A 144,179-nucleotide genomic window follows, 5' to 3' on the forward strand; every position below is an offset into this window, starting at 1 on the left:
GCAAACATCTCTCAAATCAAATACCCATTTCTCAACAAAATGTTTCATTAGGGGACACTTAACTGCCAAAATGTTTGTTCCTGATGAAAATGCCTATTTTTCAATTTGGAGTGCCAGTTTGCTTCAAACATTTTAGCATAAACAAATATTTGGAGATAATAAAAATAAACTTTTTTTTAGATGTCTCCATCGAGTGATATTTTGAATGTTGAAAAGTGCTTCCGGATAGACCCATCTGTGAAATACATTAGTTTTAGAGTAATATTGTTTTGGTTAGGAACAAATCTACACATAGTTTTTGTGCTGAGAAAACTTCAAATTTGGTAGTTCAAGCAAACTTTTTATTAGTCTATTTCATAGATTTGCAGGATTTTGGAGTTGGAAAGGACCTCGAGAGACCATCTAGTCCAACTCCCTCATTTTATAGCTGAAATAGCTCAGAGAAATGAAGAGATTTTCCTATAGTCTGGCAATCAATTACCATTTATGATATGCCAGCCGTTAAGATAAGCAGTGGGGATACAAAGAAAGGCAAAAGCAGTCTTTGCTCTCAAGAAGCTCACATTCTAATGGGAGAGAGAACATGTAAGTAACTAAGTACATATGATATATATGTATATGTATCTATGATATACATACACACATGTATACACAGACAGCCAATACATAAATATATACACAATACACATATACAAAATGTATGTACACACATGTATATACACATTTATATGTATGTGCATGTTTATATATATGTATGTGTATATATATATATGTATATAATCTGTATATATGTAATCTCAGTGGGAAGGGCACCAACAGCTATGAGGGACCAGTAAAGGCCTCCTAATGGAGGTTTGGCCAGAAGCTGGGTCTCCTGAGGTCCCGATTATTATGTTTTCAACTTCTTTCCACATCAGCTCATTTGAACATTATTCGTAATTGCCAGGGAAATTTAAAAAAAAAATTTTAAACAAGGTCCCATTCCTTTATGTATGTTTACTTACAGACCTATTTTCATATTAATATAATGGAACCATCACCCTTTTGTGGTGGGATGGCTAATTAGCCAAGAAATGATCCTTAAAAAAAGGGAGTAAAAACCTCATTTATTTGTCTCCCAAGTCCTGGTGGCTAAAACCCCCAAAAGAACATCTTTGAGGCACAGAAAAGTGACTACAAGAAAAAATCACAGCACAACTGATTTTTATCATGTTTTGAAATCTCTCAGCTTCCCAGAGCCTGATTTCTTAACTAAACTTAAATGTTTTGGGGATTAGAGTCCAAACAAAAAATCAGCTCGTAGGATTTTGATCAATCTACAGCTCTACAACATTTCCACGCCTCATAAAATATTCAAAAAGCTTAAACATTTGAGGAAGAAGGGCTTGAGGCTAAACATATTTTCCCAATTTGTCCTAATTCAGACAGTTTAACTTGAAAATTAGCTCAAGAGGCTAGCTTTACAAACTGAGCCTGCCCTTTGGTATCTGAAATTAAATCTGAAATGATATATGTAAGATGCATGTAACAAACATATGCTAACATGTATGAAAGGAGGATAAAATAACACTATTAGGAGGACAATAATAGCTGGTATTAAACATGTGCAAATAAGAGTTCTTTGTAAATACCAAACACTTCTGCCCTTGGGAAAAAGGATGAGATGACAGAATGCAAAATTTGTTTGCTAGCACAGGCGGAGTTCATGGCTGGGGAACACCAATGATGTGGCATGGTTTTCTTTTTCCTACCTATCTCTGATCACTGACTGCCTTAAGGAGAAGGAGCAGATATAGTAAAATAAAGAACAGGAGGGACTTTCATAAATTTTATGAAATTTATAAAATTTATCTGCTCAAAAGAGATGGGATTGAAGTAGAAGTCTTTCAAAACAAAACAAAATAAAGTGAAAAAAAAGTGGGATCAGTACTCTAACTCATTCCATTGGACCTCAAGAAGTGAATGTAATGGGGGTGAGGTTATACAATTATATCATTACTTTCTGCCTTCTGACTAACTATCCCCTCAACTATTCCAAACACTGAGCTGGTGTTTTGATTTTTCAACATTTTGCTAAAAGTCCCTACTGTTACCTCCATTTCAGCATTTAACAAACCTCCCTTCAGGCAGTGCTTTCTTATAGCTAACCTAAATCTCTCATCTTGCTATTTATGTAAGCTCCACGAGGACTCGTAGTTATATAATCTTTGGCTCCACAAGGGCGGAGACTCTATATATTTAAACGTCATATCTCCCTCTGTGCCTAAGAGAGTGGTCTGCACAAAGCGAGCTCTTGACAAGATGTTGTTATGCACCCTAGTCAACAATAATAATACCTCTGCATACATACTGAAAGTGATTATTTTACCTTCCCAAAGCCTTCTCTTCTCTTGGATAAAAAATCTCTCTGGGACAACTCTTCAGTGACCTTGCCAAGGTCAACAGAACAGATCCTCTGTCCTGGTTGGATCACTCTCAAAACCACACCCAGAGGCTAAGTTTCTACTTCCAGGCTGCTTAAAGACACCGGCAGCAGGAGAAGGTCCTCAGGTTTCTTAAATAAGCCCCGGGAATAAGTATGTGCTGCCAGTGGCTGCCATCTCTGGGATACAGCTAATGCCCTTTTGCTGGTGTCCTTAGAATATGACTTGTAATAATTACATGCCGCCGTGGAGAATATATAGCTTCTAAACAAAATGTTCCAACTTTGTGGATGGGTTATCAAGATATGCTGGGGAAATCAAGTGATTTCAGGAAGTGCTTTGATTAATTCCTCCTACTACAAGAGAATACCGGGAGAATATTATTAAATAGGCAAAGGTCGTTTCTGGTGACCCTTTCTTTTCTCCCATAACTTTCATAATGCCTCCTAAGGGTATCCAGTATTCTTTTACCATTTCCACTCTTTTGACCAGAGGAAATTATCTGATGAGTCACCAATACCTCAGTGTGAATTAATTTAATGTATTACACTTAATGTGCATTTAAAAAAAAAAAAAGGAAGAAGACTTCTGCAGTAGAATCAAAAAGAATGAATTTCTGATGGTGGAATTTCAAACCATATGTGGAAATAATTTGGGAGACTAGAGTTTAAGATTTCCCCTCAATTGTAAATCATTTACTAATCTTAAGTGTTCACAATTTCTAACTGCCTTGTTGTTCTGAAAATATATGATAACATGCACGAATAAGGAGAGGGATTTTTTAAAATCACGATTGGTACATGTATTGACATATCTAAGTACAGCAGCCTCCGTCATTTCCTTTTATATTACCAAACACTTTGCAACAGAACGCTCTATTCCATAATATATTTATGTGCCTTCCATGAATTAAAAAAAGAAAAGGAAACCTTAGTTTCCCTAATACTTTCTTCATTCATAATAATTTTCATTGGCAGGGAAAGTATCATAGAGACTGGCGCCTGGGGGTGACATTTCCTGAGTCAATATCACTATTTCAATGACAAACATTGAGCACTTATTATCTGCCTGCCACTGTGTATACAAAGAATGGAACATCCCTACTTGCAAGGAGCTTTGCAGTCTATTGGAGGGCACAAGTACATATATACACATATAAAAATAAATATAAACTCAAATAAATAGAAGGTAGTTAAGTACAAGGCGAGTTGGGAAGGAGAGTATTAGCAGATGGGATGGTCAAAAATGGCTTTATTGAAGGTGGCGGTAGAGCTGAATCTTAAAGGAAGAGAGGGATTCCATGAGCCAGAGGTAAAGAGGGAGCGGGTTCCAGGCATGGAAGGCAGCCATTTCAAAGGTACAGAGATGAAACATGGAGGGTCGTGTTTAAGAAAGAGAGAGAAGATTAATTTGGCTGGATTGTAAAATATAAATAAAATGTAATAATAATGTAACACGAAGCTGGAAAGATAGGTTGCAGTTATGTTGTGAAAATTTTAAAAGCTAAACAGAAGAATTAATGTTTTATCCTTGAGGCAATTGGCACCACTGAAGTTTGTTGAGCAGGCTTAGGGAGAAATCGCTCTTGGCTTCTGTGTGAAGGATAGACTAGTATCAGGGAGATTAATTAGGAGACTGTTTCAATAGTCTAGGTGAGAAGTGATGAAGGCCTGAATTAAGGTGAATCAAAATGAATGACAGTATTAAAGCATATATTCATTTTTCTAGAAATTAGGACAGCTAGGTTGTATAGTGGATAGAGTGCCAGGCCAGGAATCAGGAAGACGTGAGTTCAAATCTGACCTCAGGTTTCCAGGGTTGTTGTGAGGCTCAAATGAGATAATACTTATAGAGCACTTAGCACAGTGCCTAGTGCATAGTAAGTGTTACATAAATGTTAGTTATTGTTATTAGTATTTATTATTATTATAACACGGGGTTGAGTTTGCCTGTGCCAGAACAAGATACCTTTTACAACAACATCTCCAATGAATGGTTATCCATCCATTGCTTAAATAATGATAATAATAATTAATAATAATAATAATAATAATAGTTGATCTTTATATAGACTTTGCAGAAGCATCCGGGAAACGGAGAAAAAGTTGGCTTCAGAGTCAGAAAGACTTGGATTCGAGTCGATATCTGACACATACTAAAATCACTTAACCTATCAATGACCCAGGCGATTCTCCAAAACTATAAGTTGCAGAAAGGATGCTGGCCTGCCTAGGTAGAAGGAGTTTCTGCTCTGGGAGCTCCCTACACCAATACAGGTCTAGTAAAAACAATTATAAAATGAAGCACTCTAAAGTTTTCATAGAATTTTACATATATTATCTCATACAAATGAAATGTCATTTGTATGAGATAATATGAGGTCAACCAGCATTTATTAATCTCCTACTGTGTTCTAGGTAAGTTCCAGAGATACCAAAAAACAAACAAACTAATTAAAAAAAAAAACAGTCCTTGCTCTCCAGGAACTCATTATCTAACAGGGGAGACAACGTGCAAACAACTTTATGTAAAAACAACATATATATTTTATATACACATACATACATGTAGGTTTAATGAATTAGGGTTAATCTCAGAGGGAAGGCACTAAGATTGAGGAGGACTGGGAAAGGCTTCTTAGTTGAAACTTGAAGTCAGGGAAGCCAGGAGATGGAGATGAAGAGGGAGAATGTTTCGGGGATGGGGGACTTGAAATATCTATATCTAATCTATGTACACATACATACATACATCATATACATGAATATACTTGAAGTTAAGTAAAGTTCAACTTATAACCTAAAAATAAATCTAAAATTGAAAAAGTAAGTTAAATTAACACCACGAGCATCATACAATCTGCTTTATTTACAATTAGGTTAGAAACCACAGTAGTAATGTATTATCACATCATTATACATTAGACTAGATAAAGGTAAGAGCAATCTTTGTCATGTGTCAGGTCATACATTTATAATTTAAATGCTAAAATGCATTAGTGTTTCCTTTTTTCTTCCTTCCTTCCTTTTCTTTCTCTTTCCTTCTTTCCTCCCTCCCTCTCTTCTTTCCTTCCTCCCTCCTTCCTTCCTTCCTTCCTTCTTTTCTCGCTTCCTTCCTTCCTTCCTTCCTTCCTTCTGTCCTCCCTTCCTTCCTTCTTTCCTACCTTCTTTCCTTCCTTCCTTCCTTCCTTCCATCCTTCCTTTCCCTTCCTCTTTTCTGTCTGTCTATGTGCCTGTCTCACTCAGGTTGGAAGTACAGTGTCCCCATGGGCCCAACCCTACTGCTGACCAACCTGGAAGTTTTGACCAGCTCCATTTCCAACTAGGTTAGAGTCTTAGGCTGCCTGGTGGTCCTCTGCTCCCAGAGGCTCATAATATTGGTGCCAGACCTAGTGAAGATGGCTGATGGGCTTTGAGCCAACTTCAATTCGGAAGCTCTAAGCTCAAAAGATTCTTCAGCTTCAGCTGGGGTTGCAGGCATACCACCATGTCCAGCTCTTAGTGTGTTTTGGATATCATTTGTTTTTTACAAAGTTTTTCACGGGAAAAAAGCAAAAAAGAAAAAAAAACCCACTTTACCTTACATAAGCAAATGACAGAAATATAGATTTATGTAAATTCAAACATTTAAAAATTTACTACTGTCACAATTAAAATGTAATTTACTGTTCTTTTTGCTGTAAGAAATGTCAGACCTTCAAATAGTTTCCTTAAATGGGCAAAAGCCTATTATTTAATATCCTTCAGCTTCTTAGTTTTAGTTCTGAATAGAAACAGATGATATTCCATCTAAATGCTAACACAGAAGTGAGGTTTGAAGCTTGGACATTTTGCCATTTGCCCTAAAACGAATCTGAAATTTATAACTCAGGAGTAAACAGTTAATTTTTTTTTTCTTCTGCTTGCATAACACAAAAACAACTGAACCAGTCTGGCATAAACTTTCCCCTCCAAAGTCACCTTTGTGCTGAAACCAAGCACCTCAGGTTTCAGTCAAATAACTTACAGATGAGAACAAGCTTCTAAAGAAAAGAAAATTCTCTTGCAATTTTAACTACAACATTAGTTATGGGCAGCTGGGGACAAAACTTTAAAAAAAATAATTAAGTGGGTCAGAAGAAATGCTTTCTTCTTGTCTTGTTTTCAGATGCATTGGCAATAAAAAAATATCAACAAGCTGGAAGTTAACACCCTCCCCTCGCTTTTGTGAAACTATTGTAGATCCAAGGCCGTGTCTATTTGATGGAAAACAGATCTGAAAAAATCAATCTGGGCTTTTTGGCCATATTAACAGCTGATTTGGATCACTCTGTATTTGAGCCAATCAATTAGGGAAAAATTACTTACAATGACTGAACACCCCCCCACCATAAATTCAGTGGCTATAAGTGGATTTCCACAACAATCATATAATAATCTAATTTAGGGGTTCTTAAGCTTTTCTATGTCATGGAACCCTTAGGCAGTACAGTGAAACCTAAGGATGTCCCTTTAAGAATTGTTTTTAAATGTACAAAACAAAAAATCCATAGGAAACCAATTATATTGAAATACCTTTATAAAAATTTGTTTAAAAAGTAAATGTACAGCCCCCAGGGCAAGAGCTCTCTATGTAAATGTTCTTACCCTCAGTGGTTTCAGCAAGGATACTGGAGCTCCAGCTATATGAAGAAAGAGGTGGTCTTTGAACTATAGTCAAATAAATGGACCATATAGTTAAAACATTCATATGGTCAATGAACCGTATAGTCAAATAAATAAATGGACCATTTAGTTCATAGCTACATGTAGTTCTCAACTATTAAAATAACTTCATAGATTAGTGATAGGGCTAGGACTTGAACCCTGGTCTCCCAATTACTAGTCCAAAAAAAAAAACCCAAAATCAAAAAACAAAACAAAAACCAATTACTAGTTCAGTATTCTTTCCAGGGCACTTTGCTGCTTTCCCCCAATTATATCTTGAATGACGGCAGCAAGATAAAGGCCTTCCATGAACTTTTTTCTCATTTTTCTTTACCTTACCCTCTCCAAATAAAATTTTACTTTATTCTTTTGGGGACCACTATTAAATAAATTGGCATTTTTTCATTGTAGTATTTTTATCCTTCATGCTTAGTTCATGGTAAACTCCACAATTTGAACCCCATCATTTGATTCAATCATTGAAAGAAGCCCTTTGTTTAACAAATGTTTAAAAGAACTACTTCTCTGAGTGTTTAGGCATTATTTTGATAGAACAGCGAAGTCATCTATCTGATAATTCCATACACCAAAGCAGCAAGCCATCTATGCCTCCTCATCTTGCATGATTCTTGTTCAGTTTTTTTCTTAGTAAAATCTTCCATAGAAGAGTCTCCCCTCAACGTACTAGAGACATTTCTCTGGTTTTTAAAAATAGTTCAGCAGTACCAATGTATTATGGGCTGGCCACCTGTTATTCCTCTCTCTTGCTACCTAACCAGACTCACTTCCTTTTTTAGTCATTAATAATGTTTTTATGCTCCTTCTTTCATGAAAGTCCTTTTTAGTAATATTTGACACCTTCTTTACCCCTACTACGTATCTTTCCATTAACCTTTGGGTCAGCTGTAATTTTGATTCTACAGAGATCATGGTGCACCATTCCTCTCACATACAGCATCACTGGGAGAATATCCATGCTAAAAAAAAATGAGGTCAAGAAGCAATATGGAATCATTGAAGGCACTGCGTAATTTCCCATAAGCAATCCCAGCTCTCTTTTTTCTGTTCAGTTCAGGATCCAGTTCAGTGTTAACCTGCAAGGTATATGTATTGATGGGACTAACTCAATGGGCTGTCCATCCAACGGCATTGCCACAATCTGGATCATCCACCTGGCATTTTTATTTCATGGTGCTATTTGAGGAATTGGGTTTTCTGCCCTCTCCCATGCACTTCTGTTGAATTCCATGTACATTTCTAGATAACTGTCCTATTCCGCCTTTCAACTATGAAGAACTCTGAGGGAAGAACTGTATCATTTCTATTCTTTCAGACTGAATTCTCTGAGAAGGAATTGCTGTTCTCAATGGGGACTCAGGAGATCCAGGTGAAATCTTGACTTGCCAGCTGCATGATCTCGGGCAAGTCCCTCCACCTATACAAGCCTCAGCTTCTTTTTCTGCAAAATAAGGTTAATGGTGTTTAAGAAACCTACTTCACAGAGTGGTTGGAAGGAAAGCACATTATAAAATGCTACATAACAATAAAAGCTAACACTTCCATAATACCTACTCCATGCTAGGCACCAGGCTAAGAACTTTGCAAAATTTATCTCATTTGATCTTCACAACAACCCTGGGAGGTGGGAACTATTATTACCCCTATTTTTCAGTTGAAGAAACTGAGGCAAACAGAGGTTAATAGACTTGCCCTAGGACAGACAGCTTACATAAATATGAGCAGGTAGTCACTCTAACAGCCAACATTTATATAGCACTTTATGGTTTGCAAAGCACTTTACACATATATTATCTGATCCTCACAACAATCCTGTGAGGTAAATGCTATTAGGATGACCATCTTACAGATGAGGAAACCAAGGCACAGAAAGGTCAACTGACTTGGCCAGGGTGACATAGCTAGTAAGTGTCTGAATTGAACTCAGGTCTTCCTGACTCCAATTTCAGTCCTCTATCCACTGAGCTATCTTACTGCTAACATGTGCAGGAAATGTCCTACAAACCTCTTTGGTGACTAATTTATAGCTCTGCACATAAATCTGCTTTAGCAGATTTGTTCAAAGACTAACATATCACCTCCCTGGTCCCAAAAAGCAAGGACCCAGGTTCTCTACATCCTCAGAACAAATAAAATTGTGACATGCTACTGATGGGCCTTTTGGAGCCAGGAGTAACCCAGAGGTTAAGAACTCTCTGCCAAAGAATACTAGGGAGAGAAGGGAGACTGAGAGGCTTTTTCTTCATAGCAGTCAAACAGGGAGTTGCTTTCTGCCCTCATCTTAAAAAAACCCAACAAAACAAAACTTGATAATGTTTATACTTCCTTCCACCTGAGAGTAAATAGTGACCGATAAGGAAAAGATCAACGTGAACAAGCTGGTTCTGGAAATGATTCTTGGACTTTTTTTTTTTTTTACCCCAAGGGATTCATAGCTAAGCACCGAAAACCTCAACTTCTGCAAATTACATAGTATGAGGTCATGAGAACTCTAATTAAAGTTGTGGCCTAAATGCCAGCATAGTTCACAGTATTCGCTTGCTCATAATCCTATCTGTGTATGGGGTGGGGGGGAACAGTATGTGATTTGTGGTTTTTCAAAGCAATTTACCTTCATACTTAGCAAAAAATGGGAAAATTTGAGAAAATTTTTCAATTTTTTGTTGACTCGATAGTGAGGAGTATACATTTGTGAGATTTTGGTTTCTGGTAACTAAAAAAAGCGTTGAACAATGAAACCAAACTTCTGTGAGTAGCAGATGGTAAAAGGAAGCACCAGGCCCCAGAACCACAGAAATGGGGGAGTAACCTGGGAGCAAGTCCAGAACTTGGGAAGATCCAGGTGCCAATCCTTCACTGCAAGGGTGATTATTACCTATGGTCTGTTAAGGCCAGGTTTCAGAAGAGTTAAATCAGTGGTGTTAGCTAGCCTGACTGACATTCTGTAGGGGCAGGGAGAAGTATGGAATAATTTAAAGGAAGGCTTTGAAGACAGCTCTGAAGCAAGTTAGTCCATGTGGACACGGTAGTTCTTAAACATCTTTGGTCCCTTTCCTTCTCTGTAAATTCTTTGTGACATGATGATGTGTCCATTAGCTTAAGAGGATGCCCAGTATCTCCCTGAGGTACCTGTTTTCTAATTTGGGCAATGGAGGCATAAGGTTTCAGGCAAACTGGTCAATGACAGGTTGACTGATCAAAAACTCAGTTTCCTACTATTTATCTCGAGCTTCTTACTAAGGCTCATACCTTTATCCTGAGGACATGTTCATTTCAGAGGTCTTGGTCCCTGACAATTTTATATGTGACTTGTCCAAAGCAAAGAATCTCCAAAGCACCACACAAAACTTTTTATTCCAAGGCAGTAAAAAGCAATTTTCATATGTATCCTTGTTCAATCTACCCATAACATAAGAGAAGGTCTTCATGGAACATCACTAAAGACTATATCCTCCTCCAACAACGTTTACTTAATAGATATAACAAGGGAAATGTGATCTAGGAAACTTTCCAATAAAAGTGTGTTTATAACTGAAGTGACAAATTAGAATTTTAGAGTCTAAAAAGAAAGGCTCCCCTCCTGACTCTGGACTTCTCCATGTGCCACCAGAAGAGCTCTCTGCTCCTGTGGTACCATCTTCTAATTGGTGAGCTCCTCCTCAAACTTCCATTTTGAGGAAGCCTTATGCCAGTCCCATGCTCATGCCTTCACTCCTCTTTCAGGCTCTACTTATAACTCTCCAGAGTTTTCTTCTATGCCCCAGACACCCCTGCCTTTTCTGTCCCTCCCCCTTTTAACTTTTTAGCTTTATGTACTGCTTTCTTCTATGAGAATGTAAGCTTCTCGAGGGCAGGAACTTTTGCTTTTATTTATTTTTTTCTTGCTTAGGAATTTGTTTTCCTAGAACTTAGAGCAGTGCCTGGCACACAGTAAGCACTGCTTGTTGACTGACTATACCACGATGAACTCCTATTACTACCACTTAGTTCTTTCATTTTAAGAATAGAGTCTCCATGTGCCTGATTGTACAAAAAAAGAAATTTATGATACAAAACAGTTAAGGTAAATACATGTCTGTTAAGAGAGCAAAAATGGAAAATTTCTTTGAAGTAAATAATACTTTCTTCTCTCTCACCACTCAGCCTAGAAGTTTCCATAATGGTACTAGATTTCCAGATATAGTAGCAGAGAAGTGGTCTTAGAACTACAGTCAAGTAGGTGGACCACTTAGTTCATGTCTACAAGCAGCCATCAAATGGACTTTTTTCATTGGGCTCATGTCTTCAGCTATTTTAATGAACAATTTTTGCACATTCCTTTAGAACAGCTACAAGCCAAACCAACTGAATTTTAAGACAGTAGAAAAAAAATACTGGATTGACTTTTTTAACCCAAAGTTTTTGTTTTTCCTTTCAGAGATAGACCCTCAACAATTTGAGTAACTAAGCACTTCATCTCTCATTTTCTTTCTCATAGAATCATATAATCCTTGCATTAGGAGTGACCTTAGAGGTGATCTGACTCAACTTTTACTCAGAGCAGCAAATCCCATTTACAATGTCCCTGACAGTCATACAAACTGCTGTAAAATCCCCAGTTATGTGCTAGAGCCACTAGCTCCCAAGGCAGCCCATTGTGTTGTTAGACAGCTCTCATTAACTGGAAGTTTCTTTGATAATTATTAATAATAACGACTAGCACATAGTACAAAATGTTTGCAAAGCATTACACATACATCGTTTTATTTGATCCTCCCTCCCTTGTGAGGGAGCTGCTATTATGATTCCCATTTTACAGCTGAGGAAACTGAGGCTGAGAGAGGTTAAGTGACTTGTCGAAGGTCCTATAACTAGCACACATCTAAGGCAGGATTCAAACCCAAGTCTTCCTGTTTCCCAGACCATCTAGCTCCCTCTAAATATGTTGAACTTAAATCTGACTCCATGAATGACACCCAGGTCTCCTTGTTATGGTCATAGACCATTGGATTTTAGAGGTGAAAGGAAGTTTAGAGAGCACCTAGACCATGCTATAATCCAATACAAATGTATGCCCCCATCCAGATATCCCGTGCCTTCCCCACCCCATACCTTCCCCACACTGATGAACTGATAAACCAGTTGTAACAGACAAAGAGAGTTAGTGTCCAGGGATGGAAACGGGGATGGTTACAAAAACAAAGTTGTTTGAAGGAAAGAGTACAGGTTGGAGGGGCTAAAGTCAGGGGAGCTCAAAAGGTTTTTTTTTTTTTTAACTTAGGAGGAGATGAAAAAATCTAGGGATAAAAAGGTCTAGATTTGATAAAGAGGATCTAGGCTGAACTCAGGGCGGGGGGTGGGGGAGGGCTTGTGCTTTTGTATCAGAGGCTGGGAGATTAAGGAGAAGACAATTTCTACCTGAAACTCAAGGATTATGCTCGAAGACAAGCAAGAAATCCTCCATGTGGGAAAGCAACCAAGTGGGCAGGCCTTGGAGTAAAATGGACAGTTCTAAGCATTTCACTGCCTTGATCAAAAACAAGACTCTTATTACTTAGAGCAGAAAATACAGAATGCCTGGCATTTAAAGTCTTCCACAGTCATGCTCCAGCTTATCTTTCCAATCCTATTTCATACAACCTCTCTTTATGAAGTCTGTGTGACAGCTAAATTTGATCACCAGCCACTCCATTTTCCCTCTTGCCCGTTTTCCCAACCTAATGTTGGACCTCATCATCTGGCACCTGGACCATTGCAATACCTTATTCATTCTTCTCACTTCTCAGGTTTATCCTCACACCAATCTATCCTCCACCCATCTATTGAAATAATCTGCCCTAAAGAGCAGGTTACTCCCTTTTTCAATAAACTCCAGTAGCTCCCTGTTGCCCCCAGGATCAAATATAAAATCATCTGTTTGGCTCTTAGAGCCCTTCACAACCTGGCCCCTTCCTACCTTTCCAGTCTTCTGAGTTCAAATCTGGCATCACAGTCACTTCACCTCTGTCTGCCACAGCTTCCCCATCTGTAAAATGGTAAGATAAGATAAGATAAAGCACTTATGTCCCAGGGTTGTTGTGAGGATCAATTGAAATAATAATTGTAAAGTGTTTAGCACAGTGCCTAGTACATAGGTATTTAATACTTATTTCCTTCCTCCCTCCCCTCATCCCTTTCTTCCTCCCTTCCTTCTTTTTAACTTCTTTCCTTCCTTCCTCCCTCCCTCTTCCTTTTCTCCATCCCTCCATTCCTTCTTCCACTTATGCCATGATCTAGCAACACTGACCCCCTTACAGTTCCTTGCATAAAACATTCCACTCCCCCAACTCTGTACAGTTCCACTTACTATCCTTCACACCTAGAATGTACAACCTCCTCATCTGTGCTTCCTGGCTTCCCAGACTTTAAAGTCTCAGCTAAAATCTTACTTTCTGCAAGAAGCCTTTTCTGCTCCTTCTTAATGTTAGTGCCTTCCCTCTGAGTTAATCTCCAGTTTCTCTTGTCTATATCTTCTTTGTACATAGTGGTTTCCATGCTGTCTTCCCTGGAAGATATGAACCCCTGGAGGGCAGGGACAATTTTTGTTTTTCTTTGTATCCCCAGCTCTTAGCATGGTACCTGAAGCATACATAGTAAATGCTCAATCAACACTTGACTTGCATTCAAAGGTCATTTACACCTAGAATGCTCCCTCTCTCCTCACCTTCCCCAGTTAAATTTCTCCTCTTCATCCCAGGCTCAACAAAGGAACTCTCCTCCAAGAAACCTTGTTTGATCCCTTCAGCTTAAAGCAACCTCTCTCTAAATTTTCCAAAACCCCTTGATCTGGATTTCCTCTTTGTCCCTCTCATGGTCTACAGGTATCATATTCATTTGTGAACATACATTATCTTTTCTGTTCGATTATAGGATTCTGGAGAGTAGTAACCATCATTTAAAAAAAAAAGGTGTCCCAAGTACCTTAAATATACCAGGCATTGGTTAAATATTTGTTGAATTTCATTGGGAAAAAGAGGTAAAAGCCTGATGGTAACACTCATACACAATTAGATCTGAGAGGCTCTGAGAGGTCATCTAGTCCAATGCCCTCATTCCACAAGTAAAGAAACTAAGCTCTGAGAAGTGGTTTGTCCAAGGCCATGTAGCTCATTAGTAGCTGAGCCAGGACAAGAGTCCAGTTCTCTCGGTGAGATTAGGGCTTCTCAGGTGAAGGTCTTTGCAGGGGAAAGTCAATTCCTTGGAGAGCTAAGGCAGAATTTAAGTAACTTAGATATTTAGTATGAGATCTGTGATCTCATCGGTGTGGGAATTTCTTCCACTGTTCTCTTTTCCCACATACATTGTATTTAACCTTCCGCTTATTTTAAAAGTTTTGTATCATGTCGTTTTTTATTTTAGAGAAACTGAAACAAGGACTTTAAAAGTTGCTACATAAGTGCCAGTCAACAACTCCTATTAATAAAAAGCCCAGATCCCTAGAGTACAGATTGCTGACTTTCAAAAAAAAAATCAGGGCCAAACTGTGGCTGCTCAGGGTCAAAAAAGGAAATATCTGAAAAACAGAGGGAAAATATTACAATGATACATTAAAAGGTTTTTTGTGTTCTTTTTTTTTTTTTAAGTAAGCAACGAAATCCTGGCTGTTCCTTGTCCAAAAGTTAGCATAGTGCAGTAAAAGGAATGTTGGATTTGCAGTTAGAGAAGATACGTTCAAATCTCAGCTCCGCTGTTTATTAGCTTTATTGCAAAGGGCCAGGGCCTTAGTTTCCTCATCTGCAGATTAGGTGATCTCTAAGGCTCCTTCCAGCTCTAAATCCATGACCTTCCGATCTTCCGGGGGCATGAAAGCCTGACCGTTTGTTTTTGTTTTTTACCAACATACAGAACAGAATTAGGTAGGTGGAAAAGAAGTTACTGAGCAGAGTTTTCTAAGATTCTTGTAGGAAAACAGGAGTAATAACTTCTTACTCCCTAGGATCGTGACGACAGCCGCAGCCCCGAGGGCCACTGCCTATCCCTGCGTGTTGTGGGAGGTGTGAGACCACCGAGGCCCCGCCATGGCGCCCAAGCAGCCCCCAAAACCCGAGTTCCAGGAGGGTGAGCGCGTGCTGTGCTTCCACGGGCCACTTCTCTACGAGGCCAAGTGCCTGCGAGTGGCCACAGAGGACAGACAAGTGCGCTACCTGATCCACTACAGCGGCTGGAACAAGAACTGGGACGAGTGGGTCCCCGAGAGCCGCGTCCTTAAGTACTCCGAGGCCAACCTGCAGAAGCAGCGCGACCTTCAGAGGGCCAACCAGGAGCAGCGGGTGCGAGGGGCTGCCCAGAGGCGCAGTGCCCAGGGACGCAGGGGCAGCGCAGCAGCCGCGGCCTCGTTGCAGCAGCAGCACGTGGAGACGCTCTTCCAGAACATTCGGATCACGCCCTCCACCTCCACGGCCACAGCCACGGCCACCCGGGAGGCCCCCGGGCGCCAAACCAGAAAGAGCAAGCAGAAAACGGGCGCGGGAGAAGGGGGCAGCAGCGGTGCCAGTGCCAGCACGGCCAGGGAGGCCCCCCAGCCTCACCAGGGAAGAAGGACCCGAGGCCACCCTTCTGCCAAAGGCGCAGGGACGTCCGCCACCCGCACCGAGCCCCAGGTCCAGATCCCCGCGGAGCTGAAGCCGCTGCTGGTGCAGGACTGCGACCTGGTCACCAAACGAAGGCAGCTGTTCTCCCTTCCGGCCAAGAGGAACGTGGACTCCATCCTGGAGGAGTATGTCACCTACAAGAAAGCACGTGGCGAGGGGGATAACACCGAGTACGCGGCGGAGGAAATGGTAGCGGGGATCCGAGCCTACTTCGACGTCCTGCTGGGCACCCAGCTCCTCTATGAGTTCGAAAGGCCGCAGTATGCTGAGATCCTTGCCGCTCATCCAGGTGTTCCCGTGTCCCAACTCTACGGAGCTCCACATCTGCTCAGATTATTTGTCCGAATTGGAGCAGCGCTGGCCCGTTCGTCTTTTGATGAGAGGAGTCTGGCTTCGTTGTTCAACTACCTGCACGATTTCTTAAAATACTTAGCAAAGAATCCTTCTGCTTTTTTTAATGCCAGTGAGTACAAGGATGCTCCTCCCGAGTATGATCAAAAAGTGGCCTAAAAGTACTATTTGTTATATTTGGGTTTATAAAGGTGTTTTGTTAGTTCCTAAAATTGTGTGTGTGTATTGCAGGATTGATATTTGTTTCCAAAGTGTACTGTTTGAAACTAAGTGAAAGGGGTAGTCCCTTCTTTAAAGAGTTTTTACTAGTATGTGAGATAATGGATATAGAGGATAACACGGTGTAGGATGTTTTATCGTATAATTGACAAAGCTTGCTTGAATTCTATGGTTACATCTCTTTAACACTAAGAACTTTTTATGATCTATGTTAATGCAAAGTGATAAAAAGCACAATAATTTCTGGTTTCAAAGGTTTAACTCATGGGGTCTGGTTGAGGACTCTTTTAAAAATTTTTTTTGGTGCTCATTTTTTTTGATGCTTTAAGTAAATATAGCCCCTTTGTGAAATGTGACTGTGTTATTCCTAGACATTTCTCTTTGCCTAGATTGGGAAAGAGTAGTAATCTTTTGTGTGTGTATGAGTTTTGTATTCTAATGAATATTCTAACTTTCAGAATGCTATTATTGTATATCTGTGTTTTTCTGGGAAATTTGGTCTTGCAAGAGCTATTTTAAAAGTCTTTCCCCCCCCCCCCCGAAATTAAATAAAAGGGGAGTGATTAAACCATCACTGAGGTTCCTTCCATTTCTGATGTTCTAAAAAAAACCAAAAAACCTAAGTTTGTTTATTTTTCTATAAGGAAAAAAATGAGGATTTGTCTATTTCTGATCAATTGAGCTTTACATGTGGCAAGCTGCCTACAATATACTGGCAAGAGTAGAATTCATGTCAGGATTTGGTTCTGTATAATAAGGAAGGAAAGACTCATTTATTAAGCACCTCCTATGTGCCAAGCACTTCCTAAGTGCTTTACAAATATGATCTCATTTAATGCTCAGAACATCACAGGTATGTAGACGCACATATCAAATGAACTGACACTAAGGGTCACTAAAATTCTTGGTTTCATCATTTATTACCAGCAAGAAATCATCATCACTAGCACTTATTTATTTACAAGGCACCTCACAGATTGAATCCTCACCACAACCCTGGGAGATAGGTATTATTATCACCCCTATTTTACAGTTGAAGAAACAGAGGCAGAGAGAGATCGACTCGCCCAGAGTCCCACAGCTATTAAGTGTCTGAGGCCAGATTTGACCCTCCTTCTTCCTGACTTCAGGTCTAGTGCCCTGTACACTGCACACATGTATTAATAATTCAGCATTGTATAAGGCTTTAAGGATTACAAAGCATTTTCTCTGTGAGGTAGATGGTGCAAAAAGTTCAGGGTGTCCCAATTTTGCATGTGTAGAGACTTGTGGGGCTTTCTGGGTCAATATCTATGAATAAACTGAGTCAGTCATCAAGCAATTATTAAGCACTTACTATGTGCCAGGCAGCTAGGTGGCTCAGATAGAGTCCTGGGTCTGGAGTTAGGAAGACCTGAGTTCAAATGTGACCTCAGACATTTACTAGCTGTGTGACCCTTGGTAGGTCACTTAACCCATGTTTGCCTTAATCCACTGGAGAAGGAAATGGCAAACCACTCCAATATCTCTGCCAAAGATAATCTCATGTATAGTATTGGCATGATATGGTCCATGTGGTCAAGGAGAGTCAGATACAACTGAACGACAGCACAGTGCTAGTGCCGGGGAGACTAAAAAGAGGTAAAGGACAGTCCTTGCCCTCAAGGAGATCATAGTCTAATGAACTCTAACTAAGATTCAGAGAGATTCAGTTTCTTGCTTGGGGTGGCTCAGTTAGGCAGTTTCGAAGGTGAGACTCAAACCCATGAGGTCCTAAATCCAAGGCCAGAGTGTTTCCACTAAGCTAGCATTTGGTGTACATGACCCCACATGTCATAGAGTCATGTGAAGCCTCTCTATTTGGCCTTCTGGAGACTACCTTTTCCTACCTAAATTTCGTTTAGAACAAAATTTGAGACAACACGGACATGGTCTTACATAGCAAAAATAATATACTAAATGGTACTTTTGAGACATTCCTCGAGAGGAACTTGTGAGGATTCTTGTGTCTATATAGTTTCCAGACAGGCCACCTAGGAAACTGCCTTAAGGTGAAGGCTCCACAAGGGGAGGAGACAATCCATGCCTTCCTTACGCTGCTGTATCAGGGTTTTTGAGTTTGTATGCATAATAGGAAGAGCTAGCATTTACATTCTAATTTAAGATTTGCAAAGCATTTTATATGTGCTAGCTCATCTAATCCTCACAACAGCCCTGGCAGGTCTGTGCTCTTATTATCTCCATTTTTACAGATTAGGAAACTGAGGCATAGAGGGTAGTGACTTGCCCAGGGTCACACAGCTAATGGGTGTCTGAGGCAGGATTTTAACTGAGGTCTTCTTAACTTCCCATCCAGTACTCCATCCACAGTGCCATCTAGCTGCATAGTGATAGCTGGTGCTTCTTAAAAAAAAAAAATTATCCCACTGCTCATATAAGTTTCCAAACCAATCAGTCATAAAACTATTTAAAATACTTAAAACCAATCCCTTTCCGTATCCCTCCCATTGATCTGCCTCAGTGTCTCTGAAGTATGGGGTGGACTGTGAATCCAACAGTAGGCAACGCCAGGAGCACAAGATATATTTGGGTGACCCACAAACACAGCCCCAGGAGCCTAGATTTTTGAAGACTGGAGAAGAAACCTAAATGGGACAGATGAGAAATACTCCTATACTAACTGTTCATCTTCCTGAGGCTATATAGGACATGCCAAATTGGTTCATTTATTCATTCACTCATTCATTCATTAAAGCTTTAATCAGAGCATGCAAGGGACTGTCACAGCAGACTAACATGGATGAATTTTCTGGAGCATGTATAGGTAATCTTTGAGTTTTCACATAGATGCTTATTAAACACTTGTGGATTAGAACTGATTTTTGTAAATGGTTATTAAGTATCTGGGCTGCTAGGTGGCACAGTGGATAGAGCACCAGACCCGGAGTCAGGAAGACTGGAGTTCAAATGCAGCCTCAGACACTGACTAGCTGTGTGATCCCGGGCAAGTCACTTAACCTGTTTGCCTGTTTCCTCATCTATAAAATGAGATGGAGAAGGAAATGGCAAACAACTCCAGCATCCTTGCCAAGAAAACTCCAGTGGTGTCATGAAGAGTCAGACACAACTGAAACAACAACAGAATGGACTGTGTTTAGGGGGCTTTGGGTTCCCTCCCATTAGAGGTCTTCAGACAAAAGATGGAGAATCTCTTGTCAGTGAGGATTCTTGAGGGAATTCTTTTTCAGATAGGAGTTGGACAAGATGGCTTTCCAACTCTGGGTGGTTCTGTGGGATCTGGGAAAACCTGATCCACTTTCTGCCAGTGGACTCAAGGAAGGATTTCACAGAAGGCCAGGGCTGTTTGGTTTTTGTCTTTGTACCCACAGCTCCTCGAATAGCACCTTACATATAGTAGAAGCTTACTAAATAATTGTCAAATGATTGACTCAAATTAGAGGAAGTCATACCTGAGCCCAACCCTGAGGGAAAGGAAGCATTATGGTTGGTGTAGAGGAGAGGGGCATGAGGGATGGCCTAAATGAATATAGTCATATATAGCTCAAGATAAATTCAAGACTTAAAGTATGTCATAATAATACCATTTAGCATCTATTTTAAGACTTTTCCTAATATTCACTACAGATAATAGCAATGAACTCCTATTATCTCCATCCCAGGAATGAAGAAGAGGCATGTGAGAATATACTTAGGACCTTTTTGTTTCCTCTCTGCCCCCTGGGACCACGAACTCCAAGTACTGCCATAGGACCAGGTTAAGAGGAAATGGGGTATGTGGTGTTTCTAAAGTCCAGCATCCTAGGCTATGCATGGTGAAATTACGAAGTGAGAAAGGCGAGTCTTTACAACTCAGTGCATTCTTTCCTTCATCTGTTCCTTTCAGTGACCCTACATTCCAGGCACTCTTAGCCTCACATCACCCACCCTCTTCCTCACAGTCAGTCAGTCAATAAGCATTTAACCTCTCAGGATCCTTTACTGTGGAGCCACACGCTGGTTATACTTTTCTTAGGTTCTGTAGCCTTTTTAGGCTATTCTGTCAAGGTTATGCCCCCTGCTAGGAGACAGTCAGCTCATGTGTCCCTTTTATACCCTTGTGACCTTAGACAAGTCACTTAGCCTCACTAGGACTCAGTTTCTTCATCTGTAAAAAGAGGAGGTTGAACTAATGATAATAATTAGCATTTATGTAGCACCTACTATGGGCCAAGCACTATGCTGAGTGCTTCACAAATATTATCTCATTTGATCCTCACAACAGGTAGGTGTTATTGCTATCCCCACTTTACAATTTAAAAGAACCCCAATTTTGCAACTGAGGAAACTGAGACAGATAGAGGTTAAAGTGATTTGCCCAGGGTCACACAGCTAATAAGTGCCTGAGACTGGATTTGAACACGGGTCTTTCTGACTCCAGGCCCAGGGCTCTATCTACCGTGTCACCTAGCTGCCTTATAATATGTATATTATTATAGAAGCCTTCTGGAAAGAATGCCTTAACCTAAAAGAATAATTCTAATGTTGGAAATCTGAAGCAGGCTGCTGGGCGGGGATGGAGTGGGTCAGGGGGCAGGTGATATATTTTTGGGAAATTAGGTCTTTAGCATCCAACAGATAATACCACATAAGTACCATTGTTTTCTTCCTGTTAAATTCTGGGACTAGTTCATTTTCCGTATGTAGTGGCTGTCCCACAGAGATATACTGAAGGACTAGGTCTTTGGGTTACCCACCCAAGTACATGTAACAGGACAGAGGATCAATCTTAACCATAGCTATGATGCTGCACAACCCACGGTTAGCAGAACAGCGCTCACCTTGAGGTTAACTGCAATTATCCTTCCTCTCCCAATAGTCATGGCATTTTAGCATTCTGATCGCTGACAGTACAGCGCTATGTCTAGACCAAAAATTAAGAGGTTTTTTTTTTAATAAAAAGGTCAAAGAGGGTTCTTTTCCCTACACATGAGAGGGAATATATATAGGGCTCTCCCGAGCTTGGGGGTAGGCAGAAGGAATGGCGTCCAGCTCTGTGAATCCTCTCAACACCTTTTGAGGAAGTGAGACATTTAGCAATTAAGCAAATTACCCAACATCACACAGTAAGTCAGGAGTCAAATCAGGTGCTGACTTTCAGTGCTCCCCCCTCCCCAGTTATAAGGGAAAATGAAGAGAGGCAGGTGACCAGTTAGCACCAGTAGCCATGCTACTTAAAATCCTCTCCTTCTGTCGTTCTGCTATAAAAGAAAGCTCCATGGGCACTGAATGGGCCAAGTATTTTGGTTCTTCTCTGATTCAGTTGCTGTGATGTAGAACCATTCATGAACATATGGATGAATACTTTATTTGGTACACCTAGACTCAATGAGTGAGTCAGGCCCAGCAAGAGTACACTCCAGGAGGTGGTCACCACAGGTGCCGGCCTTTTAGGGCACAGTCACTCTATCGCCACCTGCTGTCCACTTTCATGCCTGCTGGTTTATCTCCACTCCCTACTGTCCGACACACCAGTGAGTCCCCCACCCCCACCTCCGCTATCTAGTGGGGAGGTATGAAAGCTCTGGTTGGGGGCAGGGGTGGTTATTTATCTTTGCATCTTCTCTAGTGCGATGCACATAGTAGGTGCCTAATATCTACTGAATGCTGCTGATCTGGTGGTGGTGGGAAAGTAATTTGATCTGAACCAAAGAAGGTAAATGGTTAATCCTGGTCCAGGACCCTGAGGTGACAACGAGGGCTTGGAATAGCCTTGAGATGTGCCCTAATATTGGAGCCAGCTCTTTATATGGACTCTAATTCTGGCCTCCATTCAGAACTATACTCACACTAGGGTATTGTCCTTTCAAATGTATATTGGGACAGAAAAGAATCCCTTAGCTATCTGCAATTTGTGGCAGTACACGGAGAAGATGAAGAATAATTGCAGATGTTATAAATTCATACTGTATTTTCTGCTTGTACACCTACTAGCTACCTGTATAGACCCTGTGTTTTTTAGTTGATGATGTTGAAAATATTTCACTTCATCCAAGTTAGCAATCATCAACACATCAGGCTTTATTTTAAACAGAGTTTTAGTTTCATTTCCATTTTACAAGATTGAAAAGAAAAAATGCAATGATAACGCACCTGTTTTTCACAGAAGACATCATTGGCCATTTTATATTATCCAATTTCATACCAATGACATTCTTAGGATGTACATAATGTCACTTTCGTTTTACAAATAATGCATAAAAGAAACTGAGGTACAGAAGGGAGTGAAATGGCAGACTCAAATGGACTCAAACTGAGTCCCACAGAAGGTGAAGTGACTGATACAAATCGGTCTCGACTGAGCCAAAACTAGGTTGCTTTTCACTTTTTATATTGCTTCAGCTAAACTCCTAATTAAGTTACCTTGATTGTATAATTTAAATGGAAAGTATACTAGTATAATGGAATATACCTACAGAGTTAAATCAATAAAAAATATTAAGTGCCTAATATCATGCTATGCAGAGTTAAATAACAACGCTGCTTACTTTCATGGATACTTTCAGTGATCTCATTGATGTGGGCATTTCCTCTAGTGGTAGAGAACAAAGCCCATCCATATCTTTCTCTCCTTGCAACCCTTGTCCATGCACTCCTGGAATTCCTTCACTCAACTGGTTAGGGAACTTCTCCTAGATCTCTTTAAAGTATGTGGGTGTTAGTGCTGTATGCAGGCTGATCTTCTATAGATTCTGTTGCTTGGCAGTGTCTGACATATACCAGGAGCTTAATAAATGCTTATTAGTTTGTTGATTGAATCACCTTTCCTGGTTATATATCTTGTTGATGGTATCTTTGTTGCCAAAATGCTGCACCTTGTTTATGCCCTCTGTATTTCTTTCCATTTAATGATCTACAATTTTGATTACTCAGAGACTGAGCTATTTCATGATTTCCAGCCATACAATAGCTCTGTAAAGATAATTATGTTAAAAGGATGGGATTTTGTTTCAAGGAGAAGGTTGGCCTTGTTGAAAACACTGTACAATTTCCCAAATGCAATCCACCTTATTCTCATTTTCCTGTTAAATTCTGGGACTAGTTCACTATCTATGTGTATTACATATCCAATACATATATACTGAAAGATCAGTGCTGTGGGCTGACCACCCAACTACATATAGTAGTTTCGTGATAGTATTCTTTACCTACTTGGTAAGAAAAACCAAGATTTTTAGGCCAAGTGCTTCTGAGTGTTTACAGATCTCATTTGGGAGGCTCTGCAGAATTCTTGATATAATCTGTACAATGTTCTATACAAACATCACCATCTTTATGAAATTCCTCTTCCATCTGGAATCTGAGTTTTAACACGTCCAAACCTGTGGCAAACACTTTTGGTGGGCATATGTTTCTTTATCATATTCCTTGCCTGGTATGGTCATCAGAGAATCCTCAAAGAAGTTATCTTGTTTTGTCTATCAATGAATCTTGTATGATCTTTACACATGTATAGGAGACAATCTGGAAGAGAGTCTGTGAAGTAGCATTTTACTCTACTGACGAATTATAGTCAACAAACAACAAGCACAGTGATCATCTTGTGTTCTCTTCACCTTCGAGTCAATTGAATAACCATATGATCTATTATAGAACATTATTAGTGAAAGCTTGCCTGTTTCCCTTTCACATTTTCATCAAAGATGGGCCTGTAGTCAGGAAGATTCCTTTTCCTGAGTTCAAATCTGGCCTCAGATACTTACTAGCTGTTTGACCCTGGGCAAGTCACTTAACCCTGTTTGCCTTGGTTTCCTCATCTGTAAAATGAGCTGGAGAAGGAAATGGCAAACCACTCCAGTGTCTTTGCCAAGAAAACCAACCTCAAATGGGTTCATGACGAGCTAGACACAAGTGAAATGACTGAAAAACAAAAGCTCCTCAATACATGTATAAATTATTTTTATAAAGATTTTATAGAGATAAGGAAATAGGCATGGGATAGTGATATCCTCACATTTGCTTTTTTTTGGTTGTCATAGTACCTGTGAATTTTCCTAACCATTCAGTCTTTTCTCCTCTTTCAGATATTTTAATAACTGATCCTGTAGTACCTTTAAATCTGTGGGGTCTCCATAATGTATCTTCTTTGTGTATACTTCCAATTATTTTTAGGGCTATTTCTACTTTTTTTATGTGGCACACTGGCGACTGTGATGTTAGAGTTCAAATGTAATAGTTTCACTGTCGCTGATAAAAAAAAATAGTCCATTGTAGACAACTTTACAGATTGTTTCCATACTTTATCTGTTTTCTATTCTCTTTAGAATTTCACCTTTAAATGCTCTTTGGATGATGTGGCTTAACTGGGTCTCACATCAAACTTTCTATAAGCTTCTTTTTCCTTTGACCAATTCTATTTTATGAAATGATACTGTTTTAAATCTCATAATTGTCTGCGATCCTTATGTGTAAGATTTCACAATTGAGTTTGTATTTTAAGCTGGTGTTGCCATACCTCACTACTTGGCAAAGAGATGAATTGTTGGCTGGCTGATCTGGTTTCCAGTATCTTTTGGCCTCCTCACTGTGGTGATTTCTTTGTGTTGATGTCTGTTCCTTTATCCATTTTCTATTCTCAATATCTGGTTTAAATTGGCTAGCTTGGAGCTGTTTTGATTATATTTTTTTCTTCTTTCTAATGTGGTGTTGATTTTGTTCTTTGCTCAATTTGATAGCTTGCCTGTACATAAGCAGCTATATCGGAAATGACTCCCACATCAATAACCAGTCATTTCCTGTCTTTCAAGATACAACCAACTTCATATTTTGTGAGGTTATTCAAAGTTTGCCATATCTAGCACCTACCAACTCTCTTCTTGAAAAAAAGAATTAAAGATATATGGGTCTAAATTTTTTTCTTTAACCTATTTTTTAACCTATTTTGTTTCTTGGTGCTGAGCCATATTTTCTAGTATATTTTTCAACATATTCCTCTATGCCTGTCTTTATATTCAAGTCATGGAATATAAAAATATATGATAATTTTATTTGGAGTTTCTTGATTGCCCAGTTCTTTGTAGAATTTCTCTACCTCCTCATACTCTGTAACAAAAAGTCATTGGATCATAGATTTTGAGCAGGAAGGGAGCTTAGAATTTTTCTATGTTTGTCCTTACCTCTACCTCATGGAATCCTGATTTAGTCTAGGTACAACCTTCTACCTGGAGCCTGTCCAAATCCCTCCAATTCTTAGTGCCTCCCCTATCAAAAACATTAACTTGTATTTATACATATTGTTTCCCCAATTAAATTGTTAGCTCCTTGAGGGCAGGTACTATTTTTTTTAATTTCATATTCCCAGTTCCTAGAATAATTTTTGTCACATAGTAGGCCCTTAATAAATATTTTTAAAATTGAATGATCTAGTTCAACCCCCTCATTTTGTAGATGAAGAAACTGAGCCCCCCAGAGAGATGAAGAGACTTGTCCAAGGTCACAAAGGCAGTATGTGGGAGAGCTGGGATTTAAACCCAGGTCTTTTTACTTCAAATCTAATGATTTATTTACTATACACTCTGCTTCTTTTGACAACACTTTTGGTGTTCATCTTTATTTTCTGAGATCTGTCTCTATCAGATGGACAGGACTCTGAGATTGAACTTTCTTCATCCTATTGGCAAATAAGCTAAAATTATCCTCACATTTGTCTTTTTCCTCATGATCATTATGAGGATGAAAATTCGAAGTGAGCAAGGGATCCACGGAATGATGCTTCTTGTTGCCTTTGGACAAACAACAAAGCCAACTCCACCAGTACATTTCATTTGCCTCTCCAAGAAAAACCTGTGAGCCATTCTTCCATTTAGTTGTAACTTCCCGAAATCTTCTGCTTTCCTTTATAGTGCAAACGTCAATATTGATGATTCACTTCCTCCAGTAATAGGTCAACAAGTTGGTAATTGGATAAAGCTCTCCCACTTAGAGGACTAACAGTCAGATTAATGTTTATAGAGGATCTAAAACTGATGCTTCCCACTGACCACTTTTCTGCTACCCTGGAGGGGATAGTAAGGACATGGGGCCATTTTGTACTTTTCTTTGTTTCATGGGTTGTCTTAGCTAAAAAATTCATCCACTGGTAGCTAGCCTATTGATGGGCCTCTCTATATACTTAGCTAAGCTTATCCTGGGAACATAGACATAACAGCACAAGAAATGCCATAGACAGAACATAATCAAGTCGATTAAGCAAACGTTTATTAAGTACCTGTTATGTATAAAGCACTGTATTTAGTACTAAGAATACAAAGATAAAAATGAAACAGCCCTGGAGTTTATGTTAAACTGTTGTATACAACTCATAAACAGAGAAGAAAATACAAGATGATTTGAGGAGGGAGATGATCAGAAAAGGCTTTGTATAACAGGTGGGACCTGAGCTGGGCATGAAAGGAATCTAGGGATTGCCATATGAGTGTGACACAAAATAAATGTCATGAGTTCGGAGTCCATTGTTGGCTGGAGAGATCTGGGAAGACTCCAAGGAGGAGGTGAATGTTCATCTGGTCTTGACGGATGTAGAGGCTTTGGATAGGGCTAGTGAGGTGGGCAGAAACATCCTAGGCAGAGGGAATGGTGTGAGCAAGAGCAAGAAAGTCCAAATTGTATCTGGGGGAACAATAAGTAAATTAATCTGACTAAAAGAGACAGTCTGTGCATGAGAGTAATGGAAGATAATGCTAGAAAAATGGGTTGAGGTTTGTCCATGGAAACCCTGAATGCCAAACTAAAACATCAACGCTTCATCCTGTAGGCAGTGGAGAATCACTGAAAGATTATGGGTATAGAGTAACAGAATGAAATGTTTTAGAAAGATTAATCAAGTTCACTGTATTGGATGGACGGCAAGGTGGGCAGAGAAAAAAACTGTAGATGGGATAAACAAGTGTGAAGCAACTATGGTAGGCCAAGAATAAGGTGATGAGGACCTGAACTGAAGTAGTAATGAGAGGAACAGGAAAGAAATTTAAATGTGAGAGATACTGGAAAAAAAAGGATAGGACTCATAACTGCTTGGCTATGATGCTGTCTTCTTAAGATAAGCTTTAAATATCTGTCTTCTGTTATAAAGCTCATCATTGAATGTCACATTAAATGAAATAGATAGATGGATGGATTGATGGATAGAGAGATGACATATTTAATGATGGACTCTAAATATGACCTTAAAAGTATGCTCTTTTTGTCTTTAAGCATGGGAGTAAAAATGAGCTATGTATGATTGATGTTGTTACGCTTTTTGAAGTTCTAGTCATTTGGAGATCATATGAAACCAACAGCGATTAAGAGGAAAAATAGTGTCGAGTCAGTGTTGTATGGTTTTGTGGATTCCATACTGAACTATAGTCACACAAAAACACATATTAACCTGTACATTAGATGATTTCTTAGGTTTCATGATACTGTATCAAAACACATTTCATATGGAAATATTCTCAGATTGAATAATTTCAAAGCCACATTGTAACATTTGATTTATAGTTTCCATTTTATCTCAAGGTTTGTTTCTTCTGTGAAGACTTACTTGACTTTGCCTGTTCATGGTGATCTTATTTTGAAATTCCTTATCATTTAAATATAAAAACCTTTCCCCCAAATCTCTAATGTCTACCTTAGTTTTATGTTACTCTGGAATAATTTTCTTTTTCATATATATATATATGTATATATATATGCATGTATATATGTGTGTATATATATATGTATATATATATGTATATATATATATATGTAACTTCAACTTTTCTGGTATAGTCCAAAGTACACACCGTGGTACTATGTGGGTACCAGTTGCTCAAATTAGTTGGTAGCTAGGTGGCAAGGTGATAAGAATGCTGGATTTGGAGTCAGGAAACCTGACTCCAAATCTTGCCTTAGATACTTATTAGCTAAGTGGCCTTGGGCAAGTCAATTAACTTTTCTTAGCCTGTAAAAGGGGAATAATAATATCCGCTACCTAACAGGGTTCTAAGGCTCAATTGAGATAGTATATGTAAAACACTTTGCAAATCTTAAAACACTACATAAATGCTAGTTATTATTACTACTAATAAATGCTTATTGAATGAATGAATATCCATTAGAATGTGATTTGAAAGACAATGTCATCTTAGTTTGAATATTCAGTAAAAGGTCAAGTGGTAAAAATTTTCCTGATTTCTAATTTTAAAAATATATATACATATGTATAATAATAATAAGACAATGTGCTCAAATGGATTCTGGACTAAGAAGACATAGGTTCTATTGCAAAGTAGGTAAAATGTAGTCATATATATGTTCAAATAAACATAAGAAATAAAAATCATGATTCCTATGAAACACGGATTGATAATGTCAGAAGCATAGAACTGAAAAACGTCCCAGTGACATGATCTGCATGTACAATTCTGTGAAAGTAAATAATAACAGGGTACAGCAGCAATTTAATAAAATTTACAAAAATATATCCATCATTTTAGTTCAATATATTTGTTTCTTATTGTGGTATACAAAACTAATGTCATAAAGTGATCTTCTGCCGGAGAGAGAACAAGCTACTCATTTGACTGCCTCCCCCGCCATCCTCTGAGCAATGCCAATGCCAATGACTTTTCCCTTAGCATTCTGCCCTCTGTAGCAGCAGGGCCTTTCCCAAGCTGAGAATCAAACTGGGTTTCTATAAAATTAGGGGTTTTCTAAGAGGTTACTACTCTCATTTGTCCAAGCTTCCTCTATTCCACTGTTGAGAAACTGAGGTTAGGCAAACCTTATGAGCTGTGATTGAGGATGTTGAGACTACGAGGAGGTGGGCACACTAGAAATTGGTTCTCCTATCATCTTAGTTATCATCAACTGACCAAAGGTGGTAAGACAGGAGTCAGATAGGAGAAAGGCGAATTCCTATTTCTGTCAACACCTGGGGCTTAAAAGAAGAGGAGGATGACTCATGATGACAAGATGAGGTGATGGGCATTACTCATCAAAATACTTTGATTCAACAAATATTTATTGAGCTCCTCCTATTATGGACAGTATGCCATGCTAAGCTCAGGGGGAGTTAGGAGGTGATACAAAAATTACTGAGGCACAGTCCCTGTTCTCAAGAATATTATAGTTTAGTTGGAGAAAGAAGAAAAGTCCACAAATAATTATAATTTAGGAAATGATTTGTGTAATAAGAGCCATAAGTGTCCTATAGGGGTTCAGAGAAAGAGATCAAGTCTAAATGGAGAGAATAAGAAAAAGCTTCATGAGAAAACGAAATTTGTGCTATGCCTCGAAGGATGAATGGAATTTTGACAGGCAGAGATTGGGGAAGGACATTCCAGCAACCTTGGGGATACTATAACAGCTCAACATTTAGTGGAAGAACAAAACATAAAGAGAAGAAAGACTCTATTTTTCCTCAAACCAAGTTTGTTCTAGACCCAAATCCATGAGAACCTGCATTATTTTTTGTTTATTCAAAGGCTAAAGCTATTGCATCTTTTTCTGGAGTGCATCGATTTCCAGTTTCTGTTGAACAACTTCTTGTAGAGAGTTCCACAATTTAGTGCTCTCAACTGAGAAAAACCTGTTCTTAATAACAGGAAATGCTCAACTGCTGAATTCCATAATGGAGACGGCCAGAGTTGTAGATTATGAACTGGTTTTTGTAAAAGTTCAGATTCCCTGATAATAAACATTAGGCCCAATGGCTAACATTTGAAACTCTAAAATCTCTAAAGCCAGAACTAGAAATGTCATCCTACTCCGGCTACCAGGAGTATTATTATTAACTTTTATTATTATTATTATTATTAACTTCTCAAGTAGATGGTAAGTTTCCTGAGGGCTCAGTTCATATCTTCAATTCCCTTAGTAGCCACTTTACCCATCCTTACCAAAGAACTTAGATGTGTCATAATTGTTGATTGTAAAATCTGATGATTAAATTTTTATGTTTCTGAGCCTGCCCTTTTTATAAATAGTCACCTTTGCTTTAGCTAAGGGTACTGAGACATAATACACTTAAAGTGATGGTCTGGCAATTAACACTAAAAAGATGATGCATCAGGAGCCAATTCTTTCCCATTATTACTCCTCCCAAGGCCTTCTTGATTTGGATATTAGAGTATAAAATTGCATGCTAATAAATATGACTGGATCCAGCTAAAGTTGAAAGCACATGACAAGAAAGGCTTAGTCAGGTCAATGATATCTATTGAATGTTAGAGCTAGAAGGGAAGTTGGAAATGATCTAGCTCAAGCCCCTTATTTTACAGATAAAGAAACTGAGGCTCAGCAAGGTTGAGTGAATTGTTAAATGAATGAGTGGCAAAGCCAGGGCAAGAACCCAAACTTTCCTTCTTCCAGGCTAGTGTCCTTTCTGTTTCATCATATAAATCAACTTCAAAAGATATTTTTCTTCCCTCTAATTAAGTAAGTGCATTACGTCAGAACTACCTATCCACGTAGAAAGAACAATGAGTTCAATTCAATTTATTAAACAAATATTAAACACCTACTATATGCTGAGTATAATGCTAGGAATTGAAGGATATTAAGACATATTGATGACTTAGAACATATTTTTCTTTTGGAGGGGGAAACATCATTGTTGTCTTAAAATATTTGAAAGGTTGTCATTTGCAAGAGATATTAACCTTATTTTGCTTGGTCCTGGAGGGAAAAACTAGAACCTATCAATTGCAAATTTTAGCTTAATACAGGGAAAGAAATCCTACCGGCTAAAAATAGAATAATTTGTTTTGGACAGGGAATGTCAGGAGAAACTAGTAAGTTCCTTATTGTCTGACTCCGAGTGAAGGTTGGATGAGTACTTATTGGGTATGTTTTAGAGGGATTCATACTTCAGGTATGGGTTGGACTATATTACCTCTGAAGTTCTTTCAACTTTTGAGATTCAATGTAAATTGCCCTTTAACAAACAAACTAGGCAGTGGCTAGGCGGTGCAGTGGATAGAATACTGGCCTTGAAATCAGAAGGACCTCAGTTCAAGTCTAGCGTCAGATACTTACTAGCTGTGTGATCCTGTGTAAGTCATTTAACTACAATTGCCTTTTAAAAAAGGAGAGAGAAACAAACTACATTTTTCAAAAGTATAAACATTAAGGCTCACGGAGCTGTTCTCACTCATCACAGAAATTTATTTTCTTTTCTTCATTCAAGGCCTGGATCATGTGCCACCTTCTTTGATCCTTTCAACTAAAAGTGATCTTTAAATTTACTTCTAGCACTCCATCTCTTTCTTTTTCCCCTTGTCACACTGTGGGCTGTGGGTTACAACATCCTGTCTTGTGTTAAACTAATTTGTGCGCATGTGTGATGTTCCCTATTAAATTATAAACATCATAAGGGAAAGGACATTGTTGTTTTCATCCTTCTGACTTCAACACTTAGCATAGTTGTTCACTGGGTGTCCTCCCTGCTTGGAATTATCTTCTTCCAAATCTCTATTTCCTGGCTTTCTTCAAATCCCAGCTAATAAATCCCATCTTCTACCAGAAGCCTTTCCTGATTCCCCTTAATTCAAGTGCCTTCCCTCGGTGATTCTCTCCAATTTATCCTGTAGATAACCGGTTTGTATATAGTTGTTTGCATGTTGTCCTCCCCCCCCCCAGCCCCCCCACCAATTAAGCTGTGAGCTCCTGGAAGACAGAGACTGGGCTTCCCCCTCCCCCCTTTTGTATCTCTAGCACTTAGCACGGTGCTTGGCACAGAATTGGAGCATAATAAGTGCTTCTGTTTTGCCTTAACTTGCACATATTAGGAGCTTAATAAATGTTTGTTGAATTGCCTTGAACTACAAGAAAACAGCTTTGGTAAAGTCTTATCCTACTTCTTACACCTGGGTCTCAGTTTCTATAAAATTAGGAGTTGGACTAGAAAACTTTGAGCTTTAGTTCTGTTATCCTAGGATCCTGTAATTCCTTGAAGACAAATAAATCTACCTTGAAGAATTAAGTAGTCAACCTCACCAATCTAGTCTGCTTGTCTATAGCCATGAGACAAATAAAGAAAACCAGTAAGGAAAACAAATCAGATTTACATAAACAATCAGGATGCTTTACAAAAGCAAGAAAGTTTTCAAATAATGACATTCATTTTAATACTCACCCCTAAGATACTAATCTGCATAAAGCATAGTGATTAAAGTATTGGGAGCCTGGCCTTTATACCTCCAGCATTTGCTTTTGAAGCAGGCAGGGATTGACCCCCTTTTGTTTTTGTGCTACAATTTATTCCTTCAATCCTATGTTAAATGTATGGATGAGGTATAAAAATGCTTAGAAAGTGGTCTGAGATATTTAGGTGAAGGATACCTTAGAAATAGATAATTATAAGAAACACTGTCCCAACCGCACTGATGAGAGATATAATGCGCTTCTATGGCTCCAGCCTATTCTTAAGTGCATTATTTTTCATTCTGGGGTGTCTTAATTCCCTGACAGTATAGGACAGTGGTGCTGAACTTGTTAGCAAGCAGCATTTTTAAGTCCCTCTGGACTTTAAATGTGAACCTGCGAGGCTGCTAGGGGTTAGGGAATACAATAATGAAGGAGAATTCACTCTCTCCTTTAACCCAACACTTCCCCAAACATATTCTAAACGGGGTCGGTGAGGCTTTTCTTATCGATTGTTTAATAGCACCAAAGGCTGTTTCTTTCAGGCGCTGGGCCAAGAGTATTATTTTCGGGACTAAAGTGGGGTTGGGCAGATTTCCCATCCCATCCCCTTCCCTAGTCCTATGTAAGGCAAATTATAAACAAGTGTAGCAAAACTAAAGCCTCGGTCTACAGGAATCCGGCGTTTCCTCCTCCTATTCACCTAAAGCGCCAGGGCTGATGGGATAAGATGAAAGTGTGATGATGAGGCATCTCAGGCCGTGAATCATTGCCTCTCGTGGTCCGGCTCTGGGTTCAAGCTGTAGAGCTCTGTGTCCGTCTCTGCTCGGCTGACGATGAGGACCCGCTCTCCCCTGTTTCCACCTCCTGTCTCCCTGCCCATCTCCCACCTGGGTCGCCCTACTTACCACGGTCCCCGAGGTGGGTGTCACCCGGGGTAGGAGGGCTGCCACCTGGCCCGCTCTAAGGCGGCTCCGTGGGAGCTGGGCGTTCGCCTCCGGCCCCTGGGTACCGGAGATCAGGTTCCTCCCCTCCTCCCCCTTGTGCTCCAGCCACCGCCGCTGCCTCCTTCCATGACACAGCAGAACGGCAGCTGCTGCAGTAGTCCAAACCCAGTGGCCCAGGAAGCGCAGCAACGCAGGAAGGGCGGGGGGCGGAGAGGAGAAGGAGACGTAGAAAGGAGGGGAATCCCCCACTCCCCTGCTTCTAGAGCACCCGTTCCCTGCCCACCTGCAGGGGAACAAGGTGGGGCTAGAGCCTCCCAGGTGAGAAGCAGAGGGGAAGGGCGCTGAATTAGATGGGGCAGAGGCGATTGGGGTCACGATGGATGAAGACCTGCCTGAAGAGATTCTGAACGGGAACCTCAGTACGAGATGGGCTATCTTCATAGAAAATGGTGGTGGGCAAGGGAATTGGGCAGGCGACTGAGAGAAAGACGACGCTTCAGGGAAGTCAGAGAGGTTCGAGGATGGGTGGGAGGGAGGCAGAGGGGTCTGGGAAAGGATGCGCAGGTGGAGGAAGGGAGAAGGGAGTGGAAAGCTTTGAGGGGCCAGAGTTGAGATGCTAGCAGAGGAGGTACTCAAATCTGGAGCCAGAAGAAAGAGAAGAGGGGTGTTAATATGGAAGGAAAGCACTGATTGGGGGTGGGGGGGGAAGGACGACCTGTGGAAACCTTTTAGGATATGAAGTGGTGCAATGGAAAAGTTTGATCACTGATATGAAATGGGATAAGGACAGAGGCAGCCTGAGGGGAGGACTGGTGAAAAAGTGCTCAGAGTTCCTTCACCTCACTGTTTCTGCGAAGTTTTACATAATTCCGTCCATCCAAACAGGAACATTCATTACTTTCTCTCCTATAAAATAAACAAGACATCATAACATTAAATTTTGTGAGGGGAAATGACATTCTTTCTAAGGTTTGGAACTCGGGGAAATTTTCTGACATTGCAGAGGTATGTGAGAGAAATAAAAGGTAACAAGGAATCTGTGATCCAGCAGTATAAAAGAAGGCACATGAAACTGAACTTCCTCTATCAGCGTAGACAGCAAAGTCTCGGTTGATTAAGATTCCCTCTCCATCTTTTTTTTTCTCTTCCTGCCTTCCCTGTTTCCCAAGCCCACCAAGTGAGAACACGTTTTGAGAACTAAAAAGTTAACTTCGGTTAAATATTGGAAAAGGATGTGTCAAAAATTACTGAATACATTCTTCATTGTTTCAAAGTACGTTCTCAAGTCCCCTTAGTAGAAATATTGCTTCCAAAATCTAGCATCTATGTTATTTTACATAATTTTAATGTAATCTAGCATGAGATGTTTATATGAAATATATTTCCAAAATGACATTTCATCCCACAAAAAACACTCCATGTATTTTACAGATGGAACACCCTTTCCTGGTCTGAAAGAAGGTGCCCAGAAAAATAACTGGAAAAAAAAAAGTAACACCTTAGCTTCATCTGTACCTTTCGGGTCATATCTGAGAACTTTGCTTCCTGACACAAACAAGTTTTTACTGCTGTCAGCACCCAAACCCTAATTTAGCTGCGGAAGAGAAAAACTGCATTGCCTTTTGCCTCCCTCCTCATGCATCATCCACACAGTTACCGGGGGGTTTCTAATTCTAGAAAGCTTTAGGGCTGGTGATGGGGTTGGTAATGATGTGTTCAAGGGAGCCTGGTTATTAGTGCTGTAGTCGTACTGTTTGGTGGTTGCTGCTCCACCACAAATCAGATTGGAGTTGCAGAGGGAAAGCTAAAATCCTGTTTTTGTTCTATTTTTTTATTTTTCAGCCCTTTTAAAATGACTCATTTCTGTTGGGGAACTCATTACGGCTGGGGAAACATAAAATAGGAAATACTGAGATGTCATTTCTAACAGCGTGTGGGTTTTTCGAATGTCGGAAGGATTTAAGGAAGCACGGCTCTGTCAGTGTAATGAGCCACTTTTGAAAACCGACAGAGAAGATTGGCCCTAGGTTGCGGTTGCGACCAGCTTTTCCTTTCGCAGCGCCGGTAGCACCCCAGGATGCTACGAGTGGGGTTTGGTGAGTGGTGCTAACAGTAGGGGCTACCGTCGCCGCCGCTGCTCCTGCCGCTGCTGTTGTGGATGCTGCTGCCGCTGCTTGCTGCTGCTGCAGAGTCACGTGGGAGTCCCCTTTAAGTTTCCATAGAGAGGCCTCTCCGGTGTCACATGATGGACATGATATAATGAAACAACATTGTGGAGCGGAGAGCATTCGGGGAGCCCAGGGCTACAAAAACAAGTGAGTGAGAAGAGGTGGGAGGAAGAGAAACTACGCCACCTCCCCTGCAGACCAGCCCACACGCAGCAGCCGCCTCTGGGATAAGGAGGAGAGAGGGGTCCGTCGTGGGGGACGGGGGATGGGGGAACGGGCAAGGGGTGGAGGGCAGGGGTCCTCACCCCCGCATCCTGCAAACCCCCCTCCCCCAAGACCGGGGCAGAGACCAACTTTCCTCCACCAGCCTTCTCCAGGACTGCACCTGTCTCCGAAGTCGCGACAGTCAAAAAGGGGAAATTCTAGAAGAAGAGGAGCCGCCGAGATACGTGCGCATCTGTTTTTTTCCCCCGTTTCCACTCCGCGCACATGGAAGAAAACAGAGAAGGATTTTTAGCGGCGTGTCAATTACCCAAAGGTAAGTTATTTATAGGAGCTAAAGCTGGTCCAGCAGGACTTTGGGAGAATTTTCTGTCCTTTGCTTTAATGAAACTTGCCTTGCCTTTCCTTCAAATTAAAGAAAAAGAGGAGATGGTGTTGGGAAAAGGCGTCCTTAGACTCGCTTTCACTGGTGGTTTGGGGTTTTTTTTGGGGGGGGGGGCTAAATCGGTAACACTTTTCCCCCTTTCTGGGCTGTGTTTCTCTCCTCCCCACTCTTCCTCTTCCCATCCTCCAGCGCCCCTCGGTTTTCCTCTCTTTTTTTCCGGAGGGGTCCAGCTGCCCCAGGGGTCGATTTTGGGAAGCCGGGAGAGGGAAGGTGGGATCGGTTGCATCACACGGGGATTTCGAGGTGATTTCGCCATGTTTGGGTGGCTAAGAGGACTTTCGTACCCCCCCACCCCCCCAATTAGGTGGCTTGATGCCACATGGCTCCTCCGGAGCTGCTGCTGGGTTGAGAGAGTGGTGGCTTTTTTTTTTCTTCAATGTCCGCATTCCAGCTAATGTTGCGCAGATAAAATTCAAACTTGAGGTAAACAGAAGAGGAGGAGGAGGAGGAGGAGAAGGGGGGGGAGGGGGGAAGGGAAGGGAGGAGAAGGCTGTTTCCATTTCAAGAACCCACCTCTCCACCCCTCGGAGAACAACATCCCAAACCTAGGGATAACTATTTCATTTCTTCCCCCTCCAACCCCCACCCTCAACCTTTGCTGTCAACAAAAATAAGGGGAGGGAGGGGGCGCGCGTGTCCGGGGGTGGTGCCTTCGCTCCCTCTTCGCAAACCTTCGCACCACATCCCCGAGATGCCTCTCTTATTTTTGCATCATTTTTTTCTTCCCCTTTTCCGCCGAAGACCAAGAGGGTGGCTCGGTCGCCCAAGCGCCCTCCGCCGAAGCCCCTTCATACTTTGCCCCGCGAGCCCAGATCACTTTCACGCCCTCCACGCGCGCAGGAGCGGCTGGAGGGCTCCAGCCGAGGTGGGCATCGCCAGCCGCCGGCGCAGCTTTGGAGGTTTAGCAGGTGTGTGCGGCTGCCCAGGGGATTCCTTTTTTAAAATAACTTTTTTTTTTTTTTTACTTTTTTTCATGCCTTTTCTGTTCGGTAGGACGGTGTGGGAAGTTTGCGAAGCCTGAAGGGACAAGGGACGGACCTTGTTCTCCTCCGGGCTCCAGAGTATCCGGGAGAAGATCTCCTCCTCCTCTTTCCCACCCCGCGGGGGATCGCAGCTAAGACAAGGTGGGTGGGTGTTCCAGGGTGGGGATGTGATCGCTGGTGACAGCTTGGAAGTCATCCCTCCCGGTCTGCCTGTCTGCCCACTCCCATTCTTCCCACCCCAGCCCCCCATCCTTTACAAAGCTGATGGGGCTGGGGGCGAAGGAAGTAGTGCCTCGACCCCGTATTCACTGGGGGGGGGGGTCCCCAGCCCTCAGGCGTTTTCAGGAGCGGTTGCGTAAGGGAGGAAACGACGGACAACCCCGGAGGTGGGGAAAGGACGCGCGTGGGGCGGGCGCGGGCGATGAGGGACAGATCCTGGCTGGCCGGGCCCGTATCCGGGGCCGGGCCGCTCCCACGCAGGACCGGGATGCGCCGTGGGAGTGGAGGCGCGCCCCGGAGCCCCGTCGCCCGGCGGCGGTTTCCGGGCGCGGTCCCTTGGGGGCAGACTCTGCCGCTTCCATTCCCGGCAGGGAGAAAAGGACACGGGCGGAGCTTGTGCCGTAAACAGGCTGTCAGCCGCTCGCGGCTCCCCGCCCCTGGGCTGACGCGGGAGCCGGGTCCTAGGAGCGGAGCCGCCGCTGCCGCCTCCAGCGCGCGGCCGTGGCCCCGGCCCGCGTCCCTTCGCGGCGGCGGCGGGCGGGCGTGCGGGCGCGTGCTCGTGCTCGCTCCCGCTCCGCCCTCACCCGCCTTTCCGCGATCCCTCCCTCCGGGGCGCGCCGCCGACGCCCGGTCGGGCCGGCCTCTGTTTTTGTTTTGATGGGACCCGCGTGCAGCTGACGCGTGTCGAGTCACGTGCCCGCTGGGTGGGAGGGGAGGAGGAGAGGGCGCGTTGACGTCCGCAGGGCCCTGCTCCTGGTGGGGGCGGGGCCGAAGGCGGGGGCGGGCCCGGGGAAGGATGCGGGGGCGGGGCGGGGTTAGTGGTGGTCCACGCTCCCCAGGGACTAGAGCAGGTAGAAGCCTCCCGGGCAGGGGCTGAGCTGTGGGGAGGCGTAGTGTGCATCTCGGTAATTGACACGTGTGTCCCCCCCTCCCCCATTCGGTGTTCCGGGGGTCGAGGGGGAGTGCTCCAGAGTTAATGAGCCTTGCGTGTGCTCCCCGAGCGACATGCGGAACGCTTTCATGACTCCGCAAAAGTTGGAAGCGCTTGGTGCAAGGAGGGGAGATGCCTCTCCAAAAGGAGGCCTGGCCAGAACAGGAGGGAGATCGGGGGCTGCTCCCAGCTCGGAGGTGAGAAAGGAAGACGTTGGTACGGGTTATTTTGTAACAACCTCTTCCTAAGGAAAAAGTAATGTACGTTTCTTTCCGTGAAGAAGTACACCGATAAATTTGGCTGCAGGATACGTTAAATCGAATTAAGAGGCAAGAAATAGATACGAACACTGAGCCACTAGAACACTAAGGATAGGGGGGAAGAGTTTGCAAATTTTAGAAAATGGATATTACACGTACATATGTGAATGTATACACATAATGTGCCTATTATAAATATATACATTAACATCTGTGTGCATGTGTATACTTAGATATGTAAATGTGTATATATAGATATGTATATGTGCATTTACATATGTAGCAATATGAATGTGTATATCTACAGATAAATTTTATATATGTATATATACATAGAAAATGTGTATATTGGTATGGATATATACACAGAGATACGCACATATGGGTATTTAAAAATATACACGTACATACATGTTATATAGAAATGTATATACGTGTATGTAACGTGTGTGTATACACACACGGTGTCCCAAAAGTCTCAGTGCGTTTTTAAGCTATGAAATCTTAGTTGTCATAAGCTTGAAAATGCACTAAGACTTTTGGAACACTGTCTATAGCGCAAGGGAGTCTTGAGCAAATGTGAGACAAGTAGGCTTTTAAGAAAAAAATTGGTCTGTCCGAATTTTCACAGACATTTTGGGAGGCATGTCATTTACCAGTTCGTCATACAAATTTGCCGGTCATGTGCTGGGTGTGTCAGGGAGAAGGTCAGGAATGTATGTGGTGTAGCAGAAGCTGTTCTGTGGAACTCTGGAGGAGAAAAAAATTGGGTCATACTGTCTGTCCTGGAACAAACATTTCTTTTGCCACGTATGTTTTGTAACCATCGGGGCTGAAACAAGTGAGCATTTATTTTTGTAAACACTTGCTCACAGAGATCTTGCATAAATAAGGTCTCTTCAAATAAAATGCCGTAAAGAAAAGTTTTAGTTGAAGATGTGTTTGTGATTGAAACGAATTTCCAAATGGGAAGAGTGTTATGTAATGGGCAGCCTATCCTTTTGATTTCTCATTATGAGCCATCATTTATTAAACATCTCTTGGATATGTGACATTTGGACTGCTATTTGCCGAGTGAAGGTTAGGGTGCATATCTGATTTTCAGATCACAGCAGTCTTTTCGGGTAACAAGATGGAGCCACAGAGATTTGATGGACGTGTATCTTGTAAATAAATTGAAATGTTGGTTTGGCCTGTAGATTTTGCACTGGTGTCTTCCCAGTACCCAAACCTCATTTTCATCCATTTTGATCTCTTCAATGCTTTAGCATGATAGTATGCCAGGAAAAAAATATAGGTGGGCTTTACACAGCAAATACAGAGTTGCTTGGCATACTTTGTATTTTGTTTGGTTTTCCCATGAAAATCAAGGAAGATGGAAATAAAAAGGAGAGGAGGAGGGTTATAGTACATTGGTCATGGCTTTCCCAGGCTCGTTTAGATCTATCGATTTCTTTCAGCTCCTGATTCTTGGCTATAAGGTTAAGTTAACATTTACTAGGGAGAGGCACTTGGTTATTGTTACGAACTTATCTGGGTGGAGAGAAAAAACATTGCTGCAGTAACTAATGGAGATCATCCCTGGTCAATTACTTGCTGCGTCAGAGCTCGGTTTTCATTACATGAAGTCCTCTGTACATATGCGTAAGGTGAGGGGAACAATTGATAATCTTAAGGAATAGTAATTTAGGTCTAGGTCCTTGTGAAGGGTTTACAGTCTATGTCTTTTATTAGTATTGTAGATTTGGAGCTGAAAAGGACCTTGGAGCAGAAGTTCTTAAGCTATTTGTGCTATGGACTACAGCTCTTCAGAATAATGCTTTTAAATGCATAAAATAAAATACATAGGACTACAAAGGAAACTAGTTATATTGAAGTAGAGTTATCAATTTTTTTTTTTTAGTAAAACGTTTGTGGATAGCAGGTGAAGAGACCCTGCTTACAGGGTGTGTAGTTCAACCCACTCATTTTAAAGTTGAAAAAATACTTCAGAATTTTCTCTCAGCAAAAGCTGGAGGCAGGAAAGTTCAAGTTCTGACTTTAAAATAACCATTCTCTCCTAAACCTTTAATAGCTTAAAACTATACCAAAGACTTTTGGGACTCTGTATTTTAACCAAGTGCCTCAGCCAGTGTTTGAAATAAAGGAAAATAGGTAATACTGAAGGGAAAAAGTCCTATAATTTATATTAGATGCTGGGATCTCAGGCTGTGTGTTATATTTTATTGAGTGGGAGTTGGGCAGGTTGCTAAAAGTTCTTTTATTTGCAAATGATAGGGTAAAGTAACATAGTTGAATTTTGTTGCTGTCATGTTTCATTTGGTGGTTCACCTTTGGTGCAATATGGCAGTGCAGTGTTTGTCTTTTAGTATGACAGAAAAGCTTGTAAAGGACTTGTTCTATTTTTAAATCCTAGTAACTAAATTGGTAAACAAAATAAGGTGCTGCTTAAAAAAAAAAAGTCAGTTCATCCTCCGGGGGTAAACATCCGTTGGTAGGCTAATGTATATGAAACTGTATTACATACTTTTGAGCTGTTTAATGAATCTAGTGATTTATTTTAAAAAAAAATGCGTCAGTTGTCTTGTAAACTTTCCATGGAAGTAATGCCCTTGATTTTTTCCTTTTGGGGGGAGTAAATGCAGAAGTGGTTGCTGCTAATAATGGATTAGAGGAGCCTGCGTAAGGAAGTCCTCTATGCTTTTTTTCATAGGTGGGAGAATTTGTCTTCTTTCTAACCCTGCTTTTGAGGGTATATTATGAAGCTGGACTAGCATTATAAAGACCAGTTACTGTCTTAATTTTTATAATTTTCTTCTTCCAGGAAATTTAAAACTATTGACATGCAGTAACGTCCGGAAGATTATAGACCTAGGCTTGTAAGAGCCCAAGAAATCATCCAGTTCTAGTTATGTTACAGATGAGGAAACTGAGGTAGGGGGGAAGTGTTTGCCCAAGTTCTCACTCCATGGTTACTATTAGTTCGTTGGGTTTTATGGTTTCCGTTATCAGACACATTTTTAATTGTTACCCTTATTTGCTAGTTTGAAAAAACCTCATTTTGGAAAGTTTAGTCGTCAAGGTTATAAAATTAATAGAGCTACAATTTGAACCTAGTTCGTTTAAATGCTTCTTTTACTTTGCCCAGTTTGCCCACGTTTCCACTGATTCAATGTGGGGGCAAAGTCCACGCTGACTTAATGACGTTTATACTTGAACAACCAAAGAAGTTTTTGGTAGATCTGAAAAAGAGACCCAAAATATTCTTCTCTTTTATTAAAAGTGATAGTGAAAAATTCAACTTTATCTCACAAAACAGTGGAATAGAAATATTTATTATATAGGCTTCTAAATCTCAGTTTGTGGCACGTGCGACACCCAAGTTATAATTGCTTCAAAGAGGATGTTTATAATGTGAACAGAAACATTTTTAACTCTACAGACGATCACTTCCAGACTTTGAAATGTTGATATAAATAGGTAGGAGACACGCTCAGCATCTGTTTTGAAGAATTCTAAGATTGAAAACCCTATAAGTTTTATTTCAGGTGATAGGTTCTATTTTGGCTGGGAGATGATATACCCTAATATGTCAAAGGATACATAAAAGTGAAGTATTTTTGGAGTGCTGTATATGATCAACTCCATCACAGGTATTTGGATTATTTATTTTTTGGGTTAGCTATAGTCAGATTTTAGGCCTGTCTTCTTTTTTCTGTTATATGACATGTTCCTGGAATATATACCCCGTTCCCCCATTCTTTAAGAAAAAAACCCTAATTTTGTAATAGATAAAGCAACATCTAGTTAAGAATGTAAATCAGTTACACTTCAGACGCCATATAGTTCTAGAGTGCTGCATTTGGAGTCAGGAAGACCTAATAACCTGATGGAGACACTTGGGAGCCCTGTGTAACCTGAAACAAGTCACTTAACCCTAAACCAGAGATTCCTGGGCTTCAGTTCCTCATCTGTAAAAGGAGGTAGTTTGGAGTAGATGACAGTAAAGGGAGCTTTCAGGTCTAAATGGATGATTTTATGATGTGTAGATTCTTTTCTTAAAAATAATTTTTAATCCACAAAAATCTACCTTCTCTCCTCATCTTCTCCCCCCACCCCCTGCCTTTGAGAATAAAAGAAAAGCAAAGCCCCAGTTACAAACATGTATAGTTGAGTTAAGCAAACTATATTTCTGAATCGGGCCGTGTTAAAACAAAACAAAAAACAAAAAAAATCCCCACCACGTCTCCTTCTGTAGTCTGAGTCTTTCACTTCTCTCTCAGGAGGCAAGTAGCGTGTTGTATCATTAGTCCTCTGGAATTGTGGGTAGTCATTAGAGTTAGAGTTCCTAAATCTTTCAGAGTTTTTCGTCTTTATGTATTGTTGTTATCATGCAACTTATTCTTCTGGTTCTATTTGTTGCATTCCACATTATTTTATACAAGTCCTCTTGGGTTTCTCTGAAACGACTCCTTCATTTCTTGCTGCACAATAAATAGTACTCAAATTAATTCATGTGCCGTATTTCAAGATCAAGACATAACAGAACCATTCCCAGGCCTTTTTTCCAATTAGCCTCCCTTCTATTATCCCCGACGAAAGAGGGTTCAGAGGGCATGCACGTATCATCTTCAGAATTTAGGCAGTTTACGTTTGCTTGCACTTGCTTACCTTTTTACTTTGCTCTCGATTTGTGTTTGTACTTGAAAGTGTCTATGAAGCTTGTGGCCATTTTATCAGGAATGCTCGGAAGTCCTCTATTTTATTAAAAAGATATTTTTCCCCTGTAGTATTTTATACTCAGTTTTGCTGGGTAAGTTAACCTTGCTTGTAAGCCTTTGCCCTCTGGAATATTGCATTTCAAGCCCTCTGTTTCTTTTATTGTGGTGGCTGCTAGATTGGGTGTAATCCTGACGGTTGGCTCCTTGGTAGTACTTAAATTCTTTATTTCTGGCTACTTTAAGTATTTTTTTTTTTACCTGGAAATGTTGGATTTTGGCCATCATGTTCCTGGGAATTTTCATTTTCAATTTTAGGGGGTAATTGGTGGATTCTTTCTATTTCTATTTCCACATTGCCCGCTGATTCTAGAGCAGCTCGGTGGCAAAGTGGATGGAGTACTGGACTTGGGATCAGGAAGGCTCATCTTTGTGAGTTCAAATCCAGCATCAGGTACCTATTAGCTGTGTGACCCTAGGCAAGTCACTTAAACCCTGTTTGCCTCAATTCCTCATCTGTAGAATGAGTTGGAGAAGGAAATGACAAAGGTTCTAAGAGACCTGGACAATTTTCTTTTAGAATTTCTTGAAACAAGATGTGTAGGCCCCCAGTTTTTTTTTTTATCATGGCTTTCGAGTAGTCCAATAATTCATAGATTTTCTCTCCTTGATCTATTTTCCAGCTCAGTTGTTTCTGCTGTGAAGATACCTTAATTTTTTTTCCCCATTGTTTCAGTCTTTTGACTTTGTTTTGATATTTCTTGAGAGTCATTAGCGTCTATTGGGTCCATTCTGATTTTCAGGAAGTTTGTTACTTGGATTGGCCCTGCCTCTTATGACAAGTCGTTAATTCTCTTTCCAGTTCTTTGTTCTATAACTCATTTCTTTTCCAGTTTTCTACTCTAGTGCTTTCATTTCATTTAAAAAAACATTTCAGACTTTTAAAACTCTTGCTTCATCTCTTTCAGGAATTCTGGTCGAATCTTTGCCAAAACTATGTTTTTCTTTGAGGCTGTGCTTGTAACTGTTTTGGAGTATTTCTTCTGGGTTTGTATCTTGAATGTCTATGTTGCCATAATAGTTTTTATGGTGGCATTCTTTTTCTGTTTGCTTATTCTTCCAGGCTACTTCTTGACATTGGACTTTATATTAGAGCCAGGCTCTGCACATTTCTGGAGGGAATGTCTGGGCTGGTCCTGCTGCTTTCTTTCTTAGGTCGTTGAATGTTGTGTTATTCCAGGATCTCAGGGACAGCTCAGGCTGGGGACCTACAAGTTCTCATTGCTCCTAAAATGGTCAGATTCAGAACAAAGTCTGATCAGTGGACCTCTGGACTGATCTCTGCAAATTCCTAACCTGGGTTTGGATCTGAGCAACAGGCCAGCAGGCTTATCTGTTAGGGATTTCAGTAGATTGCTGCTAGACTCAACTATGAGCCAGCTGGAAAGCTCTGTTGGTTCAGAGTAACAGAACGGCAGGCTTCCCTTTGGTCTGGGATTCTTGCCCTGGTTATCCCTCTGTAGGGTAGAATTGAGTCTTTGCTCCACTCCTGGGATGAGAGCCACATAGCTGCTGCTTGCATCTGACCTTGCTCTTTGCTTAGTACCCAACCTAGGGCCTAGGATTACTCCTCACCCTAGACTGCCATCCCTGTGCACAGGTATCCTCCTCCAGCCCAACTTGGATCTGTGCCTTAGACCTGGGTAGTGAGTGACAGAGCTGCCAGTCGGCACCTGTCCATGTACCCCACACCAGTTTGGGCCCCATTGATGTTGGATGTGGGACTTCTTGCCGTGGTACACTGCCTCTCCCTGCCCAGGAATGCTTCACTCCTGGCCAGAGCTTGTCCCTAGTGTCTACAGACCTCTTTGTCTATTTTCCTATGCCAAACTGGGCTGGAAAAATGACTAATTTTTTCTTGGATTTCCTGATCAGAATTCAGTCTGGTGTATTTTCTAGATTGGTTTAGGGAAGGGTTTTCTTTTGGGGGGGCGGAGCTTGGCTGTATTTCTTCCTGCTACTCTGCCATCTTGGCTCTACCTCATGTAGGGATTCTTCATTCATACCACTTCACTGCTTCCTCCCTATGAATCCATGATTTATAAACAGTTTTTTTTTTTACATGCACTGCCTATTCTATCCATTCCCATTTAATATGAATGAAAAGAGTGTTGCTGCTTTTGTTGAGACACCCATGAAGTGATAACTTTTAAAAATTACATACCTTGGGTAAAATACTTATTTAAGAAATGAAATACAGCTATTATAAGCATTAATACTAAAAGAGACCAAGCTGTAGATAGCCCTTTTGTACTGTTTATTTGAGAAGCAATAATCAATATAGTCGATAGTTGACTTGACTGATACTTTAACTAGCCTAGTGATTCCCAACTTTTTTAGAGTTAAAACATTCTATCATTTACTTGGTTTTATAATACCAGTACTCCTTGAGTGAAAGCAAATTAAATTGTATTTTGTTTTGATTTTCCCTCCGTCTCCCTCTCCCTCTCCCTCCCTCCCTCCATATATGTTGAGATAAATAGAGTTACGGTTAGGAGTTACTACTTCACCGTAGGCTATTTGGTTATAAAAATTGAATGTCCAGACCCCAAGAGTAGTTTCTGTCGTTGGGTTGTTGGTCTTTTTTCCAGCTTGAAAGGAGGTAGCGTAATCTAAGAATATGAGCTTCACTTGTGTTTAATAATTTTACAGGTGATTTGGATAAAGGTAGAGAGGGTATAGTTATTACATTTTCAGATGACCTGGAGCTAGGAGGGATAGCTAACACAAGATGACAGACACAGGATTCAAAGGGATTGTGGTGTTAGGATATTTTGTCCAAGCTAATAAGAAATTTACTAGGAATAAATTCAAAGTTCTTATCACTTGGCTTCAAACCAATTAACTTTACAGTCCAAGATGTGGAGGCATATGACTAGATAACAGTTCACATGAGTAAGACCTGGGGGTTTTAGTCAACTCTCTTCAACTGTGCTACCTGCCAGTTAAGCGAAAGTGGTTTCAGGCTACTAACCGACATACCCCCAAGGATGAGGGGGTGAAAGGCATCTCATATATACCATGCTCTGGTCAGAGTACATCTGAACTCTGTTCAGTTCTAAGTGGCTCATCTTAGGAGAGACATTTGGTAAGCTTGAGAATGTCCTGAAGGTGGAAAAGGGCTCAGGGTCATGCTGTATAGACTGGGGAAGAGAAGGTCTTGGGGTAACAATATCGATCTTCAGATATTTGAAGGTCTGTCATATGACAGAGGGAGTAGATGCAGCCGAAACAATATATTCTACTTGGGGCCTTCCCTGCTCTCTCCCCCACTGTGCGTCCCCTCCCTCCTTAGCTTCCTTACGTTTAACAGTCCTGCATTTATTCTCTATCTATTTATATCTGTACATACTGTCTTTCCTAATAGAAAGGAAGCTTTTTATGACCAGGGTTTTTTTTCATTATCATCCCTAACACCTAGCACAGTGCCCACAAGCACATAGTAGGTATACACTAATGCTTGTTAATTGATCAGCGACTTTATTCTATTTGCCTCCACAGTTCAGAACTAGGAGCAGTGGATGAAAGTTACAAACAGGTAAATTTACTAACAATTACTGCATTAAAAAGGGAACAGCTCTCCTTGGGAGGTAGTGGCTTTTCTTGGGGGGCAAGGGGCGGCGGGGGGAGGAGGAAATAGCTGACATTTATGGAATACTTGGAGGTTTTGCAAGGAGCTCAACATGCATCCTAATAACAACCCTGTGGATTCAGCTCTGTGGCTGTTATAATTTCCACTGGACAGATTCTGGGCCACCTCTAGTTGTCCTGATCTATATCTGGCCACTAGACGCAGATGGCTCCAGAGGAGAAAGTGAGGCTGGTGACTTTGCCCAGCCCTTCCTCACTCACGTCTAATCCACTTGCATGTCATGGCATCCCCTTCCTGATGTCACGGTCTTCTTCGAGAACGAAGGACACACCACATTTGACAGATTACGAAATGAAGAGGCCAGATTAATTACCTAGGGATCACACAGCATTAAGTGTATCTGACACAGGATTCAAACCCAGGTCTTCCTGATTTTAAGTGTAGCCACTATATCCTGCTTCTTCTAAAGCTCAGTGATCCTTTCTTAGCAACCCCTACGGTTCTTTCCAAATCTGAGTTTCTGTGTTGATAAACTAGTGCTATTACCAAACAGTAGAATTACTTGCTAGCCTTTACAATATGTATCTTAATAAAAGGTAAAAGTTATGTTAGTATTACAGTTGTTTTTAATCTCTTTATGAATAATCAATTTCTAATGAATCTTTCATTAGTATAAAATTAAGATTCAGGTTTTAGTAAGTGGTAGTAGTTCTAATGATATTTGTAAAGTATTAAAAACCTATTTCTTTTTTTACTAGTATATTTAAAACATATTTACATAAAATGAAAAGTTTTTTATATATCATGTGGTTTTAAAGCATGAGGAAATCATAAGATCATAGATTTAAGGCTGGAATGAACCCCAGATGTCACCTAGTCTAACTTTTTCATTCTGGAAATGAGGAAATGAGGCCAGGAAAGGTTAAGTAACCATCCAGGTCACACAGGCAGCAAGTGAAAGTGTCAGGATTGGAATTCTGGTCCTCTGAATCCAAATGTAGCCCTGTACCATAGTTCATATTAGAGTATGGTATATATTATAAATCTTAATTTTGAACTCTTTCATATGCAAAAAAGTATGTTTGACCTCGTAGAACTCTGTCTCATGTTAAATTATGAAGATCTTGTCTGACATCAGGTTTTCAGGGAGAAAGGGAATTAGTGCATCTACAAAAGAACTAAACCAAACCAAAAAAACCTGGTGTATTTTTAGTATTTTTTTTTTCTGGGAAAGAGTGTGGTTGGCAAGTTAACAACTTAGGAAGAATGATTAGACTTTTGTATAATTGAGCACATATCCAGTTCTGAAGCTTGAACATCCACAGGAATGCAGTGAGGCTGGTGACAGGCTTGGAGACTGTGCCATGGGGGCATTGGTTGGAGGAGCTGGTGTGTTTGGTTTGGAGAGAAGAAAGCCCGAAGGGGTGCTGACTCGCTGTCCTCTAGTACTGGAAGGGCCGTTCTGTTGGAGTGGGGTTAGACCTTTGCTTCCTGGCTGAGGAACATAGAATGAGGACCAGTGGGTGGAAGTTTTAGAGAAGCATGCCTTGGCCTGATGGAAGAGAAACTTCCAGATGATTAAATCTTATGCTACCTTGTCAGAGGCACCACCACTCTGCCATTGTGGCAGGTTCCTAAAACTCAGCAGTGTCTTCGACTCCTCACTCTACATAGCTAGTCAGGGATTTTTAAACTTTCCCAACCCATCTCATAAGCTGACCCTTCTCTCGGCTGCCTTGGGTCAGGTCCTCATCTCACCTACATTATTGTAACAGCCTCGTAATTGCTCTCCCTGCCTTAAGTCTTTCACCACCCTTCTGTGTAGCTTTAAAAACCTTATACAAGATGGCCCCATCCTGCCTCTCTTGCTGCCTTGGACATGACTCTCCTCCTGCATTCTCTGCTCCAGTGAGACCTGTACTCGGTGCTTTCTCTTGGTCACACAAGATATTCTCATTTTTGCCTTTTCACCAGCCTTCTCCCATGCCTTCTTTGCCTCCATCTCAGAGAGGTCCTTTCTTCCTTTAAGATGCAGCTGAGACGCCATCTTCTTCAGGAAGCCTTTTCTGATCCTGCCAACTGCTAGTACCCTTTCTCCTCTAATACCTTGTATTTAACTGTTTTTGTGTATTTATTCATTAACTTTATGTTTATGCTGCATATATATTTAATATGTATCATTGAGAGTAGAAATGGTTTTAACCTTATAATCACTTACTAAAAAGGACTTACTGTGTGCCAATATAGCTGGCATTGAGGATACAAATCGAAAAACTGGACCCTGCCCTCAAGGAGCTTACATTTTAATAGAGGGAGATGATATACATAGGGAAATTGTAGTTAGGGAAGTCTGTTTTGGTTTGGAAAGTTACAGGCTCGGTGAATCGGACCACAAGGAAATATATTGATATACCCCTTCCAGGAGTTGGAGTAAAATTGATTTGAACATGGTACCATAATTGGATAGAAGTGAATTGGAGGAGAGGGGGGGTGCCAGTGGATCAGCTGAGGCAGTTAACTATCAGAACAGTTGAGACCCCAGGGCAGAAATAGGGCATGTATTCTAATTTGGTTGGCAAAGAGGGTTGTTGAGGCGTGCACCTTGTATAAGTCATCTCTCTGGGCTTCAGATGCCTTATAAAACAAAAGGATTGGTTTTGGATAATCTTGGAGTCAAGAATTGAGCTGTTATAGAGGGATTCTTTTTTGGGTATGGGTTGGACTAGGTAGCCCTCTGAAAGACCTTCCAAATTTAAGATTTAGTATAAGCCAGTGAAAGAATTCATTATCATCAGTGTTGAAGATCTCCAAGTTAATTATCTCAAGTGATGAGTTTTTGTTTTTTTATTTTTGCAAAATATTTTAGAAGTTTAAAGCTGGTATAATACGTTGAATTGAACCTACGTTTTTGGGTCCTGTAATAAGCTGTTTTGTCTGTCTCTCCTGCCACCTCTCTTCTAAATATTTCTTTGTGGGTGGGTCTGTATCTGTGTATGTGTGCTCTCTATTTTCTGCACTCTCTGGTCTCTGTAAATTTTGTTTGGACATGTGGTCTGCTCAGTGTTAGCACTGCCCAGTGATTGACTTAATATTGACTGACTGGCAAGGGAGGATTTTGATCCCTGTTTATCTTTGTGAGGTGAATGAGGCATGTTGGTACAGTATTATGGTATCAAAGGCAGATGGTTATTCCTAAATGAAAGAGACTGGTTGAAGTGTGCATGACTCAGTTGGGTATGGAATGACTCAGTCTTTACAATGATGTGTTACCATGGGCCATTAAGATGGGTATATGAATTACAGAACATTTTTAGTCACTCATTCTTCTGTGTCCATGTAGATAGGCTGTAGCAAATCAGGACGACCCAGTTTTTTGGTTGTGTATCACTTGATGTGCATAAATATATATTTGATTAATTCATTCAGCAGGTATTTCTAAAATATTTACTATGGGCCAAGCCTTGTGCAAAAATGCCCTCAAGGAGTTCATATTCTTATGGAGGGGAGACAACATGCATGCAACTACATACAGTCTTGTATGCAAGATACATACTATGTAAGTAGAAGGGAACATCAGAAGGAAGGCACTGAGGATGAGGTGGAGGTCGGGGGAGTGGGGAGTGCGTGGGAGAGGGAAACAGACCAGGAAAGGTCTCCTGAAGAAGCAGAAATTTTTTCTGAGTTTTAAAGGAGACCAGGGGAGTCAGGAGGCAAGGTGAGGAGGGAAAGCATCATAGGCTTGAGTGAGAGCTGTGGAAAAGGCATGGGATCTGGAGTGGAGTGGAGTGTATGAGGATGGCGAGAAGGCCAACGTTTCTGTGTCACTGAGTGCACGGAGGGAATAAAGTATAAGAAGATAAGACTGAAGAGGTGGAAAGGGGTAAAATGTGAAGAGATTCGAAAACCACATACCCAGAGGAGGACCATTCAGATAATCCTGAGTTTCAGAAACTTAGAACACATTAAGTTAGTTCTGGAACTACCTCGGGTTTCAGGCTTCTCTACAGTGGGGTGTCCTGGGAGGGTCTCCGACGAAGCTAGGCCCCCAGAATCTCGGATGATATCGTTCATTGAACTTCTGCCTGACGGAGGCACTCTAGTGTTATGGAAAGCCGTTCACTGGGGCAAGGTGGGGCACAACAGATGGATGCATCCCTTCTCAGCATTTTATGATGACTCACATTTATGCAGTGCTCCACGGTAAAATCCCTCTGACGTAGGTAGTCCTCGTTTTATTAATCCCAGACAAGGAAGCTGCTTCAGGGAGATTGTATTGTGCTCATAGCCACATAGTGTCAGAGTTGGGATTGGAATCTGAGTCTCCAGAGAGGCCAGTGATCTTCCCATTACATCAGGTAACCCTTCTGTCCCCAGGACCTCTTCACTGCCTTCTAATGTCCAGAGAACTTGAATCAGAAGCTTGGGCACATCCCTTTTAAAAGGTGGATCATTGTTAATTTGTAGGATTCTTCTTCTCTCACAAGTTGCATACACCGTGGTTGGACCATACCGTTCACTTTTCTTTCTTTCTCATTTTCTGCTCTCCCTTGTTCCCGGACAGGCCTCCCCTCACACTTTTGCTCTCTGAAATCCTCCTTATCCTTCAAGGGACAGCTGAGAACTCCCTCGTCTGGACCACCCTCCCTGATTGTCCCTGCCAGAAGTAATCCCTCTCTCCTGTGGACAACTTTGGGTTGTATCTGAGTAGAGCGCTGAGCCTCTTCCCTGCTAAACTTTTAAGTTCCTTGAGGGAAGAGACTGTACTGGTATTTCCCTCAGTGCCCAGCACAGTGCCTTATAAAACTAAGCTTCAGTGAATATCAACCGAACAGAATTCATAATGGAGATAGTGATTCCTGAGAGAGAAGCTTTCGGTGTGGCTGAGTGGATAGAATCTGCGTAACAGTTCTCCTAGAACCCCGACCATAGATTGTAAAATTGCCATCCTCAGTCTTTATCTAACAGAGCCTTCTGTGACCTTGAGTATGTATTTCCTGTTTCAAGATGATATTATTAGTACCGAAGCTTCCGACTCGTTCACAGTCTTACCAGACTGCTCCTCAGCTCAGAGTTCAGTGAGCGCATTGAGGATTTGCTTAGGTTTTTGTTGTTCTGCACCAATAATTTTTTTTTTCACTCTTGTGAGTGGCCAGTTTTCTTTTATCTTGCATTACAATTTTAAATTTTTAAGTTCTGCAGAGGGAATTCAGGCAGGTGGGTGGTGCAGTGGAGAGAGCGCCAGGCCTGGAATCAGGAAGACTCATCTTCCTGAGTTCACGTTTGGCTCTGGAACATTTACTGGCTGTGTGACCCTGGGCAAGTCACTTAACCCTGTTTGCCTCAGTTCCTCATCAGGAAAATGAGCTAGAGAAGGACATGTCAAACTACACCAGTATCTTTGCTAAGAAAACCCCAAATGGGGTCACAAAGATTCAGACATGACTGAAATGACCGAACAAGAATAACGAGAGATTTCGATTGGATTTCATTAAACATTTATTAAATGTGGGCTTATGAGCAAGGCGCATTGTAGTAGGTGGTGGAGATACAGAAACCCAGACGAGCCAGTCCCTGTCCTTCTGGAGTTCACATTCTGTTGAAAAAATACGACGATAAGTATTATACAAGGAAAAAGGAAGTGAGGCAGAGCAATAATGGGGTTTGGGGAAGTGTTGGGGAAGGCTTTTTAGGTAGGAAGTAGGACTTCAGTTGAGCTTTGAAGGAAAACATAAATCCTTAGAGATGGAAATGAGGCATTTTAGGTGTGAACAGTATGACTGTTAGTCTAATTGGGCTGTAATGCTGTAATGCAAAGTTTGTGGAAAGGAATCACATGAGACAAGGCTAGAAAGGCAGGACTGGACAGACTGTGAAAGGCCTTAAATGCCAGGCTAAGGGAGTTGTATGTTATCTAATGACACTTGCCTCCCAGGGTTGTGATGAGGATCAAATGAGATAATACTTAGCGCAGTGTCTAGCACATAGTAGGTGCCATATAAATATTACATATTATTTTAAAAATAAATTAATTTTTATTTTACTTTTTTCTCAGTTGCAGGTAAACAGACATTTTTAACATTTGTTTTTTGTTTTTAATTTTGAATTTCAAATTTTCTTCCTTTTATCCTCCTTCCTAGAGAAGGCAAGCAGTTTAATATAGATTATACACGTGCTGCCATGCAAAACATATTTAACCATGTTGCAAAAGAAAACGCAGACCAAAAAACCCCCAAGAACAACAAAACAAGTTAAAAAATAAAAGCGTGCTTCAATCTGCATTCAGACTCCAGCAGTTCTTCCTCTGGAGGTGGATAGCATTTTTCATAAGTCCTTTGGAATTGTCTTGTATCGCTGTATTGATCAGAATAGCTAAGTCTTTCACAGCTGATCATTGTACAGTATTGCTGTTACTGTGCCCAGCGTTCTCTTGGTTCTGCTCATTTCACTTTTCATCAGTTCATGCAAATCTTCCCAGGTTTTTCCAAAAGCATCCTGCTCATTTCTGAAAGCACAATAGTACAATCATATACCACAACTTGTTCAGCCATTTCCCCAGTTGATGGGCATCCTTTCAATTTCTAATTCTTCACCACCACAAAAAGAGCTGCTATAAATATTTTTGTACTATAGAGCCTTTTCTCTTTTTCTTTGCGCTCTTTGGGGTACAGACCTAGTAGTGGTATTGCTGGGTCAAAAGGTACTGTTTTTATTATTTTATAGGCACTGGGGTGCCACTAATCATTTTTGAGCAAAGACACGACCTGTGTCAGACTTGTGCCTTTGGAAAATTATTTTAGCGACTGTTTGCAGAATGGAATGGAGAGAGGAGAGATTGGAAACAGGGAGAGTGTGAATAGACAAGAAGGGGATGGATTCCAGAAATTTTATGTGGATAGAACCAGTAAGACTCAGCAATTGTCTGTATGTTGAAAATATGGAGGTGAAGAGGAAGGAAGAATCAAGAATGACTCTGAGGTTTCCACCTGGGTGACAGAGAAGAGTGGGGAGGTTGGGAAGATTGACAGGTTTAAGGGGGATGATAATGCATTAGGTTTTAGGCTTGTCAGATTTGAGATACCTATGAGACATCCACAAGTACAGATCCTGCAGGAGCTGATAATGAGTTCAGGAGATAGATTAGGACTGGCTATACAGATTTGGGGATTCATCGATGGAGAAGTGATACTCGAATCCGTAGGATCTGCTGAGAGCAGAGAAGGGTCCAGGACAGAAACCTGGGAAATAGCCACGCTAAGGCCATAGGAGATAGAGAAGTGGGCAGAAGAATCTCAGAGGAGGTGGCCACACACACAAACACACACACACACACACAGGAGAACCAGGAGAGAGAAACAGTGTTGTGGAAGTCAGGGGAGGAAGAAGAGTAGGTAATGGTTATCCAGAGAAGTCCAGGAGAGTGAAGACTGAGAAAAGGTAATTGGATTTGATACTTAAAGAGATTGGCGGTAACCTTGGAGATAGCTGTTAAGTGTTGGGTGGAAAGCCAGATTACAAAGGATTGAGAAGTGAGTGAATGATGAGCAAGTAGAGGTAAGGGCTGTAAAAAAAATGGAGGTCATTTTCTGTGAGCTCCCTCTTCTCCTTTTTCATCTTCTGTTTCTCTGGGCAGCTTAGGTGCAGTCAAGAGAACAGGCCTGGAGTCAGGAGGACTCATCTTCCTGAGTTCAAATCTGACCTCAGACACTTGCTAGCTGTCTGACCCTGAGTAAGTCACTTAACCCTGTGTGCCTCAGTTTCCTCATCTGTAAAATGAGCTGGAGAAGGAAATGGCAAACCACTCCAGGATCTTTGCCCCCAAATGGGGCCACGAAAAGTTGGACACAACTGAAAACTGACCGATCAACAATTACTCTGGTGCCTTCTGCCACTCTCTCCTCTTCACCCTTGTCTCACATGATAGTGGTCTGACTCCTTACCAAGGCTAACTAGTTCAAGCTCACTAACTAACTTACCGAACTCGCCTATCCCTTCTCCTGCAACAGATTGTCCCCCATTACCCCCCTCTTTCACTTATTTTCAGTTCTCCGTCTACTGCCTCATTCCCTGCTGCCTACAAACCTGCCCATGGCTCCCTCATCCTGGAAGAACCTTTACTTAATCCTTCCTTCTCTGCTAGTGTCTGATTTCTCTTCTGCCTTTTGTAGCTAAACTCCTTGAAAAGGCTGTCTATACTAGGTGCCTCCACTTTCTTTCATCTCTTCTTAACCCCTTACACTCGGACTTTGGACCTTCTCATTCCACCAGAACAGCTCTCTCCAAAGCTACTAATGATCAAGGGATGATTAGGTGTCAGATCCAGCAGTCTTTTCTCTGTCCTCACTCTCCTTGACCTCTCTGCAGCCTTTGACACTCACTGCTGATCTCTCTCCCTCCTCCTCGATACTCTTTTTTCTACGTGTTCAGGCTGCCACTCTCTCCTGATTCTCCTCCTACTTACCTATCTGATCGCTACTTCTCAGCTTCCTTTGCCGTATCTTACTCCCAAATCAGGCCCTGCTCCAGGGGTCCCACAGTATTCTGTCCGGGGCCCTCTTCTCTCCCTTTTTACTAGTGCACTCTGTGATCTTCTCTTATGCTAAAGATTCTTAAATCTACCGGGCCTGCCCTAACCACTCCACCGACCTCCAGTTTCACATCTCCAACTGCCTTTCAGACATCTTGAGCCCGATGTGGGGTCGATATCTTAAAATCAGTAGAACAACTCATTATCCTTCCCCCAGTCTTTCTTCCCTTCCCCCTCTACCTGTCCTGTTATTTCATAGGGCAACATCATCCTCCCAGCCCCTCAGGCAGGAAATCTCTGAATCCTCCTCAGCTCCTCCCGGTCTCTCACCACCCCTTCCTCCCACATACTCGAGCTGTCGCCAGTGTCTGTGGATTTCACCCTTCCCGCCTCTGACAGTCCTGGATTATTATAGCAGCCTGCTGGTGGCTCTGCTTGCCTCCAGTCTCTCCCCACTCCAGTCTCCATTCAGCCACCAAAGAGATTTCCCTAATGCAAAAGTCCAACCACATCACTCCTGTACTCAGTAGAATCTAGTGGCTCCCTATTGCCTCCAGGATCAAATACAAAATCCTCTGTTTCACGTTCAGAGCCCTTTCTACCCTTCCCCTCCTACCCTTCCAGTATTCTCACATCCTCATCCTCTCCACATACTCTTTGATCTGAGAACACTGGGCTCCTGGCTGTGCCAGTGATGAGACACTCTTGTCTCTGGCATCTTCTCTGGCTCTCTCTCAGTCTGATGTGCTCTCCGTCCTCAGCTCTGCCTCCCGACTTCCTGGTTTCAAGACCCAACTAAAATCCCATCTTTTACAAGAAGCCTCTCCCACTCCCTCTTAATTCTAGTGCCTTCCCTCTCAATTTATTCCGTATTTATCCTGTCTATAGCCTGCTTTGTATTTATTTGTTTGCTTGTTTTCTCCTCTATTAGATTGTAAATTCCTTTAGGGCAGGGACTGTCTTTTGCCTCTTTGTATCCTCAAGGTTAGCACAATTCCTAGTATATAGTAAGGTTACTAAATGTTGATTGATTGACAATTCTTTTCAGGAGGTTGGCAGTGGAAAGGAGAAACAGGATATAACCTTGGAGGGATAGTAGGGTCAAGTGAAGTTTCTTTTCTTCCTTTTTTTTTTTTTTTTTAAAGGATGGACTAGACCTGAGCATGTTTGTAGGCATTGGGGAAAGTTACCAGCAGGTAGGGAGAGACTGAAGATGAGAGAGAAGGAGTGATGGGCCAAACACCAGTAGAAGATGGGAAGGGATGGATTCAAGGGCATAGATGCAGAGGCTGTCTTTGGCAAGAAGGGCCACTCTTTCCTTGGGGAGAGGAGTAGAGGAGGAGAGAATGAGTTAAGATATGGAGTGAGGTGAAGGTATTGATGAAGTAGGAGAGAACAGGGAGGTCTTACATTGACATACTAAGAAGTTTTCATTTGGGCAACTTCATTTTGAAACTTTCATCATTTCTTTTCAGCTCTATATAATTCTCTAAAATAGATGTTGAAGTTTTCCACCTGAGTTCATTTTGAAGTATTTGAGACAAATATACTATCCAGGTTTTAGCTATGAGAGCAGTTAACAAGGGAATTATTTGCAAGTTAACAAGTGATTATTTCTTTATGCCATTCATTCTTTCTTTGTATATTATCTTTAAAATTTGAGGTTTATTTTGTAACTCATTTCACACATACTTGTGAAATTGGCCTTTTTTTACTATGTATCAGAAAATGGCCCCTTTCCATCCTTTTCAACTCAAAATTAAGATTTTTTTTCCCTTTCTCCACTTTTTTGAAATTACCTTGTTTATTGTGAATGCCTTTTAAAAAATGCTTTGACTTTGGCAGTTGTGAATCCTCTCCTTCTGCCGTCTCATTTCACCTTCAGTCTGTATTCCTTGGACTGCTGTGTTTTTTTTACCTCTGGAGGGTGTAGCTGTGTTCGGTCCACTGGAAGTCCAGTCCTTGTTAAGTGTTTGGTAAAGGCAAGCCTTGGAATGTAGAAGGCAAAAATGAAATGTTCTGTCTTTACCACACTTTGAGCCTGAAGATGTTTCATGGAAGCCTGTGGTCTCACAGCACACCATCTGAAAGCCATGCTCTTATTCAGGTGTAGGTACACTTCAGTACTAGTGCCACTGGACCCTCATTTTCAAGATTCTTGTTCTCACTCTTCCCTTTTCTTTTTCTCCTGTCTATTTTCTTGATTTCCCACTTCCCTTCCTATTGCGTTTCCTTTCAGAGTCTTTGTTTCCTTTTCCCTTTTAATGTGCAGAGCTGCCGCTGGTGTCCTGCAGCATCCACACTCACTGGTAGCATACTGCCTGTAAACTGCCGTGTTGGTGCTGCTTATTTCTGAAGAGTTTTAACTGTTAAGGAAGGTAATTACTCTCACGTATATCTGTATTACTGCTTTGATACATCAATGATATTTGAGAAACCATTGATAAAATACACGCAGCATTCTAACCATCAACGAAACGGGATATATCTCTGTGCCTCTACTACACTTTTCTGTGGTTGTGTTAACAGTATTATAAGGAGATAAATACTTCTTAAAGTCTTTTGATGTTAGGTTCTTAAATGTCTTTTCATTTGAAAAAAAGTTTTTCCATTATATTTTTAGGGGGCAAGTATATTCTAGATGTAGGGGCAGCTAGGTGGCACAGAGATAGAGTGCTGGGCCTGGAGTCAGGAAGACTCCTCTTCCTGAGTTTAAATCTGGCCTCAGACACTTAGTAACTGTGTGACCCTGGGCGAGTCACTTAACTCTGTTTACCTCAGTTGCCTCATCTGTATAACAAGCTGGAGAAGGAAATGGCAAACTGCTCTAGTCCTTTGGCAAGAAAACCCCAGATGGGATCACGGAGAGTCGGACATGACTGGAAAACAACTGAAGAGCAACAATAAACATTCCACATGCATTTTCCACCTGATTCTCAGTATTGGCAGCCTTCTTAGAGCTGGGTAAAAATATAAAGAGGGTAATAACCTCCTTGTCATCCAATCGAGAGATACTTGTCAGAAGAATCAATTAAAAAAAAAATCTTTAGTTGATTATTTCAGCAGTTTCATCTTTCATTGGGGCCCTTGGCTATGGTCAGTGGCCAGTGATAAATTTAAATGTGGGGATTCTAAATCATACTCATCAAAAGTTGCCGCCCCCTTATGACTAGTCCCCAGAAAGCTTTTTCTGTGTGCTGTGATAGAAGCTGAGTAGATAGTTGCTGTGGCACTGTCCGTAATATATAAATTGACTTGACCTACTTTAAAAAAAAATCTCCAACAACATGTTCGATGTGGCATAGACTCTATACTGTTTGTTAAATGCAGTAGCGTGGTTTTAAAAAATCATCTCTGGGCCTCTTTTTTTTTTTTCCTAACTCATTATCTGCTCGAGTGTTAGTCACATAGTGAATACTATATTTTAAAACGGTCCCATCTGTGTATTTTGGTGGCAGACTTCACAGTCCCTTAAGATTCTAATGATTTCTTTTTTAACTCTCTGCTACTTATTTGTTGAATGAATGAAAAAAAAAGTTGTGAAAAGTTTAGATGTTTTTGGGTTCTCCTGAGCACAGATGTCATTTCAGATTGGTTTCCAACCAGTTTGTTGTGGTCCTGGTAGTTGTTTTTCCTTCATTTTATGAGGTTTCGTATCAAAGGACGTTTTGCCAAACTTTAAACAAAAAGATTATTTTAATAAGTTATAGCTTTTAGAGTCTTAATAAGATCAACTCTTTGCTTTTGTTGAGCTCCCTCATGATGTTAGGAGCACAAAAATTAATGGTCTTATTGTGCAAGGGACAGTGGGGTCACATTCCTGTTCTGTCTGTCATTTCACCCCTTCAGTGTCTCCATCTTATCTAAAATAAAAGAATTAGCCTAGGTAATCTCGAAAGGCCCTTCTAGTTTTGCAGCCAGGGACCTGGCTAGTGCTTTTTAGATAGCACATTTGATTAATGAGAAACAGACAAACTGATAGCAGGTGGCCTTGGCTCTAACTCTGCCTCTGCACCCCTCTCTTTGGCTTTGTGGAAGTTACTGAATTGCCTTGGAAATCAATTTTGTACTTGGTAAAAGGAGGGGCCACTAGGTGGTGCAGTGGTCTGGCCTGGATTCAGGAAGAACTGAGTTCAAATGCAGCCTCAGATACTGACTAGCTGCGTGATCCTGGGCAAGTCCTGGAACCTTGTTTGCCTCAGTTTCCTCATCTGCAAAATAAGCTGGAGAAGGAAATGGCAAACTACTCCAGTTATCTTTGCCAAGAAAACCCCAAATGGGGTCAGGAAGAGGTAGACACAACTGAATAACAACAAAATGAGGAATAAGATTAAATGGTTTCTGAAGTCCTCTTCAGTTCTGAGATTTATTTACGTCAAAATGAGTTTTAAGCTTAATAACTATTAACAAAAGCAAATAATCAAATAACCAGATAGAATTGGAAGCAAAATCCTATCTAAACTGTCTAGTTTGGAACAATTCAGAAACAAAAGAATTAACAACCAGTAAACAAGCTGCCTTTGTTTGTGTCCCCCTCCAGGTCTGTCTCCCTGGTCTTTTCCCTTCTGTCTTCCTATCTCTTTCTGTCCTTCTTTCTCCCTTTTCTTTCCTTCCCTTCTTTTCTGTCCTTCCTCTTCTTTTAATAGTATAGTTGTGGTCACTGTGTAGACAGTTCTGGTTCTGTTCCTTTTACTCTGTATCACCAAATTTGGTCCTTCCACATTTCCTTGTATGTTTTATATTTTTATTGTATTACAGTTCATTATATTAAAATATCATAATTTATTTAGTTGTACTCTAGTTTTATATATCGGTTATTTCCAATTTTTTCCTGTTACAAATAGATCAGCTATCAATATTTTTGTAGACTTAGGCCTTTTTTCATTTTATGATGTTTGGGGGACATGAGATTTGTTTTTAAAACTAAGTTAACTGCAACAAAGTCATTTGTGAAAAACAGATTTAAATTAATTCAGCTATAATATATTCAGATTTTATTTATATTACATATGGCACCTGTTTTTAGCCAGACAGAGATCCTTTGCCAGCATATTTAAATTTCATATTAGTGAATCACGTTTTCCAATCAAAGCACGCTATCAGATTAGATAACAGATCGTTATTTCAACATTAAGAAATGGCACCATTATTATTAGTTGATAAGCCTGTTTCTCCAGTTCCCCTGTTGACTAATAGGTTCAAACAAATAGTCAAAGGCTGAAGGACACATTTTCAGGATGGGATGATTTCCCTTGCCTGTACACAAATAGACTGGTACTGCTGTTTGAGTATTCCTAGGTCACTGGTCAAGCACCCTAGATCATTTTCAGAGTGAAGATCAAGAGGGTGATCCCAGTTCCTGTATGTATGTATGTAGTTCCTGCATGTTTTTCCATTTATTCTTTTAATAAACATCTGTTAAATACCCGTGTGAATCATAGCACTGTGTTAAACAGGAGAGATACGGGACACAGCAGTGCACATACAATGTAGTGGTGGGGAAGAAGACATAAACATATGAAAGCGTTAAATTGTGGCCATAATGGTGAAGGGGCTCAAGGTAACACCATAGAAGGCTCAGTGAAGGACTGGAGAGATTTAGCGTGGAGAAGAGAAGATTTGGTGTATGTTTATGGGGCAGTAGGACCATGGAAGCTGTTTTTAATTACTTAAAAGGGTTGTCATTTGGAAAAGGGATTCAGCTTGTTCTTTGAGGCCCCAGAAGGAGGAGCAATGGGTGGAAGGGGTAGAGAAAAGGACTGAAGCTCGATAGAAGGAGAATCCATTCTCCAACATGCTGGGTAAGTGGTTGACCATTCAGCCTTTGATTGAAAACTGTCCTGAGGGGACCCTTGCTCCCGTGGGAGACAAGTCAGTTCAACTTTTACGTGGTTAATAAGTGCCTTTTATTTTCAAGGCACTGCCCTAGACACTGGCGATACAAAGACAAAATTCTGCTGCGGGGTGCCTTGCATTTACACAAGGTACAAATAGGTAATTGTAGTGGGAGGAGTATAAGGGCCTAGCCTATGTGAGGAAATGGCGCGATATGTGGAGAAAATCACTGAGTCGATGCAGTTTTTATTGCTCCTTTAGGAAGGATGAAGAAGCTCCTTTATCAGTCTGATAGAATTTTAGGGGGGCCCTCAGTCTGCTGGCTGAGAGATTTGTCACATCCCTCGAGGCCTTTAGTCACCTTTGCAGGCAATACACACTTCCTTAAGAGGTCAGTAAAGGCAGAAGATGGCTCTGAAGATGTTGGCTATAGCAGTGGAGGGGAGGTGGAAGGCAGGGGTTGTCTCTCTTCCCTCTCCACCCCCATCATACAAGGTATCTGGCTGTGAAGCACTTGCCCAGTAGGAGACACTTGGCCCAACAGAGAACAGGCCCAGGGACCGATCTCTGTGAGTTGAGAAGAGAGTTAGCCCAGGCACCCTGGAGTCGAGCTGTGGAGAGGAGAGGAGCTTGGCCAGAGTCGCTGTGTCCTGGGGGAGCAGTGATGAGGGCACCACTAGGAAGCCCCATTGTGCCAGGGATGTGGGTTTCCTATTGGTCTTTCGTTCTATTTGTGTGTGCTGAGTATATTTGTGAGGGAGTGCACCCCTGGTTTATGGGCAAAATAGTTTTCATAGTTCATTTTATGCATTTCAGTAAATGCCTTTGCTTTGAGCTGATGGTGTGACTCGGCTGGATTTTAAAGGTGACCATCCTGGTGAGGGCTCATGAGCTCTAGTTTTAGGAGTGTGGAGAGAACTTGTGGTTTCCTAGGAGACCCATCCCATGCATCAGTGGGAGAGCCCACGAGGGGGGCACTACATCATAAATCCCACAGGAATGGGGTTTGTTTCTAAGATTTCTCTCACTACATAAAGCTGTTAATTTTTTGGTACTACTCCTTACATACCATTCAGGATGTGGTATATGAAATGCAAAAATTAATAGCCAAGTTGATTTTTCAGCTGTGGTATGATTAGCACAAATATATTGATTGGTACTTAGTGCCTCTTCTGACAAAGGCCAGATGCATTTTTTCTCAATGTTTATTAAGCTGTGGAGTGTTGAATTGCGGTTCTGTGGCCATTAGGCATCTTGTGGTTAATGGAGACAAATGGGTCTGTCCTTAATAATTCACAGAATTTTACATACGTATGTGCTTATCGCTTGTTATCAAAGGCATGTAAAAGGCACCGGTAAAACAAATTCTCTCCTTATCTACTGACAGACTGACTTTTATTAGAATTTATTTCATCAGGCTCTGAAGAAAGAATTCTATATTGGTACTTACCTGAAATCTGGCTTAATCATGTTGGAGACTGCTTTTCAGCTGCATTAAATCTTTGTTAACATTTGTCAGACAAAGGTATAGTGATGACATTTCATCTATTGTAGTAACTCATATTCTTAATATTAAAATTACATTTACACTATTTTATCATAGTGTCGAAGGCTGATCTCAAGCTCACATATTGAACAAGATCTTAAAAATACACAAAATGTGTATTAAGTGGAGACTTGCGTAAGGCTACAAAAAGAAGCGTAACGTGTGCTGTTCTCTGAAAGAGTGTATAGTTGAGTTCACCGGTATGCCTGTGTATAGGACAGAGTAATGAAAGGTGAAGCTGGTCTGGCGGCTGGGACAGCTTGGGTTCAAAAGCTGCCTCTGATCCATCCTGGCCACAGGGACCTGCTCAAGGCGCAGGACTTCCCTGGCGCCCCGGCAGCTCTGTTAAGACTCCAGGCTGTAGAGTAGGTGCTGAGCTCCCTGCACTTAGCAGCTCACCTCTCTGTCTGCCTGCCTATTGGGAGAGCAGTCGTGACTGGAAGTCCAGAAGACCTGGGTCAAATCCTGCCTCTGACACCTAATAACTGTGCCCACAGACAGGTCCCCTTCTGTAGGATGCCTTAGGCAACTTCCTGCAATTTAGTGGTGGGAATAACTTTCATACTGGGAATCCTGTACACTGATGAGATCGCAGATCCTTAGCTGTATGTTTGTATGTGTCTGTACATAGGTATATGTTGAGCCCTTGTCCATGTAAACATGTGCATATGCACACACGGAGATTGGCTTATACACGCATGCAGATGTGAATATTTGTACATAAGTATGTGTGAATGTGTATATATGTGGGTGCATATGTATATACATATACGGGGGAGGGGGAGAAGGAAGAGAGAGAGAGCAGGGGAGATGGCAGGCAGTGGAGGATAGTGGACTTGAGGTCAGGAAGACCCGAATTCAAGTCCTTCTGATGTAAACCAGTTATGTGACTTCACTTCCCAGGGCTCCAGAGATCTCTCCAGGACTCTTCTGTGTCACAGAAGTTGCTGAACTGCATGATTAGAGTTCCTTACTTGGGAGGTCCTATACTAGTGAAATTACAGGTTCACCACCACTGTCAGTCTAGCTTCTACTTTAATTCTAAGCTTTAAACGATTTTTCCTGGAAATCCAGGTTTGGGGTATAAGAAATGAGAATAGGAGAAAAAGCCTTGCCTTTGAGGGCAGATTGCATTAGCCTAGAGCCAGAGCTCTGGTTCTTTTGTTGTTGTTCAGTTAAATCCAACTCTCTGTGACCCCATTTGGGGTTTTCTTGGCAGAGACACTGGAGTGGTTTGCCATTTCCGTCTCCAGCTTGTTTGACAGGTGAGGAAACGGAGGCAAACAGGGTGAAGTGCCCAGGGTCTCACAGCTAGTAAGTGTCTGAGGGCAGATTTGAACTCATGAAGATGAGTCTTAACTCCAGGCCCCACACTCTATCCACTGTGCCATCTACTGTTCTTGTTCCTCAAAGCGAGGAGATTCAGGTTCTCTTTGGGGAGCACCTTAGACATAAGCTTTAATCTTGAGCTTAGAGATTTTCCCTGGGACTCCAGGGTCCGGGCACAGTGAGCCAGAGAGTATGAGGAGAAGCCTGCATCTTTGCTCTTTGAGGGCAGGCTCCCAGTCCGTATGAGTCAGTCACTAAATATTGATCGGCAGCAAGGTGGCACAGTGGATAGAATGCCAGACCTGGATTGGGAAGACCGGAGTTCACATCTGGCCTCAGGCACTTACTGTAGCTGTGTGACCTTGGGCAAGTCACAGAACCCTGTTTGCCTCAGTTTCCTCATCTGTAAAATGAGCTGGAGAAGGAAATGGCAAACCCCTCCAGTATCCAGAACACCCCCAAATGGGGTCACAAACACTGAGACAACAACAGTATTTATTAAGCACATGCTGGGTGCTGAGCAATGTGTTAAGATCTGGAGCTATAAAGAAAGGCAAAAGATAGCCCCTGTTCTCAGTGAACCTCCTGTCTAATGGGAGAGACAACACACAGATAACTGCGTATAGATCAGCTACACACTGGGTAAGTCGGACATAATTAACAGAGGAAAGACACTGGAATAAAGGGAGATTGGGCAAGGCTTCCTTTGGAAGGTGGGATTTTTTTCTGGTACTTGAAAAAAGCCAGAGAATATAGGTGTCAGAGCTGCAGAGGGAAAGCGTTCCTGGCCTGGGCACAGCTAGTGATAATGCCCTGAGTCTGCAGGTGGAGTGTCTTTTTAGAGGAACAGCAAGGAGGCCAGGGTCACTGGATCACAGAATCTGTGGGAGGGGAATGTAAGGAGATTCGAAAGATTAGGGTGGGGGCAGGTTTCTGAAGGGCATTGAATGCCAAACAGAGGATTTTCTATTTAATCCTGGAGGTGATGGGGAGCCGCTGGTGACCTAGTTAGACCTGAGCTTCTGGAAGATTCTTTTTACAGCTGAGTGGAGGATGGACTGGAGTAGGGAGAGACTTGTGGCAAGCACATCAACCAGAAGCACTTAGCACAGAACATAGTAGGTGCCATATAAAAGCTTATTCCTTCCCTCCTCCACTCCTCCCACTCTTTGCAGTGACATAGGCATGACATAACCTGCACCACGTTGGTGGTAGGATTAGGGGAGAGAAGGGTGTTAGAAAGGTAGATGTGACAGGCCTTGATAACAGATTGTATATGGGGATTGAGAGAATGAAGAATTGAAGACGAAACCTCAGTTGTAGTCTGGGGTGCTCAGGCGGATTGGTGCCCCCAAAAGTGATAGGGAAATTAGGAAGAGGGAAGGGTTTTGGGGAAAGGCTAATAAGTTCAGTTTTGGACCTGTTGATTTTAAGATGTCTATGAGACAACCAGTTTGAGATGTCTAAAATGGAGGTCAGCAGAGAGGTTAGGGCAGGAGAAACAGATTTGAGAATCATCAGCATGGCGATGATAATTAATTCCATGGGAGCTGATGAGATCACTGAGTGAAATAGTACAGAAGGAGAAGAGAAGAGGGCCCAGGACAGAACCCTGAGGGACAAACCATGGTTATTGAGCGTGACCTGGAAGAAGATAAAGAATTCTGGTTCTGGACTAATGCAAACTGCCCTCTGAGAGAATGGATACAGGCTTTTTCTCATATTCTGACTCATTATGCTCCAACCCTATTTTCCCAGAGAAAATCTCTTAAAGCTTAGAGTTAAAATGCATAAAGGAGACAGAGGAGAAGGGAGAATTATTTTGCAGTTTAGAGCCTACTGAGTGGGAAGCTTTTCCTGTGTAAGTGCCAATCATCTTCAGCACCGCCCCAGTGATGGGGGCTGTTATGGTCATACGGTGTTCTCTGGCCAGGAACCTGAGTATGGCAGCCCAGCGTCTCAGTCCAGAATGTCGGGAGAGGGGCTCTCCTGATTAGTCCATTACATAGTGCATATGTGCACACATACATAATATAAACAGCTTATACATACCTTTATACAAGGAGATGTGAACATTTACCATTGAAGCCACAGTACTGGCAGCGGTACCACCTTTGCCCATCTCTCCGTTTGTTTCTGTTTTCTTGATGCTCCTCTGCATGTCTGGGTAATTTGAACCACGTGGTTCTGGTTTAGGGCTTTGGTGATGGAAATTGGGAGGGCATATAAAAAGGGGTGTGAGTGTTTTCCCCTAGTCTCAGAGAGATTCCATGGGCGGTGCTGACTTGTGTGCCCGAGTCCCAAGGCACCACCGGAGGAGGTGAATAATAATGAGCTGACATTCTCTATCACTTTAAGGGTGAGAAAGCACTTTGCATATTTTATTTCTTTTTATCCTTCCTTAAACTCAGGTAGGTAGGTGCTGTTATTATCACCAGTTTACAGATGAGCAAACTGATCTGTCATAGTCACACAGCTAATGTATATCCTAAGGAACGATTTGAACCTCATCCGGCCCTGTACCCACTATGCTGCCTAGCTGCCTCATAAAAATTGAACCCAGTCACCTTAACTCATCTGGAAGTGAGAACTAGGGATCTTTGGTTGAAAAGGGGGAGTGAGAAAGCCTTGACAGTTGTCTTTGGTCTTCTGGGTTGGCTTACAGGACAGACTGACGCCAGAGCTGGAAATAGGTTAGTCAGCCCCCTTAGTGAAGCTGACTTGGATGGTTTCTGCAGAGGGCTTCCCAGGCAAAGGGGTAAAGGGTTCTTGGGACAAGTCTCAGGAGCTGTACATTAAAGGACACAGCCCTAATGTAAAGAAGAAAACCTGGGCCTTGGCCTTCATTGGTAGTGAGGTCCCATGAACTGCGACAATGCAGAGAACATGTGTGCAAGTATGCTGGGAACCCTGAATTGTCTTCTCACTCAGGAGGTCCTCAGTCATAGGATGGCACTATAAATCTGGATCAGTTGTATAGGTTCCTGGGGAAGGCAGAGACCCACCCTTCTGGAGAGGGGAGAAAAATTTTCTTGGTTGTCTGTGGTGTTACACACAAGCCTTTAGTTTTTGTTATATATATGATAAACCTGTCATGTATTCCATGCCTTATTTTCTTGGTGCTTATAGGGGCCTGAGGACACCCAGAGAAGAGCTGATAGTGATGAAAATTCCAAGCCCTAAAGAGATGTTACTGTGTGATAAGCCTCCTGGATGTGAGAGTCTGTGTGAGTACAGATCCACATTGGACTGTGGAATGGTTACTTGTGTAATACAATAGCTGTAAAAAGTCTTGATGGAAGTGGGACATGAGCTGAGTCTTCAAGATTGTGTAGAATTTTCCAGCCTCCCTTTATCTTTTTTTCCCCTATTAGAGTGTAAACACTTTGAGAAAAGGGACCAGCATGCGTGCGCGCGCGCGCGCGCGCGTGTGTGTGTGGCATTTCATATCCGTCCGTCTGTTCATCTGTCTATCTTTTGTGTCTATCGTGGGTTCCTAGAAGGGGCAGCGGCAGGTAAAACGATGTTTCGGAAGATTTATCTGGAAGTGGCGTGAGGGTTGGCAGAGTGGTGTAACCAAAAGAGCGTTGGATCGGAGGGCGAGAATTTGGGCTTGAGGTTCAGTTGCCACTTAGAGGCCTTCATTCATATTGTGGTCAGTCACTTAACCTTTCTGCGCTTCAGTTTCCTCATGTAGAAATGGTAATAAATAATACAAGTATTACTATTTCCCAGTGTTGTGATGATAGAAAGCGGGATTGACCATAAAGCAATAAAAAAAATTACTCTGACAGCCTAATTCTTTCAGTCAAAGGACTGGACAAATGGAACCATCAGGGTATAATATATTACAATGTTTCTGCAAGCACTAAAAAAAGAAATGGACTGATTTTTTGGATAAAACAAGTGACTGGTAGAGTCAGAAATTGAATCCATAAAGTTCAGTCTTGAATTTTCTCTACTAGATGTACTTATAGTGCTTAGAGATTTTAATTGATGATTAGCCTTGCAAAAAGACTTCATGTTGATGAAAAATTTAAAGGACAGAATCTCAGAAATTAGAGTGGAAATACTGGCTATAAACACAAATTAAAGAATACTCTTCCTAACTGTGCAGTATGGGAAGGACTGGAAAGTAATATTGATGACTTCCAGTTGCATTGGCACAAAAATATAGTAACTGAACTGAATCAGCATCATCTTAAAATAGGAAATATAGCAATATAATTCATCCTAGGCTTGGCATTCTCCCATAATGCCTAATTGTGGCACAGAAGTGATACTGGTTTCTCTAAGCTTATTCTCAAGGAGGCCCTGCCAAGCTGTAAAGGCTTGGGGTATGGGCCTTGGGATGGTCTGTTATCCTAGGATCAGTCTTGCTAAGTTTAGGGAGGGTCAAGTTATCATATTTTTCTTGGCCATGATATCTCATAAGACTTTTTACTAAAGGAGTTGTGATATGCGCTGGCAGAGGAAATACACTAATGATATCACAGAGATTTTGACATATATATGTGTGTCAGATTGTCCTTATTAGATTACAGACTCCTCAAGGATAGGTACTGTTTTTAACCAATCAGTTTTTCCAGTGACTTTCTCTCTCCAACTCCCCAATCACAAACTGGAGGGCCAAAATAACCACTAAAAAGATATGCAACACTCTATATTGTTAGATGCTGCTTTTAAAATGAAAAAAAAAAAGTTTATAGACAGTTGTTGTTCAGTTGTGTTTTACTCTCTGTGACCTCATTTGGAGTTTTCTTGGCAAAGATGCTGGAGCAGTTTGCCATTTCCTTCTCTAGCTCATTTTACAGATGAGGAACTGAGGCAAACAGGGTTAAGTGACTTGCCCAGGGTCACACAGTTAGTGTATCTGAAGCTGGATTTGAACTCAGGAAGATGAGTCTTCCTGACTCCAGGCCTGGAACTCTATCCACTGTGCCACCTCACTGCCCGTGAACTGTGTAACCATGGGCAATTTATTTAGCATCTCTGAGCCTTAGCTCTCTGAAACTATAGATTATGTGATAAGTATTGGAGAAAGTTCCCATGTCAAAGGAATTAAAAGGTCCTTGACATATTGAGATATGTGGATGCTTTTCTGATGAATAAAATAGTCCTTACTTGAAAGGATGACTAAATTTGTAATAGCTTTATGTCATCAGGGATTTTTTTCAGCCAGTGGATACTAATAATACAATTACTATCTCAAGGGTATCTGATTATGATGAGGCTCGGTAGAATCAAGTCAGGAGATATAGTGGGGATGGAGACCATTAATTAATGGCAGAATAGTGGGATCCTAGGTCAGTCAGGTAAAGCCTTGCCTGTCCAAGACACGATTAACTAACAAGGGTCAGTTCCTCAGTGTGGTTGGTTCATGCAGTGGTTTTTAATGAAGTTTTTAATTTAATCAGTAGATCAGCAAAACCATATTGGTTTTGCTCCAAGTCAAATAAATTGTAGAATCTGAGGGCTTGATGGGACTCCAGGGGACCGATTATATCATGTTTTATTATTCAGGTGGTCAGCATCTTCCTTACATCCAACCAAAATCTCCTCTGTTTTGCTTTGAGCCTACTTCTTCTCTTTTCAGTCCTAAATGAAAACATTGAAAAAAGTATTCAATATCAATGAAGAAATATTCTGCCCCCCACCTGCTCCCAGGCCACAGTCTAAGGGTCCTCCTTGACTTCCACTGTCTCTCATACCCCTGCCCCCCATATCCAAGCTGTTGCCAAGGCCTCAGAGCATCCAGAGAAGGGCACAGGGGCCATCTAACCATGCGTTTAAGGACATGAGAATGTTTAGAGCAGCCGATAGCTCCATTCAGATGTCTGATGTGCAGTCACATACTGAGGAAGGAGCAGTTAGATCTGTTCTGCTTGACCCCAGAAAGGAGAATTAGGAGCAGTGGGTAGAAGCTGTATTGGGTTGGTTTGCTGATCCGTGATCTGTCTTCTTGCCATCTGCTTTGCAGTTGTGCCCTCCCACTGCACCTCCAGGGATCATGTCCCGGGGGACCCTCACCCATGGGGCTCAAGCTGTGCTCCTTGGTGAGTGCTTGAGCACAGACTCAAAGGTGCCACTCTGTCTGGCCATGCTCGGGGGCACGGTCTTGCCATTCTCCCTGAAGGCTAGTATGTCTCCTTTCCCTGCCCTGTTCTTCCTCCATTCTACTTCATCCTCTAGAAACCAAAATCCAGTCAACCCTACCTTTGCTGTGGGAGACAGTTCGTCAGTCAGCTCTCCTGTGGCCACATTCACTGCCTCTGTGATCACCTAAACCCAGCCGTGTCCGCCATTTTCATATACCATGTAGGCTGCTTGAAAGCAGGGAATGTTTCCCTTTTCTCCAATACTGAGTAAGGCAATGCATAGTGAGTCCTTCATAAGTGCTTCTTTCATTCATTCATTCATGGTAAATTTAAAAATCATAGTTTCAGAGAAAGAGAAAGAAATCCGGATGCCTTTCGTTTACTATAATTAGGGCCTTCTTCACCCTCCAAAGGAAATGCTCTGATGGGCGACTCCTGTGAGATCTTGTATGTGACCAAGCTTCATCTCAGATGGTTGAATTCAGCAAACTATTTTATGATTCCTCCCAAAGTCTCCTGGACTGTTTTCCAGTAAATTATTGGGATTTGGAGATCTTTTCTGGGTGGATTCAGGAGCGGAGGCTACTGGCCAAGAGCAGATAAGAGGACAGATAATACTCCTGGACTAGAAAATCTAGCCTAGCTGCCTTTCATGCCCTTACTAGGAAATGAGTAGGAAAAGAGGTTTTGTTTTCATTTTTTTCCCTTAAGATTCTCTGGTAAGCCAAATCAGCCTCCGGAGGGAAGGTTGGGCTAAATTAGGAAACGAAGGTGGAAGGACGTAGTTTTTACCTTCCTTTCCTACAAGGAACGCATCTTGAATGTATGCAGTAATAGTACCAGAAGCTCCTCCCTCCTCCGCCATGATATACCTCCCCAGGTATATGTCCTACTTGCCCAGGGCTGACCTTAAAATTGACTTAGTTCCTCTTGTCTTCTCCTGTCACAGCAAATGCGATTTTCACAACTTGGAACATTATCTTGTCATTCTCATTATCTGAACTCTTAATGACAGCTGTTTTTTCACTCCTTCTGTTTCATTTTTATCTTATTCTTTGACTCTGGAAAACCAAAGTTTTGCCCAGATTGAAAAAGGCTTTTTTGTCCTCGTAACATGTTTATTTAAAAATTTTACACAGCTCTAAACACAGCAGTTCCTTTGACAGATTGTGGGGAAGCCAGAGCAGTGAGGGCCCGTGTCCTACCTTGCCCCACTGTGTTACTGCAGCAGCGTGGTTGGCAGCATCCTTGGTTGTGTTCCTAGAACAGATTCCCCAAGAGCTTCAGCACCATTTGAAGGTTCCTTTGCAACACGATGATTCTAACTAGGCTGCTTGTTTTATCATGCAGCGTTATTACCGCTTGAATTGTTTTAGACCTCACATCTGTGAAATTTGTAGATGTGCACATTGATCACAAAATTCTTGCTCTATTTCTTAATAAAATATTTCATTTTAGTTTCTTTGGCACTTGTAAGCAGAAGTATGCCTAAATTCTTAAAAAAATTGTTTTATCTGGACATTTTGGAGAGGAATATGATAATTACCAGGATAAGGCAGGCTGTCACCTTCTTTCTGTATTTCAAATCTCTCAGGATTCTTACTGTGCCCCTCTGTCTTTATCTTTTGCACAATAAAGGTACTTAACTTTATTTTTGTATTCTTCAGGAAAAGAAATGGAAGCTGCTTTTAGTGTCCATTTTATTCCCAATCTTTTGAGGCCTAGTCAGGGGAATAGGAACAGATTTATCAACTTGTAGATTTGAGAGTTGTACTGCATTGTTTTTCCTCTATACAGAATTATTATGTTATGTAGCAGTTATTTTGGGGAAATAGGTAATGTATTTTTAAACATTTTGCTCATCATTCTAAAAATTACTAATTTTTAGTAGTTTTTTAAACCTGATTTCTTAAAACCTAAAACTTTTCTTCTAAGCCAAATCTCTAAATCAGAAACGTCCTCAGGATAAAACTTGAGTGGGATAGAGGGTGGAGAGAACTTTTTTTTCGTTAGAAGTTTTCTATTAATATCCCTAAGACTTTCTATCTTTCTTATAATGGCTTAACCAGCTGTGGTATCTTTTCTAGATTGAAATTGTGGCCACATTTATCGAGTCTAATGTTTTATTACTTAAGCATCTCTGGCTCGGGTGGGTGAGAGCTTGGAAGGACGGATGGGTAGCAGCAGCATGGCAGAGCCGAGAGGGGCTGGGCTGAGCTGAGCTGGTCCCTGATTGGGGTCACCATCAAGACCCCCAAGGACAAGGAAGAGAATATCATCTGTGGTTGCACCTTGGCGAAGGAGTTCGAAGAGGAGATCTATTAGAAGTTTAAGGCCCAACAAGACGAGCTTGTCCTGATCTTTGCTGGCAAGAGTCTCAAAGATGGAGACATATTAACTTAGCATGAGATCAAGGATGGACTCACTGTCCGTTTGGTGATCAGGACCCCACAGAAGGCCCAGGATCCTGCTGCTTCTCCTCATTGGCAGGCAGGGCACTCTGACAGCTCCTCCTCCCAATATCTCCAGAATGAGAACTGGGAGCCACTCAGCCCCCACCTCCCAGACCCCAGGGCCCACCGGGGAGGGCATGGGAGGCTCAGCGATGGTGCACCAACAGTTTCCAACCCTTTTGGGGTCAGTGACGCTAGCTTGGGGTCAGGGATGGTTAACAGCCCTGAGATGTAGGGCCTTCCCCAGTTAATGCAAAACATGATCTCTGCCATGTACATATGAAGTATGATGCAGACACATCCAGAACACCCCGACTTTGCCGCTCAGGTGGTGGTCACTGTAGCACGTTTGTGAGGAAAATCCTAGCTGCAGGAGCAGCTCTGGCTCCAGCTCCCTGTCTCACTGCAGCAGATGCAGAGCCCAGACTCGATGTTCATTCTTATCAGGTCCTGGGCCATGCAGACCCTGCTACAGATCCAACAGGATGCCCAGGTCCCAGGGCTGGTGCCTAGCCATGGTGGCTTTCCAGAGCCCATCACTTCCCCATCCACACCAGCTAGTGCCTTCCCAGCAGGGGGCACTGCCAACCCCCAGCAGGAGCTCCTGCAACAGATGATTTGGCTTTTGGCCAGAGGAGGAATCTCCCAGGTGCAGACATCAGAGATTTGATTTCAGCATCAGCTAGAGCAGCTCGGCCATGGGCTTCATCAGTCGAGAGGCTGACCTGCAGGTCTTTATTGCTCCAGTAGGGATATCACCGTAGCTGTTGAGAGGCTGCTGGGCTCTCAGCCCTCCCAGTCCTTGGGTCCATCCTCTCCCCCATCTACACATGCACACCTACACACTGACCTCCCCAACACCATTTGGTGCCTTTGAAGCCTCCTAGCCTCTCCAGATCACAAGACCTCTCTGGTCTTCAAGCCAGGGGGTGGGGTGCAGTTGGGGCATGGCAACCTAACCCCATACCTCTGTGTAGTCAGTCACTTAGTTCTAATTGTACGTCTTTTCTCCATTCTGCCTCTGCCTGACCTTTGGCAGAGGTATTTAAGCAATTTTGACTTTTATTCGGGTTTCTCAATTCCCTCCCTGACTTACAACACCCCCCCCCCCCACCATAACTTATCATTAACAGAACTGAGTCATGGGATGACCTGATTGATTGTCTGAATTTATCAGGCGACATCAGTCTGCACCCCGCGTTGATTATGAAATCCTTCTGTGTTTAATTCTGGCTGTACCCCAGCTCCCTTATCGGAGCCCTCTCCCCACGCGCCATCCCCAACCTTACCCTTCCCTTGCTAATGAGGGGTTTTGAGTTTCCTTGCTTCGAAACGGGAGAGGGCAGGTGGACCAGGCACTTCCTTCTTTCTTTCCCCCAGCATGTACTCCTGTTTCCAACACTCTCTGTGTGCGCAGCCTTTTCGTGGGCTCTGCTGTGAGAGAGGAAAGGAGAAATCGTCCCCCTGTTTGGGGATGGAGATGGATCATTCTTTCAGGACACAGAGAAAAGGTGGGGTGGTCCTGCTCGATAGGGATTTAGATAGCAGTGCTGCAGATGTGTATTGGGGCCTGGTGTTGGGGGGCAGTGGAGCTTCCTGGAGGAGGGAGTGGATGTCTCAGTTGTGGAGACAGGTCAGGATGCTAGAAGAAGAAAGCTCAAGGGGCAAATTGTGGTTCACTAGCCTGGGGTGAAGAGTGTGAATCTAGAAAAAGCAATTGATTAATCTTAATTAGGAATTGAAATTAAAAGGAAGGAGAGGGTCATTCTCAATACCCATGATGGTCTGCTTTGGCTATATAACTCTCAAGCACAGAATGTTGGTACCCTTCCCCTTTGTCTCCTTCTCCACCCCCCCACCCCCCCACCTCCCAGACACAAACACGTTCTCCAATGGGCTCAAGACCTTATGTAGGTCTGGAGTAACCAGTACATTGGGTCCTGCCCTGGGGGCTAGGCTTTGCCCCACAAGGGGCAGAGTTGTCTTCCCTGCCCCCGCAGAGGGAGGGTCCGATTTCCTAGTTTCAGAACAATCTCCTCCAAAGAGAAATTGGAGTTTGTCGGTCTGGGGGTAGGCTGGAAGTGGCTGGTATGCAGAAGTCTTGGTGCTGAATAAGGTTGAGCATTCCCCTTAGAAAAGTGATCTCAACCAACTAACCTCTTCTGCACTCCCCCCACCCCACCCCCACATACACACATACACGTAATCACTCCAACCTCTAATAGTGATAAGTGCTTTGAGATCATATGATAGAAGAATGGGAGCCCTCATCCTCTGCATTGGGAGACTATTTCTTTCTTATCTCTGAGTTCACTCCTCCCCAAATTCTTCCTTTTGTCTATGACAGAAAATCCCGTGTGAAGGAGGAGGTGGTGATGAAGTCACCTTTTCAGCTGGGGTTGGAGACCATGACAGTAAAGAACAGGCACCTCATCCGTACTGTCCCCCATCCCATGAAAATATATCACCTGATCTTTGTTGTTCGAGTGGGGGGAAACTGACAACTTTAAGTGGTGATCAAGCACCAGTGGGTAATGGTCTTGAATAAAGCCAGTAGAATTTAAATGATGATTATGATTTTCAGTCCCTTATTTAGCATTTGACATTATATTCTATTATTGTTCATACATACTTACTGTGAATTCATTTTAGTACATGCGACACTTTTGTGTAGCAGTGATCGAGGGCTTCTTTCCAGGCACACTTCCCATGTTTTTCCAGGCTAAAAATTAATTGAAATATTAGTCCTGGGAAGTGCAGTTATTAACTTTGCTATATTTATTATTAATGTTGCAAACAATAGAACATGCTTAGGATTTTTTGACTGAAATGATATTCAATTAAAATACAACTTGGTTATGTAATCTTCAGTTTTAAACTAAAATATGTCTGGATTATATAATTTTATTTTATTTTCCATTACAGCCTTAGCACTAAACATTTAATCTTAAACATAGCTATAAAACTTTAAATCCAGCAGTTCAGTTTTGTACTTAACTTGATTGTGGAAGCATTATTTTTTTTAAGCCTTGACATAGTTTGTCCTGTACACTGCCACCTCGTGACAAGCGTTTGACTTCCTGCTTGTAGAAAATGGCTTAATAAGTTGGGCCATTTAAATATAATGAATCAGAGACCACGTTTTTATCCAAACTTATCCCATGGATGAAATATTAACAGATAAACAAAACATTTGTAAGTCACTTGGTAAATTCGCTGGCCTTTCTCAGTTACAAAGAAGCCTGAAGAATTCATCCATCCCAGTGATTCAATTAATTTGACTTCTCCTCCCTCCCCTGTGTCAGAGCACCAGCCCTTTCCAGATACAGTCAAATCTGTGACTCGATGCCCTGGGGGACTCAATCTGTGAACACGGCTTGGCCCTGTTTTGTAATTAGCACCTTGGGGCTGATGAATAGCACAAGAATCTGTCTCCGAGGTACTCCCATTTATCCCGTAACTCGAGAAAATCCTTTCAGTTTCCTTCCCAGATGGTCAGAGACAATCAGCCCCTGCATTCTAAACAGCCACCCTTTCCTGGGGTTGTGGTGTAGAGGGCTGCACTTGGAGGCAGTCCCTGAGCCCTGATTCTGACTCTGACCTCAGTTAGTGCTGTGAGCCTTGTGGAGGATGTCGGATGTGTGGCCTGCCTTCCTCACAGGACTGGCGTACGGGGTAAAACTGAAGGTGTGGCGGTGTCGGGAGCGTGCCTTGGACTCCGGTCTACCTCTGGTAGCTGCTGTGAAGGTGCTGGGTGGTGTTTGAGGGATACAGGACCACAAATGCCTGGTGTTTCACGTTCTCTAGTGTGGGCTTCTCTCACCCTCAGCACCAGGAGGGCTCAGATTCTCCTCGTTTGCTTTGCTGGGGGCCAGGTTTGTGCTTTGCCACGGCCTCTGCAGCTTGGAGTCAGGAAAATCCAAGTTAAGATGCAGTCTCAGACACTTGGTGATGGGGAGAGCCTGGGCAAGTCACTGTTGGCCTCGGTTTCCCCATCTGCAAAACAGGCGTAGTAATAGCACGTACCTTGCAGGGTTGCTGTGAGGATCAAATGAAATAAGAATGGTAAAGCTCTTAGTACGGTGCCTGGCACACAGCAGGTTCTCCTTTTAATCCTTTCCCCCTTTCGACGTTCATGCCATCCGATTTATTTCTCCTTTTCATGATCCTTGTCGCTGTAACTCTCTGACTTTGTCATACATTCTGCCCCCGTTTGTGTTCCTCCCACAAGATCCTCTGCCTGCTGTCTCAGTGCCTGTGCAGGAGCCATCCCACACACCTGGAACAGACTTGTGCCTCATCGTCTGCTCAGAGTTCCTCCTTCTCCTCTAAGATGTTGTGCAGCACCATCTTGTCTGTAAAGCCCTTCCTGATGCCCACAACTGCCAGTTCCCTCCTCACAAACTACTTTGTGTATGTTCACACAGGCGCGCGCGCACACACGTAGGTCTCTTTAAGTAGGATCTAAACCCTCGGGAGCCTGAAGTGATTGTTTCACTTTTTACCACTTTGTCTTTGGCACTTGGCACAATGCCTAATAGACAATAAATGTTTAATAAATGCTTGCTGATGGATTGCATTATCAGTGATTTTAGCACTAGTTTATAGTATTTTTTATGTCACAATCCCTTTCACCCTCCACAGAGGCTTCATATTCCCACTGATAAACTCTCACTTGGCTTCTTAATTCTTTAATCTCTTCAGGCCTTCATATTCCTCATCTCCACGTTACTTCAACTGCATTGCTACCTGTAGCTAGGGTGGTCATGTCTCGGCCACCACCATCCCTAGACACTTCCCTATCCCTAAAATACTGAATGGACATGTATCTACATACATATATTATACATGTATATATGTGTGTATAGATGCATATAGATGCACATATATTACATATATAGGATATTAGAGATTTTTGATGCGACATTTCCCCCTAGTAACAGCTTCTCTTCTTACTCAAGATGAAGTTATATTGTTTGTACAAAACTTTTAAATTTTACATAATTTAAATTTTCTCTTTTGCCTTTTGTGATCCTGTTTGGTTAGGAATTCTCCCCCTACCAGTAGTTATGAAATGTACTTACTTATTCTTAGTCTCTAATTTTCAAAAGTAGCTTTTAAAAATGTGACTTTTATATTTAGGATATATCTATCCATTTAATAGCATATATTTCTAATTGACAATTTCTCTTCTAATCCTAGCTGCATTGATCTTGTTTGCGTAAGACCTTTATAGTTTCATATAATCGAAATTATCTATCTGTTTTTCTCTCTTGTGATTTCTATCACAAGAAGTTAGGTTAAAAATTTTCTTCTATCTGAGAAAGACCACTCCATCCATTTTCTTTGACTTCTTTTTTAAGGTGACATTTTATATTTATTGAATATCTATTTGGAACTTACTGTATGTTGAATGAGATGTCTCTCTAATACCATTATGTGTCAGATTGCTCCCTCTTTTTCTCTACGTTTCTCGTCCAGTAGGGAGTCGTTCTCCAAGAGTGTGGGTTAGTGGTTGCTGTGTTTATTGACTTCTAGGTTGCTCTTCTCTTGTGTTTTCACTCATCTTTGACCCCTCCCTCTCTCACCATTCCCCCTCCCAGCCTCCCCCACTTCCATCTAATAAGTTGATAAGTCTTATTAATCCTATCTCTACACGGTTGCTTATAAGCCTAGATAGGGACTAGTGGCCTAAAATTCAATGGGAAAATTGGGCCAAGAGAGAAAGGATGCTTTCAAGAAATAAATTCTGATTGTACAAACAAGTTTTATGAGGAAGAAAAGAGGTAGGTTTCTGAATAAATCATCATGGGTACACAGTGCAAAGAAGGTTAAAGAAAGGGAAGTTAACTGAGAATGAATAAATGAAGATAAAGTTTTATTGAAAGAGTGGTGAGTGCTAAAACTGAGAATGAGTTTTGAACTTGGTTTGTGGGAAGAGGAAGTCTAGAGAAAAGAATTTGGTCATCCATCTTTTGCCCTGCAGGTGGCAGTGCTTACGACAGCCTGGAGCCGTGTCTCCTTCCTAGATGCCAGCTCTCCTGCTCCCTTTCTTGAGTGCTTTGGTGGGATTTTGTGGCAAGATGGTGGCGCCTTGAGTTGATGGGATCTTAGCTACCGACCTTGCTCTCCTGCTTTCTCAGTAAAAGGAGGAAGAAGCAGAGATATGACTCCCCTAGCCGAAGCCGAAGCCGAAGCAGGAGGCGTTTGTGTGTGTTGTTTACTTTCTGATCAGAGAGGGTACAGAGGTGAAGCACCAGTAGTGACAAATAGACACTGATCCCACATGGTAGTCTCATTTCTCAGGGACTGACCAGGAGATCCTGTAAGCAGATGGGCATAATATCCATACACATACAGTCCAAAAAGAGTTAAGCCCTTGGGGGTCATTGGAAATGAGGCTGGGCAGCACCAGTCTCCTATGTAGTAATTGTACTCTTAGATGTGGGGTTGTCCCTCATACTTTTATTTATCCATTATCTGATAGACTTGAATTCAGGAGTACCCAAGTTAGAATCATGTCTCTCATACTCATCGTGGTAGGCCTGGAGTCAGGAAGTTCAAATCTGGCCTCAGATGCTTACTAGCTGTGTGACCCTGGGCAAGTCCCTCAACCCTGTTTGCCTCAGTCTCCTCGTCTGTAAAATGAGCTGGAGAAGGAAATGGCAAACCACTCCAGTAATCTCTGCCAAGATAACCCTAAATGAGGTCACGGTGAGTCAGACACGACTGGAAAGATTGAACGACATTATTATGTCTTGTAAAGGAAGTGAGAGCCTCTCCTGCTTTGCTGCACATTTTTATGCAACACATTTGGCACCCATCCCCTTACTTTTTTAGGCTGTTACTTAAACAAGATGGGGAAACAATTAAATTGATTGTAGGAGTGATTTGCAACCATTTCTGGGGGCAGAATCAGTTTCTATTTCTATGAAGTTTGAGGTCATTTGGGACTAGAAGGTGGGAAGAAGGATAAGTGGCTAATGACGAGCCTCTCAACTTGAGGACAGAGCTAGATGGCACTCTGTACGTGATCAGATTGGGCTTCCCAATCTAGCGCCAATCTCTGAAATAAAAAAAAAAAACACCTTGTATCTCACATGTTGGGTTTTGAGAAAATGAGAAAGGGGCTGATGCACTGAGGGCAGGGAGTTGAGAATCATTTAAATTTAAGGCATGCTACTTTACTAACTTAAGTAGGTTGTGTTATCGTGAGCAAGTCATGTCACGTGTTCGGGCCTCAGTTTCTTCCTCTATGAAAGTGAAGAGGGGTTGGATTAGATGATTTCTTAGGTCATTGAAGCCCTGACATTCTGTCATTTTGAGATGAAAACTTGTGGATTTTCTGAAGGAGACTTTTGGTAATTTATAAAGAGCTTTGGAGGTTGATGAATTAGGTTCTTATTCTGTCTAGTTTCATTAAAAATTTTACAGCTTTCTTTTCCCTTGATTGAAGAGTAATTTCTATCCCTACTCCTAATACTTAAAAGCATGATTATGTTCAATTTTTTTGGTTCACAAATGGAATAGATTTCAGGAGAGAAGAGAAATTTTTCTGAGGTAATTGAGTAGGAGCTGGACATGAGGGGAAAAGGCATATGTGAGGAGACTACCTGAGTGGAGAATCTAAGACGCCCTAGAGGAGGAAGACAGGTGGTACCCCCCCCCCCCCCAAATGGTGAGTCACATGATCCTTTACTCACAATTCCAGGACAACTAGATTACTCTTTGGAATCATTTTAATATAAGAGGAGTCAAAGGGGAGACATTGACATGTATGAGAAAGTTGAGTTTTAAAATTTCAAGTGGACCTGTTTTAAGGATATTGGCAAGAAGATGTGCCTGAGGTGTTAGTGCCCAATTTCTTGTGATCCATTTTAAACAATTTTCTTCAGCGATTTATATGAATATATTGTACCAAGTATAGGCAGGCCTCATCCTTTCACTCTTCATGTTACTGCATCTCAGTCTTATCATTACAGCCAAAGTGAAATGGTCGAGGTACAACGTGGACACTCTGGATACTGCCTTATACCTACCTGCTTTAGCAATTTTGTAAGATTTTAAACTTCTTAATACCTCATAATGGCAGCTAGGTGGTGCAGTGGATAGTGTCAGGCCTGGGGTCTGGAAGACCCGAGTTTAAATCTGGCCTCAGACACTTATTAGCCGAGTCACTTAATCTTGTTTGCCTCAGTTTTCTCATCTGTAAAATGAGCTGGAGAAGGAAATGGCAAATCACTCCAGTATCTTTGCCAAGAAAATCCCAAATAGGGTCATGAAGAGTCAGACGTGACTGAAACTGAACAACAGCAACCCCCTTTTTGAGATACTAAGGTCCTAGAACATTGTAGGTGCTTGGTAAAAATGCTGGTTGATTGATTGAGACGGAAAGGTAGGATGGGGCCAGGTTATGGAGAGCTCTAAAAGCCATAGGGAATAATTTCTGTTTGGGCATAGAGATAATTTAAAATGTTTTCCGTTAGCAGGACTATTGTTAAAATCATCAGCAATAACGAATACATTGCACAATTTCTATTACTGTGAAACAGGTAAAATTAGCAAAATGATTTTGCGCGTCTCTTTGGTACAAGGAAGTTTTTTGGAAGAAAAAAAGCACATCAGCCGAGATTTCTGTAGCACCCCCAATGGACTCCTTCTTCCAACTCCCCCTTGCATTGATGGGTTGAGTTTCCAAGGGCAGCTGACTACTACTTCCCTCAGGGTTCTATGGGTAACTGAGGCACCGAGGTTTCTAATAGAACACTGTCCCTCACGAGCTCCTATTGTGTTCCCCATTATCAATGAATTTTAGTAACTGTTGGATTTTAGAAAAGTGTATTTGCTGTGCAGGTATAGTAAGAACAGGAGTTACAGAATGTTTTCCGCAGCCTAGGAATGCATTCTCCCTTTTCATATGTGAGATCCCAGGGAAGAATGGACTCCGACTTAGAAAGCAGAGTGGCTGTTAGGTGCATGAGTGGAGAATACGCATAGCAACGGGAGATCTCCAGTTGTGGTCCCAGAACTGTTCCTCTCCCTTTGCCTGGATCCTTATGAGGTCTCCTTAGCTCTCTGCTGGGCTCCAAGGAGGGTGCCTTTCTAGAGTTCGTAGCCAGCACCTCTCACCCTGAGATGTAAGAAGTCTTAAGGCCGCTGACTTCTTCTAGGGATTGTCTGCCTACCTCCATTTTGAAGGCACTTCCTTTGTTTTCACACTCAGCCACTCTCGAAGACTGATAGCAACTCTGAGTGCCGCTGGGGCCTCTGATGGCTCTGATTGACCTCTCAGTCACCTGGGTGCTCCCCCTCAGGATAATTAATCTCCCAAGATCGGCAAAGAACAAATGCAAGAAAAATGCAACATGCACTCGCGGACACATGGCCACCAGGAGGGAAAGGGCAGCTAGCTTTGCTCCTCTGTAGCAATTTAGAGCAGTTCTTACTCACTGCCAAGGAGGAAAAGAAGCAAAAAGGGCTAAAGAGAAGGGCACAGCATTCCTTTTGGACAGACACAGTTCTGGCTCCATAACTCAAGAGCAATGGGTCCTGGCTCCATAGCCAACCAGAAGCTTCTCATGGTCCTCATGGCCAGAAGTGGGCTCAGCAAGCCTCCATGTATTGGAGTGGGACCAAGCAGGGGATCCATATGCTTATATATCCATAAGTCCATAATTCACTGGGAAGGGCAAATTTGAGCATGCTCAATTAAGTACTTGGTCTGCGTTGGCCTGTTCCTCTCTAATAACTTCCTTTTAACAGCTTTCATTTCATTTTTCTTTTGTCTGTCTCTCTCTCGAGATCTGGACCATCCAAATAATTCTTTCAAAGTTCTTTTAAATTCTTATGGAAGCCAACAGAATGACTTGTGATTATAGCTATTTTTAGATCAGATTTATGAAATAGTGGAGATATATTTTTATTTACAATATGTACATATGGTACATTGAGGCTTCTTGTATAATCAACATGAATAGTGTATTTATGCCAATTTTATGAGAGCACTGGAACATAGTTTTACTGCTTCAAATTATCATAGAGGTTTATAGTAGTGATATCTTCGTTTTTATAAAGTAGTAATGGGCCACATCTGTGATTTATTTTGTACTGTGTACTCAGTCAGGAATGTAACCCCCAGATAGAACATTGTTCTTATGGAAAATTATAATTCCCTTATTATCATTCACTTTATGAAATAGTTCTCCAGTTGTCTTATTTTGAGTTTCTCTGGAAAGGCTTTGTGTAGTATTCTAGTGTTCTGTTCATAGTGCAATATCATCTTTAAAGAGCATGTTGAGATTGTTACCTTTGATACAGTGTGCCCTGTCTTTACTTTTTTTTTATTTTTTGGACATTGTTCAAGACATCTTGCATTGTAGTAAGACTTAGGTCATATACATCTTAGGTTATAAATATCTTCCTATGATATAAGTAAGTACTCAGAGAATAATTGAATCAAATATCGTAATTTTATGAAAAAGACATTATTTGGTGAGAATGTATTCTTTGTGGTGTATGTGGTAAAATGAAATTGATATTTGCCATATATTTTGATAACATACCTTCTGAGGAGGACCAGCTTGACTGTAAGTAGGTTAGGAAGTGGGACAATATTTAAGGTGTTCCTGAAGTACCCTTTGCCCACAACTCTCTTCTCTGGTGGCCCTGCTTAAAATTTTGTCCCTGACTATTCTTGCATTTTTTGCTAAGCATTGTCCAGTCTCTTAAGTCCTCACTTAAAGTGTATCTGATCCAGGAAGGGGTTATATATTGTCAATGATCCTATGGTATGAGTTAACTTAATCAAATCCTGAGAGAAAAACCATGGAAAGTATGTGAACACTGGGTGTAACACCAGAAGGGACCAAAGGAAAGGACAGAAAATTGAGAGAAAAACCATGGAAAGTATGTGAACACTGGGTGTAACACCAGAAGGGACCAAAGGAAAGGACAGAAAATTGAGCTGGGAATAAGGATGCTGAAGATACATTTGCTTTGCCTTATAATTTTTGTTCAGAGTTTTGCTCCAGTGCACCAAAAAGGTATTCTCTAGAAAAACCTTGATGATACAGAAAATTGGGTAAAATGTCTGTCTGATTTAGTGAGAAGACTGTTTAAAATATTCTTTGATGAATGCTTGAAGAGAGGGGAGACAGGTCAGAAAGGAAACTGCTCCTCAGAACATAGCATAGAACTAATGAGAAACAGTTCGAGAAAAAAAGGCTTAATGAGGAAGATTCTCGCTCAAGAGGCTGAAGAGGAACAGTTGGGTGTGGGAGACTATGAATAACAGGAAAATGCTAAGGGGATACATTTCTGTAAAATTTCACTTGACTGTATTACTGATTTTTTTTTTTAGCAGCAAAGCATGGTGCCTGGAGAGGGAGCTGGTAACATTGCCCATAGATACATTTTTTCTGGGCTGAAACCATACCCAACGTGAATGGAATTGAGAGGTGTAAATACAGATAAAATAACTATAGTAATACCGCCCCCCCCCCCCCCCCAAAGCCAGATGAACAAAATCACCTTAACGATTCTCAGGGCTGTTAATTGACCAGGATTGGGTAGTAGAAGGGTAAGTGAAATCATGACTAATTCATTTGGGTTTCAGGGAGGGATGCTTCAGCTGTAGCAAAGAGAAATGACACACAGGATGATGAATCATAATGGAGGAGAAGTAGGGTCATGACAGCATCCATATTTTACATATTTGGAATTGGTGAGGACCAGTGTCACTAGGGCCATATTATTTTGGTAAAGTAGCTAGTGTAACAAACAAACTTAGATTTTCTTTATAAATGTCTCAAATTTCAAATTGCAGACAACCTAAACTGAAAGGGAAGTTGGATTTTTAAAGCCTGTTGCTTTTTACCCCATCATAGTGATAGGAGATATTAATAGAAATACTGGCCAGGACCTGTTGGAAAGCCTGTGAATTCTCGGAAATTGACCAAGTCTAAATGGCAGCTATTTGTTTTGACCATTTACTGACTTTTTTAGGAAATTATTTTTATACATAGTATATACCTTTGACAGTTTGGCAAATTAATGTGCTTCTTAGGGGTTTTGCACATACCACCTTTGTCAGTGTGACCCAGCTTTCAGAGCTCCCAACATCAGCAAACCTTGGCTTCAACACCCTTAGATAGCAACTCTGCCTGCCATTGTTCATGTCTTCTTTGAGAAGAGTTAAACTTTCCCTGACTGACTGACTTAGGTTTACTTTCACAATAGCTATGGAAATCCATAATTAACCAAAAGCCTAATTTTATATTTGTCATGTGTATGGCAGCCTCTTATGAGATATCAGAAAAGATACTGATCATTCTCTTCGAGTGACTAGAATAGACTTACATTGTTTAGAAGACTCTGACCATCCAGAAGATCAGAAACTCTTTGGCAAAGTAGAGGAACTATTGGAGACATTTGCTAGATCAAAGCGCATTCTGTACCTAAAACTGGCTAGACAGGAAATGAGAAGTAATGGGAGTGGAAAGAATAGATGTGGCCAGCAGCTTCCTATAATCATATATAGCTTTTTATAAACTCCTGGGATCTTATTCCAACTACTAATCACACTGACACATCGGGTCCCCAAGAGTTCTAGGCTACATCTCCTGATCAGTATTTTAATAGAGCGAGCCCTGAGGGACTGGAAGTTTCTTTCTGATGTTATTGACTTGAGCTCCATTTCAAAGTCAGTAAACATTTATGAAGCACCTACTAAGTGCCAGGCAGTCTGCTACACACTAGGGATACAAATACAGATAGAAGATGAACCCTGCCCTCCCATGGAGGAAGACTTTTTAAGTTTGTTTTCTTATGTGCTTCATTATGGAGATGTCTTTGCTTTCAGGGTTACTATTGAATTCCTTACCCCTCAGGAATCTGCAGATTAATTGTGGGATTTTACAATCATGTTAATACAGTGTTCTACTTGACTTTTCAAAGCAACTTTGATTGCTCCTAAAATATGTATCTTTATATCTTTATTCATGTGTTTAAAATAAATGAATTAATGAGATTTAATTTTCTTTTGCTGTTGCTTTTGATCGGCTTTTAATTTTATTAGTATTTAGATTTCACTGTAATAAAAAAAGATTTCCCTGTAATACGGTTAGACTGTATTGAATGTATAATATATTATAGGCTAAATCAACATTAACACAGTAGTGATAAGTAGTATTTATCTTAGATGCATTATTTTATGTTTGTACCCTGGAAAATGCCAGTAGCAAATGAGTCTGGTACTAAGTACCAACCTTCAGCTGAGAGCAAAATGTCACAAAAGAATGTGAGAGAGAGAGAGAGAGACAGAGACAGAGACAGTGTGTGTGTGTGTGTGTGTGTGTGTGTGAAAGAGAGAGAGATTTGCTGTATGACCAGGTTAGCTGGCCTTCCATTTTTAGGGAATCTTCAGGTGATAGACAAGTTCTCAGCAGCGTTCTCATGGATCTTCTCATCTCGTGGTAGATAGAAATGCCAAGAACAAAGGCCTAAGTTCTAAGCCATTGAAAAACACTTGGTTCATTTACACCATTCTGCTTGGTCGTATGAAAATGGATGATGCTGGTAGACAAAACCAGTTGATGAGTGATGAATTAAGAGGACATTTTTTTTTTGGAGACAGGCTGTTGTGTGATTCAAAGCGATATAATATTGATGTGAGCTTACGTGAGTATTTGCCAATTTGCCACCCATTACTCCGATTCGGTCTCTAGTTGGGAAGGGGAAGGTTTTGGGGGAAAGATACTACTAAGTCCTGTTTTGAACATTCTGTGCTTGAGATTCTTACAGGCCATCCAGTGTGAAGCGTTAGATATGTAGATGGTGATATGGCAGTGGAAGGAAGCAGAAAGACTTGAATTGGATATTTAGATCTCCATTAGGTACTTACACAGTGTAATTTATGGCCTAGGGCAGTGGGGTCAAAGTCAAATAGAAACAGATTGCTCTGCAGGCCCCATATTGACTTAGAAAATCACAAATTAACATTGTCTGTGTTATATTGTATTTTTATTTATGTTGTTAAGCTTTCCCAATTTTTTTTCTTTTTGCTGGCTGCTTGTTGCTGGAAGGCCACCAGTGTTTGTGGACTAGTTCTGATCCTGGCCCCCAAGAGTGTCAGTTTCTCTTTGGCTCATTGCCTTTACCTCTAGACCCATTTCTCGATTCCCCAGATTCTACAAGTCACTTAGTGTACAGAATGTTAAGACACTAAGGACTCACAGGAATCTGTAACAAATACAGAAACATGATGTACTAAAACCCATCAAACTCTTCAGACTCTTCTTGGGGAAGTTCCCTCTTCGCCCTTTACCATCTGAGCAACTCTCAGTCATTGTAGGGGAAATTAGCAAGGGCCAGATCTCCTGACCCTCATCGAATAGATTTAGTCCCAAAGATGCTAGGATATTCTCTTCTTTTAAGAAGCAGGTTGTTAGAGAAATTTTCTTTCTCTCTGGGCCTGGTCCTTGAATGCTGGAACTGTACCACTCCAGCTTGGGGTTTCTCATGAAGTAGCTTCAAAGCTTGAGGGATTCTGCCCTCTAACTTGTGCTCAGAAAAGGGAGTCAAGTTAAAAGGCATCCAGGAACTCCCTCCTCTGACAACCCGGGCAAGCCCAGGCAGCTCAGCATCCTGCTAGCTGCCATTAGTGACTCCTGGCAGCAAGAAAAGGGAAAAGTCTTTTCTCCCTCACTCCCCTTCCTGTATTCCAGAAGAAGCAAAAAGCATTCTCCAAGAGTAGGTGCTCAGTTTTTGTAGACTATAGGGCAGGATGGCCCCTGAAGCTTGCTCTTTGAGATAAAGGCACTGGGAACCAATTAGAGGCCTTCCATGGGTCCCCTGAGTAAGGAAGCAGGATTTAGGCCTGCTTTCATGGGCAGTGCCTTGCAGATGCTCCTAGATAAAGTTTTACTTCTTCTAATCTTGTAATTATTTTCATAATCAACTATGGGGGTAAGATAAGCAAAAAAAGTGTAGATGTATTTGTATCTCTGCACATCTTTCTTTATTAAGCTGACTTTGAAGGGAATTCCAAAGGAATTCCAAAAGAGGAGTCAATTCCAAGGGAGTTAGAAAAGAGGCAGGGAGGGGGAGGTGGTTCCCTTTGGCTGTTTCCAAAAAGTCATGTTCACCTTTCAGAGATGGAGAATTGGCAGCATTGAGGCAGGCTCAAGAGGCCTTTTGGCACCAGTAGCATCAGGATGTTGTTCCAGGCAGGAGATGAATTTCCTTGGCAGTGACCTGAGGAAACAGATCTGGATCTAAGGTCACCTCAAGTGACTCATAAGCCAAACCCCAAGAAAAAATGGTGGTGGTGGGGAGACTTCAGGAAGTGGGATGAGCTGAGCATATTTCTGTGGCTGTTTGGGCGAAGGAGGGACTAAAGAGCACAAGACAGGAAAACTTCCAAGAGAACCAGGAATTCAGGTCTCCCTACCACTCCACTGTCGGAACTAAAAGACACAACCTCTCCCTTTACCTGCCATTCTCCCTGAAATTCCACCAAATAGAAATTTATTTTAGTTAACCCAGCTTCCTTTAGAATCAGAATTCCTTTGGGAGAGTTACATGAACGTTAACTCTGAGGTTAATTCTGCCTTGACAGTTGGAAATTTTTTTAAAAAACAATTTCTTAAAAATTAAAAAGTAAACAAAATTACACATGAAAGTATGTAAACAGAGTCTGTGGAATACTGATTTCAAATGAAAATTTATCTAATGTCCAGCCATAGGTAGTTGGAAGACAGAGCTTGTGAGAATCCATTCCTTTTTTTTTTCTTTTCTTCAGCTTAATGCTATCCTGTTTGCTTTGAATAATATTCCATTTTTGGTTGCTAATAGTTGTTTTGCCCTTCAGTGAAGCTTGGATTTCTTCTTCTGTTGTTCCAAGCTAGCATCTTGGCTTAGTCTCCAAGTGGGTGAGTGACTTTGGTGGCAGATACTCAGAGTGTGTGCGTGTGTGTGTGTGTGTGTGTGTGTGTGTGTGTGTGTGTGTGTGGTTCCACAGCATGTTTCAGATTTTAGTGCACTCCGTAGCCCTTCCAGTTTTAAAACCTTTTGCCCTTAGGACACACTCACTCAGTTCTTGTTCCAGGTAACAAGAACTGTCTTCAGAAATCTATCAGATTGCTTCTGAAAAGAACAAATGCAGTTACGTATCAGCTTATTTGTGAGTAAAGGAGACCGATACATCTAACTCACCAAACCAGATCAAACTACAAGGCTTCTACATTTTTTCTAGGTTCACATTGGTTACATAACTGAAGAAATTTTCAGGGGTAGGTGCAGTTTTTCTTGAGGCCCTTAAATGCTATTCCTTGGTACTAATGATAATTTTGTCGTTCAGTCGTTTTCAGTCACATCTGACTCTGTGACCCCATTTGGGATTTTCTTGGCAAAGATGCTAGAGTTGTTTGCTGGAGTTGTTCTCCAGCTCATTTTACAGATGAGAAAACTGAGGCAAACAAGGTTAAGGGACTTGCCCAGGGTCACACAGCTAGATTTGAACTCAGAAAGAAAAGCCTTCCTGACCACAGGCTTGGTGCTTTATCCACTGTGCCACCCACTTTCCCATTAATAATGAAGTATGTAATATTTTGAATACTCAAAATACAGCGTGTCCTAAAAATCTTAGTGCCATTTAAAGCTTCGATAGCTTAAAAAAGCTTAAAACTACACCAAGTCTTCTGGGACATCTTACATATGTGACAGTTTTCCAGTAAGAGTCTCATTCTATCACAAGGGCACTGTGGGGGAAGGGTAGGTTTCTCTGTATTCATTTTGAGAAGTGAGACCTAAAAGGTAAGGGACCCTCATAGGTTACATGACAACATTTTAGAAAACCTGGAATGGCACTGCAAGAAGGAGGAACATTTAAAAAAAAAGGAGGAACATTTTCCTGACGCCCTTGGAATTTTGAGAATCAAGAACAGACCCATCTTCTCTGCTCCCAACATCAGAAGTTTGACCTTGAATAGCTCCCCTCTCTTGTTATCTTTCTTTCTCACCAACTGGTGGCAATTAGCTCTATGATGAAGATGACAGAAGCCTTAGGAAGGACTTGATATCTGTCCAAGATGGACCCAGTTTTTACTGATTATCCATGTTTATAGGAGATGCTGTTACAGCAGAATTCCAGTGATTTTATAGTATAAATGAATAAATCAGTGGTGAACATTTTTAAAGAGAAGGAAAATTTTCTTTCATTTGGGTAATTAATTACTCTTTTGCCTTTCAGGATTTATAAAATAAGAACTAATATGATTTTTTCATCAATTTCAGAGCCTTAGTGTAAATTTGAGATCAAAGTCAACAGGACCCTGGAATTTAGTTCTTTAGATAGAGGTGGTGGGTGAGGAAGGTAATGCCAGCCTTGGGCCTTAATGCTCCATTGAGGGATACCACTTGAATTTAATTTAATTGAGAGAAAGAATACTTAGACCATGTCTTTACACTGGCCAGAACCAGTTCAAAATTAGCCACTGTTGAAAAAGGTTTTAGTGATATTCATGATCATTGTGAAAAGTTGATATTCCTATAGTATTTTCAGCCATTTAGGCCACTTGAAAAATACAGTAGAAGTGTGGTGATGTGGTGTGGGTGTCTGTCTTTATGTCTGTCTGTGTCTCTGTTTTGGTATAGGCCAAGATCACCACTATCTCTTTGAAAGAGGTAAAATGAAATTACTGCTGTGTAAGTACAGGGAACTTGATGCCCTATTTAAAGGAGGTGGAAGCACAAAGAGGATGATGGTGCTCATTACAACTAAGAACTAGAATGAGGCAGTAATGAGGCTGACGGGATTTTGGTCCATTATTTGCAGTCCATGTTTTCTGAACCAGAAATTGGGATGCATTGGATGACGGGGTATTATGTCTTCCAGAAAGCCTTGTAATAAAAAGGCTACTTTTATACTCTTAAAACCAAGACTGTCCCAGGAAATCTGGAGTGTAAGGCCTAAAACCTTAGCCAAGTACATTCTATTTAAAAATCTCTTCAATGAAGTGAGAAGTCATGAAGAAACAGAAAGTGTCATTTTAACAAGCACCTACTTATAAGTATAATCTGGGCAGGCCAACAGAGAGGAACTGACCTCATGAAACCAATTTAAAACCCTGTTCAAAACATTCGTGTTTTTAAATATATAATGTTACATTTTGCATAAGAGGGTGTAGAGTCTTTTTTTAAAAAGTCTTAAACTTTAAAGCAGTTTATAGAAACACATTCCTAAGTGTTGTTAGAATCTAATTAAATATACTATGCAAAATAGTTTAAACAAACTCTTGAACTGAGCAGAAAGGAGAGAAGGATTTCACTCTTCTAAAAACAGATCATTTAGGATCAGAGAACAGTCTAGTTCTAGACAGTTCTGACTTCTCAGTGGAAAGATACAACTCTTTTTTTCCTCCTTTCTATTTTTTTCAGCTTATGAAAAGGAGATCAGATGCTATGACAATAGGGAAGTTGGAAAGACAGTACAGTCATCCTTTGATTAGCTTGGAAGCAGGCAGAGGGCTCAGGCTGTGAGAGCTTCGCTACCAGCTGCTGAGAGAGAAATGAACCTCAAGGGACTGACGTCAGGTACATGCCCTGGAAAAGTTTTGACTCCCCATTACAACGCAGAATAAGTTACCAAAACCACATCAAATCAAATTCTGCTCATCAGACTAAGGTTAGAATAAATAATAATGGTCTTAAAGGATCAGTGGGGAAGGTACAAAATGGTACCATGAGACTCCTTTAAAAGAGGCTTTAGAGCAGGTAGAGACGCAGATTCAGAGGCGGGGCGGGAGCAGCTTCAAGGACTGTGGTGCTTTGCATCAGAGAAGAGAGTAGGACTAGAGATGGAAGACCTTGGGAGAACCCAGCCAAACACCCTACTCAGTAGAAACTCTGTGCCCTAAGGGAGCTGCATGAAGGTGCTAACGAGAAAAAAAGGGACTTTCAGGCAGTAGCAAGAGTTTCGCAATAATGTATTAAACACATCTGCCTCACTACTAATGTTCTCTAAGTTTAGTTCACTCTTCCTGTGACTGTTGGTTATATTTGTGGGAGAATGGATCCCATGTTTTCTAACTTATGTTTTTGCTATACCATTTGAGTCAATGCCTTTATTAAAAGGTAATTGAGTCTATTAAGGATTGTTAATAGGAAGCATACCAACATGGGGGTTTGTAGACGAAAACATTAAAAATGTCAGATGCACTAGACTTACTCCCAAGAACCCCAAATAACAACTGCCCTCTGGGGACCAAACTTGTAAGTACAAGTGTAATTTGTGGAGTATCCCAGAGGGGTGTTAAAGAGCATTAGATACAATGGCATGCTTATAAAATGCATAGATTACGGGGAGATTTGGAGGGCTGGTTAATTGAACGACAAAATCAAAATCCAACGTCTTTTATAGACTTGTCTGATGGACTGAATCTACTATCAAGATGAATTTTAGTAAGAAAAAAATATGAAGTTCTTCATCAACTTAAAAAAAATCAGTTGTACAAGCACAGAATAGGAAGACACGACCATATGATAGTTTGTTCAGAAAAGACCTGATAGATTCAAATGACTGAAGGCTGAGCACAATTCACCAATAGGTTGTGTAAGTGATTCAGCTTCCAAGAAAGCAAATTTAGTTTTAGATTATGTTTTTAAAAAATAAAGCATACACAGGTCAAGGAAGGTGTTCTGATGTTGTGTACCCTGTTAAGACCACATCTCTGGTGTTGATTCTGTTTGGTCTTGGGTACTTCATCTTAAAAGAGCCATTTACACGTTGAAATATATCCTGAGAATTATGATTAAGATAGTAAGGGTACTGGAAATCATGAATATTTGTTGAAGGAGCTGGGGATGTTTCATCTGAGAACAGAGGATGTGATAGCTGTCTTCAGGTAAAAGTACTGTCATGTGGGAAAGGCTTAGGTTCTGTGGCTCCAGGTGATGAAAGTAGAACCAATGAGTGTGTGTGGCAGGGTGTGGGGTCAGCCCTCTCACCCCACCCCAGGAGAGAAGGAGGGGGAAAGAGGGTGGGAGAGGGGAGAGAGAGATGATTTAATTTAAAATAAGGAATAACTTCTTAACAACTGAGCTTTCTGAAAATGGATTGAACTTCTCGGCAAGATAAGAAGTTCCTGGTCATTACATTGTTTATGTTCCAGCAGAGACTGGATGTCCTTGCTGCAGATTCTATGTAATGGTGCTCAGCCAAGCCTAGGGGAACCTAGCTCCTGTGAATGTAATTGTGGCACAGGTATTTTTGATAGAGTCTTGTCTCAAACTCTAGAAATGGAATTTATTTATTGTGATCCTACATTTGTTTTACTCTCATTATAATTCTGAAAAATGACCGTACATCACTGGATAGTGCCACTTGGTAGTAGCAGGTATTTATTTGCGTGGGATGCCAGGGCTTATTTTCTCTAGCATAAGCACGGGCTCAGATTCTCCTCCCCACCAAGGCTGAAGGGAAGAGAGGAGGAGAAAATAGCTTGATAAGGGAGCTGCCCTATGGCATCTTCCAGCTCTCCATATGGTCCAGGAAGTACCGTGGCCCCAATATCCTTACATTCTTTTTTGAGCTATGAAAGGAGTCTGTTCGGTAGGCCCTCAAGGGCCCAGATATTGGTCTTGACCTGAGGTAGCTCTAAAGGGCCATGCTGCCTTCCTCCACCCCCTCTGGTGTGTGTGTGTTTGTGTGTGTTTGTCTGTACTGTCGTCCTGTAAAAGGGAGTGAGGCATCAGGTAGGGAGTTGGATTAGAAGGCCTCTTAAGATTGTGTGGGATCATGAAGATGAGCTAACCACCAGATACTTCCCTGAATAGTTGAACAATGTAATCTATTGGTTGAAGTTGTTTATGATTTATTATTGACCACTTAAATGTTGGTGAATATGAACACCTAAAAATAAAATAGTTTTAGTTTTGTTGTCAGTACGCTTACCTAGTCAGAAAAAATAAAGCCATATCATCAGCACATAAGAATTTGCTAGATGGTACTGCTTATTGTTGCAGGGAAACAATAATTATTAATTAATCATTGTACTAGGTTATTTAGATGAAGATTGAAAGGAAGAGGTGCTAGAATATACTAAATTTTGACACCTTTTTTGGTCTTTTATATTCTTTTTAAATAGTATTTTATTTTTTCTTTTGGGGGGGCAGGGCAATTGGGGTTAAGTGACTTGCCCAAGGTCACACAGCTAGTACATGCGTCAAGTGTCTGAGGTCAGATTTGAACTCAGGTCCTCCTGACTCCTGCGCCACCTAGCTGCCCCTATTTTATTTTTTCTTGTTACAATTTAAAGTCATTTTAACATTTATTTTAGAAAGTTTTGAGTTCCAAATTTTCTCCCTCCCTCACTTCCACCCTCCCTAAGACAGTAAGCAATTTGACACAGGGTATATATGTGCAATCATATAAAACATATTTCCATATTAGTCATGTTGTGAAAGGAGAAACAGACCAAAAGAAAAAAAAACACGAAAAAAATAAAGAAAGTGAAAATAGTATGCTTCGAAGTGCATTCAGACTCCATCAGTTCTTTCCCTGGAGGTGGCTAGCATTTTTCATTATGAGTTCTTTGGAATTGTCGCGGGTTGTTGTATTGCTGAGAAGAGCTAATTTTGACAGCATTTAAAGATGACATCATACATCTGTTTTATGATTATTCTTATTCTAATTTTTAGCTGTAATGTTTTGTTACACATTCTAAAAAATACATTAAAAATGATTTCAGACCTTTATGGAAGGATGTAGGTTTAGCCTACACAAAGTTCCTTTTGAATTAAAGACCAGTGCTCCTAGAATGAACACTGCCTTGACATTCTTCTTGACATTCATAACTGTTGGTTGTGTAGTGGAGTTATGTTGTGAAGCATCTTGTGTAGTGTAGCTTGTTCCTGGCATACAATACAGCCCAGCAGCTTACTGAGGAGAAAGTCAACGTAGAATTGACATGAACTTTGAAAAAATAGATTTTATTAATATCTTTTGTTTTTATATGGATTTGATTTCCTTTTGTTAGATTTCCCGGCTAGGCCACCCTAATTTAAGTGACTTATCCAGGGTGAAACCAGCGTTCTAATAGGCACATACAGTCTCTCAGTCAAGAGCCAAATTTATTTTTGACTTCTTTACCCCCTTTCCTCCCCCGACTCACACCCACACCCACAAAGAGAATATGGAATTGCTGGATACCAGCTGGGGGCAGCTCTATGATTTACCAGAGGTGGAGAAACTGTAGGGAAACAATACAACTTAACAGTGACCAGTCTGATTCTTGACTGAGCTTGATTTGTGCAATACTGCCCCCAAATACTGTCTCCTTCTTGTCGATGGGGCCTGAGCACAAAGCCTCTCAGTGAGGCGTTATACAATCTAAGCTATTAGAGCATAGTTTATAGAAGAATGTGTACTTGAGAAGCTATGTGGCGGAATATGGGGTAGGGCATGCGTTCAAGCACTCTGGTTTTAGGGGTGAGTGATACGGCACTCAAGGATGGTTTCAGCCTGCTTATTATCCTCTAGTAAAGAATTGAAGGAGAGGTCTTTTCCATGAGACACTGGAAACGGGGTACTAGCAAGCTAATTATTTCAGGATCTTTCAGGAACTAGAGACATTTATATTCTATTTAAATTTTCTTTTTCTGTGAAATCTTACTACTCCAGTTATACGGATGATCAGATTAAGAAATAACACTATTAAAAGGTTAAGATGAGTTTGAAAAGAGAAACGATGGCTATAAATATTATCTAACACTTCTGTTTCAGTAATAGAAATGATATTCTGGAAAGCAATTTGGAATTATACCCCAAAAGTCACTTACTTATGTCTGTGCTTTGACTCAGTATATTACAGGGCACATAACCAAGAAATCAAAGGCAGAGAGAAAGAGGACCCCCTGTAAAAAAAAAATCTTCATAGCAGCACTTTTTTTGTTGTAGCAGAGAACTGGAAGCAGAGTAGGTGCTAATCTACTGACTGTACAAATGAGAGTATATGAATGTAATGGAATATTATTATAAGAAATAATGAAATGAGGGAATCACAGAACCCCAGGAAAATTTGTGTGAACTGATGCAGAGTAAAGTCAACAGAACCATTCATATCATGACCGTAATGATGTTAGTTTGAAAGACTGGAGAGCTCCGAGGGATGTCATGAGCCATTGTGGTTTCAGAAGACTGGCGATCAAGCGGATTTCCCGCTTCTCCGCAGAGCGACAGAACGAAGCATACGTTTTCAGACTTGGTCACTCTCCTTACTTGTTACGAGAGAGGGCGTCCGTTTGTTTGCCTGTTTGGTTGTCTGCTTTCTCATTTCTCATCTTGATGCATTATGTTGGGACTTGTCCAAATTCTGTTCCTGCCCCAGGAAGCTCCTTATTGGGAAACCCCCATGGTTCTGCATCAGCCTTGGAACTTGGACTCTGACTGAGGTGCACCGGCCTATTTGAAGCTCCCCAAACATGGTGCTCTCTCTCCTTCCTGTCTGGGCCCTTGTGCCCGCTGTCCCCTTCCCTCAGATGCTCAGCTTGTTATCTCCGTCTTTTCTTTTTCCCTTCAGGGCTCAGCTCCAACACCAGCTCTTTCAGGAGACCTTTTATTGTCATCGCCCCCCACCTCCCACTAGCGCCAACGCCTCCCCCTTTCAGGGGAATGCCTTTCTACTGCGCATTGCTGTGTGTATGTGTGTTTTACTTGTCTCCTTCATTATAAAGTTGATTCCCTGAGAATAAAGAGCAGGAGGACTGGTTCTAAGGCAAGGACGAGGGACGACAGATGGGGCAGCTGGAGCGCTCCGTTGGCACGCTTGCAGCATCAGGAGGAAGGAGGCGTCCTCCGACGCATTGGATGAGCCCCAGCGGCACAAGTTTGGGAAGTGTAGATAAGAATTGCACAGAATGTATAGGCATTGGATGGGATGTGGTCTGAGGGAAGTCGCGGATTGACCAACTTGCAATTCATTACTTGATTATTGAGAATGTTGTTAGCATGTGCTTTTGAGTGACTAGAGCACTGGACCTGGAGGCAAGAAGACCTGAGTTCAAATCTAACCTCATACACTTAATAGCTGTGTGACCCAGTTTGCCATGGAGGCAGCTAGGTGGCTCAGTGGATAAAATGCTGGGCCTGGAGTCAGGAAAACCCTGAGTTCAAATCAGGCATATACACTTATTAGCTGTGTGACTGTGGGCAAGTCACAAGCCTCTCTTTGCCTTCTTCACTGGAGAAGGAAATGGTGCAAACCACTCCAGTATCTGGCAAGAAAACCCCACGGACAGTATCTGCATGTGTGGTCCATAGAGTTAGGAAGAGTAGGACGTAACCGAAAGACTGAAAAACGTGTTATGACTTTGATTCAGTACATCGGTTAATTTATAGTAGAATGATTGAGATATTTCAAAGATGATAAAATCCTGTCAGGCCTGTCACAAATAGGCTGTTATTTGTCCTCAGAAAATTGTGGAGAGGAATTGAGTCATTTAAATCACGAAGGGTCAGAAGTGGCACGTTGGTTTAAAAGTGCTAGAAGCTTGTCCATAGGACTAACCGAGGGAGCAAGTCAGCCCGCTTCCTCGTACATTAGAAATAATGTTAGCGCAGCAAAGTTCGGTAAAGTACCCAGAAACCTAGGAATAGCAGCGAAGGGTAAAAAAAAGGTTGCCATTAGGTAAAGGCTCATCTGCAGGAGGTAGGAAGCTATTTTATATTCGCTGGATTTCTGTCAAAGATAGGCTGCTCCGTGAAGCATGCATAACTCCAGAGGCTTCTGAGAGCCCAGAGCAGGGAAGGTTTTTCAGCCTCTGAGAGAAGGCAAACGGAGGAAGGTGAGCAGTACACAGTCCAGCCAAAGCAAGGCGCTCCTCCCATTCCCCCTCTGGCTCCAAACACAGAACAGTGTATCCTTAACAGAGTCCATCAATTGCTACCTGAGACAGCTAGATGGCTCAGTGAGAGAGCGCTGGGCCTGGAGTCAGGAAGACCCCTCTCCCTGAGTTCAAATGTGCCCTCAGATGCTGACTAGCTGGGTGACCCTGGGCAAGTCACTTCACTATTCATCTCAGTTTACTCATCTATAAAAGCAGCCAGAGAAGGAAATCGCAAACCGTTCTAGTCTCTGTGCAGAGAAAAGCCCAAACGAAGAGCCAGACACAACTGAATCAAATAGATACTGCAGCAAATAGAAAGTGAGGCAGCCTGGGACAATGAAGCTCAGCCCCTCATTAATTGTATAAAGGCAGTACTGAAATCATGCCGCTTCATTTGACCCCGATCCACTTTTTAGGGGAGAATACATCTTCCTTGTTCAGTTGGTGTAAACAAGACTGGACAATTCCTTATGTTCGACAGATTCTGTTCAGATTAGCTGAGGGATTTCGTCCCACACTCTGGGATTCACATAGATCCCGGGAGTTGGTTCAGAACCCAAGAGGTTCCAATGAGCAGAGAACCAGGAGAGAGCTTTCCAGACAAATTCCTGAGAGGGAAACCCCTTGAGGGGTGTTTTTTTTGGAGGGCAGAGCATGCCTTGCACCCCCCCCCCCCACCTTTTGGTTGGAGAAGGACCTTGTGAACTTGGAAGGTTCTGGAGGATTTCCAATTTTCCATTTTCCTGTTGGTGTCCTATCAGTATTTCCAGAATACCTAATGGCAGTACCTGCACCCAGAGCCAAGAACAGGCTGGACAGGAGGCCAGTAAGTTTAAAAACCAAACAGTACATAAGACAGACAGGGACTGGGGTATAGGAATCTATCTTGCTTTACAGGAAAATGGAAGGGAAGGGGATAAGAGAAAGAGGGGTGATAGAAGGGAGGGCAGATTGGGGGAAGGGTAATCAGAATGCATGCCATCCTGGGAAGGGGAGAGAGGAGAGATGCCGAGAAAATCTGGAACTCAAAATCTTACGGAAGTGAATGTTGAAAACAAAAATAAATTAATTTTAAAAATACAAAAAACTGTATGACACCTAAAGAGAATATCTATACAATTCCAGCAGAAGGATTTTGAGGAGCCGTGAGTTACCCCTTGGCTACAAGTACACTTCAAGCTTCAGCTCACTTTCCTCAGGGCTTTGTATCTGCTTATGGGAGACTGTCACAGACTTGGGGGGAAACATTTATATCAACTATTCTGACTCTGCCACTTTAAATACCTCTTTCTATAAAATCTAAGTCCATCTGGCTGTTTGTTATCAACTGATAATCATGGCAGGAAGCATACCACTGGGGGTTTGTCTCCAAGGTCTTTCCCGATTTTAAATCTATGATCCCATGAACTCTAAGGCGGGGGGGTTCATTTATCAAGTTCAGTTATGACTCCTCAGAAAACAGTAAGAGTGGGAATATTAAAATGAGAATTGGGAATGCTTGGTGTTGACTGAGACCCATATGTCTTCAAAATGGCGTGGTTAATACAAAAAAAGGAAGCAAGTTTAGCTTAGTACCGTAAACTAAACTTTTTTCAGTAGAAATTTATTATCAAGAATAAACATTATTAATCTCTTGTGTGTGAGGCCCTGCACAGAAGATGACTTTAAATGCCATTCTATCTCAACAGTGAAGTTCAATACATTTTTATTAATCATCTGGTGCGTAGGAGACGTAGTGTTAGACACTGGGCATACAAAAAGAGAAAACAGGACAGTCTTTGCCCTTGGGAGTTTACATCTTAGTTATGGGCAGTGTCTGATGATGAGTGTGGTAGAATTGACCTGTTATTTTGAACCATCTGTATGACTGTGAGGCAGTTGGTTAGACTGAGCCAAATATATAATCAAGATGGCTGAAATAATTAGAATGCCTGTGTTGTCCATTTCCCCCAGTCCTACAGACAAAATTATATATGCTTGTGTGTCTGTGTGTATCTATGTATATATGTGCTTACATGTGTATGTATGTATAGGCTTGAAACCAGGGGTCCTCTGCTATGAATTCTGTGTGACCTCAGCTGAAATCACTTAACCTGTCACAGACAAAACTATGGACAGGATTGGAGAGACTAGACAGGCATGCTATATGCAGAGCCTGTAGGTTTTATTTTTTTCTTTCTATTTGTTCTTTTATGTTTGAAATTTGAAATTGTTTTGTGCTAAAGGTGAGAGAATGAATTTAGCCGTGGCCTGGGGTTTGAAACCATTGAGTCATAAAACAAGTCTGACCTGTGGGTATTTGTTTACCTGGGGGAAGGGAGAGAGTGTGTTTCAAAATGAACATGACTTATGACTCCTTCAGACAGACTAACCCCAGCACTCCAGAGTATGTGAAATCTTCATTAGGCTCCTTTGGAGAACTCCTAAGGCAGCTCCTAGTGGAAGTAGATCTCCAAGAGCCACATCTGAGGCTGAGGGGATCATCTAGAACTGTGCGGCCTTTAGGAATGCATCAGGGTGAATTTGTTGCGTGCCACATGAAGCTTCATAGGGAGGTTATGTAAAATTCAACAATTAATATTATATAATAATAGTGCCTCGTATTATTTCAATATATTATATAATGATTATTATATAACGTAAGAATTATATAATTATATGCCATATAATTATATATTTTCATATATAATTATAAAATTATATTATCATACAATACATACTGTTAAAAGATACACAATAACTATTATATAATGTAATCAATATAATATAAAATTCTATTATATAACAATAATATATATTGTTATGTAATATAATATATAAAACAATAGTTATTGTATATGACAGAATAATTATATACATATAATTTCATCTAATAACAATAATTAATAGTTCACACTGGCAAAGTTTACAGAATATTGATGAATGCCTAAATTTCAAAATGAAAACAATGATACTTAAGTGTACGAACATGGAAGATGGGTGAGGTAGGGAAGTGGGAAGTATAGGAGTGTTAAGATAGATAGAGCTTTACAGGATACATATTTCATCATATCTATTTTGACGTCTTTCCAAAGAGATTTCTTAAAAGGGGAAGGCAGTTGCAGTACCAAGTATTATTACCCTATCAGGTTACCCACAGTTCCCAGAATGATGAGTTAAGTTGCTCTCACCCCTCATGTTTAAAAAAGAAAAAAAAAAAGGAAAAGAATCTGCAGGAAAAGGAGGTTCTTCCCTATCTAGACAGTCCACACATAAGAGCTTCCTCCTGGTGGGAGCCTTAGAACTCTTTGTAATTTAGGCATTAACAAAAAACATTCAAGAATCAGAAGAGTTGGATAAATTATTGATTGGATGAAGTCCAAATCTGTCGATCTGAGGGTCAAGACGGATAAAACTACATCATACTTGAGTAAGCAGACTTGTCTCTTTTCCTGATTTTAAAAAAAATTTAAATTATGTTAATATAGTAATCCTGTTAGTTTTCACTGGGTGTTTTCAATTTTATGATTGTTTGACATAAGAGAAAATTGTAATTATTCACGTACAATAATAGAGAAGCCGATATGTATGGCTCTTAGGACTTTAAAAGAGGTTCCCATTTTTTATTTCTGTGATGTTCTGTTTTAAGTGGTATTATGTCTATTTTACAGAAATAGACATAGGCTCTGAGATTTCAAATGACCCCAAAGTTGCAAAGCTGGTAATTAGTAGAGACAAGATCAGAACTTAGGCATTCTGAATTCAAGTCTGGAGCACCTTCTAGTAGACCATGTATTGATGTGATTATGAAAGAAAATTAATCCCCTGATAGCAAAGCAATTTATTAAAATATTTTGGATGTATCTTCCTTTGGCTTTTGTAAAAATTCATAAATGGATGTATTACATTTAAGAGATTATCTGTGTTGTTTTTATTTATATGTATTATGCAAAGCAGTGGTTATAAATTATTGATCATGTGGCTATATCTGTACATATTTCTGTTTTTCTTTTTTCTAAAAAGGATGTTTGGCTGAAGAACATACTGGAAATAAATTTGTATTTATTAGAGTAGCTGCACATTGAAAATGGCACAACATTTACAGATAATGCTCTCTTGTTACTATAATACAGATTTAACCTGGGAAATATTCTGGGTTTATTTTTATGCTACAAAGAATAAGGATGATAGCTTGGATGCTTTAGCCGTCTTGATGGAAAGTAACAATTCAATCATTGATCTGGTTAGAAGTAGCTTCTCAGTGTAAAAGCCATTGCTGCTATATTCACCTATAGCACCTTAATAAAGGACAAATTTTAAATGGTTTTCAAAAAGTTAGCAAGCCACCAACACATTTCTTCAAAAACATTTAAGGACAACGCAGAGTTTTTTCCCCTTTAATGTAAATCTGCAAAAATTTCAGCATCATAAAGGGTTTATTAAATTTAGCTGATATCACCTGGGGTGTTATTCTTAAAATTATCATAATTCTTCGTTTCCTACCACCCAGTATCATTCAGGTCCAAGACTTTGGACATTTGTATAGTTAAAGCTAATGTAAATCTAAATAAAGGAGATAGGCAAAGTATTTCTGATTACCAGAATTATTAGATAAAGGATGTCATTGCTCGTGGTACCATCTTTTTAAAAAAATGATACCAAGGAATTTCCTTTTATGTCTGGCTTTACAACCCTGTATGCTTCAGAGTGCTAGTCTAACATTTTTGTCCAAGCGGTCAGTTGGTTTACCCGTACCTTTGTGTCTTGTGTGGTTCTTGCCCCTTTTTTCCATTGATCAGAGAAGATCTTCTCAACCTCCTGGAGGACTGCCTCTAGGCCTTGTAACATTTTGTTTGTGCCAGGGCAGAGCTCAGCCAGGTGTCCCAACTGTTTTTCTTTCTCCCACACCATGAAAATCCCACCTTCTTAAGTGTATTAAATGTCTAGAAATCAAACTACCAAGTCATGTGTAGGACTAATGTAAAGTCAACTTTAAAATTATATTTACAGAAATAAGAGATAGAGTAGTCTAATGTTGAATACTGATAACCAGTTTTTGTGCAGCTATGCCTTTTGGGGGGCCAAAGCCGAGGTATAGCTGAATGCTGAGCTGTCAATTATATCATCTCCCAGGATACTTGAAGTAACTGGACATCTGGTTATTTTGGCGATTGGACATTTGGTGATTTGGACATATGGCAATTTTGAATAGCATGATAGTGGAAAACAATAGATTAAAAGAGATCTGTTTGGCAATGCTGGGTGGAAGAACCATATTGTATTCGAGGCACATTTAGAGTAGAATGTTCAAGCTGAGTTTAGGCTTCATAGTTTGGAGTCTAAGACACTGTTATATTTGCTGCTTGCAATGGACTTGTGGTCACACCGCATTTCATTAGGTTATTTGTGCTGGGGAAGCTGAAAAATTATAAATGGATAGCTGCTCTAATTACATTACACTTTAAGGCTGACAAATAGGGAATTAAAGTGCATTGCTGGTTTTTGTAGAAGGAGTTTTTCCTTTTTGATATTCTTCGGAACGACATTTTGGTGTCAGTCAGTTGGGTGATAATAGTAATAATTCATAATTCTGGCTGGCATTTATATAGCTCTTTGGGACAGCTAGGTGGATAGAGTACCAGGCCTGGAGTTAGGAAGTTCAAATCTGGTCTCAGACACTTACTAGCTGTGTGACCCTGGGCAAGTCACCTAACCCTGTTTGCCTTAGTTTCTTCACCTGTAAAATGAACTAGGGAAGGAAATGGCAAACCCCTCCAGTATCTCTGCCAAGAAAGCCACAAATGGGGTCACGAAGAGTCAGACATAACTGAATACAATGACAAACAAAAAAGAATACACTGCTTTAAAGGTTGCAGAGTGCTTTGCATGTGTTACCAAGTAAGCCCACAACAACCTCGTAAGGTGGGTGCTCTTATCATCTCCATTTTACAGATGAGGAAACAGTCAGAGAAGCTGACTTGCTGTGAATCACCAGTTGTCTGATTCAAACCAAGTCTGACCTACAGTAGCTGTTGAGTGACAGTTGCTGAGTTTTTTGCTGTATAGCTTAAAAACTTTCTTTGGTTACACATTCAGGGAATATTTGGGCTGTATAGAGAGGAGGCAAGGTTTCTTAAGATGAAACATTCTTTTTTTTATTTTATTCTTTTTTAAAAAATTTAGTTTTTATTTTTAGTTTACACCACTCAGTTCCACAAGTTTTTGGGTTCCAAATTTTCTCGCCCTTCCACTCCTCCCCCCAACCCCCCCCCCAAGACAAGCATGTAATCTAATGTAGGTTCTACATTGAACTTATTTACATAATTGTCCAGTTGTAAGGAAGAATTATAACCAATGGAATGAATTGTGAGAAAAGAGAAACAAAACCAAAAAAAAAGAGAGAGAGAGAGCAAAAAATTTGCCTCAATCTGCATTCAGACCCCATAATTCTTTCTCTGGATGTGCGCAGCTCTTTCCATCATGAGTCTTTTGGATCTGTCTTTGAACCTTGCATTGATAAGAGGAGTCAAGTCTATCAAAGTTAGTTCTCACAGATACCATGTGTCTGTAATCATGTATAATGATCTCCTGGCTCTGCTCCCCTCACTCAGCATCAGGTCATATAAGTCATTCCAGGTTATAATGAAGTCCATCTGCTCCTCATTTCTTATAGCACAGTAGTATTCCATTACATTCATGTACCACAACTTGTTCAGCCGTTCCCAACTGATGGGCATCCCCCTCAGTTTCCAGTACTGGGCCACCACAAAAAGAGCTGCTGTAAATATTGTTGTACACGTGGATCCTTTTCCCATTTGTATGATCTCTCTGGGATATAGTCCTAGAAGTGGTATTGCTGGGTCAAAGGGTATGCACATTTTTATAGCCCTTTTTCATGTTAGTATGAGTCATTGTGTCTGAGTTTTTTTGTGTATGTGGGTGCGTGTATACACATCATAGATTACGCTTTTGAAGGATCAATATACCCAGAGTTTTTGCACCTTTTTGAATTCTTTGAATGCACAAAATGTCACCTTCCTTTGAAATGAAGTAGGATTTTCTTGTCTCCTCTGCTTCCTCACACGTAATTGAAGTATCTTTGGCAGTGAGCAGACTTTATATACCTATTTGTTTTATCTACTTAGAAACTTTTAAAAAATATTGGGAAAAATTGCAAACTAAACTTTTTCTTACCAGTATGATCTAGTTAATGTACTTCCTTCTCCCTTGAATGAACTAATGAAAGAAAAAGCTTTGTTAATCACTTACTATATTCTTGGCACTGTGATAATTATTTCCTTCTTTCTAAATCTGTCTATAAATTGACTACATGAAACAACAACTTGGGCATATGAGTCTAGCTGATATATGATATATGTATGTGTGTGTATACATATATTTATGTATGTTTATGTATTTTAGGCAATATTTAGGAAGTCTTTCATACTTTAAAAATATATTCCACACTGCAAAATACTTTCTCATGATTCATTCCATTGGTTATAATTCTTCTTTACAACTGGACTATAAGTAAGTTCAGTGTTGAAGGTAAATGTAGAACCTGCATTGGATTACATGCCATGTTGGGGGCAGGGAGGAGAGAGAGAGAGAGAGAATTTGGAACCTAAAACTTGTAGGACTGAGTGTTGTAAACTAAAAATAAAAAATAAACTTATAATTAAAAAAAAAAAGACTGATAGATTTGAAGTCCTGCAGTTACCCATGTAGCCACTAGATGGCAGTCCTGCACTGGCTGTAAGGTGACATGTTAAATAAATTACATTAGAAACCCAGGCAGAGCTTGATGAATGGGCAAATTACAGAAACATTAAAAAAAAAAACATTTTAAAAGGCCATGTTGGATGGAAGGCTTAATAAACTGTGGAGTGATTAAAAAGGATTTCCTGTACGAGAAAATCTATCAGGGGTTCAACAGGTAAATAAATTGCTTTGTTGTAATGAAATTTGTTAAAATGAAAGTATTGTTTAAAATTTTGTTCTTAGAATCCATTCCAACTCATTGGGATTGAAGTTGCAATCCAAAGGAATGAATATCTATCAGTGAAGTTAGGGATCAACAGAGTAATATCTTTTGATACATTTGATGCTATCAGTAGCTTTAAGAAATAGAGTAACAGTATGACTATGTTTTTTTACTTAAATTATATCTCTTGTAGCTTTTTTTAAAGGCCTGCCTTAATTTCTTCCCATTTCAGGGCCTTTGAACTTCTGGTTATTTGTATTGCTCTTCTAGGTTACAGGATCAGGAGCTTCCTTAGAGGTCATTTGGTCTGACCTCCTTATTTTCTCTGTAAGGAGAAGCAGTTAAGTCACAAACTTAGACACAGACTTAGACTTTCTTATACAAAACTTCCTTTTACGTAAGGACACCTTATTCCATGAGTGGTCAGGTTTTTAAAAGTGAACAGTGAAATCCTATCCAGCTGTTGGACTATCTAGTTGTAGTAATGGATTAGTGTTACCACGTGCTGGGTTTTTTTTTTTCTTTTTTAGGATGTACAAACAGTTTCCCTGAATCCTGTCAATAACTTTCCTCTCTCCTTTCCTTGTGATTGTACTTTCTCTTATAGAAAGGTGGAACACGGAGACGAGCTAGTCCTTGGCAGCCTTTTTCTTTCTCATAGCTTCCTTCGACTGTCCATTGTAGTGTTTGTTAAATGAAGTATGAAGGCAGAGATCTGTGGGATAAGAGGCATAATTTCCTTTCAGAGAGCACTGACAGCTTCTGGAGCTTATGCCAGGCCCACTCTGCCAGCCATTGTCTGCTGGTGTCATGAAACTGCTATGTCTTTCACATGAAATGGGTGTGTTGGGTATATAGATTTTTCCCCTCTCTGTATTATGTATAATCCCTGTGGCCTCCTAGCTCTTTTAAAAGGTTGCAGAATTCTTAATATTAATAAGTGTCAGCCTGAAACATGGGGCCCTTCTCACACTTAACCAGGGGTTCACTAATTAGTGGAGCCAGTAGCACTGTGTCTGTGTTGGGAGTTTTAGTTGAAAATTTAATGAAGGTTCTTATGTGTCTACTACCAGATGCATTTAGACCCAGTAAAAGGCCTTGCAGGCCGTTATCTTGTAGACTGATTCAAAGGTACATAGCTGGTTTCATGCTTCCTTTAGTTCTTATATTATCGGGACTAACTTCTTGAACTTAAAAGTTTTTCTCAGCATTTCAGCTATGTACTTTTCCCACTGGTACATCAATGCCTTATTGTTTTTGGTATCATTTGGGAATAAGCCATCTAGGTGGTACAGTGGAAGAAGTCCTGAACCTGGAATCAAGATTCCTCTGAGTTCAGATCTGGCCTCACACACTTACTAGCTGTGTGACCATGGGCAAGTCACCTAACCCTGTTTGCCTCAGTATCCTCCTGTAAAATGAACTGCAGAAGGAAATGGTAAACTACTTCAGTATCTCTGCCAGGAAAATCCCAAATGGGGTCATGAAAAGTTGGACACGACTGAAATGACTGAACCACAATAGCAATCATTTGGGAATATGTTCCACATGAGATAATTTTTCTGATAATAAAAACCTCTTTATCTGTAAAATTTGTTTTTGGAAACCATTTTTATTGTGCTTCCTCTCCCCCCTTGTATTTTTGGGAAATAATTTCTAAAATGGCTTTCTCTAGGTGCTTCACAATATCTTTTTCTCCAGGCAGTCTTAGAACTCAATAATTGAAGGCAAAGTTAAAAAAAAAAAGCCTCGTTACAATGACGTGTTGGTCACCTTAGTGTCATTTGGTGAAAGGCCTTATGTAGAAAGGGATATTGTTCTTGATCATCTCTGGGGGAAATCCTTCCCCCAGACCATCAAGCTCATTTTTAGTCAACAAAAAAGAATTCAGAAACCTAGGTTGGGAATTCCTACATAAAACTTTTAAAGTTTTTGTTATTGCACATGTTTTAAATGTTCTAACCACTACTGGACTGTTTGGAATTTTGTTCTGAAATTACTCATGTCTTTAAAAGAGAGTTGAACGTGAAAAGACCAGATCAAATAACTCCTAGTCACTCAGTATTTTTTTAGCCAGTTGAAAGGCCTTGGAACAGGTTTTGGATAAATGTTTACTATAAAGGCGAGTCCTCTCTCCACTCTGAATTTAGGAAGCCCTCCTGATCGAAGGATTGAGGATCCTAGGTTTTGAATATTCATTGCCCACCTGTTCCCTCTTGCCAATCTACCCTCTTCCCTCCTGAGCTCTGTTTAGGGACCATCTAGGGCCCTCCTGGTGCAAAAGGACCTAGCAAGCATTAGGGAGGGGTGTTAGATACTGGTAATCACAGAATCTAGGCTTTATCCCAGGTGGACTCAAAATGGTTGAAAAAGGGAACGTAGGCAACGGTCAAAGGTTTTGTTGGAAACAGTGGATGATTTGCTTCTTTGAAGGGACTAAATACTACACAGATGGCACATTATACTACATAGATCAAGACAGCTAATGTGGATAAAGCTCTGGGCCGGGAGTCGGAGTTCAAATCCAGCCTCTGACACTTACTAGTTGTGTGATCCCCAGGCATGTCACTTAACCTTTGTTTCCTCAGCTGTAAAATGGATAATAACTATCTGCCTTCCAGGGTTGTGAGGGTCAAATGAGATAAAATTTGTAAAACGCTTAGCCCCTTGCCTGGCCAATAGCAGGTGCTTAGTAAGTCCTTCCTCTGCTTCTTCCTCTCTCCTTCCCTTCCTCCCTTCTCTTCTTCCTCCTCCCCTCCTATTCACCATAATGGGTGTTCAGTAAGTGTCCTTTGAAAGGACTTGTTGAAAAGAAAATCGTTTAGATTTTCTACATGTTGCTTCAACTATGATCACCCAGGATGCCGTTCTATTCAAATGGAGGCCTATTTACTATAATGGTGCGATTGGGGAGGAGGGAGAGAGAGATATTGAGGGCAACTTTGCTCTTTTCCTATTACAGACAGACAAGTACTTTGAGGACTTTTTGTTCCAACTTCCCCTTACCCTCAAATGAAAGAGTGGAATAGTCTTCCAGAGGACACATTTTTTGGGGGGGGGCTTTCACATTTGTTAATTTATATGTCCTTAGTTTATTCACATGAAACTTTAAACAGAATGAGTTATAGACAATATTTTTATACTCACAAACTAAATAATTTTAGACCTAGAAAGTGTACTTAAAAAATCATGTCTATGTGTCCACATCCAAAATGGCTTCTTTACCACATTTTCAAAGTTCCTGGAAATTTTACATCCCTAAATCTACTAGCATCCCTCCCCTCCACCTGTTAGAGCTATTCTGTTGATGGCTGTTCTGTGAAGCCTTCTATTGGTTCCCAAGCCTTTATTCTATGAACTCATCCACATTGCTTGGCCCGTATCTTCTATTGTTTGTATCCACATCAGTTCCTCAACTCTGTTGAAGAATGGCAGTTTGTCTGTAATTTACAGTGTAGGTGGTTGTCTGAGACTAAATGCTTTGCTTAGGTTTGTTCAACCAGTATTTGTCAGAGGGAGGACTTAAACCCTGGTCTTCCTGGCTCTGAGGGCAGCTCACTGTCCATTACAATAAATAAGTAATGACCTGTGTGACCCTGTGCAAATCATCTAATCTCAATTTCTTCCCTGCCCCCCCATCCCAATATATAGAGGATAGTACTTGAAAATTATCTGTGGGTAGATTATATAGATTACATAGGTGTATGTAGGTCCCTTTTTAAACTTTTCCTTAAATCACATTTGGATGCAGTTTTTTGTTCTTCAGTACATTTTCCTCATCAGAAATATGACTTTAGAACAGCTTTATACTTGATACCACTGGTCGAAAAGCTACTTTTTTCATCAGCAGGTAGAAGTGTCTTGTTGGGTGAGAGAATCAGGATCTAAAAAGATTTCTGCAGGTTTTAATGATGGCGTGAATCTAATAAGATGAAATTTCATAGTGATAAGTGTCAAGTCCTACATTTGGGCTAAAAAAAAGTCAGTTGATAAGCTGGAAAGCCTCCAGAGAGGGTTAATCAGGAAGGTAAGGTGACTTGAGACTGTGCCATGACATTTGAGGTCTTGGGTGAAGGAAGTTCGATCTTTAGTTAAGGGGAAGAAAGACTTTTAAAGAAGACTTGATCTTCAGTTTTTAGCTATTTGAGAAGGTGTCCTGTAGAAGAAGGGTTAGACTTTTTCTGTTTGGCTCTCAGGGGTCAAAACAAGGACCAGTGAATGCATGGATGCTATAAGGAGGAACATTTGGGTTTCATATGAGAAAGAACTTCCCAGTATTTCAGAGCTGTTCCAAAACAGAAAGGGCTAACTTGGGAGATGGGCAACTCTGTGACAAGTAGGTTTGTTCAAGCATAGGTTAGATAACCGTTGGTTGCGAATGCTGTAGAGATTTATTGGCGCTTTAGGTAAGGGGCTGGACTACATGACCTAAGAAAACCTTTCCAATTCCAAGATTCTGTGATCTTAATTGCATTTCTCCCCCTTATTCTTTTAGGGATCAGGAACATCTGGCTCGCTTATTCATGACGCATCAGGAAAACATATTGTTGGAGCTGAGATGGTTTGATTGATGCAAACTTGGAAACAAGGAGTCCCTCTGTTCACGAACTCAATAAGTTGTGATTAATTAAGAAGATGAAGAATGTATGTGGTGTACTTTGGAGATTCCTCTTCAGATAATACACTTCTTTAGACCGAAGATACCAATCTGCATTTCTCAGGTAAGCTTAAGGTAGTAAATCTACTGCCTGACTATTGTCTGGAGGAACCTATATAGAGAATTAAAGTTTAGTAACTTAAAAAACACTTCTTCAAGCGATAATTTTTCTATTTTTTTCTGGGGACTATATTGTAACTTCTTGCCAATGCCTTTCTGGGAGGAGTCAGGTTACTATGGGTATTTGTATGTTGCTTTTATTTCAGGAAGAAGTGCTTGGAAATGAATTTGAGACAGTTACATTTTGTATACACATTGGTACTATTAGTGGAATGGTGTTCACCGCCCCCCCGCCAAAAACCCCAAAGTGAAATAGAGTGCTTTTTTTTAATCCTTTATTTTTACTTTGATTGGAATATTCATTAGCTTCAATGCTGTTGTGGTGGTGTGCCAGTATTTCCTGGTTCTCATTGCTTGTGGGGTTATTAAAAGCATAGGTAAAAAGTTGGAAGGCTTCCTGGAGATGGTCAGGTCTGGACTCTAAGGCTCAATAGGGAAGTAACTTGCTCACTATCACACGCACATGCACACACATACACACACAAGGATTTGAATTCAGGTCTTATGACTTAATATGCTAGACTCCATCATTGTTATTTAGACATTATCTAGACATTAGAAGTGATGAATTGGAATGAGGGAATGCTGTTTGATAAGTTTTTTTGTTTGTCAAGAAAGGGCCCTCAACTTTTAAATTCTTCTATCTGTTTTATTGTGCCCAATTTGACTGTAGATAACTCATCCTTACTTTGGTTTCTCATTCAAAGGAGAAGCAAAAACAGCACTCAATGTGATTCGCTTCATATAACTTGAGAGTTTTCGCAGTTATTATACAACATAAGCACTGAAATTAATAGCAAAAGATTTCTGTTTAAAAATTTAAAATTTAAAAATTGAATACCATAGCACCCCATCCACAAAGCCCGTTAGTGTGCTTATAATCTAAACGTTTTCTCCAGAAGGTCAGGACTTGTGTGTTTGAGTTTTTTCTTGTCACTAAAATTTGAGAAAAACATCTGACAGCCTGAGAAAGAACCACTATACCTGGGGTTTTAATTCGTAATGATAGTTTGTCCCGTATAATAATCTCTTACTGCTCCAAGCTTTGATTGTGGGTAAATTCTTATTTCGCTATTTAGTTGTGTAGAACTTTGAAGAAACTTTAAAAAAAAGAGCAGTGAGTTCCTTTAAAAAAAGTTGAACATGCTTTGCTTATCCTTTTGTAATATTTGGATTGATTCGCTAAATGCCCTTACTCTAGTGGTGAGTTGAATGTATTGAAGTACTTTGATGCTAGACTTAGTTATTCTAGGGCACAACTATCATTAACAATCTCTCTAGGTGTCTGCTAAAGCTTAAGGGTTTGTATGTCATACACAGGCTGTCAACCAGAAGCCACATCTTTCATAATGAAAGGTGAAACAGCTAGTGTATCTCCAAATGTTTTCATATAGCAGGTAACCAATACTTCTTTCTGATCTTAAATACGAGTATGTAGTGTTTCCCTGTTATTACAAGGGCCTCTGGTAATGAATGTGCCAAGAGGTGGTGGCCAGCGCGGCTTCCTTATGTTAACAGTTGGAAATCCATTGGGGCAGGTTTTATTTAGACAGCAAATGGTCTTGAGAGTTAGTGTGGTGCAGCAGGTAGAGAGCCATTCTCCGAGTCAGGAGAATGCCTCTAATATGTATTGGCCCCATAACCTTGAGTAAATGATTCAGTCTCTCTGTGTGCCAGGCAGCCATCTGTAATCTAGTCCCTGTAGGGGTCTTTATCTCCGTTTAGATCCTTACTTTGATAAACACTTGGAGAACTAAGCCCGTGGTTTTATAACCTCAGTTCTTCTCTACTATTCCAACACTGATAACAGAGATCATGACACAGAAAAGCCAAGAAAGGCTAAAATCTATAATACCTAAGCTTAAAGTGCCGAAAGAGGGATTTTGATTTAAAAATTAATTTAGTAAGGGTTTTTAAAGACTGTTGAATTGTTGTGAGAGCTGGCTAAAGAATCACTTTTTCTGTCTTCCTTATTGGGCAGCGAATAGGTTATAATTCAAGTTAGACATAGGGAAATGGGTTTTGAGAGACCTTTCCCCCTTTTTACAATTCCAGGGGAAATGTAGGTTATTTATAGGCAAAATATGCGTGTGTTTACTCTTGTTATCGATCTATGTATCTATATGAAATATTTATATGGATACGGCTATTTCTAAATAGATGTCTGTATATCTATAGACATATCTATGGAGTGTGTGTATATATAAAATATGTGACATACAGACACACCTATAGACAGACAGACAGACGGACTGGCTCTGGAGTTGGTAAAATCTGGGTTCCAGTGTAGCCTCAGACATCCACTAGTTTTGTGGCCCTGGGCAAGTCACTTAACCTTAGTTTGCCTCCATTTCTTCAACCGTAAAAATGGGGATAATAACAGCAACTACGCGACAGTTTTTGAGTTAATATTTGTAAAAAGAGCTCCGCACAGTGCCTGGCACACAGTTAAGTGCTACATACATGCTTAGTCCCCTCCCTTCCCATCGTTATTCTGGTTTGGGGGCTCAGGTATGACACCTGTGTCAACGCCTCTCCTTGTTGAGTTGTACATCGCTTTGTAAATGATAGTCATGGTCTGACACGCAACAACTGAATTTTTCAGATAGTAGTGAGTGATGTCATAATAGGAGTCTGTTGTTGTTTGGTCGTGTATGACTCTCCGTGACCCAATATGGGGTTCTCTTGACAAGACGCTGGAGTGGTTTGCCATTGCTTCTCCAACTCATTTTACAGATGAAGAAACTGAGGCAAACAGGGGTAAGTCACACAGCTAGGAAGTGTCTGAGATCATATTTGAGCTCAGGTCTTCCACTGCGCCACCACCTAGCTGCCTCCAGATCACTATATATACCACATTCCATAAACTTCCTCATCGCATTCTCCTCATTGTGTTTTCTGATAAAACACATTATAGTCATTCCCATAAAAGAGGTGTGATGTGTAGGAGAGTGTGATGAGATGGCAAAGCTCTGTCGTGTTGTCTAAGCAGTAGGGGATGGTGGCAGTAGCGTTGGCTGCAGTAGACCAGGGCTTTGCGTTGGCGATAGAATCTCTAGCCTCTCTTTTCTCCCAAGTACTAACTCAAGATTTTCTGTGCAACAGCTGACCAGGAATTCCAAACTTGAGGTTTCATTATGGTGAGAAAAGTAAGGTCCAAAATCAGGGGGAACAAGGGTTTAAAATATTTTTATTTAAATACTTTGAAAGGTTAGCATTTGTTCCTGACGGTATTGTTGGTATCATTAAAGTAAGCCAGCGAGAATTTATCATAGTAATATTTATAGGGATGTTCATATTTTCCACCTACTATGTTTGCCAACTTTTTCCATGGAGTATTAGCACTCTTCGACTTTTTCTTGGAAGCTAGGCAGCTAGGTGGCGAAGTGGATAGAGCATCAGGCTTGGAGTCAGGAAGAATGGAATAGAAATGTGGCTTCAGACACTCACTAGCTGTGTGACCCTGGGCAAGTCACTTAACCCTGTTTGCCTCAGTTTCCTTGTCTATAAAATGAGCTGGAGAAGGAAATGCAAACCACTCCAGTATCTCTGTCAAGAAAATCCCAAATGGAGTCATGGAGGAGTCAGGCACAACTGAACAACAAATATTTTAAAAAACTTTCTGTAAGCAGAAAGCAACCTCATACTTTTCTCTTACCTTTCTATACCTTGTTCCTCCCCAGTCTACCAGATATGCATTGTTATAAAAGAGACAAAAAAGTATGTGATCACCTTTAAAGACTTGACTTATTATGGAAGTTTTGCAGGTGAGAATGGTGGGTAGTGCTTAGCTTGACGATCTTTAATGGTCGTGAGTATTATATATTTAGCTTATTTTCATAGTTTCTGATTCCTAGTAGAGAATGACGAGGCAAGAATAATGGAGGCTCTCAGTAAAAATGCAGTACCTTAGATTTAGTTTGGAAACATTTATATTTTAAAGATTTATTTGAGATCAGTAATTCATAATTGAATTTACTGACTAGGAAACTCATTCCAGATTTTTTTTTTTTGGCAGGCTGCTTATTAGATATTTTCCCAAGGTTTAGTGTTCTGGTGTTAGGAGAATGACCATAACTTTTTTGCTCAGAAACATTAGATTTAGCCTATTTTTTTAACATAATAAATACAGCAATATTTAAGAGAGTCTTGTTGAAGTAGATTGTTATACTTCAAGCAAAGAATCTTCTGCAAATTATCAGGAATGTTTAAAATAGATTTACAGTGGAGAAAAATCTTTATAGTCGTTCCATCCCTTGTTCAAAGAGGAAAACCTTAAATCTGAAAAGTTCTACATCTAGATTTATGTGATACCCACAGAAAACCTTTGTTTTTAGTTGACTATTTGACATTCATTTCCAATCACCAAAGTAGTCACAGATGAAGACGTTAATAACAATAATTCTCAGCCAGGGTACATTAGGACCCTACATTGGGTGTTGTAGGGAGGTAAAAAAAAAAAAAACACAGCCAATGAGAGCAACTACTTTCTTCCTCTGACCACGGGACAGAGTTTGAGACTATTTTGGGGAGATCAAATTTTTGCCTTCTCTGCTTTTGTACAACCTAGTTACTGCCCTTTTGTACCCTTGTATTCCTGTTCCACTTCACAGCTTCCATACCCTCAGACTGCGTATCCAGGCAGAGGAATATATTAGACTGGCATTTCTCTAAACCATCTTGAAATCTAGGGGCTGTGGAAGGAATTTACTTTAGGAACCAATCTTGTACCTACCCCAAACCCAAGTTAGCTATAAAACTTTAATTATAGATGTTTCCCATTTTGCAAGTAGAAATTCTGTTGTTTTTGTTTGACTATCACACCGTCTGCGTATGTGTGTGTGTGTGTGTGCGTGTGCGTGTGCGCGTGTGCTCGAGCTTACCGTGAAGTAATTTCTTCAGGTCTGACATGGATGATATTTTGAATAAGTTTTCACACTGTTTACAATCAAAGACCACTTGCTAATTAAGTAAGCTTCTTAAGCTATTGAAATATCTTTCTGCCCTAAGATAGTATTACCTGGGCAGAATTTCCTTTACTCTAAGAAAGTTATTGGCAGAAATTTTAGTGAACAAAGAGGACAATAGCAAAGACGTGTAGTTTTGTGCAGTGTTTTAAAAACATATGTAGAAAAACATAAAAGGTATATTACTTAATTCTACAGATGTAATAAGCATTCTACTGACATATGTCAGATAAATAGTTTTAGCAGAAGAATGAAAAGCCCTTTAAAATAACTTTAGAGGAATAGATTGTGCAAAAGGGGCTGTACTTTGATTTTTAATTTCTCTTATAGAAATTATATTGTGCACAATGAGGTGACTTGTAGTACTCTTTGGATGGGAATGGTTAAAAGAAAGGTTTTGTATAAAGTCATTGAATTTTCTTAGTGAGTCTGTTAATTTGTTCTAGCTTAGACTGATAATATAGCCTTGCCGTGTTCTTTAAAAAAAAAAATGTTTCTTGGGGCAGCTAGGTGGTGCAATGAGTAGAGCACCGGCCCTGGAGTCAGGAGGACCTGAGTTCAAATGTGACCTCAGAGACACTTGACACACGTACTAGCTGTGTGACCTTAAGTCACTTAACCCCAATTGCCCTGTCCCCCCAAAATGTTTCTTTCTCATTAGTAATACATTGAGTTCATGAAGGTAAAAACTGGTTTTTATTGCCTTTTGTCCAAGCTATCTTTATTTTTAATTCATGGAATAAAACAAGCATTCTCATTGCATAGTATAATAAAAAAAAATATGACTCTACATGAAACTGCAAATTGATTATGTACAACTTGTTACTCCTTTTAAATGTATAATTAAGTTATCATGTACATTTCTTCCCCCACCCTATTTTTGATGGGTATATAAGCTCTCACAGAAGAGTCTTTTGTTGGCTAGCTGGTTGGTTTTTAAAAGGAGCTGGTGACAAGGTAGATTGTCTCATTTTGCTTTTAACCTTTCACCTGTGGAATAAAGTAAAAGCTCGTTGTCCATAATCATTTGGGAAGGAGCCCATTTGTTTAAATGAGTTTTTCTAGCTAAAAGTTAAACTTTAAGTGATGTAACTTTAAGAAAAGTTGTAAAAATTAAATCTTACTAGGGCTTCTTAACACAATCTGACTAATGGTAATCATCATGAACTCATTTATACTATGTTAACGTTATAACCATAACAGCTCATTTATGTAGTTTTCTGAAGTTTACAGACAGCAGCCCATGAAGGTAGGCATTGTAAGTGCTGTTCTCATATCCGTTTTACCGAAGAAGAGATAGAAGCCATTTGACCAAGTTCTCATAGTAAGGGAGCAGAGGTGGGTTTGAAACCCAGACTAATTCCTTTTCAGTTACACCATCCTGCCTTTCTTGCAGGTATGGATAGAACACTGAATGTAAATGCTGGTACTTGCTTACTTGAAAAAAATCTCTCTGATGTCAGCTTGCTTTTTGGCTGCTTGCTTCTTTCATATAAAAGTAGAGAGAAGCTCTGTAGAGACAGCTGCATTATCCCTTGGGAAATAAAACATGACACCTCCTGCAGAAGGAACTAGCAGATCACAGGCTGATATACTCTTTTCCCAATTAGACTTCTTGCTTTCCAAAAAAAATCATCATCTTCATGGTTGAGCTCGGTGTCTTTTGACTTGTCAGAACCAAAAATCACACCATTGTCCCTGGTTTTGCCATCACTAACACAGTATACCACAGGCATCTTCTTGTCAATTTGTGTACACTATTATCTTATTTGGATTGTTTGTTGACAAAGTAGGAAGGACTGTTTCTCACCATTTCAAGAATTTGTTCCAGGGTATTTTAGTTCCAGAGTATTGGCCGGGGGGGGGGGGTAAAATTAATCCAGTGAATATAAACTTTTCATTTTCAGAAGACTATGGATGACATTTCTACTGACAGGTGGCTAACATTTTCACCGAATTTCTTATTATGTGAATTTTAATAGAATTCCAGATGCAAGCAACATAAAACTAAGTCCTTAATATTATAAGATTGAAAGTCCTATGTGGTGTTTGCATGATAGATCAGCTTTATCATAAAACCTACTCTGTAATGAAATAGATTAAATCAGTGATATAACGCTGTAATGGTGGCTGCTCCTGGTGGCTTACCCATCATTAGTGCTGCAAGTATCTTAACAGCAGAATAAGCTTTATTTAAGCAAGCTTATGTTTCTGAAATGATCTTTAAAACGCCGGTCACAAAAAAAGTTCTTGCTCCTTGATTCATTAGCTTAGGCTCTACGGATGTGACGATAAAGTTTTAACAGTTAATGAAGGCTTAATTTTAGAGGTACCTGCAGTACTAGTAGTACACGTTGAGAGACTAGACAAGGGGCATGCATAGTCAACACTTTCCATGGTACAACTAAGCAGTTCATTGGCCAAACCTTGACCAAATTTCCTCTTTTCTGAACACTGGTTTTCCCAGACACATCTGTCTTCTAACATCTCTATTTCTGTTCAGGGCACTACCATCTTTCCCACCATCTAGGTTGTCAACTCCAATGTCAGCTTCAATTACTCATTTTCCCTCATTCTATACATCAGTTGTCAAATCTTGCCCTATCTATCCAACATCTCTCATATCCATCCCCTGCTCTCCATTTACAAAGGTACCACCCAAATTTAGGCCCTCGTCACCTCTCACTTGGACTTGCTTGGCATTAGTCTCCTAATTGGGTTCTCTGCCTCAGGTCTCTAACCATTCATATAACTGCCAAAATAATTTTCCTAAAATACAGGTCTTACCGTATCACTCTTCCCTTCCTTTCCAAATTATCTTTTATGTCTTTTATACATTCTTTTTATGCCTTCAGTGTTGTAGCACTTAATTTATATTGGTTAAAGTTATGGATGAAATTATTATAGTCATTGTCAATGTCAAAAGACTCAGCCCTAAAGGAACCAGAACAGACTTCAGTCAGCAAATGTCTTGACTTGTCAAACACAGAGAAGATGATGGACAGAGGCAAAACTGGATTAGAAATTTGGACGGGGGGTAAGGAGAAACAACTATTAAATGCCTACTGTGTGCCAGATATTGTGCAAAGCATTTTGCAAATATTACCTCATTTGGTCCAATATAAACTTGTCTGTAAAATCAGGTGAAAGAGTATTAAGAACAGTTATGAACTGTATTGTTCCATATAACAGAGAGACAGTGGAGAATGAAACTAGTTTAAAGAAAACATGGCAAGATATCATCACTTTGTCATCCTTGAATGACAGTGGCAGGACTAAAAACGAAAGACAGGGAAGATGTGCAAAAGCCGTTTTAATGAACTGTTGTGTCTTTTTTTCTGATATTAGTATATATTCTTTTTTTTTTTTTGGCTGCCTTCAGTTTTCCTGATGTGTTTTGTTTTTGTATCACATGCATTTATAGATTACTCCACTTCTGAGAGGTCTCTTGTAACAAGGTAAAACTAATAATACAATGACCTTAGTATGAATGTGTATGCAACATTTCACATCTGTAGGACTCCTGTCTTCCTATTTTAAAAAAACTTAACCCCACTAAAGAAAGAAGAGAAGAAACAAATATCTTTGAACAAATATGCATAATCAAAGAAAACAAATTCTTCCGATGACTGTACGCAAATGCATATATGTACGTGTTTATGCATATGTATTATGCAGGTCTGTACCCTTTTAGCAAGTTCATCCTTAGTTCTCTGGAATCATAAAGGGTCGTTGTATTCATCGTCGTTACAGCTTTCAAAGTTATTTATTTTTATAATGCTACAATTATATTCATTCTTCTTTAATTTATTAAGGTTCTAAAATTGTTCATTTTAATAATTTTGATGTTATGATAGAAATTGTTCTTCTGGTTCTACTCACTTCATTGGAACTGCATTGGTTCAAAGAAGTCTTAACGTGTGTTTTAAAAATCATGTACCATAACTTACTTAGACATTAGGAAACTGTTGCCTCCAGCAAAGACACTGAAAATGCTACGTTTGGACCCTAACATTATATTCCTCAAAATGCTCATAGAGGGGATGGAAGTGGTATAGAGAACAAGGATGGGAAAAACCAGATTAAACCCAGTATATAGAGAGGAGATCTTTAGTCAGTACAATTGCAAGGGTGTCAAAGAACCGATATCCAAGGTATCTGAAGGAGGGGAAAATACCAAAGACATAAATAGAATAAGTATCAGACCTTGTTAATACTGAAAAAGGTAACTGAAAGAACACCAGTAACGGATCCATATGTGGATTCTCCCATCTATATAAAACCTTTGAGTCATTTATGCAAAATATGAGTCATCTATACATGAATTGAGGGCACCCTCAATGAGAATATATTAGTAGGCAACAAACAGGTTTTTACAACTGATACTCAAAAATGGACCGCATCTTTACCACCTAACAATTAAATGAAAGGTGTAGAGAATATATGAGTTAATGGTACTTAATCTATTTTTATTTGAAAGATAAATTTGAAAAATTTGGTAGAACAAGATAATTTGCAAGCTTTACAGCAGGATTAGTCCCGACTTTACATCCAGATCGTTGAGGATTACTTGTAATGTGTCACCACAGACGTTTATCTGTTCGATGACTCTTGGATAGGCCAACATAGAGCGAGGACATGCTTGATAAACATATGGGCCAGTGCTTTGGAGGAGATCCAGCACAGAGTCCAGGTTGAGGAGGGATTGCGTGTAGACGATGTGGTCCTCCCAGGGTTCCGGTTTGCAGATGACATTGTGTGGATTGCATCAAGCCCCAGGATGTTGAAGAGTTGTGGGAAGGGAGATGATTATCCAAAGGACTTTGGCCCGTCCATCCACAAGTAGATGAAGATTGTCTTTTGCCCAGATTTCTACTTTCAACATGCATTTGTATATCTACGCTACAGAGAGTTCAGTTGTTCAAATGATTGTTCTCTCTCTCTTTCCCCCCCCTTCTCTCCTTCCCTCTCTCTCTCTCCTTCTCCCTCCCTCTCTCCCCGTCTCTCTCACTTTTGCAGGGTTAAAGTTCCTAGAAAACAGTGCAAAAGTAAAAAGCACTAATGTTGATACATCGAACCTATGGGAAATAGGGAGTTAGGTTCCTGTGGCCACTAAAAACTAATTTTTCGCTAGAGATTGCTGAAAGTACATTTTTCTGCATGCAGTTCTTTTTAACAGAACATTAATTCTGATAATATGCACTTTTCCTAATACAGTAACCATGAAATAATGTATAAAATTTCATACACAAAATAAAGTTGGTATCATTTTTTCTTGCTAGTAATTCCCTAGATTCTGTTATGTTTTATGCTAACATCTAAAAAACTAAAACAAAACACTGATTTCAGGCAATACTCACTTCTCATAACACACGAAATCTACAGTACCATAAATACTGTATGGCACATGAAAGTCTTAAAATGAAAACATTTTAAAACCTGAATCTTACCTCCCACTGTGTCAGATGGTGGTAGGAGGGCATTGTGCTATACACTATACTGCTGTAAACCTCTCTACCTTGGCAGCCCCCTGAAAACCAAGGGAGAGGTTGCTGGGACTTAGTCATTGCTGTCGGAAGTTGCCAAAGCTGGTGATGTCATGACATCACCTCTGACTCTTTGTTCTTCATGGCTGGTGGATGGCGCTGGAGGTTGTGAAGGATGCACCAGCTGGAAATAATCAGTTGGCGATAGCGGTGCCATTTGAGATTCTTAAGGGTCTCAGAGTGTGAGAGCATAGCATAGGCAAGTTGACATTTAACGTTGAGGCTGCAGTGGATGATGGGATTGGCAGCCTCAGTGTCTCTAGGCAGATGGTCGATTAGACTGACAGCTTGGGCTTAGAGCCCAAAGGACTCGCTCTATGCTTTTGGGGGGCGTAATTGCAACACGGAACTTAAGTTTTAAAGGCAGACGATGAAAATGTGCAACGGATGCACTGGAACTCTTTGCAAAGATAGAATGAATGAGACTGGGGAAGTGCCTAGTAGGGTACCAGCTGCTCTACAGACTTGGAGGCAGCTTACCTCCCATTTCTGTCACCACTGTGCATCACCCAATGCAGAAGTAAAAATGAGGTTGCTAGTAAAATCGTGGGAATGCTTGAAGTCATCAAAGTTAAACGTGCTAATGTTGAAGATTGACTGTATACACACGTGTATGTATGTGTTATACACACACATACATATGTGTATATACACAAACACACCACACATTCAGGACAGACAGACAATATAGAAGGTCAGAACTGAAAAGGAGGAGGAAAAGTGGGCTGGATTGCTTTTGGGAAACCGGTAAAGCACCTTTCTTGACTCCAGACTTCCCGTAGCATCCATCCTCTCACTTCACACTTTTTGTTTTTTTAGCAGTGTTGCTATGGAGCAGTGAAATGCTGGGACCCCATTGCCTCTGAAGGACTAAAGATGGGTGTACTGCAGAGGACTGCCAGAGGTGCATGGTGGGTGTGAGGAGGCTTCAACAGAGAATTCTGAAGAACAGGTTTTAGGAAAGGGTAGCACAAAGAATTCTAGGTGTGATGAGAAGATGGGCTAGTCATGAGGTAAGAGTGAGGGATGACAGGATAACCCAGAATGCTTCACTGGCACCTTGGCAGTATCAGGAGCAGGTAAGCAAGACCTCCAGCATTGAAAGTGAGCTCTCTCTGGTGAAGGAGGATGTGGACGAGTCACACTGGGTAGGCCAATACTGATAGGCTGCTATCAGTGTGGTTGGAGGCAGTTCCTACGTTGATAAGCTTATAGATCCATATAAGTATTTGAGTACCTGCGCATCAGCATATTCTAACTCCTAGACCTTCCAGGGAAGGGACCGCTTTTCTCTCTTGCTGCTTCACCAGCTACTAATAGCTGACATTTTCTTCCTTTCCTCTTTTTCTTTGCTGTTCTTTTGGGGGAGAGGTTGTTTCTGGGTTTGGAGGTGAAAGATTGCCTTTTGACCAATCAGTGTGGGTCTCCTTTTCTTACTGAATGCCAAATGACCAATTGTTGTTGTTTAGTTGTGTCTCACTCTTTGCGACCCCATTTGGGGTTTTCCAGGCAAAGGTCCTGGAGTGGTTGCCATTTCCTTCTCCAGCTCATTTTACAGATGAGGAAACAGGCCAGTAGGGTTAAGTGACTTGCCCAGGGTCACACATCTAGTAAGTATCTGAGGCCAGATTTGAATTCAGAAAGATGAGCCTTCTTGATTCCAGCCCTGGCACTCTATCACTTGTGCCATCTAGTTACCCTAAAATGACCAGTTAGAGCATGTTATGTGCAATGTTTGTGGCTACCTGTTTTGGGCATTTTTGCTAGTTGTCAGGTGCCTAGGTATTTCTTTTCTGTTCCAAGAGATTTTTGTTTCCTCTCTCTTTTCTCTTAATACGTTCCAGAAGCCTCATGATTTTAGGGAACTTACCTTTATTTTTAATTCATTTTAAACTCAAATACAAAATAAGAAAAGAAAAAAAACATTGTCATGTACACAGCAGAACATGAGAGGATTCAATATAAAGGAATTTCCATTTCAAGAAAATCTATATAATAAATACTACACATTATTTTCAAAGCTGTCCATCTTTTCTTAGCTTCCTTGTATATTTTCTTTTGTCCTCTGCTGTGTACCTTTTACTTTACTTTCCCCAGGAAGGCTATAATTAAGTGCAGAAACATGCATACATATATATACACACACATATACACATATATATGTAGATGTCCCTAAACATACAGATGTATGCACATATGCACTGAGAAGCCATATACATTAGGCCGTGTCATGCTCGTTTCCACTTGTCATCTGTTTCTCTGCAGGTAGATAGTATCTTCATTCATAAATCCAAGTCTTTCCATATTTTTCTCAATCCACCAGCTTAGGGACTTAGCTTTAAGTAGTCAAAGTTTTGCTGGATCATAACACAGGATTTGCCTCTGAGTCTATGTCATGGCACTGCCCTGTGGGTAAAACTGCCTTATAATAGGCTCTTAAGAAGATATTTTCATAACTAAGCTCCTTGGATACTTGTGTTTCCAAAGTGAAGCATATGATAGCAGAGGTCTAGTTTATTCTACCCTGCCTTGATATTGGGAGGTTTATGTTAGAAACCATGGAATCCCAGGGTTAAAAACAGATCATTTCTGTGTTGAAAACTGCTATGTAATTTCATAGTTTTAGAGTAGGAGGAGTATGAAGGTGTGTCCAAAGCATGTTTTTCTACTGGTATAATAAATAACTGGTGTATATTTCATCATGTTTTTTTATCTATAAATTCCATCACCTTGACTAAGGAGTGGACACTAATTGTGGCTCATAAGGAAGGTATTACTCACAAAACTTATTTCAGTTGGTTCACTATTACAATACCTTTATGTTTGTCATTCCTTAGTTCTTTTTTAGGTAGCATACCTGAAAAAGTTAAGGTTGGGCAAATAATTTTTTAGTATACCTGGTGGGGACGGGGTGGGGGGAGATAATTTGGGACCTTTATTATACAATGTAAACAATCACTTTTAAGAAATACGTGTTTTAGTTCACTTCCCTTATTTTACTCGTTTAATCGTGGCTGATGTCCATCTCCTCTCTATCACCCTTGAAATGAGGGGGAATGAGGTTAGGGCCAAAGGCAAATGAACAGGAAGGGACTTTATTTTTGAGTGCTTTAATGCCATTTCATTATTTCTGAGATGGCGATAACTCATTTTGGACCATCTTCCTACCCTCCACCCCAATTTGCTTTCACATTCTTCCCTTTTTTCTTCCCTGCTATTTTCCTTTACTGACAGAGGTGGTAAGATAGGTGTTTCTTTTATAGTAGAAAGAAGGGAAGAAGAAAGAGAAGCATTTCATTTTCTCCCCTTTCCTCCACTTTCTACACTTGTATCCATTTTAATAATTGACAGTCAAGAATAAAACCTTTCAGAAATATCAGTTAAGTCAATTGTTAGTTGAGTCAAATAGTTTGTTGGACATTTTTGGATTGATTTAACTATTTAAATCTTTGTGCAGACTATATGGGTAGGGATAGCCACAGTGGTGTGACTGAATTGAATTTGAGTAGATAGGAAAAGTTGAAGATGTGTTATAGCCTATTTTCTCACCATCATAGAAAATGATGACAGTACCTTATATGATATTACCTTTTCCACCTACCCACCCTGGTTTATTCCAGTGGCTTGCTAAATGACAGTTGGTAGAGAATAAAGGAAAAAAAGACAACAGAAGAAGATGGAAACAGGCTTAACAGGAAGGAACAGGTAGAGAAAAAGAAACATGGAATGTGAAGAAGGAAAGGGGATTGTAGTATGCATGAATAGTAATAGCAAAATTGGTGTTTTTTTGGATGATAACTCCTAGCTCTGGGCCAAGTCTCAAGTCCACGAAGCAACCATTTGCTTCTTCTGTTCAGTAGAGGGATGTGCCAAGAGTGATGAGAGGGATGACTCACATAACAGGATTCCTTCAAGCCAGAACATGTGATTCTTTGAAGTCATGAGGTCTGACCACATCCTTGTTCGTCCTCATTCACTTAGCAGTGCTGGTGTTCTAAACGAATATGCCCCAGACTTCATAATTCACGTAGAGAGCAACTTGAATAGAATGTCCACTGTGGGCAGAGCGCTCTCCTGTGTGAAAGGTGAAGCGGTGAAGTGAAGGGATGTAAATGGAGAAGAGAAATGTGTTTGTAACCTTTAAGAGACTGGTGGAATCCCTTAACGTGCTGATCTAGAGATCCTAGTGTGTTGGAACGGTTGTTAGTTAAGGTTTCTACCCTTTCTTCTTCCAAATGGAATTGAAATAGAATTCATAGGATAGAGTTAGAGCACCTCCCTCTCAGGTTTCATGTGAAGAACAAGTGAAATATTGTAAAGTGCTTACTTAGCGCAGTGTCTGGCTCATATTAAGTGCTGTATAAATGTTAGCTATTAGTGCTGTTAATAACAGAAAAAATTAATGTAAGATGAATCATTTAGGATGAAAAAGAATGAAGTCCGTTTGAATTAACAAAAGAAACTAGATATTTTCAGTCACGTAGGCAGAGCAGATTATAACCCTTGAACAATAAATTTAACACTGTTTGTTGGCAGTTAAGGCAAAAAAGAGAACATCTTGGACTCCGTAATTTTCATTTTCTGACAAGAGATGGAGTATTGGATTATTACTCTCAGTAGCCCATTGTATGGTGGTGTAGTTGAAAACATCCCTTCCTCACTTGTCTTGGTGTCTGTTACCCCATTTCAGTATTAGGAGTTCAAGGTCTGCTCTCCAATGCTGAGATTGCAGTGAGAATGGTCCTTATTGCAATATACTCACTTCATTTTTTTTTTTTACAAAAATCAATTTTCTGTTCTCTACCTTAAGAAAATGGTTTTGCAAGGAAGTGTACCTTTCAGCAGATCAGTATCTTTCTTTTTTCTTTTTCTATAATGTCATCCTCTTTAGAAGTTCCAACATTAATACTGGTTCTAATTCCCTGGCCTCACTGTCCTTTCACTTCTTCAGTTCCATTTATCATGGTCTTCATTCTACTTAGCCCATGAGCCCAATGTGGCTAGTACTGAGAATTTCATCCTCAGAAATTCCCATCTTTCCCTATCCATTATTTCTCTTTAGGTCCTGCTTTCCTCTGTGACCGCTTTGAAAGCCATGATAGACCATTTCAGCCCTCTCTCTACTATAGCCTTGAAAGCCCTAGCTTCTTAACCTTTCAAACTTCAATTCAGTAATTCTTATATGATTTCTGTAATCCTCTTCCTGGATTGTTACTGGAGAAAGTCAGGAAACTGCTGTGGTGTGCAGTTCATAGCCTCAGCAGGACCCTCCTTTAATGTTGCCCTGCAGGTTTCTCATCAAACTCTTGCTGCTTCCTCATTACATTTTCCGTAGTAGTAGTTCTCAGTATTTTGTGTTCTCTTCAAGCCTCCTGACACTAGCCTCGCTATCTTTTTCTTTTTCCTTTTTAAAGATTGGGTTTTCCTATTTTGCCTAGGCTTTTGAAGTATAGGAGCTACTCACAGGAGCCCGATCTGACCTTCTTTCTCACCTGGCCCAGTTTGTCCCTCCTTAGGCATACTGGTGTACCCCACCTCCTTGCTTCCTCTTCTGGAAGCTCGCTAGTATTGATGCTAAACCTAGTATAGACACTGGATCTGTATATAGATGCGGCTCAGAGCCCCCAAGTGCAAAACACATTGCCAGCGTCAGCTTCTTTCCCTGGTAACTAGGACTGTAGGCATGTACCACCATCCCTGGTGCCTGCCTAGCTATTTTAATAATTTTTAATAATTAGCTATTTTAATAATTTTAATTGATAACTTTTGGGTTTTTTTTACCACCATTTTCTCTCCACATATCCCTCAACGTCTCCACCTTGACTTAGCTGCCTTCTTATCCTGGAACATCTCTCTTCCATCGGGGGACTCTGGAGACAGGCCTAGGCCAACCATGCTTCATTCCATCCCCATTTCTCTCCCCCCTGTTTTCAGCTTTCTTTTATATGTTGTCTTCCCCATTAGAATATAAGCTCCTCGAGGGCAGGGGCTCTTAATTTTTGCCGATATTAGTATCCCTAGTGCTTGGCGCAGAGCCTGACACATAGTAAGCACTTCATAAATGCTTGTTGCCTGCCTGCATCCCTCCTCTCCTATTCAGAGAGCCATCTCTGAGAAAAAAATCAAGAGAAAAAAAAGCAGTTTAGTAAAACTAACCATCTCATAAACCAAAGGCACCAGTTTATGTAGTTTTTCACACCCATGGTCTCTCACATCTGTGAAGATCATGGAGTTGGGGCTGCATTCTCATCTCTCTTCTTCAGAGCCACTCTTAGTTATCACAATTAGTATTCAGTTTTGTTTTGTTCTTTCTATTTATTGTTGTACTGTGTACAATATTCTGTTCTTGCTTTCTTCACTGAGCATCAGTTCATGTAAGTTTTCCCATGATTCTCTGCACTCTTCATAGCCATAATTTCTAAGGTAATATTCCATTACATCTATATATCTCAGTTTGTTTATCCGTTTCTTAATCAATAAACATCTACTTTGTTTCCAGTTCTTCGATGCTACAAAAAAAGGCCTGTCATAAATATTTCAGTATATGTGATATTTTCCTCACCATCTTTGATCTTCCTTGGCCATCTCTCCATCATTAGAGGACCTCACCTCCTGCCTAAGAACGTTGTGGGCGTTCAGTGTGAACTTTCTCAAGTGTCTCCTCTCCTTTCTCATAAGGGCCAGGTAGCCCTGCATCTCCCCAGAAGTGAGTCTCCGCTGCATCTGCTTTTGGCCCATTCCCTGTTCAGGGGATTGCATCATCAATCATTCTCTCTTTTCCTAGGCATTTTCATTCTTTTACTCCTCCTCTGCCTATAAACACTGTTTGGTCTCTATTATCCACTGAGGATATATTCTGTCCGGTGTACCCCACTTGGCTCTGTTGGCAAAGCTATCTCCCCTTGGCCCATCTACCAGGTCAAATTTCAGCCCATCTGTTTTTTCACTTTCACTGCCATACATTTAGAGAGTGCAGTCTCCGCGTTTGACTGCCTCCACCACTTTGCCATCCACATACTGTCCAACTCTTTGCATTCTGGCTTTGTCCCTACAGTTTTACTGAAAATAATCTCTCCTGATTGCTACATTTAAAGACCTTTTCTTAATCCTCACCTTCCTTGGCTTCCTTCCAGCATTTGCCACCACATATTAACTCCCCCATCCAGACAGCAGCCCCCTCCTAGGTCTTTTCCTTCCTCATCAGTGGCTTTGGTTTGCTTTGCATTATCTTTGTTCTCATTTTACTCCCTAAAGAATCCTCTTCAGCCTCCTTTTCTCTTCCTTGGATTTTTTTCCCCCATTTGGTGATCCCACATAGTCCCATGGTTTCAGCGCTGATTTTCTTTATGTCTCATACTCAAGTCTGGATCACCAGGTGTCATCTTTCCTGAATTCCACACCCACATTACCACGTGGCCAATGAAAATTTCCACCTGGATGTCCTGCTGATATCTGAAATAATAATTATTATAATAATAATAACTAAATTTTATATAGTTCCCGGAAGCATAGTTTGGCATAGCACTAAACCCTCAAACTAATTGAGCTAATATTGTCATTTTTATTACATCGTATGGCCCATTAGAAATGAAATGACTATCCCTCCAAATATTTAAGTATTCCTTTATGTCTGTAAGGAACATTCCATAATTGTAGTTATGAGAGTCTTGAGTATGTTCTGGGAGATTGACTCCCAAGTATTTTGTAGTTCGTTTGAATGAGATTTTCTTCTCTATCATTTCCTACTAGAAATACTGATAATTTTTATGGTTTTATTTTGTATCTTGCTATTTTAATAACACTGCTATCTAAATGGGGAGGGGGGAAGTTGTATGTAAAACATCACGTTGTCTGCAAATAGGGAACATTTTTTCTCCTCTTTTTGGATATTTATCTTCAATTTTTTTTCTTTATTATTGCTATCTCTGTTTTTTCTAGAACTAGGTCAGATAGTAGTAGGAGACTCTCCTTGCTTCACATGAACTCTGTATTTGTTGAGAAATATAATGCTTCTCTATTGTAAATGATGCTAGCTTTTGGTTTTGGATATCTTTTTAAACTATATTAAAATGGCTCTTCTATGCAATTCTTTTTATAGAATTTTTAGGAAAACGAGTGTTGTATTTTGTCAAAAGCTTTTAAAATAACATTTATTGATATATTTGGGTGGCTTTTTTTTTTAAGGTTATGCTAGTTATTTTCCTGATATTGGAACTCGATGTAAATCCAACCTGCTCGTAGTGACCAAGTGACAGTTCTTGGACATGCTATTGCAGCCTTTTTTTTTTTTTACTAGAATGTTATTTAAAATCTTGCCTAAATATTCATTGATTTTATTGGTCTCTAACTCTTTTTCTGCTTTATCTCACCCTAGTTTAGGTGACAAGATTATTATGTTCATCGTATAAAAGGAATTTTTGTAGAGCATTTTCTTTGTCAGTTATTAAGAACAACTTGTGGAAATAATTTTTCCAGGTGTTTGAAAAGATTCACCTAGAGATCTGTTTTCTCTCCATCTTTATGAGTCTGAATCTTGATTTATCCACTTGGTAGCTGGGCTTATTCTCAGTCTTGAACCTTTTGTCTTTAGAGCTTTTTTTTTTCCAGTAACTTTTCTCTGGCTTCTTACTCTCAGTCTTTTACTACTACTCCTTTTCTTGCCACACAAACCCTTGAGACTGGGTATCCTCAACCTCTTTGAGTTAGAAATCAGTGGCAACCTGGGTGGTACTCTGCCCAGAGGAAACCTCCACATGGAGACACTAGCTGGCCTAGTCTCTTTTCCCTCTGTTGTAGAGGCTTCTTTCTCTCTAGCAATGGAAGCATTCCCCTATAGAGCCTTCTGCATTTCTCTCCTCCCTCTCTCCCACGTTGTCCTCTCTTTCCTTTGAAGAACTGGACAGAATCAGCGTTATTCCTTTTATACACTTGGGGAAAGTCAGACCATAACGCTGCATAGGGGTGACTGAGCAGAGGGCCCTGCAGCTAGACCCATGAGGATGTTTATACTGGCTCGAGGCCCAATGGATGTGGTAAGTGGTGGCTGTAATTATTAAGTTCTCTGGTGTCTTGAGGCCTTTACCTTTTGCAATGTTTGTTTTCTTGTCTTGCGTAATCAGCTTTAATTATCAATTATTTGGAGCACATTTTCTTTTTTTGAGATTTTTAGGTTAGGTTAGAGAGGTATTAATTGTAGTTGTTCAGCTGTGTCCGATTCTGTGACTCCGTGGTCCATCTGCCCATGAGATTTTCTTGATAAAGATACTGGAGTGGTTTGCCCTTTCCTTCTCCAGTGGATTAAGGCAGACAGAGGTTAAGTAATTTGTCCAGAGTCTCAGGGTCATGTAGTTAGTAAGTATCTGAGACTGGATCTGAACTCAGTTCTTACTGACTCCAGACCTAGCCGAGCCACCTAGCTGCCTTCTGGAGAGATGTGCAGAAAACAGTTATACCATCTTGCTGAGCATGAGGCAGTTACTTTTTTTTTAAGCATTACAGAAACCCTTTACATCAAAAACCTTTTCTGATCCTCACCATAACACTATAAAGTAAATATTACAGGTATGTGCACTGTTTTAAAGATGAGGATCACAGTGGAGACCTGCCCTTATTCACACAACTGGGAGGTGTCGTGGGGAGCACTGAAACACAGGTCTTGTCTGGCTCCCAAGTCCAACACTTGTTTCACTGCATCATTATGAATTATGGTTAAGATATGGTGGTGGAATGGCTGAAAATGATGCACTAAACTCGAAGAAGGCATTGCCAGCTCTCCCCCGTTGGCACACTCTGGAGTCTGCACATGTCTTGTTTCCTGGTGTCATAGACTGGCCCATTACTTTGCTTCCACTGTCAGGGCTGGTAGTTTTTGGCAGGTGAGTCAGGCGAGAATTCTTTGCAGCAAAGCAATGTGGGTATCTTCTGTACCTGTGAAATTTGACTTGTGCCCGTGTCTGTATTGCCCCACACACACACACACACACACACACACACACACTCTCACATATACATACATATACACATATATATATATATATACTTACATAAACACACACACTGGACTGTGCCGCTGATCTCCCTAGGTCTTGGGCAGAGAGAGCTCCAAAGGTATTTTGGGGTGATGACTCTCTGATACAGGGTCAGGAATAGCTCACAATACCTGAGCCATTCTTCTTAGGGATATACTGTATGAAAGGTCTTGAGACATCATTAGGGGTAATCATTTGGGAGTCAGGGTGTAACCACAAAGTGACCAAATTCTCCAGACAGATTTTTCAGTGTGAACATAGTGAAGGAAATGAGCAGCTACCAAAAATGCAAATTATTCTGTTTCCATAGAAATATCCAGATTAGTTAAAGCATAATAAAAGAAATACCGGAAATCACAGAACAGTCTAGGTTTCTATGAAAAATATTTTCAAAGTGTGTTGGGTAACAACTGTTAACATATCTATCATACTCAGAAGTCACAGATGAATTTCTCTGAAAAACCTCAATCCAACCTCATTTTTAAAAAAATCCGAACAAGTTAGTGCTCTGCCAGAATTAGTATGTTAAAATTTATTTCCTCATGCCTACTTTCAATAGTAGGCCTTCAGACATATCCTCAACTACTCATTTTTCCTCATTTTTAAAGCTTGGTATAAGATTTTTTCATTTTTTTTTAAGTTTAGGAAATCCTTCTCAAAGAATAGTTGAAAGTGCCATCACATGGACATTGATCATTGGCAAAGGGTCCCAGATATTTTTAAAATTACTTTTACCTTTTATTATATTAAATATATTAATTATATATGATACATATTAGTTATATATAATATATTAAATATAATGGAAATATTCTATGATACATATAGTTTCCTATCAAGAATATAACAGTTTCTCCCCACTCCAACTAATTTTGTCTTTGACTTTCATTATGTTTTAACTGATCAAAACCACTTCTTTAAAATTAGTAATATATGCCAATTTTTCTAGGTCTGTTTTTAGTTTTGAAAATATTATACATCTTATTAATACTTAGCATAATTTATGGTGTCAGAATTTCATCTTTATTTTACAGAGGCTAAGATACAGAAAAACAGGTTTCTGGATATGAGATCCTTACAAATTTACAACACTAGCTCTTGTTTCCATTGGGACACACCTTTTCCCTTCTGCATCTTTGGACTTCCAGACACAGGTCATAATACCTGTGTGCTTGTGTGTGGGGGTGTATAGGCATCAAATAAGGTGATCTGTGTTACTGTCAAACTCACATACTTACTGCTTGTTTTCTGAAAAGGATGATAAAAATTTGATTAACTAGTAAGAATAGACTTCAGATAATCTTTTTAGACAAGAACTTATTCTCTTGGAGAACATTGCTTGGAATGGTAGGACAGCTCCATAGGTCATAATGTACACTCAAACACTGTACATCTGAGTCTTAAAAATTCATTTATATGGTTAACAGAGGGTCTGTTACGAAGCTGGTTTGAAAGTTGGACATTCTTGTAGAAAATTTAAAATTTAAAAAAATTTAAAAATGTTTCTCCATGAAATGGTATAGATCGATCTACAACAAGGTATGTGGGGATGGATGACTAGGTAGAGAAGTTTTCCTGTTTCTATATAATGAAGGTCAGATTTTGACCCTCATTGGAAAGTTCCATTCCTTGGGAATTTGTCATTGTAATTTATGAGATCCTCCCAGAATACTGTTAGATGACTCAGAAGCTTATACTTGGTACTGAATTAAAACCTTTTCTCCTGAAATCACCCCACCCGTATGAAACATTCTTACTCATAAGAGCTTCCTTCAACTTCAACTGCTTGTAGGATCAGGATCTAACATAAATTCTCCTGCTTTTTGAAGGTTTCCATCTGTTTCTTTCAATTCGAACATACCCGCTGACAACTTTTGTTTTCCACACTAGTATAGGGTAAAAGCATGGCACAGTGGAAATACCATACATTTTCCCTCTTTTTCTCCTATTTGTTTTTAGAGCCACCTCATTGCCTAACTGTAGCATCTATCCATGTTATATACACTGATGGACTAACTCATAAACTGAGCGTGTGTGTATGTGTATAATGTGTATATGTACATATAATATGTATAAACATATGCACATACAAATGTCTGTTTACATACAAATGTGTGTATGTAATATCTGCATATATGGAAATAGATATAAATGCACATACACATATACACACATACACATATACCAATGTGGCAGCCGCATAAGTGGAGAGGGGAATGTATTTGAGAAACGTTGTGAAGGTAGGCATGATGACTTTTTTAAACAGAGGAATCATTTATTTCATTCTCTTCATTTTAAAGAGAAAAAAGCCCCGAGGTCCAGAGAAAGGAAAGAATTTGGCTAGAGTCACCAAAAGAGTTCAAGTTGTAAACTTAATAAACATTAACCAAAGCAGATGTTAAGGTTCACTACCAAGAATAAGAAATTATTTCCCATAAAACATGCAAACATATTATTTTTAATAAAAAAAACCTATAAAATTTTGTTTCCAGGTCTCCTGAGCTTTTTTAGCATGAATTTTTTCAGATTTGGATGCTGTTACTTTAATAGTTGCATTCTGTATATTGTTCTGAAACTCTTCTCTATCCATTGTGTGTCATGGGCATCTTCTGTTTATTTTTTTCAATCCATGAAAATCTACCTTCTCTCTCTTCCACCACTCCCTCCCTCCCTCATTGAGAAAGCAAAGAAAATTAAACTCCTGTTATAAACATATATAGTCAAGGAAAATAACTCCCACATTGGTTGTTTCCAAAAACTCTATCTCAGTCTGCACTCTGAGTCCATCGCCTGTCTTTTAGAAGTCGGGCAGTTTAACTCCTGCTCCATCTGTTCCAACAATTCTAGTTGAATCTGTATCTAAGCTATGTTTTTCTTTGAAGCTTTGCTTGTAGATGATTTGGGGTAATTTTCTAGGTTTATTTCATGAGTATACCTGTTACCGTAATAACTTTTTATGGTGAGATTATTTTGTTGTTATTCGTTCTCCAAGCCTAGGTCCATACACTTCCCACTTCTGGAGGGAATGTCTCAGCTGAGCTTGTGTTTTCTAGGATCCTATAGCTGCTTTCTCTAGGTATTTATTGTTACGTCATTCCAGAATCTCCCAGATAGCACTGGTGGGGGAGCTACAGTTTTTAGTGCTTTCAGAACAGTCTGATGCCAGGCAAAGTCTGCTGTCTTCCTGGTGTGAGCTCTATAAATTCCTGACCTGGGTATGGGTCTTAATAACATATCTATAAGCTTGCCCTTTGTTGGAGTTCCAGTAGACTATTAATGGACTCAACGGCTGTCAGCTATCTGGAAGGATCTTCTGGTTCTTCATGTCAGAACTGCAGGGCTCCCCTTTGGTCTGGGATTCTTACCCAGCTTATTCTGCTTATAGGCTGCATACTGTGCTTAAGGTTGGAACGAACACCCTTCTGTACGGCTGCTCTTTACCAAACCATGTCTCTATTACTAATGTGGATTCTGGAATAGGAGATGAGGAATGGGTTCTGGTGATTCATCTCTGGCCAATCTTTAAGATAGATTAAATTAGACGTTGGAGGGCATGAGAAAGGGTTTTTTAATCAGTGACTTAATCTCAAAGGAAAGCATTAACTCACAGATCTCTGTGACAACTCTAAAAATTCTTTTAATACCGAGGAGAAGAATGACATAAAGCAGATCATCTTGACAGGAGAATGCTATGATACAGAAAGTGGGTCATTGTCAGGTACTTCTTGAAAAGAGATAAATGAATAATGAATCATTGAACAAAGTGATAATTCATCCAGAGCATACTTGAAGTATTATAATAGGATTTATTTGGTAGGGATTTCCTTATCCTTCATAGTATCTTATTTTCTTAAGATGAGGATTTGAGCCACAAGATTCCTAAAAATGCTTATAAAATGAATGCATCGGTTTAATAAGTTTTCCAATAATTATATTTTTTAATTTAGGGCATTCTTTATAGAGTCTCTCTCTTCTCTTGTGGAAACATTTGTCAGCTGTCACACCTCTCACCCCTGAAACAAGATTTCCCCATTTCTTTCTCCTTTTTTCAATCCTCCTCTTTGCTTCCCCACTTATTTTTCTATAATCTCTCTTCTTTGTGAGAGACTACAGGAGTTATTTTCCCTTTATTGAAAGGCTTTGACTTGATTAAGGTACATCATATATTACTTTCTGTCTTATTTCTATCTTCTTTCTTTTATGTGGCCTCCTATTCTGTGATTAGTTCCATAAAACATCTTGTTTCTTCTGTGGGCAGGATGTTGTGAGGTTTAGTCCATGATATTTCAGGCCTGTTTCTCCATCATCCCTTCTATTTGCCGTCTTGTGTGCATTTAGAAAAAATATCTTAGTGGTCTCTTGGTTATTTTGTTGTTGTCATCCTCGGTCACTGTATTTCTTTACCCTTCTTATATTTCTGTGGTATAATGTATTTGAGAAGAAAATTCAGGTCTGGATTTCTTTCTAGGAATGTTTCAAATGCCACTTTTTATAGTGTTTATCTTTCTTAATTACTAGTTGAGTTTAGATTTTCAGGGTAGGTCACCTAGGGTTTATTTTGCCCTTTGGAATACCTAACGTTTTTGATTGGTGTAGAATTGTCTTGTGTTATTCAAATTTCTTTTCCTTTAAATTTGAAGGTCTTTCTTCTGGTTACATGGTCAGTTACACTTAAGAAAAATCACCTTGGTAGCTGAGTGTAGGATGGAATATAGTGTAGAGAGGCTTGAGGCAGAGAGACCAGTTACAAGGCTACTGGAAGTAGGCCAAGCTCTTGAGAGGTGATGAAGGCCTGAAGTTGAGTTGTAGCTGTTTGTGCAGAGAGAAGGGGACATACCTGAGAGATGCTGAAGGTAGAATGGACAAGACTGACAAAAAATTAGATATGTGGGATGAGTGAGAGTGAGGGGTGGAGTGACTGAGGCTGTGAGCCTGGGTGACTGGGACAGTACAGTGGTGGTACCCCTAATAGTCAAAGGGAAATTTTGGAAGAAATGGGTTTTTGGAGGAACTGGGTTCATCTGTAGCCCTGACATTTGCTGTTTGTCACCTTGGGTGCTGGATATGTGCCCTCGTCTATAAAACGAGAAGCTTGGTTCTGATAGCCTTGGAGGTTCCTTTTAGCTTGAGATCCATGACTGTGAATAGCCCTGTGGCACTACTGTCCCCACTTTACTCATGAAGAAACTGGGATCCAGAGAGATAAAACAGCTTTCCCTTGATCACACAGAAGTAAATGCCAGAGATGGGATTTGAACTCAGATACCTTCTGACTCAAGAGCGGTGCTTTTTCTATGCCATCATGTTGCCTCCCTGCCAAATCTTTAATTTTGCTCTTTTTAGTGTTGATCTTTAAACTCTGGGTTATTGAATCTTCAGCAATGTGTAAACCTCAACAAGTCATTATTTAAATTGTTGTCATTTTATTGAAATAAATAGAAGATTGCTAGTTTATTTCATTGGTTTGATTTTTTGTAATCTAGAGGAAGAGCATATAATCAAGTTTATCTTTAAAGAAATGATGATGTGTGAAAACAAGTCAAAACACTTGTTCTGTCAAATCAGTTTGAAGCAAAATGAGCTAGGGCAAATGTACTTACATAAATACTCCGCCTAACATATTAACTAGATCCAGATAAACATGATTTGCAGCAAAACAAATTGTGAGGGATTGTGAGTTCCATAGAACAATGTTAGAAATTGAATTAAGTGTAATGTTATAAATTGGTGAATGGTTGGTTTAGAATCTAAACCAATTAATTTATCTAGATTTAGAATCTAAACCAACAATTGAAATCCCTTAATAAAAGGATTTGTTCTGTAAAACTTGGACTCCGTCAACCGAGAAGTCCACATGTGGTCTGAAGGCTCCAGGTTCCCCCACCCCTGGTTTAGATAGAATGAGATTTGTGAGCAGCCTTCAACTGCACCTCCGTGTTTGTATGCTATTTTAACATACCCCAATTATGGAAAAAATCATCTTTATCTCATTCTTTTAAAAGTTCTGTTTTGTGTAGTGCAGTAGCATAATTTGTAAATAAATATACATGAGTTGGGAATGTATGCTCAACATTAAACAACTGATAGGGTGTGTGATCAAACAGATTTCGAGACTACTGCCCTAGAGGAGCCCCAAATCTCTGATAGTGCTATTCAGAAGCAAGTGGAATATTTAATTAATAAATTTGTTGATTAAATGAATACTAGGATTCTTCCATAGAAACATCAATATCACTTAGTAAAATCTGCCCTACTTTAGGCCAAACAATGTTTGGGTTTTTGCATGGAATGCCATTGGTAGAACATCAAGTACATTTGCTGCCTCCTGGTGCAAAGAATTTGGTGGGCTGTTGGTGTCTTGAGTATTTTATTGTTCCTTTGAACTCCAGGATTTAAGGTATTTCTACAGGCTGATTGTGGGAGCAGCCATTAGTGCACAGCCTGTGATTTAGTGATGGGTAAATGGCTTATGGTTTAGATGGCTTAGTAGGTAGAGTACGGGACTTGGAGTCAGGAAGATGTAAGTTCAAATCCTGCCTCAGACATTTAGCGGTTCTATGACCCCAAGCAGGTCACTTACTCACTATGATTCCATTTCCTTACATGTAAAATGAGACAATTGGATTTGATGTCCTCCAAATTCCCTTTCAGCTCTAAATCTGTAGCCTGATGGCATTTTTATTCTTTTGCTTCTATAATAAGTAAAGCACTGCCTGCAGTCGAGGTATGCTTGTTCGATAAATTCCATTATATCTCGTTCACGTGTTTGGGGTACAATGAAACGAAGCAGGTTAGGGAAGAGCTGGAGCCTCCTATTGGGTGGGGCTAAGCCAAAAGACTAATAGGGTGAATGAAAGGGCTGGAGCCCTTCAGGAGAAGATTGGATGAGAGACTTGGGCATGTTGAGCCGGGAAAAGAGAAGACTCACAGGGGACATAACTCCTCATGTGGAAGGGAGACCAAAATTGCTCTTTCTGGCCCCTGTGGTTCAAACCGAGAAAGGAGTGAAAACTGCCAAGAGGCAAATTTGGGCTGTCTGAAAGTGAAATGGACTACCTTGAGAAGTAGTATTTCCCTGTCCTTGGAAACTTGAAACTTATTATTTTGTTTTTTACAACGGGCTGAAGGAGTGATTTTATTTTTAACTTGTAAATCATTCGTCAGAAATTAATTGATTCTCTTCATAATTATTCTGACGGTTCTTTGGAAGTACTTCATCTTTGCCTTCCTCTTTACCTTCCCCTTCATCTTCCACGTGTTTATCTTGAAGAGATAACTATCACTAAAAACCCTTTACATGATTAGTATTGCTAATTCTAGTATTCCACTGAGGCAGTTTACCTGACTAGACGCAGACTTCAAATACCCTTCCTTCTGTCTTTTATACGTCCTCATGTACTATTATAATACAAGGTATCTTCTCGTGACTGTCTATCTGATACCTCAAGTACAGGCCCATAAATAGAGATGTCTTTGAACTTTCCCAGTTTGGAAAAAAGAGTTAATCTAATCACGTTCCTCTTCTTCTGCCTGAGTTAGGGTCATAGTTGATAGAAAAGAGAAGTATAGTAATAATAGATAACATTTTTTAGCACCTTTAAGTTTGCAAAGTACTGTAGATGTTAACAACTCTCAATCTTTTCCAACATCAGGGTCTTTTCCAGTGATGGTACTGATGAATGATGTTTTTTTCAATAACGCCAGGCTAACTAAAACTGAACTTTATTCCATTTATTTATGTACTCAGTCCAGTTTTAAAGAGATGCAGTAGCCTCATCATCAAACCGCATATCGTGTACTACATTCGACTTCAGTAAAATTCCGTGCTCAAGCTCTAAATGATCAAGCAAACTATTGATAAGTCATAAGAAAAAAACATGTTTATTATCAAGACAGGAAGCGATTACACCTTCAGAGCATGTTTTTCTTTTTGCTTGGTAGATTCGAAGTTGGTTTTGGTGGGGGGGGCAATCTTGTGGTTGGCAAGCTGATTTATGTTCATACATGATACAGTATATATACCATGGAAAAGACATTGACACCATTTAGTTCTTATTGGCTCTCGCCAGATAAAACAGGTAAGTCTTTAGAAGACTGTAAGGAAAGGAGACCCCCCCATTTCTCTCAATAACCCCCTCTAGTTATCAGGAACACAATGTAGTAAAATTATTTTTGTAGTTCCAAGATTTAGAGTACTCTTTAAATGTCACCTCCGAGGATGTTTTTGAGGTATTAAGAGGGATAGAAATTGAGTGTGCCATCGTTAGATTTGGACTTTGTTTTCTAAATAAACCTTTCTAGAAGCAGGAGAATGAAATAGGCAGCCTCTTATATTGTGTTCTCCTAAGAAAATAGACAATTCTTAACTAAGGAAAAGGGGGAGCCCTATCTCTTCCTTTAAGTAGAAGTGCCCTTAGAATGAACCCCAGAAGCAAACATGGACTCTTTATGCCCTTTGCAGATGAGGAGATGGAGACTGGACTGTGATTTGCCTGGTTTAGGGAGCTCCCAGGTGAGAAAACTCCTTCCATACCAACACAGGGTGTCCACCGCCCTGCACCACAGAGGCATAGAAGGTTGCCTAGAGCTTTGCAGGATTGACTCCCCAGGGATTACACAGCATTGGAACCTAAGCTGTCCTAACTTTGGAGGTCTGCTCTATCTACTGCTTCAGTGGTAGAATTCTTCTCTGCTTCTAGAGGTACTGAATACATTGGGGGAAGAGGGAGGCCAAGAATGGAAGGAACTGTATCCTTGAAGTCCTATCTCTTGCACCCCCCCCCCCCCCCCGTTTCTTTGAATAAGAATGGTAACCTGTGATATAGGACAAAAAAAAAAACCACCCCATACATCTAAAGTTGGCTAATAATTAGAAAAATCTTTCAGCTTCAATGTATTCAACATCTAAATTAGTCTGTCTAATTAGTCATGTAAACACCCCCTATTGGATAGAGGCTAAGCCACTTTGAATGTTGGAAGGGACTTGGGTGGCCATCTACTCCAACCCATGCACAAAAGGAATCCTTACTGTAACACATCTGACCAGTATGTTCTCCAGCTCCTGTTGGAAGCCCTCTAAGGAGGGTGAGCCCCTTGGGGCACCTGTTCCTCTTTGGGACATCTCTAGTTATCAGTAAGGTTTTCCTGACATCAAGTTAAATTTGCCTCTTTGTAACTTCTCACTGTTGCTCCTGATTCTGCCCTTTGGACCAAATAAAGTTAGTCCAATCCCTTTACTCTATGATAGCCATGAAAATTCTTGAAAATAGCCGTCCTCTGCCCCTTGAGGCTTCTCTCCTCCAGCTTTCAGTCTCTCTTCACCTGACGTGGACTAAGGCTCTGCATCATCCTGGTTGCCCTCCTGTGGACACTCTCCTGTTTATCAGTATCCTCTTTAAACAGTGCACGCAGAACTGAACACAATACCCCAGATGAGGTCTGACAAGGGCAGAGTATATATAGCATCATCTCGGTGTTCCTGGCAGCTATGCCCCTCTTAATTAAGCCCAAGATGGCATTAGCTTTTTTGGCTGCTACACCACACTGCTGATTCATATTGAGTGTGCAGTCCACTAAAATGCTCCAATCTTTTTCAGAATAATTGCTGTCTAACGATGTACTCCCATCTTATATTTTGGAGTTGATTGTTAACCTAAATTTAAGACTTGACATCTATCGATGTTTAATTTCATTTTAATAGATTCAGCCCACTGCTGTAGCCTGTCAAGATCCTTTTGTGTTAGCAATCCCTGCTAACTTTGTGTCATTTGCAGATTTTATTAGACTATCATCAGTCCCTTCATCCAAGGCATTAATAAGAATATTAACGAGAAAAAGCCCAAGCTCAGATCCCTGGGGTACTCTGCTGGGAGACCTGCTGCTGTGTTGGCATTGAGTCATTAACTGTTCATCTTTGAGTTTATCTATACACCACTTCTGAGACTTATCTGATTGTATTATTGGCTAACCCATTTTTTTCTCTCTTGACTATAAGGGTAATATGAGATATTTGGTCAAAAACTTAAAATCCAGGTAAAGTATATTCAAAATATTTCCCCTCATATGCTAGTTTTGAAATCTTGTAAAAAAAAATTAGGGTAGTCCAGTGTGACCTGTTCTTGATGGGGCCAGTGGTTCTTTGGAACCACCATTTCCCTGTCTCGATATTTATCAACCATCCCTTTAAAGATCTGTTGTAGAATTTTCCCAGGAATCCAAATCAAGTTCACCAGCCTGTAGTTTGTTGCTTCTGTTCCCTTCTTTGTTTTGAAAATTGGGACCACCTCTGCCTATCTCCAGTCCTGTGGAACTTTTCCTGTGATCTTTTGGATATTTCTGACAGTGGCTCACCAATCATGGGACCAGCTCTTTGAGGATGTGAGGATGCCCTTCGTTTCAGCCAAGTGACTTGAATCCCTCCAGGGCAGCTAGATGCCCCTTTACCACCTCCTTGCTCATTTTGGCTATCACTTCCCAGTTAGTAATTTTTGTTCTGTAATTTCCACTGTAAATGACTATTCCCTTGGCAGAGAAGGCAGAGAGTAAGGATTGAGCAGCTCTACGTTTTCTGTTAGTTATCATTGTCCCATCCACTCTTCTTTGATTCTCCTAATTTAGCTTAAACTCTTTTTTAATTACCTTCATGTAGCACTTTTGTGGAGCTTGATAATACATGTAAGAAAAGATCTGTTCGCAGAGCGCAAAAGAAGTTAATTAAGAGATGGGGGGAAAAATTTGAAATAGGCAAACAGAGCTATAGATTGAAATGATCCTCTTTTGACATTGAGATTTACCTTTCATTGGGATTCTAGAAGGCTTGTGTGTATGCTAGGGTCTAGCTGACCCCATTAAGATATGCTTTATGTTCCTGAATTAAATAGCCTTTTGGTTGTGGAAACCTTAGAAATGATTCCCCAAAGGACTGTGTTTAAATTCTCTATAGTCCCTATTACTAGAAATCTTTAAGAATTGGACACTGACATCTCTGCTTCTGAGGATTTGAAGTGTAGTCATCTATACCTTCATGAGGAAAAGAGACACAGAAATATACTAGATAGTCCTTCAAGGTTTCCATGATTCTACGGTTCGCCTCTTTTGCTATTTTTTAGTGAACGCATGGTTTCTTTACCAAGATGAGGCCATCAAAACAGAAAGTGGTTTCACAAATGAAACTCATCCTGCATATTTTCATAACTGTATTTGGTAATAATAGGAGGAAAGTAGATTAGTTTTGTTTGCATGCATATGGCTTAGTACATTGCGCTTTCCTTTTTAACTTTCACTAGCTTTTGGGAGGGACTTGCACAATATTCTCTTTTTTGGGGGGGATCAGGGCAATTGGGGTTAAGTGACTTGCCCAAGGTCACACAGCTAGTACGTGTGTCAAGTGTCTGAGGTCACATTTGAACTCAGGTCCTTCTGACTCCAGGGCTGGAGCTCTACTCACTGCGCCACCTAGCTGGCCCCACTCAATATTCTCTTTTTTCTTGTCTTTGCCTTTCTCTTTTTGTAGCATTAGCAAACATCCCTCACAGTAATAGAGGCGATTAAAGAAAACAGTCTCACATTGATATGTTTTGTTTTGTTTTCCAAAAAAAAAGGAAAAAAAAAGGAGGAAACAGAAAGTTTACAGTGTTCAGGACAGAATTAAATTGGCTAAGTCTTACTTTTGTTATATTTACTGTATGATAAATCTCTACTTTTCCTTTAATAGTGGGCCTAACATCCATCATAATTATTGGATTTGCCTTTACATTTTTTTCTTTGGTATGCTATGTTCTCATCACAGTCTCTTTCCTGCAGGGAAAGCAGGTTGATAGTTTCATATATGTATCCACTAGAGTAACCAATATATATTCTCAGTAGTTTTAGAATAAGGCAAGAGATGGGGGGGAAATATTTTCATGAAAAGCATAGCTTTCTTCTTCACCCATCCTTTTTTTCTCTGAAAACGTTTTAAGATTCCATAGTGGCTACTTTCGATTATTAACCATAAAATCTTTTTTTTTCCATCTCTGTTCAGTCAGTAAGTAGCCCTCACTGTGTGCCCAGCACATGGTAGGTACTCTTTTAAAGCACTATGCTAACACAGGTTCCACACCCCCAAGAAATCAGATTTGTTTTTGAACTGAGGGAAATTATTGATAGGATTCATGATTGGTATAGGAGACTTGTACTAGACAGCCTATGAAGATCCCTTCCAAGTGAGAGCCAATGATTGTTAGTTACCCTGTGGATATTTTCTAAAGCATCTTAGCCTACTTTCCTTTCTTTGTAAGCATAGTTTAATTTAATCTTCTTTTGACAATGACTCAAGAGTACCCCAGAGTGATCCTTGTAAGCATCAGCTCCGTAGCTTATCGTAGATGTACAGAAGACAAATCTTGGGATTTGTTTGGAGGAAAGAGAGCCAAAGCCTGTAGCTTATTAGAATCACAATCACTTGAGGATTTACTTTCATTTCTTGAAAGTGAAATGCAACTAGTTTCTTGGACTAGGTGATTTCTTCTTGGGTCCAATCCAGCCCATTAAACATTTTTTAAGCACCTACTGTGCTAAGCTCTGGGAATACAATTAATAATAAGAAATACAGCCCCTGCCCTCACAGAGCTTACAATCTAAGGAGGGGGCAGCGGTGTGGAGACAACACAAATGGAGACAGGGAAGCAGGGGCATCTTGTTCATGGAGTTGAAACCAGGCAGAGAAGCAGGACGCTAAGGGAAGAGAACTGAGAATCCAGTTTCTGCCCTCTATAAAGAAAAGTGTTGGGAGGAATTTGGTGTTCCATTCTCCAGAGCTCCGGTCAGAGGGGAGAGGAGGCTGAGGGAGGTGTTTCAGCCAGCCTTTGGATTAGCAGCACGGGGCTGAGTTTAGAAGTGACCAACTTAACCTAGGAGGGACATCTTGCAGATCGCAGTTGAAACCAGGCTGAGGAACAGAGATGCTGCTTTAAATCTTAATTATTCTTATCTTTAAATCAGTTAATTGGGCAAGATGACTTTTAAAGGTTAAGTAACTTCAGTGCTTTCTCTTAGTAGGAATGGCTGTACTTTGCCCAAAATAAAATATGGATAAATGCTCTTGATTAGAATTTAATGTATTTTGTAGAAATTTCTCATCAGGCCGATGATGTTGGTATAGTGGATAGAGTGCTGGACCTGGTGTGAGGAAGATCTGAGTTTTATGTTCAGCTTCAAAAGCTTAACCAGCTGTTTGACCTTGGGCAAGTTATTTA

The 144,179-nt window shown here is 40.5% G+C and overlaps 1 protein-coding gene and 1 pseudogene across 1 annotated transcript; both read left to right on the forward strand.

The window, feature by feature from the left end:
- The first annotated feature begins 15,162 nt into the window (after window positions 1–15,162).
- Window positions 15,163–16,245, forward strand: LOC118851043 (mortality factor 4-like protein 1). Its single transcript, XM_036760624.1, has one exon. It carries the CDS (start codon window positions 15,163–15,165, stop codon window positions 16,243–16,245), a length of 1,083 nt encoding a protein of 360 aa, XP_036616519.1.
- A 22,253-nt stretch (window positions 16,246–38,498) lies between these two features.
- LOC118851044 lies at window positions 38,499–73,658 on the forward strand (annotated as a pseudogene).
- Window positions 73,659–144,179: the final 70,521 nt, after the last annotated feature.

Source organism: Trichosurus vulpecula, chromosome 5 (genome assembly GCF_011100635.1).
Source record: "Trichosurus vulpecula isolate mTriVul1 chromosome 5, mTriVul1.pri, whole genome shotgun sequence".
In the NCBI taxonomy this organism is placed as follows: Eukaryota; Metazoa; Chordata; class Mammalia; order Diprotodontia; family Phalangeridae; genus Trichosurus; species Trichosurus vulpecula.

Bases quoted from the DNA above. Each gene is read 5' to 3' on its own strand.
- LOC118851043 (XM_036760624.1), top strand. From the start codon at position 15,163: ATGGCGCCCAAGCAGCCCCCAAAACCCGAGTTCCAGGAGGGTGAGCGC.